The sequence below is a fragment of the Macrosteles quadrilineatus genome, unplaced genomic scaffold (genome assembly GCF_028750875.1).
Source record: "Macrosteles quadrilineatus isolate MER2022 unplaced genomic scaffold, UCM_ALF_1.0 Scaffold_2__2_contigs__length_208266976, whole genome shotgun sequence".
Lineage (NCBI taxonomy): Eukaryota > Metazoa > Arthropoda > Insecta > Hemiptera > Cicadellidae > Macrosteles > Macrosteles quadrilineatus.
The window spans coordinates 134,140,166-134,260,509 of NW_026542595.1; the positions used below are offsets into that span (position 1 = coordinate 134,140,166).

Here is a 120,344-nt window from a genome sequence, read left to right on the forward strand (position 1 = left end):
GTTCCTAAATGTTTTCTTCCAAATCCCCAACATGTTGCCATCCCCTCACCTGCTGCCACTGGTCCATCAACCTTACCAGCCACCGCCTCACCTGTCGCAACCCCACACGATACCTCCCCTGACAACCTACATCCTGTCCCAAAGTTACATGACGTCATGCCACCAAATGCTCAGTTAAGTTGCCAGTCATCTCAAGTATTTTCATTTGGCCCACTTGGGTTGCAGTTATCCGACGAGGACCATAAGTCCTTTGACGGAGAAGGTCATTTGACGGACTTGGCCGTTGATGCTGTGATTGAGACACTCATACGTCTGTATGGAAAGTGTACTCATGTGTTGTACGTTCCATCTAGCATTGGCTATTGGATTGTTGGTGGAGGTCATGACTTTTCAGACAACATGTTTATCACTGCAGAAAAAATATTGAATTCCAAGTACTTGTTGATTCCTGTCAACGTTGAAAACAAAAATATGCATTGGACACTTACTGTAGTAGATGTTACAAAAAAGTCCGTTTTTTGTTTTGACCCAAGTTCATCGCAAGTAGATGCATCTTCAATTCTGACCAATGTTTTATCCTTTTTTAAATGCCTGAACCAAGTCTCTCTCCCTGGAAGAAAAATTAACTTAACTGGCTGGACCAATCAATCTCACACACTAGTTTACCCAAAACAGAATGACAGTTTTAATTGTGGAATCTTTATATTGTTTTATATTGAGTCAATTTTAAGAAAAGGCTTGTTTCTTGGTGATGATTTTGGTAACATTGACGTTGATGCATACAGGTGGAAGTGTCGATCACTTGTTTCAAACCACAGGGACTTCAGCGTGTTTTGTCTTGGAAATGGGTTGGTTGGAAAACCTGATTATTATTCTTCCAATGTGTGTAGCACAAAAGAAGTTGTAATTGCCATTTTGAAAAACAAAGCAATGGGCAGATTTGATGAAAGGTTAAATCAACTCAGTTACAGAGAACCTTGTTTGGAAGAGAAAGATTAAATGAAACAGTTGTTGATTTTTGTAACGCAACATTTGTTATCAAATAATCACTGCAGAAAAAATATTGAATTCCAAGTACTTGTTGATTCCTGTCAACGTTGAAAACAAAAATATGCATTGGACACTTACTGTAGTAGATGTTACAAAAAAGTCCGTTTTTTTTGACAAAAAAGATGATCAATTTTGTTTTTCTATTGGTGAGACACGGTTTGCCCTAAAAGAAAAGTTATCAGTCACCTTGAAACCAGTTGCAATGTCACTCAGTCAAATGTCAGTCATTTTTATGCCTTGTCTCGAATCAAATCATTTTTCATTGTTTGTAGTTGACATTAAACGCAAAGCCATGAGCTATCTCGATCCTTATGGAGGAGATCATCAATCCATCAGAGACAAGTGCTCAAGAATAGTAAGGTTTTTCTCCAAGAGAAATTCAATGGCACCAGATTTCATAGACATCGACAGTTTTGAAGTAGTTGCAGAAAAATTTCCAAACCAACCCGGCCATGACACCTACAACTGTGGTGTGTATGTAATCCATTACATTTCCCAACTTTCCAAGGTGGGGCGGTTGACCAGCATCTCACAGTCCTTTGACCCTTTTGTTTTCAGGGAGTGGCTGCAGCTCCGTGTTCTTCAGAAGTCCTCTGACATGAAAGACTTATGTTTTTTGTGTGGGTCAGGTGAAATAAAACGTCACGATTGGTGCCAATGCCATCAATGTAAACGCTGGCTCCATTATCCCTGCCTGGAAACCGAAGTGACATTTGACGTGATCCAGTCAGAGGGCTTTGAGTTTTACTGCCCTCTTTGTTCACATGTGTAATACAACACAACATCGAACATAGTTTGGATTACAGTTGTGAATTTTTGTTATATTCGAAAAAGTTTAATTAAAAACAATCAGTCAGCTACATTGAGCCATATTGAGTTAGCAATTTTTATTCAATTTAAATATAAATCACACTTTTAATTGCCATTTATTGTATTTATTGCTTTCATATGTCTTAAATATTAGTAATGTTTTTAATAACGGAAACAATCCTAGTCACCTTGCGTATGAAGGTTTCTGTTTTAAATGCATTGCTTTGATTTGTTTACTAAAAGAAATTGCTAAAAATCAAGTATAAGAACATTAAAACTTCATATGTCTTACATATTATAGTAAGGTTTTTAATAACGGAAACAATCCTAGTCCCCTTGCGTATGAAGGTTTCTGTTTTAAATGCATTGCTTTGATTTGTTTACTAAAAGAAATTGCTAAAAATCAAGTATTATAACATTAAAATTTCATATGTCTTACATATTATAGTGATGTTTTTTAAGAGCGGAAACAATCCTAGTCACCTTGCGTATGAAGGTTTCTGTTTTAAATGCATTGCTTTGATTTGTTTACTAAAAGAAATTGCCAAAGAAAATCAAGTATAAAAACATTAAAACTTCACATGTCTTACATATTATAGTGATGTTTTTAAGAGCGGAAACAATCCTAGTCACCTTGCGTATGAAGGTCTCTGTTTTGAAATGCATTGCTTTGATTTGTTTACTAAAAGAAATTGCTAAAAAAACAAGTATAATAACATTAAAACTGTAATCCAAACTTTCAACTATAATCATAATTCAAAAATCTTCCAACTGCAACATTTTGCTTTATTGTAACCTTCTTTCCTGCATGATTATCCATGATTACCAATATCACTGCCTTAATCAAGAGCAGTGTATTAATATACCTGTATTAAATGGTATTATTAAGTTTATATAAGGGCGCACTTTGGAGGGCTGTGCCACGCAGGGACTATGCATTGTATGCAGTTAGCTTTGACGGCCCCTGGGGAGACCGACTTCGGAGGCAAAGCTTCCGGGGAGGGGCTAACAGCAGCCTGGTGGCATAAGTGCGGTGCGCGGTTTGATTGATCAAACCATAGCTTTTAGATGAATGAAAAACAAAAAAAAACAAAAAAATAATAAAATAAAAAATAAAAAAAATATTTATATAAGAATGCCTACACCCTTGTGTGAACATATTAATTGATTTTATGTTTCAGATACCTAGTGCCTCTCACCCGAGAGGCCATTTATGTATGAACAACCAGGTTTGTGTTTATTGTCGAATCTAGTTGTTTCATACTGAAATGGCCAAGCTATTACGACACGACTATTACGGGCGCAAATAAGTAACCTGTTTACCACTCTAGCATAGTTGAAATATCTATATTTCATTCTAAAATACTGCACTACAATTTGTAAATATAGACGTATTTGGTTAGGAATGTCCTTCAGTATATTGAATCCATTCATTATATTTGTTAGCCGAACAAATTTTGACATCTACCATAAGAATCAGTGAAATTATCTTCTAACTGTAAACCAAAACACATCAAACACTGTTCTTTAAAATCATCATCAATTTAATTTTCAACGCTTGATAAATTACACTTTCTGAAAAGTGTCAACAGTTTTGATTATATATAACAGTAATAAACACTGATATCTCTAATATTGTTATAGTCAAATATTGGTACCATCGTTTGTTTTTACGCAATAACAAATCGAAACTAGCAATTTTTAACTCACAGCCCGAGACCCGCAACCGTCGAATCACGAGCTAAAAACTACTTTTCAACGCTTGATGATTCAACTTTCAGAAAAGTGTCAAGAGTTTTCATAATATATATCAGTAGTAAATACTGATATCTCCAATTGTGTGATAGTCACATATTGGTACCATTGTTTGTTCTTACGTAATAACAAATCGAAAATGACAACTTTTTAACTCGCAGATCCCGAGACCCGCACATGCCGTATCGCCGGCTAAAACCTATTTTCAACGCTTGATAAATCAACTTCCTGGAAAGTGTCAAGAGTTTTGATTATATATAACAGTATTAAACACTGATATCTATAATTGTGTGATAGTCACATATTGGTACCATTATTTGTTCTTGCGTAATAACTAATCGAAAACGACAACTTTTTAACTCGCAGATCCCGAGACCCGCACATGCCCTATACCCGGCTAAAACCTATTTTCAACGCTTGATAAATCAACTTTCTGGAAAGTGTCAAGACTTTTGATTATATATATCAGTAGTAAACACTGATATCTATAATTGTGTGATAGTCACATATTGGTACCATAGTTTGTTCTTGCGTAATAACTAATCGAAAATGACAACTTTTTAACTCGCAGATCCCGAGACCCGCACATGTCGGATCACGAGCCAAAACCTAATTTTCGACGCTTGACAAATCAATTTTCTGGAAAGTGTCAAGAGTTTTGATAATATATATCAGTAGTAAACACTGATATCTACAATTGTGTGATAGTCACATATTGGTACCATTGTTTGTTCTTACGTAATAACAAATCGAAAATGACAACTTTTTAACTCGCAGATCCCGAGACCCGCACATGCCGTATCGCCGGCTAAAACCTATTTTCAACGCTTGATAAATCAATTTCCTGGAAAGTGTCAAGAGTTTTGATTATATATAACAGTATTAAACACTGATATCTATAATTGTGTGATAGTCACATATTGGTACCATTGTTTGTTCTTGCGTAATAACTAATCGAAAACGACAACTTTTTAACTCGCAGATCCCGAGACCCGCACATGCCCTATACCCGGCTAAAACCTATTTTCAACGCTTGATAAATCAACTTTCTGGAAAGTGTCAAGAGTTTTGATTATATATATCAGTAGTAAACACTGATATCTATAATTGTGTGATAGTCACATATTGGTACCATAGTTTGTTCTTGCGTAATAACTAATCGAAAATGACAACTTTTTAACTCGCAGATCCCGAGACCCGCACATGTCGGATCACGAGCCAAAACCTAATTTTCGACGCTTGACAAATCAATTTTCTGGAAAGTGTCAAGAGTTTTGATAATATATATCAGTAGTAAACACTGATATCTACAATTGTGTGATAGTCACATATTGGTACCATTGTTTGTTCTTACGTAATAACAAATCGAAAATGACAACTTTTTAACTCGCAGATCCCGAGACCCGCACATGCCGTATCGCCGGCTAAAACCTATTTTCAACGCTTGATAAATCAACTTTCTGGAAAGTGTCAAGAGTTTTGATAATATATATCAGTAGTAAACACTGATATATCTAATTGTGTGATAGTCACATATCAACAAATCGAAACTGATAGATTTAAAAGTGTAAAATGGTAAAGTGAAAGCAGCTTGTCTATGACTTTTGTACTGAATAGGCTAGTTATTAATAACTTTTCCAATAAGTCTGTTTAAGTTATTGTAAGACAAACATTTTTCGGGTCAATATTATCACCAGTCTACTCACACTAAGACTGAACCATGGACAGAACCAGGGCCAAGCACTGGTCTGTTGTAAGTTGAAGCGAGTGTTCCTATTGTTCCCTCCTGACAGTGTTATGACCTAGCATTCGTCAGATGCTCGACAGCTAACTTCAGCCTGGTGTTATACCCGAGTTTTGTTAGGTTTGGTTGGTTTGGATCTTTGGATGGTTTCGATTTGGGTTTGGGTTGGGTTTACATTTACATTACATTTAGTCCTATGCAATAACCGTGTTATTTGTATCGTAACGTAACTTACACACGATTAAGAATCAACTATATTATAATTCCATTTTAGTGAGGAAAGGTTTAATCCCTTTACTTCGATGGCTACCTTTAAGAAAACAAATACAAAACTGTTTTCAAAACCTTCTCAAAAATTGACTCCAGATACTGAGTATTGGAAGAAACTAGGGGTAAGTTAAGGAATTTAACAAGTTATAGATTTGGTTGCACTTCAGTTTCTGTCCTACATTACCTATATTTACTCACATATACTGCATGTTTGGTTAAGGTTAGACGATCGTGAAGGTTAGGTTTAGTTTAGAACAGTTTCATCAGCTAAGAGTATAACTTGATAGTAAGTTTAGGAAATTAGCTGACTGGCTAATAATGTTAAACAAGTTACTCTACAAAAAACACCTTGAGCTAGCTGATTCCCTGCATGCTTTACAATTTGATAAGCACATTAGCATAATTGATTCCCGTATCGGTAAAAAGGTGTACAAAAAGAAAAAACAACAGAAACAAAAGATCACTAAACTTATGAACAGTCAAAAGCCCCGAGATGAAATCCTAGTTTTCGATTTTGAATTTTATCCACGATTAGTTAATAAAACCGACAATACAGTTTGACAAACATGAAACCGATCTCTTAAACAAAGGTTTGAAATACAGTTTGGCCAAAAACGATAAATCTGGAATTTTTGATGAGTTAATAGCAGCTGAGTCCGCTATAAAGTTTGTTCCTAATACCGACGAACGTAACGCATTACGTGCAGTTGTAAATAGCAAAATAAATCAAATACACAACAAGAACATTCATTCAAAGAATAAAAGGACGAACACAAACGAAAAACGGACCCTCAACAGCATTAAGAAAAAACTAACAGACAATAAAGCCATACTCACTAAAGCCGACAAAGGCAACTCCATTGTTATTTTATACCAGACTGAATACATAGATAAGGTAACCCGTTTTATCAATGATAATAGCATCACCCTAATTGATAAGGATCCAACTCTCAAATACACCAGTGTTATTAACAAGGCAATTAGCTCCAGTAAGAATCTATTGAGACCCGAGGAAATTAAGACCTTAAAAATGATGAACCCTTCAGCACCATCCTTGAGAGGACTCCCAAAAATTCACAAACCTGAAGTCCCAATACGCCCACTTGTAAATTTCACAACTGCGCCGGCATACAAAGTTGCTAAGAAACTCGACCAAATACTTAGATCGTATTTTGAATTCACAGACAGCCATAGTTTGAAGAATAGCATAGACTTAGTCGACAAAACAAAAAACATAGAAGTAAAAAATCATCACACACTAGCCTCCTTCGATATCGTTAATCTATACACTAACGTACCCATTCATGAAACATTGCAAATAATCGATAACCATCTGAAGAATACCGAATCTTTAACATCTGAAGCTAGAACCGAATTGATCAACCTGTTAGATATTACTCTAAAACAAAACTACTTCAGCTTCGACAACAAATTTTATTTCCAATCTGACGGCCTTGCTATGGGTTCCCCTCTATCAGGAATTTTGTCTGAAATATTTTTGAACCACATAGAGAACTCATATATCCTTTCTGAACAAAATCCAAAACAAAATAAAATCCTGTTCTACTATCGCTACGTTGACGATACTCTGGTCTTATTTGATGGTAATGCTCGCCAGCTGCAGTTGCTAAATAAATATCTTAATAGCATACGACCGAAACTGAAATTTACCCTCAAAACCGAAAGCAACAATAAGATTAACTTCCTCGACCTTACAATAGAAAAACTCAACAATAGATTCAAATACAGTGTATACAGAAAACCTACAACTACCAACCAAACTATACACTCATCTTCATACCACCCTATCAGCCACAAATTAGCCGCTTATAATAGCATGATTAACAGAATGATCAAAATACCATTGTCCCCAGAGGATTATAACATTGAATCAAATACGATTAAGCACATTGCTCGTTCCAATGGCTATGAGACGAAAATGATTGATAAACTTGTAACTAAACAGCTGAATAAACAATCTTACGAAAAAAATGAACCACTGATTGAAAAACCTAAATATATTCCCATTGAATACGGCCATAGACTACATAATTTATTAAGGAAAGAACTCAGACCCTTCAACATAATTCCAGCTCCAAGAACCTCAAATAAAATTGACAACTTGCTGAAACCCAAATTACAACATAATACAAATAAATTAGAAAAAACTGGTGTCTATAAATTAAAATGCAACGACTGTGATAAGTTTTACATAGGACAAACAGGCAGATCCTTCGCCAAAAGAGCCAAGGAACACAAACCCAATCCCCGAATAAATCCTCAAAAATCAAGCTACGCTCAACACATTATAGATGAAGAACATAGCACCGGAAATATTGAAAATAATATTGAAATAATGGAAGTATGCAACAAAGGTTTTACTCTTGACACCCTTGAGGAATTTCATATTTATAAGGCCCTAAAACAGGAAAGCGACCATGTATTAAATGAGAAACTTAATTACAGTTCCCACTTAATTTTTAATAAAATCATCAAGACTTCTCTAGTTCGTCAGACGAGTTCAACACACACCCCCTACAGAAGGACGAGTCCATGTCCTAAGGTACAAGGGTCGTCTTATCATCGTCGCCGTCGCGCTCAGTGTTCTCCAGCCGGCTCCCGCGACGGTACAGTTAAATAAACACAGGCCTGTATTCCGTCCCCGAGAACATTTTTAAGTGTTAATATGTCCGTATGTGTTCGTGTTTGTGTTAATGTGTTTTTGACGACGTCCAAGCGACCGACTATGACAACAACAACTATGCTTTGATTCTCGACATGTCCTACGTGACCATGACGCAAACGGCGTCGAAACCATGGTTGTAGCTTCTATACAACATTTTTGAGCTGTGACGAAAATACAAGGTAAATAAACCACTATTAATAAAAACTGTAGGCCTACAGACACTGGTGTGCACATGACGGGTGCCGAGTCTCGACTGGTTCAGGAGCTGAACTTTGTCCCCTGGCCGCCTTTATGAATGAATGAAAAAGTTTAAGAAACCAACGGGTTTCGAACCAGGGACCTCTTGGATATCAGCCGAGCACTCTATCCACTACACCACGAACAACGTTGGCCGAACATCGTATCGTTGTGGTAATGGCGTTCCGGGACCCCACAACCCGGTGACGTCACTACCGGACGCCTAATCCATGTCTGGTTACCGGACACGTATCCTCTGTGATTTTATAAAAGTAGAGGATACCCAACACGTCCGGCAGTTACTGTCATAACCTAACCTAACTAACCAGACTTGCTGATAATGAAAAAAAAAAATCAAATGAAGGTTAAATTTTGTTCATAAAATAAAGTTATAAATGCCTCCAATTCTAACAAAAGATGTACAGTTAAGAAGAAATGGCGTTCTAAGCAAAGTTTAGACAAAACGTTAGTGTCACCGATGGGATTTGATCTAGATACCTCTTGTACAACAGCCGAGTAGGCTACTCTATACACTACACCACGAACACCGATGGCTGTAAATCGTATCGTTGTGGTAATGGTGTTCCGGGCCCCCACAACCCGGTGACGTCACTGCCGGACACCTAATCCACGTTGGTTACTCGACGCATATCCTCTGCGTTTTATAAAACTTTTCACTAACTTAGTAGCCTAGCCCCTACCAGTAGTATATTGGTAGGTACAGTGATGGTGTACATATACGGTAGGACTTTTATCTCAGCTGTAGTGTAGCTGCATCTCAGCTGTTCCATTTTTGGTCTTAGGCTAGCTTAATCTATGTAAAACTGCCAATAAACCAACATTAAGCTATGACATCAGCGTTTTCTTAGGCCTGCCTAGTTTTTTCATTATAATTTTTTAATTACTGGTAGTCTTGTTGTGAGGACTTGCAATTTTGTTTTGATTTGATTGTTCAAAGCGGCATTTACACCAGAGTTGGCAACCTAAAAATTCCCAACTTCGATTGCAGACGCTATAGTTGCCAATGGAAGTTTGTAACTTGTACTTGCAACCTAGTAGCCTACACAGTTTGCTTCTTATGTCTGCATCGTGCAAAAAAATCTGATAGTATGTTGAATTTCGAGTGCTGAAGAGGTTGTTCTTGCTGCGGCAGCGTTTGTTATTCTAGCCAAATGTAAAAGACCGGGTACTGGGTTTCGACCTTCTTTCCAAGCAAGAGCAAGGTATAGAGGCAGTGATCTATTAAATGATTTGAATCGAGATACTGATCGTTTGATGGGAGAATTGAGATGCGATGGCAGTGTAAAAATTGTTTAAGATGTCAAGCGACGATTTTGAATGTCTAATTGTTGGTATTGGACGAACATAATTAGCAAACAGGATACTAACTACAGAAAATCAATTCTAGTGCGAGAAAAATTAGCCATTAACTTACTTTGCGCTTTTTGGCAAGTGGCGACTAGTTGTAGACTCAAGTTGCTGCTCAAGTTGGCGCTGCAACTTGCATTGCCGACCGGAAAACAAAATCTCGGTTTTCAACTCGCAAAATCGGTCGGCAATGCGAGTTGCAGTTTCTTGGTACGTTTGACTCAAAATACTCGATAAAGGTCGGCAATCATTGGTTGCCAACTCCGTTGAAAACACGGTTTAAGTTACACAGGCTGGGTAGCTGAGTGGTTATAAGTTGGACCTTGCCTAGTATTAAGCAAAAAGTTGCCGGATTGATCCTGAGAAAAGTAAGTACTGTAGCTTCTTAATGGTTCAAAACGGAACACAGCTGTCCCTGATCATTGGGCTTTAAATAAATGACTAGTGTCCCTGTTGCTCGAATTCGAGCAATTGCTAAGTATTACAGGAATTATTTTAAAACGAATAATAGTCATAATTTCTGATGACTTTAAAAGATTCGACTCAAAGATTTTGGAAATAATCATGATGTACATAACAGATCGATATAATCACAATTTCTTGTAAATATCTTATCATTTTTCAAAAGCTGATCTTGTTTTTTAGTGTTTTCTACAAATAGTCTTACTCAATAGCCGCATTAGGTTGTCCATATAACGATTATAAAAAAAACCATTATTTCTATTTCTTCTCCTCGGTGGTGTTCTATGACTTTCCTATGTTTCCATAGTTTGCAAATCGGCTCTTTCAATACTAAAAAATGCAGCACAGTGTTAATTCAGTTTTATTTTTAGTATATCAATTTATCCAGGCTCTCTCGCTTTTTCCCATTGTAATATTTACGTCAACCCAAATTCAAATAGTAAACATTTAATTTCAACCAAGTCAGTAAATGTTTTTAGCAAACTGTTAAATTAGCAAACTTATTGACTGTTTACAATTAACATAATTATGTTCTTCTTCTCACTTTTAATTTCTGACAACAGCTGGAGTTTCATAACAGTTTTTGTTTCCCATGTTAATCTTATGGAGAAATATGAAACTTTAAAGGGCCTCACTCTCTAATTATTTCCCTAATAAGAAAGTTTCCTGTACAACTTCACGTTACGCATTTTCCAATGAAACCAAAAACATGTCAATTGTTTCAGTAGTTTCGGAGGAGTAATTGTCACAAAAATCCTGCTTGCGTATTAAATAAGTATAGATTCTGGCTAATGTAGGATAGCAGCTAATCTTAGTCAGTAACAAAGCTTATCAGTAAATATCCCAACAATAAATCTTATGTGACTCAAGAACATTAACAACATCATTCTTTCTACTATCCAGTATCCTGCTTTAATATGTCTATGTTAAAATCCACTTGTTAATATCTATGTTAATAATAACACTTGTGCATGTAGGCCTATGACTTAACTTAGCCTGTTGTGAAATCTTAATGGCCAAATAAAATATCTTTATCTTTGAATATTTCGTAACTATTTGTTCATTTTAGGTTCCTGTACTACTGAAAGAGTTTGGTGCCATTGATTATGTTGATTTCTCACCACTAGAACCAAACTACTTTGCTGTGACTTGTTCAGTTCGGGTAAGCTATTTAAGAATGATTCTGTAAAATTACCGTTTGCCACTGTAACATTATTAGCAGGTTTAACAAAAATGTGTGGAATGTTAAATTAAATTAGGCCTAGTTTACAATGTAGCTTTGGATGTTTTGAAATTTAAGTTAACTAAGTTAACGGTAACAAATCTACACTAGGCATAATTATACAGAGTGAGTTTTAAATGAGTTCCCCCCTACTTTTTTTAAATTTCTTAAGATATCAACTCCGGACCACGTCAGATCATTGTAGAGTAGTAAGTAAGTACTTCATTTTGACTGGGTATTAGCGAATTTCCCTAGGGAAGTAGCTATTACCGTAGGTCTCATGGTAAGACCTAAGCCCGGGACCGATTTACTTTTTCATTTTGATGTCCCCAGAGGCCAAAAACACCATTCGTTCAAATTTTTATATATCTATATATATATGTGTCCATCCGCACGATAACTTGAGTAATTTTTGTCCGATTTTGATAAAATTTGGTTTGAAGGTGTAAGGCGGGATAAACTTGAATGAGTTCGCGAACCAGCATGATCGGACTATGGGAACGGGGGTTTATGGGGGGTTTTATGGGGTAAAAATAGGTTTTTCCCATTTTTGCCCCTAAAAACACAAAATTTCACAGTTTCTTTTTAAACCATTTTGTAGAGCTTAAAAAAACAAATAATTTAGTATATTGAAGCGTTATTATGCGCCTAATTGTTACGGAGAAAATTCAAAAAAATTGTAATTTTAAAATTCCCATGTTATTCTTATGGAGAATAAGTCGACTGTTGCAGTTTGCTTGTTTATGAACATATTTTGATCGATTTTGGAAAATACTTTTATTTCTTACTAAACTATTATCATTTTATAAAAAAATCTTTTTTACCCTCCCTGTTGCAGCAAACCTAAGGTACTTGTTAAACTAATTCTATTTAAATAGGAAATAAATGTGCTATTTTTATGGAGGCATTTTAGTGTGAATCCAATCAGGTCAATGGAAATTCGCTTAGTCTGCAGGTTTGCTGCGGCGGGGGTATTCATTTTTGGCCGCCATCTTGGATACAACATATTGGATACAAAAAATATTTTCAAATGTCAAGAGGTGGAGTTGTGACCCATTGTTTCAAACCAGAATTTTACGCTGAATACGATGCTGAAATCTGTTTTTCAAATACGTATTTCATATGTATTCCAAATTTAAACATATAGTAATCAAATAATAAAAAAATAAATATTAATCAAATAAAAAAATAAAAAATGTGTATCTTTTGTGTATGAACACAAATGTTCTTGTCAAAGTTTAGTTATGAGACATTCAGGTAAGTTGTTAGTTTACTTGTTTCAACAGGTCCAAGTGTACAGCGCCTTGACAAAACAGCCAGTAAAGAATCTCAACAAGTTCCGAGAGACGGCTTATGGAGGCAGTTTCCGATCGGACGGACTTCTATTGTGCGCTGGAGGACAAGAGTCTTTGGTGCGATTGTTTGATGTGGAGTCAAAATCACTCCTGAGAGTGTTTCGAGGACATTCAAGGTAGTCAAAAAACTAAATTTTAGTGTGTGTAAGAGTATACAAAAATGTTTGTTTAGCCTTTAACTTGCTGTCTGTTGTTCTAACCCACTTTACAATGGTAACAAAATATGAAGTTTTGAAAGCTAATACATAATTAAGGGGCATAATGACTTTTTGCTGTTGTAAATATTATAGTACAGTCACTTCCTTAAAAATCTCACTGTTGTGTCTTGGTTCTACTTAACAATAAAAACCCGTGTTTAAAATGTCTTGCCTCTATCCATTTTTTCAGATAAAAGTTGAATAGCTTATTTGATTCCATTAAACTAGATATACCATTCGCTTGTTAAATCTGAACACGTTGCCAGTTTTTTAATAACAAAGTTGGGTTGAGCCACTACAAATTACTGATTTCTGCTGAATTCACTACATTTCCAAACAGTCCAAGCCAATACTTCCAGTTAACTATTAGAGCTACCATCTTTTAAGTCATATCAATTATTAAAGTTTCAAAAAATAAGAGTGAAAATATAATTTTGACTATATGTGTGTTTAAACCTTATGGGTCAACTTTGATTTTGTCTATTGCATAATAATTGTCATGCTGAAGGACAATAAAAATATTCTGATTCTGATACGGACATTCAAACCGCTCTACAGATTCTAATGAAACTTCATGCATTACTAACCATTATTCAAGGATGGTTTTGTGTGAAGTTTGGTGCAGCTCTGTCAAAAGAGCTCCGCCCCAGAGGGTATTGAGGTGTCCAAATTCAGACTTTGGAACTACAATGTTTACAAATAAATCTTATATATTTAAAAAATTTGGGATTTCTTTTCCGAGTTCGTTTGACTCTTCTACCCGACCGATTTTCATGATTGAGGTCTCAAATTGAAGGTATGCACGCACAGATTTGCCTTGAAGCATCGGCATATAATTATCTATAATATTACGCAAACGCAAGGTGAATAGCCAATATAAAAATTATTATTCATAAGGTTTTAATATGGTTAAAAATCAATAGCTCCATTATTGTTCATTTTTTTCTATATCTTTTAGACACAAAATAATCAGTAAATTATAGGATTTATTTTGAGATATTGATCGTTTGAATCAGTAATGCTCAAGAAATTGTATTACTTAATGAAAAAATAGAAAAAAGTGTTTTTCTACTTGTTCTATGGCCTACACACACTTTCAAGGTAAGCTAGCTGCTATAAATTTGATTATTTCTCGGATATAATAATTATTTGAACGCTGCGGAGCAGCATGGGTCCTCTAGTAAATATGATTTAAAAGCAGATGTTTACTTTCACCAACTGTATTGTAGGTTTGAATAATCACTTAACATTCTGTATTGGTCATGATTTGAAATAGTGCCACACTGTTTCCACAGAATGCAGCACAGAAAACTATTTTTTACTTTTGAATAAGTCAAAATATATTAAACCCCAATCGCAACACACCTGTGCACTCAACAACGTTTAAACTTTCCACTATTAAATATGTAAACATAAAAAGTAAAAACCATTATCAAAGTATTATAAACAATAAAAGGAATGGCAATGCCTTAGTATTTTTATCTTTCGTTCTATACCCACACAATCTAACATATATTATTAAGTGAATAATAATCGTGCAAGCTATCTCAGGTATTCAAATGCCTCCCAATATGCCATTAACCCACCACATTAAAAGAATCAAAGAATATCATTAAAAGAATGAACTCCAATAATACTAATGCAAAACTTAAATCCACCCAAGCTGTGTAACAGAACCAGACTGACGATTAAAAAAATGACACCAAACTTGATCGAAGCAACAGTTTTCAGTGGTAAGTTTAAAAGAGAAATAGCCTTAATACCAAGAATACTGATGATTTAATCCGAATTACCTTTTGAATTCAAACTACTACAATTTCCTTTACGTCTTCACAATCGCCATTATAAGGCAAAAGACCCTGACTATCGCCGGTTAAAATTTAGAAAATGCATGCCTTTCACACAGACAGCTGTAGGCTATGTTGCGTGCTCACGTGGTGGTAGGTACACCTAAAAACTTATATATTTATACACTTAATAAAAAAAAAAAAAAAAAAACACATTGACTATCCACTGGCAATTAAATAAAATAAATATTCTATTTTTGTTTTTGGTATTTTTATTTATTTTTGTAAAGTAAAAATTATCATTTAAAAAAATAATAGTTGTCAGCGCAGCAACGCGTGCCGGCTGGCTGCTAGTATGTTCTAAAAGGAATTAAAACATTCAACAGCTGGTGTAGGCCTATATACAGATGTGATGTATTTAATGTTTGTTTCTAACATCAGTGATGGAATTTAAAATCCCTGTCTTCTGTTAATTGTAGTAGCCTATATGTTTTTGGTATTTTGGTATTATACGGAGGCCACCCTTATACAGCGCACTGCGGCGGTTATGATAGGTTGGGTTATTATAAACAGAAAGTATGACTCATCTGGTATCGTTCGATTCATAACAAAACAAGGAAAGTCCTAAAACATATATATGATAACTCAACCTAACATAACCGCCGCAGCACGCTGTAAAATAAGTGCCCTCCGTATAATACCAAGGTACCATGTTTTCAAATTCGTTAGTTGTATTTTTTTACTGAATTTTACAGTGCCGTACACAGATGTTTCTTCACCTCAGATAAGACGCATGTGGCCAGCTTCTCAGATGACAAAACCGTAGCCCTCTGGGATGTCCCGAGTGAAAATAAACTACACACATTCACTGGACATGATGTATGTGTTGCTTTTGTATGGATGGAAATATTGACATTAATATTATAAAAATGATTTTTGTTAGGATGGCAGGATTTAGTTACAAAAAATCCTTAAAACCTAGGTCCTTCTGATCTATATAACGTCTTAAGTAGAATATCAACAATTTTTTAACCAAAATTCAAAGAATTGTCAAGCCTTTTTGTTAAAATATTAAGTTCCGGTGAAACGTAAGCATAGTAAATGATTGAATCAGTGAGCAAAAAATTTATTTTGGTTTTGATACGTAGAGGATGCTATAAAAGCAGGTAATTATGGTTTTGTTGAATACTGTAGCTCAGTTGGGATAGTCTTGATAAGTCTGTCATTGCTGGATCGAGCCTAGCAACCTCTATAATCTTATAACTGCAGTCAACTAGTTCCTTGTGACTTATCTGTAATTATAGTACTTCACTAAGGATCACCACACAGACAAGTATAACTTTTGGTTTTCAACAGTACGTGACTACTTGATGATCTTGGAGATTATGAACCTCCCCTCCCCATAGATGCCCACTACACTATTTTTTTTCATATCGTCCAATATAATACATTAAAAATGGTTTAATTACTTTCAGTCATCCAGCTCTCATGTAGTAGTTTTTCTTGCAACCTAGGTTATAGAACATTGTTGGGGTGTAATCAGACATCAGTGAGCAGTCCAGTCCGTTGGACCTCCTTGAGATAAAGCTACATCTCATGCTTGAGTTAGTCTACATGCCTATAACATGAAACAAGTAAACATTTACCGATTGGTATGTACAGCATGGACGCACACATGTGAGGTCAGCGGCCGCAACAAGTGACATTTGAGCCACAACCAGCTGGAACCTTATTGAGGTCTACTTGAGTATTTTCCTAAGTATTGTCTTGCGTCTCAACTACTAGAATGTGTGAAATCCAGGTCACAAGAAAAAATACTACACTTGAACTGAATGATCGTAAGGTAGTTACACCATTATTAGTAATCCAATTCAGGGGTTCAGGGAAAAATTTCTTGTCAACCTTGTTTTTCCAAACTAACCATATATAGTTTGTTACAATCTTTTTAGTTTCCAACAATGAACTAATTTTGTCTCAGTGATAATACGAGGGTTTGTCCAGGACTATGTGAGAGCCGGAGCCGTGTCGCCTGTCTCCCCCACCACTGTGCTGTCCGGCTGCTACGACCGCCAGGTTAGGATGTTCGATGCTCGCACCAGCAGCGACCCGGTGTTCATTGTTGACCATGGTGCGCCGGTGGAGAGTGTGCTGTTTCTGCCCTCTGGAGGAATTTTTGTGTCAGCCGGTAAATGTGAACTCTAGAGATAATGATTGTTTTTAGCGATTCGTGATCCCTCTTTCTCACAGTAGAGGAGACCGGGGACACTTAATACGCAGGGAAACTTGATACACCCAGTCTAGTTTATTAGTCAGTAAAATCAGTATGGTTTCGATTTGGCTGCACTGTGATGTAATACCGCTACAATATGGCTACTGTTGTGGCACTACTGCAATTGATTCGGGGTATGGATATGATATCGTTAAAGAGTACCAATAACTAAAACAACTGGTTGGATCAATTGGATGAAAGAAGTATAAAATAATTGTCATACCTATATACAAACCTCCCAATTTCTTCTCTTATCCAAATGAGGTTCAAATAATGATTGTGATCCATCACATTGAGATGACCGTTCAAACAGTGCTAATCTATGCCAGCAGCTTTGACTGTGGATAAGACTAAATACTCAATTCCTATATTGGAGTCTTGGAATTAAAACAAACTTAGTTGAATTGGTCCACAAACAAATTGCTAAAGTAAATTACCGATTCTTGTTGAATCCACCAACTTTTTGTCTTATCGACTATCACAGTAACAAAAATTGAGCTAGAAAATATAGACTGCACCATATTCTATGAGTGGTTCATTCATCAGTGTTCTTTTAGGATCAAATATTGGTTACAGCTGGTCCACCAATAGTAAAACTCTTATTACCAAATATAAAGGGAGGGAGCAAGGCCGTGCTGGAAAATCCATTTGTTGATTAATTGGTGGTTAGAATTCATAAGCTGTTCTAGTTCAGAAAAATCTACAACAATCATTTACACAAAATTTTAATTCAGCTTAAAATGCTACTGAATAAGGAAAATTGATTTCTTAAAATAACCATATGTTGTTTCCTGCTCTTTATTAGGTATATCGTTAACTGCTCAATTGACAATTATCAATCAATAATCAATCCCTTTACCAAGCCGGACCAACTACCTGTGCCACAGCAGACTGTTCCCATTGTTTAGCCAATTTTACGATTGATTTGAATATTAAATTAAAAAAAATTTTAATTTAGGCTAAAATAGGTTTTGGTTTAACATAGTTATATTACACTGTTATTGGATCTCCCTCCAGTATCCAAAAGTCAATACACTATTATACTTAAAAATGTTTATACTGTTGTATATATCATCTGACTGGTTTACACCGTAATGTGTTGTATACAGGAGGTACAGAAGTGCGAGTGTGGGACGCTCTGACCGGTGGCCGACTGTTGGCGAGACTCTGTCAACACCACAAGACCGTGACGTGTCTGTGTCTAGCGTCAGACGGCCGCAGACTACTGTCTGGGTCTCTAGATAGACATGTCAAGGTGTACGATGTGTCAACGTACCGTCCGGTCCACACCATCGACTACACCAGTCCAGTACTTAGTCTGGCAGTCAGCGTAAGTAGAACAGATACGTTCACGGTTCATTGCAAACATTTTCCGTTTATGATTCCTCTTTGGTGAAATTGGGCTTTGGAGAGGGAATATTTTAAACAATGGACTGGCCTCGCACCTGAATTTCTACCACTCTTTGCAGGTGCCCTTGTTTTTAATCAATCTATGACACATAACTTGTCTTGTCATATTTTTGAAATTTAATTGTCTAGCTCCTAACAGTCTTTCTGTGATCCCTCTAACACATTAAGGTATGTTTTCCATTGTTGCATTCATCCATCACAAATTACATCTCATAAAAACACATGGTTTTTCTTCTCCTATGAAATAAAACTCTTTTTACCCAAATCCTAGGTTTTTTTCTCTTTTACTTTAAATACAATTTACTTTTACTTTTCAGATGATCAGGTTATAGTTCAGAAGGTAACAACACAAGACATAACTTTTATGTTAATAAGCTGTTGACACTTGTTGATATTATCTCTTTTGGATTTATTATTCTCATTGTTTGAGAAGGTTATTCAGTTCAACTAGTTGTTAATGAATTACAATCTGTGTCATACAGTAGTAAAAAAGTGTCTTAATTAAGGATAGTTTTTTTAAGAATTTGTTGAATCAAACTTTGAATTTATCTTTGAGATATTTTTATAACTTTGAAATTGTACATAAAATACTGACATAATTGATAAATAAAAAGTACCTGAATGTAACTAATCAAGCAATTAAGTGATTACATGTTCACAGCAAAGAGATGCCACAGTTGTAGCCGGTACAGTCGACGGACTGGTGTCGATACGCAGGAGAGAGGAGGGACCGGCTCCGGCAGCTGCACGGCGCAAGAAAGTGATGTATCGTAACGTCGGAGACTTCCTACCTTCAAACAACCTGGCCCAGGACACCATTCTGTCCGCCAGTAATAAAATCATCGTTCCCCACCAGACTAAGGTAGGATGGATTACAATTATTAATTTGATATAAAACAAGATTAATGATGTAACTCTAGGTCTAATCATTGGCTTTTATAAATTAAAGTAGACCTCCAATATCTGTTAATAACAATTTGTATGAATTAAACCTATTTAGAACACCGTTTTAAAAAAACTTTGTACAGTAGACTCCCTCTTACCCGGACATCGGTTTAGCCAAACTTCACTCAGCGGAAACAACATCTCTTTAACCGGACACTCTTCATCAGCAAAGGAAGTGGGCGGTACTTTTTGAGACCAGTGATCACGTGTCTAAATACAATGATCTCTTAAATCAAAGTCAAATACTGAATACAATATGCATTTAAATGGTCCGTTTTAACGAGTTTTTATGGACGTCGGTTTAGCCGGAAAACCCGCTATCCAAACTGGCCCTGGTCCCAAGGAGTCCGGATAAGAGGGAGTCTACTGTATTCATTTGTCTTTTACCAAAATGTGTTATATTTTGTCTTATACTGATGTAATGTAGTTAACATTTCTGATTTGTGTTTGAAATTACAATTATTCTTCTCCCTCTATAATTTAAATCACATAATATGTGATTTTCCATTTTGTTTGATGGGTCAAACTTGTTTCACAGGTGAAAGAGACCAAATATGATGCACATCTCCGAAAATTTGAGTACTCCAAGGCACTCGACAGTGTATTGGTTCCTTACGTTGTCAACAAAACACCCCACGTCACTGTTGCACTATTCCAGGAACTATCAAGGTTTGCATATTAACCTCTGTGGTTTTATTTTAACACTGTGTTATGTTGTAAGTGATTGAAGCTTTGTTTATAGGCCCTATTCTTATCCTAAAACTATGTATTAGTAAATTATATGTTTAACTTAAAGGAAAGCCATGTGGTTGGTTATGACATTTTTAAGGAATAGGGTTCAACTAGCTTACCCGAGAAAATTTGAGAGAAAAAATGTACGCTATATATTAGGACAAAATATTAGTAATATATTTTGTCTTCTTACTACGTTGTTATCTAATCTATTAGTCCCTATTTTTTCCAGGTAAGCTTACAGAACTCTATTCCTTTCATTAGGAATTTAAATTCATGTTTAAAAATTAATTACACTTAATTACATTTTATCGTAAGGAAGATAAAGACCATGGATCTTATGTTAAATGAAAGCCATGTGGCTTATTAGGGTGATTAGGTATTGTGAACTGCTTTGGACCTAAAAATCATAATAAATCTTTATTATTAATAAAGATCTTGTTAATAATAATCTTTATTAACAATGGCTATAATTTGTACAAACTTCAGTCTAAAATTATATTTTCTCTTTTAGGTTTTGTTGATGTCATGTAAAAGATTCTATACCTTAGTTGTCTTACAGTTAAACTTGTTTAAAAGTTGGAATATTTGAATTGCATTTTTGTTATTTTATTCTAGACCTAGTCTCAACTTTCTCGTGGGTATTGAATGTTTAGATATATCTCTGTCGCCATGCAAAGGTATCTTGCCCTTCACTGATCATTTATTATTATTTCAGGCGAAGAGGTTTAGGAAACGCTCTGGCAGGGAGGGACGGCAAATCTCTCTCGTCTATTTTACGATTCATCATTAGATACATCGGAGACTACCGATTTACAAGGGTTCTTATTGTAGTGGCTGACACATTACTAGGTAAATATTACCATTGATTCAGTGCCAGTAGACTTCTCATTTTATTCTAAAATTTGAAACCTGTTTTGATGTATGTGCCGTGCGCTGATGTTGACCCAATGTTTCTGTTGATTTGTTTACTCTTTGTGCTTTGTTCTGTTTTAGCAGCAGACAAAAGGAAATATTTTCCTAATAAACTGTTATATCCAATTAAAATGAGTTATATACAGTAGTCCGAAAAAAAACCTCTAGAACGCAAGAAATGCATACAAACTCCATGTGATTTCATATTGAAGTCATATTAAGAATACAATGCCGCAAATTTGAGCCCAAAAATACAACTGTGTAAAATATTGCAGCTTTTTGAAGATTATTTAAATGGCTGCTATTTTTGACTCGGTTGTCCGATCGAGTTCGGGTTTGTGGCAATGTGTTCTAGTAATTGAGACCTTTAATTTGATACCAAACTTGTTCTATGCTGCTATTTAAGAATTTCGTCTGACTCCTCGTGGGCATCCCCCTAAGGGATGACATAGTGAAAATAGCTTAAAAGAGTAGACATTTATGGCTATTATTATATACCAAATCCCATTACTTAATCTATAATGGTAAAGAATATAGTTCACCGTTCCGGGACTTTTCAATCACACTGTATATATTATTTATTTTATATTAAGATAAAATTGATCACTGTCCCAGACATTTACGGTGACTATTTGAGTGATGTCGGACCCGAGGCTTGCCAGCTGTTTGTAAGGTTGGCCAAGAAGCTGAGAGAAGAAGAAGAACTGACAGACACACTACTGTCGCTGCAGGGTGCCATGGAAATGCTGTTGGCTGGCTCCATGGCTGGAGACGGAAACACAGAAGAAGCAAAACCTACTACTCTCCAGCCATCGGACACTGCCAGGCAGAATTTTGTCATCAGCGTCTCGTGATGAACTTTGGTACATATTTAATTCTATACTTTTACTTGCTCATCATGTCAAAATTATCAGATCTTTAATAAAATCACCCTGTATAATATTGAATTAAACAATTCAAACCAGGGGCTTTAAATCCTGCCTACTCACTCATGTACTGTGGATATAGAAATTAAAAACCATGTATATCATATAGGCCTAATATCATTTTGAGTAAACTTTGCTCAGTTGATTGAACAACTTTTTTGGAGAAAAAAAACAGCTTTTTATTTGAACCTTGATAACAAGCCTTTCAATAACAAGTGTTATTTTCAAATAAATACCCATAATTGTATATTACCCCTTATCACATGTTGCTGCTAATGGGAAGCTATAAGAAGTCAATCTTGATAACAAGTCTTATTTAATGACTAGCTGTTTCCCCGTTCTACGTACGGGAATCTAGTAGTAAGTTAAAACCTTATATTCAGAACAGGAGTTGGTTTGCATATTTACTGTGCATTTTTCCAGATATGATGGCAAAACTATTAACTGTTTAGGAATACATATAAACCTTCTCAAATACAATATCTGACAGTTTCAAAGCCAAAACGAATGCTTCGCAATTAAATGTCACCCGATCGTGTTAGTCCATATTTTATATCAAACGATGAAAGGAATTGCTTTACAGTATAGATCTATGAGGCATAGCCCTAAGGTAGGCCTGTAATTGAAAGTTACTTTCACACTGGTTAAAAGTAGTTAAAACACTACCTCAACTTCACTACTGCACACTTTATTCGGGTCGAAATTGTTATTAGCAATGGTGCTCTTGTCTTTTCCACGAAAAATAAGGACATTATTGTGTTACCAACAGACATACACACACAAATACAGAATTGAGTCCACACAACTTTTTTGAGTCGAGACAGAAAACGCTAAAAATTATACAGTAAGACATCAATTAAATTTAATAAGCAATAAGGTGCAGTGTTTATAAATAAATAGTGAAAATGAAAATAGTGATGTGTTTGTATGTAAAAATTATTCTTACTGCTACCACCGGTTCTAAGGAAAAGTAGCAGTACCAAAAACCAACGTTTACATTTGAGAAAAGAACTGTAGTACTTACGACTAATTCAAACTGTCCTTCTAATCAAACTGTATTATAGGTGTTAATTAATCTGTTGGCAAATATATAAATAAATAAATACACAGGCCACAAAACATGTAACATTAACAACGTAAAGCTTTAAAAACTTACTATGGTTTGCTAAAAAAACTTTCACATGATGTGGTGCAGTACCGAAGTTATTAATCTCCTTTGGTTTTAAATTTTTTTTTTTAGTTTTCAAAAATCAAAGTTATTTCCTTTTAATAGCATTATTTGTAAGCAGCTTTTAATGTTAACATATTAATGGCAGTTTGAAGAAACCACCTTTATCCAAACAAAGGTTTCTCATTTAAAAGATTACGTAATCGCTAAACGATAATCGGTAGGTACATATATCTAGCAAACATTCGGAGGAAATTTGACAAAAAACGCACAAATCTGGGGTTTTGTATGTTTGTAGTTTTATTTCCTAAGTAGGAAAATTACCGATATCGTTGTTGAAATGTAAGTAAGTAGAAACCAAAAGTGACACATTGGAAAAGCGAGTTTTACAGCTACATCTGTTAAGTTAAACCTCCGTTACGGTACGATCACAGCGAAATCAGACAGATCTTCCAAGATCGCAGCAACATCCACGATCACCCACTGCAGTTGTGATTTTTTACTTTGCACTTTACACAACTGTCCTTGAAGCGCCGTCAATGAGTGGAAACCTTTGTAAGCTACGGTATTGGTGCCGATGATTAAAAAAATGTAAGTTTCCTTGCACTAATACAACACTGATTCACGGTATTTTCCCCGGTTATCAAAACTCAAGAACAATGGTTGCACTTGCGATTAATTAAACCGGTTAAGTAAGGCACAACGTTTTTAATCTCACTTGGTTTAAATGTGCTGACTAAACTTGATCGGAAATGGTTGCGGTATTTGTAAACAACTTTTAATGTAAACATACATATCAGTGACAGCTAGAAGTGAGAACTAATCCAAACAGCTGATCGTTATTTCATAAAATGTAATAGTAAACATTGGGAGAAAATTTGACAAAAATCGAACAAAATTGGGTTTTTGGTGGTTAGTTATTTTGTTTTCAAAGAAGCGAGGCCATGTTTTTATAGCCAAAGACACTCACACCAATCCAGTAAATATAGAAAAACGATTAGAACCTTGATTGGTACTCTAGTTTTCTAGGAGTAGGCCGCGTAAAATGACAATTTGGCGTTACAGACGGAGTCACAGAATGGACATACAGACAGAAATTGAGATAAGACTCGTTTCGGCTTTCTTAGGCTATGAAACATAAAAATAACCAAAAAATGCATAATTCTAAGCAATGTACAGACAAAACTGTAATTTTATTTATACAGATTTCCCATGAGAGACTTCTTATCTAGGTTCTACTGTAATTGACAAGGTTATATAAAATCTGTTAAAACAAAACACAAGTCCCTGGTCTCTTTGCTGGGAAATACATTGTTTCTGTAAAACTTGTAGAATGAAAGTTTTAAAATGAGCCTTGCTCTTACAGATAGGTGGTAAAAATACTGCTTTTATTTTTGGCGAGGACGTCAAACCAGTTTAAATATAGTCACTTTTGTTCTTTGAAATAAATAAATATGTACTATAATTCTCACTTCATTTGTGCAGGAAGTTACCATAATCTGTCCCAGTTCAACATCTGGCCTCAATTCCACTGGGTCCATGCCTTTACTGTTGAAGCCAACAACACTATGTGAGCAACTGTATATTTTTATGTATAGTAAACAATTTTTTATTGTTGAATGTCTATTATTGACCTTCATGTACTGTACAGTAGTAAAAAGGATAGTTCAACGGAATATTTCCTGTGAAGTTTGTGAATTGAGGTTTAATTTGTAAGCACTTGGATTTAATTTTAATGGGACACAGATTGCCTAAAATACCCCCGCCGCAGCAAACCTGCCGACTAAGCGAATTTCCATTTGTCTGAATTTATTTTCAGTTAAATATATTTTAATAACGTTAGGTTTAACGATTACCTAGGTTTGCTGCTACAAGGAAACTAATAAAGTGTGTTTTTGAGTAAAATATTGATAGCTTAGTACCAAATAAATAAATTTGCCAAGTTTGATCAAAATATATTCATAAACAAGCAAACTACAACATTTGACAATATTCTCCATAAGAATAACATGGGAATTTTAAATTTACAATTTTTTAAATTTTCTCCGTTACTAATAATCGAACAAAAATACTTTTATATACTAAATTATTTGTTTTTTTAAGCTCTTTAAAAATGTCTAAAGAGAAATTAGGAAATTTTGTGTTTTGAGGGTCAAAAGTGAGAAAAACCAATTTTTACCCCATAAAACCCCCCGTAAAGCCCCGTTCCCATGGTCCGATCGTGCTGGTTCGCGAACTCATTCAAGTTTATCCCGCTTTACACCTTTAAACCAAATTTCATCAAAATCGGACAAAAATTACTCAAGTTATCGCGTTCACGGACGTATATATATATATATATATGCAAAATAGAAAAATAGGGCTACTATATATAAATAAAGATTAAACATTAATAAACTTAGTACCCAAGTAAAATTATTTATTAAAATATTTACTGACTATAGTTTCGGCTCTAAGGCAATTTTCAAAGTAAACAAAAATCAAAATACCCCCGCCGCAGCAAACCTGCAGACTTAGCGAATTTCCATCTGCCTGATTGGATTTAAACTAAAATGTCTCCTTAAAATATCACATTTATTCCCTATTTTAACATAATTAGTTTAATGAGTACTTAGGTTTGCTGCAACAGGGAGGGTAAAAAAGTTTTTTTTAATGTAAAATATTAAAAGGTACTGTGGTTTAGTAAGAAATTAATGTATTTTCCAAATTTGATCAAAATATGTTCATAAACAAGCAAACTACAACAGTTGACTATTATTCTCCATAAGAATAACATGGGAATTTTAAAATTACAATTTCTTTGAATTTTCTCCGTAACAATTAGGCGCATAATAACGCTTCAATATACTAAATTATTTGTTTTTTTAAGCTCTACAAAATGGTTTAAAAATAAATTGTGAAATTTTGTGTTTTTAGGGTCAAAAATGGGAAAAACCTATTTTTACCCCATAAAACCCCCCATAAACCCCCGTTCCCATAGTCCGATTATGCTGGTTCGCGAACTCATTCAAGTTTATCCCGCCTTACACCTTCAAACCAAATTTTATCAAAATCGGACAAAAATTACTCAAGTTATCGTGCGGATGGACACATATATATATCTCTATATATAGATATATAAAAATTTGAACGAACGGTGTTTTTGGCCTCTGGGGACATCAAAATGAAAAAGTAAATCGGTCCCGGGCTTAGGTCTTACCATGAGACCTACGGTAATAGCTACTTCCCTATAGGGAAATTCGCTAATAAGATATGTAAATAAACAAATAACATATGATATTATAAAACTTTTCTAACTTGTAACATAATTTTGTTTTCATTGATTAATTTACATACTATATGATGTGTTGTACTTATTTTCATTAATATTTTCTCAATTTTGTTATTGTTTCATATATTGTTACAATTATGTTACAAGTTAGAAAAGTTTTATAATATCATATGTTATTTGTTTATTTACATATCTTATTTTGATTTTTGTTTACTTTGAAAATGGCCTTAGAGCCGAAACTATAGTCAGTAAATATTTTAATAAATAATTTTACTTGGGTACTAAGTTTATTAATGTTTAATCTTTATTTATATATATATATATACATATATAAAAATTTGAACAAATAGTGTTTTTGGCCTCTGGGGACATCAAAATGAAAAAGTAAATCGGCCCCCGGTTCTTGGTCTTACCGTGCCACCTACGGTAATAGCTACTTCCCTATAGGGAAATTCGCTAAAATAAAAGTTTTTCCCAATGCCTCTTTACTGTCTAATAATTTACCACTCACTCATGCAGGCTTAGAAGGGTCCAGTCTCTTCCAAAATATTGTGGAAGAATTTTAAGCAAAATAATGTTATGTTAATGTTATTTTTACAGTATCGTGTAATCCTTGAAAAAAATAAGTGTGAAGACATATGCTTCTGTTTCTGTATAAGCGCACAATAAACTGATCATGTAGGGGGATAAATTATGCACATTTTCTAAAAATGTAATTTATATTCTGATTACAAAAGCTACAAAAACTACTTTACCCAAACGTAAAAAAATCCTATCTTAGAACTTCCCTAAGCATTTGTTGGAAGCCGTTTGATTTGACGGTAATTCCCGCTTCGAACTCTCTTTCGCTAACAGTCTCATAACTTTCCTGCAAATTCTTGACTCCCTTCATCTTGAGTGTCCAGACCCACTCACTGGCCACTCTGGCTTTGTCTGGAAGTTGAATCTCCACAAGTCTGCCTGTCACTACGTCCGTTGGATAGGAATACTGAAATAAAATAATTATTATATTTTGTAGAGTTTACCCTTAATTGAGGCAATATGCTAAACTCAGTTTATATGAAGAAAATATTTGTGTTGTCTAGGATATTAGGAAATAACTGAAAGTTTGTACCACCCAAGGAACGTGCTTAGGTGCTACAGCAATGACCTCTTGGTCGTCTGCCGTGTTGGCACATCTAAAACTAAATCTAACATAACAATTCTTCAACAATAAATTGATACTTCAATATCATTCATCAATTTGTAAGTACTATATGTTTTTGGTTTTATCCCTTATTCATGACTTTGTAAAGTAAAAATACAATATTTTAGAGGTAGATTCTTAAGTGCTACAACCAACCTTCACTCAATTTTTTTTTTAACTCTAGACATGTGATCACTACAAGAATAACCATAGCTCAATTAGAGTTATAGTCATGCTCAAAATAACCCAGCGCAAAATCAAGTAGCCGTCCAGAAAACTTTGGTTTCAATCATCTCAGAATAAATAGCAAAACCTTTTAACGAAGACTAGGAATATTTTGGTTAACTTACAGATAGTTTTCCTCTCAATCCCAACAGCTCAATCGTAGTTTCCGCAGAGAACTCTGGACAGCTCATCTTCAATTTGTTGTCCACTGGCCACGGAGAGAATGTAGCGTACAAGACGGTTTTGTCTTTGTTTGTTGTGTACCTGAAACAAATAAGAACCACCTACCTCAATCTTGAACCACATACAAAAAACACAAGTACATTGGGTAATGTAAATTTTGCTTACATTTATTTTGGTTTCTGTCTGTTTGGTGCAACAACTAAAATAAATTGAGATTAAAAAAATACAGTTTTTGTAACGCTCTGATTAAAATAAGGCGACTCTTTTAACAGTTAAAACAGTAGAACTCTAGGATATAGGCAATATATTTTTGACTGACTTGAATTTAACTGTGAAAATAAAACATTTGTCATTGTATTTTATCCAACCAACCTATACATTAGCGTGAAACACAGAATAAGAACATGTTGCAAAACAGTTTACAATGAAAAGGTTCTAAAATTTAACACCAAAAATATTAGAAATAATGTAATTGCGTTGTTTAAATCAAAACTAAAAGATTCCGTAATCAATTCTTTATAGGGTCTTCCCACCTCTCTCGATTATTAGAATCAGGGAATGGAAACAGTTTTGTTTCTAATGGTAATATTTAAGTGAATACTGACACTGTTCAAATGTCGTATGCTTTACTTTGTGATAAATTTACAAACTAAAATAACCTTCATGATAATAAACTGTATGTACCAGATTCCTGGTGTCAAAGAATCGTTTTGGCAAACAATCCAAGGTTTTGAGCTGTAGATCGCTTCTCCGTTCACCTTCATCCAAGATCCCAGTTGAAGCAGCCTCTCTTCGTAAATGGGCGGAATTATCCCGTCCTTGGTAGGCCCAATGTTCACCAGGACGTTTCCTAAAAAGTATAAACAGAAATAAATTATTTTAGTCTTTTGCAATTCCAAAGTATACAACATTTTGAATAGACAGTTTTGATACAGATTACCCATTCCGAGTAAAAAACAATTTTTCTTGAAAAGAAAGTGAGTATACCAAACTAAAAATTTATGAACAAAGTGTAATATTGAATATTTAGCGTGATAAATAAAATCACCCCAGTTGAGGGTATATTTTTGAGTCGTTTATGGATCTGTAATTTGCTTGAACGCTGCAACAAGGCTCTTCGCCACTTACTGGCATCATTTGTTAACAGAATGACACCATTTGCAGCTCTGTAGCTGACGTGTATGCTTTCCTGTATAGTTTTTAAACAAAAAATCTGCTCCGTGCAAGTCCATACGCTTTACAGCAAAGTGTAAACAATGACCAATCTACTGATTGGTCAGTGATACATTTTTTGATTACAAGAAACATATCTGATGTCGAAATTTATCGCCAGATGACTATGACCACGGCCTCCTTTAACTACAGGCCGCGGCGTTCGAAGTGGCAACACCGCATCGGATGGCTGGATGGCTAAGTTACGCTACACCACACCGGAGGATTGGAACAAGCACGCGAATTATCTATTAATTTAGATGTTTTATATCTGATAACACTGATGTGTAGGAAAAAAGTAAATAACTATGTGAGGCTTTCGTGTCAATACAAGAATGTAATACAATATTTATTAAAACCTTTTACGGTACATTGAACATGATTGAACGTATAAGTAGCATGATTGTAGTTTTCTTCCGTCTCTTCTACGTATTTACTCTATGATTTATTAATTGTTAAACACTTAAAATGTAAATCCTATCTGCAATGTTATTTAGTTACAGCTTCTGTGTAAGCTATCGTTTTATCATTGGAATGATGACGTTTACTATACAAAGTAAAAATTAACAAATGCAATAAATACAATTATTTTATTTAAGAAAGGATTGACATTTTTCAATGGTTACAGTGGCTATTATTTTAGTCTTTTTTACTATCGTGTAGATATTTAAAAAATATTGCTCATTCTCAAAATAATTTTTGATACTATTTCCTTCAAATTATTCATTCCACAAATGCAAACAGTTTCAGCTATTTCTAAAATATCGATATCTGACATAAAAACCACTGGTCACTAAAAACCAGCCAACACAGAAGAACAACTGCACGCTAATTATAGGTACAGGTTGTCGCTAATTTTAGTTATTCGCTAATTCCACCTAATTCAATGAAGATGGTGGTCGCCACGCCACTATTGGTTGATGAGCGCTAAATTAAAAGTTTTCGGTAGCCCCACCTTCCGATTGTCTGTTGCAAGAACATTATCAATGGATTAGTTATTAATGGCTGCGCAATAACAGAATGAATGAAGTAATGTTTTTATTTCTCATAATACTACATAATAACGTGTAAATAAAACTCATACTTAAAATTCATAATAAACTACAGCAAAATTATTAAAACTAAAAGGAAAAGGCATTTTTGTTTTAGGCTACGGTATTTAATTATGAAGACATTAAGTCGTGCAGTATTTGATACAAAAGTAATATTCTTGTGGATAACCAAAAGGCATATTAAAATGCTTGAAATAATTCAGTTGGCCTACATTAATTAATTATTAGCTATGTGATACTACAAACAATACAGTTGCGAGCAGCGCTACTCGCCGCGCCGCACCATAAAACTGAGATTTGGTCACTCTGTTCAACCCAAAATTTTAACAAAACAAACATGATAGAAAGAAAAGTTAAATACAAAAATTAAAGTATATTTAATTATCTACAACTTTCTCACAGACGAAACTTCTCTGACCAACAAACAAAAATTTTAGTAGGCGACTAACTTTTTCATTTCACTATTCCAAAAATTTTCTAATGTGTTAATTTTAAAAATATATATATGTACTACCAAATGAAATGTTAATTTTCAAAACCATACCATTGGTATGAAGGGTTTATTCCCTAGCCCTGTACAAAATTTCAAAATGTTATCTCAATTGTAAGGGTGTAAAAATGCAGTATATTTAAACCGCGACCACTAGTTTCGTACTACCGTAATGGTGAAATGGCCGGGAGTTAATGCTCAGTGCGACGTTGCCAATTCTCGCTGGCCGCGGCCTGTAGTTAAAGGAGGCCGTGCTATGACCCTAATGCAATGAGTGTAGGTAAAGTGCGAAAATGGGTTATGGAGTGTAAAAAAAACGGTAAAAACCTTTTTTCCTTTGTGGTGTTCTGTGAGAAGTCTAGTTTCTAGGATGTGATAAAAACAATTATATAATAAATAGATAAAAATTCAATCTATTCATATACTGACCTCCGCAACTAACAGTAGTTGTAAGGGTTACCAACAGCTGATTAATTGTTAGGTAATCAGATAGGCTGGCAGTTCTTCTGTATCCCCAGGACTTGCGGTCGATGGTCATAGCGTTCTCAAACTTTCTTGTTTGAAGCTTTCCTGAAATGTTACAAAACCATTTTATTTACCCTATATCAATGGGGTAAGTTTCCCTTGGCATAAGAATTAATTTCAGATAAGAGACTTATTCTTTTCTTAGTAACGGAAGCCTGAAATTGTTGTTAGAATTACATTTTGAGATTTCCAAAGTTTTTATCTCTATAAAAATATTATATTTATCATCCATATTGAAACCAATGAACTCTATGAAACTAAACAAATGTTACAAGTATGATTGGTTTTTAGAACTTCACTATTACTTCACTGGTTTTTTTTGTGTTATTCAATAATGAAGAATGTTTAACCCAATAGATGGTCAGGGGGATGAAATGGGAATCTGTAACTGTAAGATATCCAGTTTTGCACTATTATCGCACCTGGATTAAAGCGATCGGCGCAAGTGAGGAAGCCCCCATGTTTACAAAGGGTGTCATGGCCCCAGCGGTCATTGACAACGACCGTGTCTCTAACTGGACTCTCGTTGTACAACCAAGCCAGAAACTCCAGAGATTTCCAGTAGCTTGTGGGTGCTTCCCACTCTCCGTCAGACCAGAAAACATGCGGTTTGTACTGCTCTACCTGGGAACATTAAAATAAAACATTCTGTGATTAGGAAGAGTTGTTTGGACGATTACAACCCTTGGCCAGTACATATAACAATACCGAGCTAACTCATTTAAAAAAACAAAAGTTCAATCAAAATTTCAGATTATTCAGAAGCCTTATCGGAAAGGCAAAATACTTTTATTTTGTGTGTTTTTACGCAGTGGTATTTTTTACGTTTTGAAAGGAAACGGTCCAAACTCTGGTATTGTTATTATATAACGTCAACCTTATTTAGCATCATTAATTCATGCTGACAAATGGCATCTGGGTCTGGAAACAATCTCGCTTGGATTCGAATTAGCAACCTTCAAATTTGAAGGCGTGCACTATTTAACCACTTGGCTATTAGGTTTATTATGTCCTGTAGATTTTGTGTACTGTTAACAGCCTGGTACACTTTTCTTAGCTAGTTAGTTTTGCTCTTTCAAGTGGACTTGGAAAAATGCTGTAATCACATTAAAAAACTCGCAACACAGAAAACCATACTTTGCTAAGGAGAAATTACATGTTGAATAGGCAATATATCCAGCTAAGCGTAGTGTGAATATTTTGTTATGGTAGTTAGTTATTTGTTCGTCCCTTTTCCTTCAATGAATTCAGTAAAACCTCATTAACTCCACAATTTTCTGGACCCAAGGTTGTCGAGTTATTCAGAACATTGAAATTTGTAATGGGTTTTAATAAATGAATGTACATAACTGACAAATTTGTACATACAGTATAAATTTATTACTTACATGAGAATCTAAAAATATTAAGTAAACAATTTTCAAAGAAATATTGAAATTCTAAAACAATAACACGATTAAGCCACGTGAATCCTGTCAGCTGTTGACTGTTGAGTTTCGAGGACTGTCGAGTTACCGAGTTTTGAGTTAGTAAGGTAAGGTTTTACTGTAATTTGTAAAAATTCAAAAGGCAATAAAGAATATTTCATGGAATTTCATTTTACATTTTTACCATACCAATGTCATTAAAATAGGGTAACAGTGCACCGGTGCACAAAGGTATGAATGTAGTGCCACACAGACTTGTAAAGATTATTCTATAAACTAAGTAAAGCCTGTTTTACCGTGTAGTTGGACACAGCGTCCATCTTATTTGTAGACTTCATTTGTGTTACTTTGCTTTGACTAACTTTACAGTTAATTTACCAATATTTACTACTACCCAAATAAATTAGATACAAAGTCAATGTTGTTTTCTTATTTCTAGTTGCTACCTAAACAAATTAGCTATGTATTCATGGACGTAAAAGGATGTTTAATCAGTTTTCGAGTGAAATAAAAACATCTCTTACCAATTCAACCATTTCTGGAAATATTTTTGAGTCTGCAAAGTTTACTGGGCCTAAGTTGGTGAAGTTTCTTGCCTTGTCAGCCAGATAGAGCGGGTTGTACCACTCATACAGGGAGTGGTAAAGACCAAACTTGATGTCTGTGTAGTTTTCAAATGCAGTTCTTAGTTCACCTGTTAACAACATGTATGTTCAACTTCTACGTGCTTAAAGATTCAGCAGAACCTAAACTTAGAAAAACATAGGTAAACTTACTAAACTTACTTAAATTCATAGGTAATTTTGCCATTTTTTGTCCATCAAAACAACTTTACGGACACATATCGCTACAAAAATCATTGATTTAGGTCTAGAGAGAACTGTAAAGAACATTTAAGAGTGGGCAGTAGCAGTCGGCCATATTGGATTGATGCCCCATAAGAACAATGTAATCTTTTGAACCATATAGCGCCGTTATTTTTTAACATAGAACTACGTTTGATGTGTCATTGGAAAGAGGATACAATTCTACAGGGGGTTTGCTTTTTATTTTTTCGATTAAAGAAATATTAAAATAATTATAGCAAAAATACGCTTGTTTAAGTTTACAAATTTGTGGAGAATTTTCTAAAGGAATATTTGAAATTCGAAAAAGCAAACCCCCTACAAAATTTAATTATCTATCGAATAAAGTTTGTTTCAAGAAGATCCGACGTAAACTGTGCACGTGATATGGTTTAAGAAAATGCATGTTTTTGCTGCGCGTCGCGGCGGTAATTCGGCGTAGTAGTCTGGCAGATCTCCGTTAGATAGCAGCACGCTCGCGCATTTGGCGGGAGTTCAAATCAGGTTTTTATGATTCTACATTCATCATGCGCTGCTAATTTTATAATTTTTTTTTTATTTAATGTGAAACAAATATTGTTACGAAATTATTGTTATGATTATTGTTGTCATAGTATAGTTATTGAAAGAAAGGAATTGGGGGACAGAGAGAAATGCTGTGGTGTTGAATACATTTTAAATTTGAATACTCGTATTAAATATGTTGTCAATTTATAAATACTATTTCTTAGTTATAGATGTTATAAGTACAAAACCAACATGTGTACAATCAATATAAATGAAATTCCAGAGCCCTTCTGTCCCACGCAATGATTGGAAATGAGATACAGTTTAGTAGAAATAGAAAATGTTTAAATACAATATATACATTTAAGGCATTAAATTATATTCGTTTCATGTGATAACGGGCAAATTTCATAATTTAACTAATATTTACAGATGCATTAGAACGAATTAGTCTGCTGGTATAAAAATTGTTCTGTTTATAAAATAAAATTTTAAATGCCTCAAATTCAATTATATAATTTATAGTTATAAAATCAAACCGTCATAACCTAACCAAACTATAAGCTATAACGATAATTAAGAAATTGAATCAAAAAGTTTGTACACCCAGAGGTTTCGAACCGGAACCTTTAAGACATATTTCCGGTGCGATAACCACTACACCACCGAGACATGATGGATATCTGTGGGGAACGCAATCTCCTAAGCCTCTAGGTCGATCACAGCATAGATAGCTAGCTACCTACCCCCTCCCACCTTGGTCGACGTCTCGGCCGTACACACTGTAACCACGAGACACATTGCACTCGCCCCACCCAAGACCCCACTACACTACCCCCCCCCCCTACACCTTGTATTTCTTATTTTCGCGCCAATTCCATCCTAGACATTATTGTGAACTGTGAGGTTATGTTCTAGGATAGCAACCTAATTGGTCTGCTGTGTCCACAAGTCCAGTGTCGTTTAGAGTTCCCTAGTAATAATTCGTAGTGCTACTTACTTACAAATGTAACAAGTTTTTTCGTGTGTATCTATTTATTCACGTGTGTGGTTTTTGTGTGGTGTCATGGGAAATAAAAAACGACCGTTGCGAAGAAAGGTGAAAAACAGAGGTGGTGAAAGGTTGGCTGAGTGGAGAGTGTTGAGAGATTCTGGTGTTGTGGGAAGTAGAAAAAGAAAACTAAGTAGTGATGTTGAGGAGCTGATTGCTGATGAGGCGATGAGCTGTGGGGAAGAGGATGGAAATTTGTTACCTCTAATTGTAGACAATTCCACGCCATCTGATCCTACTGACTGTTTGGGCAACTGTGATATTACCGGTCGTAGAATAGTTGACATTTGTTATTTAGTTGATCAATTTGTCCAACTAAGTGAACATGCGCCTCAATTTGGCTGTTCCCTCAGAAACCTGAAATTAGTTAATGAAATAAAAAGAGGGCTTAGGAGTGGGTTTGTGTTTGATTGCAACATGTGCCACATCAAACAGAAAATATGGAGTGAGCCTGAACCTCGGGAAAATGCAATGTCAATGGACATAAACAGTGCAGCAGTAGCCGGTTCTATTACCAATGGCGGAGGATTTGTCGCCTTAGAACGGCTGCTGTCTGCAATGAATGTTCGTGCCATGAACCGGAAAACGTATGACAAACATGAAGAACTAATTTCGAAAGGTTGGGAGGAAACTGCTGTACAAGAGATGGCAAAGGCAGCCGAAGAAGAAATCCGCCTAGCTAAAGAACGTGGCGACGTCAACAAAGAAGGGGTTCCTTTGTTGACAGTTGTTGCTGACGGAAGCTGGGCAAAGAGGTCATACAGGAGAAACTACAACTCCCTATCAGGAATGGTAAGTGTTATTACTAATAAATTCTCACTAATTAATACAAATAGAACTTGACGCTTATAGTATCTTTAAATTATATTAGTACAAACCATCTTATTATAAACATAAAAAGTAAAGTACCGGTAAGTGATAAAAAGTATTGAACAATTGTTATCTCATAAGTGAAGCATAATCTATTTCTCAAAATTGACTTGTTCAATTTTATGTCTATTATTATAAAATCATGAATGAAAATTGAACCGAATAATACACATATTACGTAATATAAAAGCACATACTTCGAGTTAAAAATAATATTTGTACTAAAACTCGTAAAAATTTTAATGTTATGAATTTCTTATTTTAGGCGGCCATCGTTGGATACCATACTCGACAAGTTTTGTACTTTGGAGTTAAAAATAAATACTGTGTCACCTGTGCACGCAATCCTGAAAACACAAAACACACTTGCTTCAAAAATTGGAATGGTAGCTCATCCAGCATGGAAGCTGCAACCATTGTAGAAGGATTCTTGGCAAGTGAAGAAATGTATAACGTCCAATATGCAAGGTATATTATTGACAATATTTACAACTTGGCATGTTCTAGTTATTTATTACTAGCATAGCACCCGTCGTAACGTAAAAAGTAACCCATAATAATAACTTTTAATGTTTATCAACATTACTGGTATTTTTATTTAGTAGTATAGCATTTGGCTCATAGCATTTTAAACAATTTAAAACAATTTATTAAGTGTGATAACCCTAACCAATTGCCCTTAAAATCATCCTAAATTATAAACTAATAGACAAAACGTTTTTAGAATGATTGCGGATGGAGATAGCAGTGTCTACAATAGTGTTCTCGATGCCAATCCCTACAACAACCTAAAGGTGAAGAAAATCGAGTGCCGCAACCATTTACTACGGAATTATTGTAATAATTTGAAGGATGTTGCAACAACCAGTGCACCTAAGGATGTATCAAAAGAGGACCGTGGGCTGCATCTAAAAATGCGTAGGATTCTAGGAGGTAGGTCTTAGTTTCGTAACAAAAACCCATAACTATTTTATTCAAAAACTCGATTGTATTCAACATATAATCAGCCCCAAGACACATTTTTTGTAGCTTGGTTTACTCATATTTTCATAAATAGCTCCGAGCACCCAAATAGCTCAAAACAATCCTTTTTACTTGGGACTTACTATGTACAAGGAACGTCTGAGTACAAAAAGAACTATACAGGGTTGGTAAAAAGTGTGGAGACTCCCCTGTTATTTTTTAACGGCCCATACTAGAAAAACTAAACTCGGCACACCATTATGGCATGTTATGAAGTACTTTTTGGGCATAACCGCCATTTGGTGATCATCCCCAAAATGGGGGATTTTGGGGGAAACTAAAAATTTTAAAATACAAAGACCCATCGAGTGACCCCTCATTTTGAAGGTCCTGGTAAAAGAAACCCAACAACGCAAACTAGAGGTCTCTATCTCAGTTCAGTACAAAATGGCAGCCAATTGAAATTCTCATAAGTTCCCAAACCCAAAATGGGGGATTTTGGTGGAAACTCAAAAATGTTAAATGATAAGCCCCATCGAGTGACCCCTCATTTTGAAGGTCATAATAAAAGAAAACTAACAACGCAAACTATAGGTAGATATCTTAACACAGTAAAATATGGCAGCCAATTGAATATAAAATTGCAAGTTATTTCCGATTTCTAAAGATTTCAATCAGCTTCCATTTTTTACTGGATTAAGATAGAAACCTCTAGTACATATATCAAACCCAGACCACTTCCAAAACTTTTTGGGTAGTAGGTACTTCGTTTTGACAAGGTGGTCATTTCCGGCCGCCATCTTGGATCCGCCATATTGGATGCCAATTTTTTTTTAAAATGTAAAGGTGAGGTTGTGACCCATTATTTCGAGTTAGATTTTTACCCTGATTACAATGCCACAAACATTTTTAAAAAATCTTGATTCATTCTCAAGTTATGAGGGTTTTTCAAAACTTTATTTTTAGCCCATTTCAACATTGTGCATTTACAAACTAAGACCATAATCTCAAAATAGTGCTAGATAAAGAAAAGTATACACTACCAGTAATTAATTGTCGACCTATTTTCACTTGGTTATGACTGATGTATTTTTTCGGCCGCCATCTTGGATCCGCCATTTTAAAATGTGATAAATTATTTTAAATATAAAGGGGGTGTTGTGACGCATCATTTCTAACTACTTTTTTAAGCTGAACTTAATTCCATGATCCGTTTTTCATTTTAATTTTTTGATTTTAAATATTGACATTTTTTACAAAAAAATTGCAATATTTCATAAATAAAACTTGATAGCAAAAAATGGATTGCGGCATTGAGTTTAGCTTAAAAAATTAGTTATAAATGATGGGTCACAACACCCTCTTCATATTTAAAATAATTTATCACATTTCAAAATGGCGGATCCAAGATGGCGGCCGAAAAAATACATCAGTCATAACCAAGTGAAAATAGGTCGACAATTACTGGTAGTGTATACTTATCTTTATCTAGCACTATTTTGAGATTATGGTCTTAGTTTGTAAATGCACAATGTTAAAATGGTCTAAAAATAAAGTTTTAAAAAGCCCTCATAACTTTAGAATGAATCAAGATTTTTAAAAACAGTTTGCGGCATTGTAATCAGGGTAAAAATTTTGTTCGAAATAATGAGACACAACCCCACCTTTACATTTGAAAAAAAAATTTGGCATCCTTTACGGCGGATCCAAGATGGAGGCCGGAAATGACCACCTTGTCAAAATGAACTACTTACTACACAACAATGTTTGGAAGTGGTCTGGGATTGATATTTGAAAAAAATTCGAAAAAAGTTGGGGGGGGGCAACTAAAACCCACCCTGTAGATAAGTAAAATAACGACTTGGTATTTTTTGCCAGGTCGCATAATGAGGTTGCGGACAGCAGTTACCAAAGCTATTCAACATCGAAAAGTCGAAGAGGGAGGAGAAATGGCCAAAAAGGCTGAAAAACTGAGGTTAGACATTCTGAACAGCCCGAGTCATGTGTTCGGAGAACACCTTCATTGCAAAAGTAGAGGCTATTTTTGCAACGGGCCAAAAGAAGGTAGGCATGCATACCTTTTTACATTTGTAATTATAATAGGGTTAAGACTAATATATAAATATATTATTTTTTCAGCAGTGTCTTAATTGACATAATCGTTTTTGGTATTTCACTGTTGTAGAATAGTATGAGACAAGTGCATAACTGATTATTTCCCTCTACCAACTTGGTAAAAATATTAACATGTCAGATGTAAAAGAACACATTTAAAACAAAACATTATTTTATTTGAAGGTGGTACAAAATAAAGAAACCGGTATAATGATGAGTTGACTACTAATGGTTTGATGTGTATTCACATGTCAAGTAGGCATCCAAAGTTCTAATGACTTCATCAAATTACTTCATGAAAGTAAAGTTTCCCTAACCAAGACTAGCCGGTAATAGCTTCTTTCATAGTTGTTGGAACTTATAGTACGTGTGGTATATGTTTGTGTGTGAAAATGGCTCTTGAGTGTACTAAAAATATGAATAAATTTGTTACAGGTGAAACAAACTATATACCCGATATGAGGGCAAGTGGTGTGTACCAAAAAATCATGGTAGCAGTCAACAGCGTGGCTGACAACAGCAGTCACCTCATCTACGATGTAGATAGTAATATGGTCGAGCACTACAACTCAGTCGTGGCACGATTTACCGGGGGAAAGCGGGTGAACTACATCCAAAAAGGATCTTATCAAATGAGATGCGCTGCCGCTGTAGTAAGCCACAACACCAGCCAACCTCTCTACAAGCTACATAAAACTATGCTGAAAAAAAGCCCTGGCATGTACCTCAAACAATTTGAGTCAAGGCACTTGACAAAATTGTCAAAAAGGTCTAAAAGAGAACTGGTGAAGCCCCGAGCAAGGCGGCGGTTGAGACTTACACCTAAAGCAGGTGACGCCGACTACGGTCCCATGGCAAAGAAGCCAGACATGGAGGCCACCATCTATCAGACTAAGCTCGAAGATCACATGGCAGCTCTTCAGAAGACGAGGGAAGAAATTCTTGAAATTGAAAAGAACACAAGAGGTGGGCATCGGTTTTTTCATGTATTTTTAATATTTATATTTTTTGCTAAAAATTAAAAAAAAATCTGATATATCAAATTTAAAGGCTATGTTACCGCTACCCACTGGTTTAGAATCGGCAATACAGTACAGACAAAATATACTGTACGTTTTATTGGTGTTTTCAATTATGTATCATAATAAAATAATTGGCAATCGTTCATGTTAGTAAATGAAAAGCACTATAAAATATGGGTTTCACTAATAACCAGTATAAATTGTAAATGATTTTATTCTAACTATACTAAGCCTCACACGAGCTAATAAGCCCACCCTATGGCCTGCACACGGTATATTTTTATGTATAATTTTAAGCCCACGATACTGTAAATTCACTAAAATATATTGTTTTCTCCGTAACAGGTCAAAGCGACAGTCCTGAATGGTTTGAGGAAAGGCGTAAAAGACTCACGGCATCCAACTTCGGGCTGGTGTGCAATAGAAAACCTTACTCTAACTGTGCTCCAGTGGTAAAGAAACTCTTGTATACTTCCCTGCACACACACTCTGTCAACTACGGTAAATTGCACGAGGAAGAAGCGATACGCCAGATTGAACAATCACTAGGGGTCACAGTACAGCCTTGCGGTTTTGTCATAGACGATAGCATGTCTTTCTTGGGAGCCTCTCCCGACGGGCTCATAGGGGATGATGGAATTGTAGAGGTAAAGTGTCCATCAAGCGCAGAAAATATGACGCCTGAGGAAGTGATTAGAAATAGGGTTGGCTTGATAGGTAACATGTTTCAAAAGAGTAAAAGTCATGAAAGTTTTGATATTAAATCAAACCACCCCTATTTCTATCAAATCCAAGGACAGCTGCATATAACAAAACGAAAATACTGCATCCTTGCCATTTGGACACCTAAAGGTCTGAAAACTGTAAAAATTGATCGGGACGATGACTTTTGGGAAGTAAACATGAAAGAAAAACTTGAAACCTTTTATATGAAATGTCTACTTCCCGAACTCATCGACCCAAGACAAAGAAGAAGTCTATCCATTCGAGAACCAGACCACATTTTGCTGGCTCAAGAACAAATGAAAGCTAAAAAATTGGCAAACTCTATTTAAAAAAGTAGAATCCTTTATGATAGATGATAAATGTAAAGTTTATCTACAATTATCCAAATAAAAACTATCTTCTATTTAAAATATAATGAGTATACTGAATATTATACAATACAATATGATTCAAATATTAGGCCTATTTGTTCATAAAAGTAGTTTTACAGTAAAATACATGAGTTGTGACACAGAGAAGGACCTTTCCCGATAAAAAATAAGTACGCTAAATAACAGATTGCAAATAACTTCATTTTGTGATGTTCTACAAGCCTAGAGTGTTTCACAAATTGTGTGTTTGTCAAGTGTTGTTTTGGTTAGGCCTATCATCGACTTTGATTGTAAAGTTGAACAGTATTTACGTTGGTATTTAGAAAAAACTTGATCTTCAGATATTGTTTCCAACATGTGTTGGATCCAATTTACCATTCATTAATGTAATTACTTAACTTGTATCATTTTGAGTAATCTCAGAATTGATAATGTTGCACAATGTACATATAACAGATCAATTTAATTAAATATTATTCACCCTGTTCTTGCTTATTTTTCATGAGCCTTGTTCCACTATTTTTCTTTCGTACAACACTTTTTTACTCTTCGCATTTTTGCGCTAAACTTTCTCTTTTAGGAGCTGCATCTTACAAAAAGTAGACCGGAAGTCATTTTTTCATAAGCTATATCTCCTAAACTAGTGTGTTTATGTAATGTTCTATCCGGTATCATGATAAACTATAGGGTTTTTATAAGAAATTTCAATTATTGCTTTAGCAAATTTTGTATGATTCTTGTTCCACTTAAAAACTTTTGTATCAAAACTGATTATATTCCAATAACATTACTTTGTCTATGATATAAAATTGTAACAGGCTAAATAACATCCTAGATAAATCCACTAACAACGATGAGCAGTGAGCAAAATCGAGTGTTCTAAGTAAATAAGCGATGGAAGTGACTTTAGTGCACTCCGTCACTCCGAGCAAAGCCGAATCGCGGTCCACTCCACTGACACAGTACGTTCATCGCCACTCGCCAGTGCTAATGCGGCGTTGCCATACATTGGTTAGCGCCTGGCGACGGTTCGGCACAACCGCGCCCGCGCCGTGAGCAGTGTTGCCAGATTCGCCGGCGAAAATTATCGTACAAGCAGTCCAAAATTATCGTTTTTGGGGCAAAATTATCGTACACACAATTTTCTTTTATAATAATATTATTATAATGTAAAACAAGTAAGTCGATGATGGAATGGCCGAAATTTTACTCTATTTGTCTCTGCCGCCCACCGTTTTTGCTCTACCAGCCTACCACTGAGCTAGAAAAATTAAAAATATAAATTCTACCGGAGGCAGCACACTATCACACACACACGCGGAATCTGCATCTCTGCTAGAAAAAAATTGAAACGCTGTAAAATGATTGTATTTTGGTTCTCAACTGGAAAAATCAACCAGCTCATTGCTTTATTTCATTCCCCTACTGCCAATATACTGACTGAGTACAATAATTAATTGAAGGTACAACCATAGATAAATCATACTCACGTAATCTACCCCTAGTACAAATGGCGGCCAACTTCTCTCAAAATTAATTCTCCTATAAATAAACACTTAAGTTGGTAGCCAATGGGCCCTCTCTAACACAGCTGATGCCTTTGCAAGGTTGTCAGATCGAACAGCAACGAAGTGATGTTACCGTTTTTCCATATATTAAAAGTGGGAAACGTGTTTAAATGTATAATAATCAATATGAAATAGTTTATTTTCTAGCCCCCAAAAAATAATCGTACATTATGACAAAAAATCGTACACAACGTCAAAATTATCGTACAATTTTTCAAAATTATTTTTTATGGGGAAGGAGCAAAATAATCGTACAAATACGATAATTATCGTACACCTGGCAACACTGGCCGTGAGTCACTATCGATCGATACATGCCTGTGACGTCTAGACTGCCATGCACGTAGTTCAACAAATGTCCGCTCCACTCCACGCGCGCTACTGTGCCAATTTCGGAATTCTTCTTTTACTGGGACCCACTCTTAAATATTATTTTTTTTAATACAATACTTTCTTCAGGTATAGGGGCCGAAAATAACACTAATATCTCAGTAAAATATGTATACCATCCATAATAATTGTGAAAAATATTTTTGTTTAGGTAAAGATAACAGTTCAGACAATTTACCTACAATGATTAGAGTCCATTACCTTATGGATACAAAATACCCCCGCCGCAGCAAACCTGCAGACTAAGCGAATTTCAACTTGTCTGATTTAATTTTTACTAAAATATTTCCATAAGACATATTTATTCTAAATTTAAATAACTCATTAGATTTAACGAGTACTTAGGTTTGCTGCTACGGGGAAGTAAAACGTGTTTTTTTACGATACTTTAATAGTATAGGATGAAATAAATAAATTTGCCAAATTTTATCATCATATATCCATAAACAAGTAAACTACAACAGTTTTCATTTTCTCCATAAGAATAACATGGGAATTAAAAAATTACACTTTTTTTATTATCTCTGCGGCCGTAATGCATACAACGGTGCTTCAATATACTAAATTATTTCTTTTTTTAAGCTCTACAAAATGGTTTAGGAAGAAATTGCAGATTTTTTTGTTTTTAGGGTCAAAAACGGTAAAAACCCATTTTTACCCCATAAAACCCCCCATAAACCCCCGTACCCATGGTCCGATTATGCTGGTTTGCGAACTCGTTCGAATAAACGTAGGTTTACACGTTTGTACCAAATTTCATCAAAATCGGATCATTTTTGCTCGAGTTATCGCGCTAACGGGCACATATATATATGAATTTGAACGGATGGTGTTTTTGACCTCTGGGGACCTCAAAACGAAAAAGTAAATCGGTCCCGGGTCCAGGGCTTACCATGAGACCTACAGTAATAGCTTATTCCCTATATGGGAAATTCGCTAAAAGGTTATATAACATAACATAATTGTAAACTGGTTAAGTCTCTTATGAAGGATGAAGTATCAAAGTTGTATGATGTGATTGTTTTTGTATTAATCCCTTGGAGTTAATTTTCTCATGTAAATCAGCTGACCAATTCCACATTTTTTAACTCCACTGAATAACTTAATCAGCTACATGGCTTTTCCTGTAATATTGAACAAAAAATGAAGTTTAAGTTTGCTACAAGAACATAACATTATAATCAAGAGTAAGTTTATCTTAATTTACAGAATTGTCATCTCATCACTTACCAACCAAGTCGCGATGAGGTCCAACGTCCATAGCATTCCAGCTGAAGGAGTATTTTGAAGGCCACATTGCAAAACCTTCGTGGTGCTTGCTAGTGAGCACTACGTACCTAAACAAAAGTGTCTTAACAACAAACTATGAATTATAACTTAAATATTAATCTCCTATAGAACTAAGTTTTAAAAACCATGCACTAATTGGAAAACTTTTGAAAATTATTGTGAACTCATCTTTCTTTTTTAAAATAATTTTAACAGTAAGGCATGGCTGGTGTTGTAGTAAGAGCACAGGACTTCTGTTCCTAAAGCGTGGGTTCAAATACCAGCAATCACCAAAAGCTTTTAGCCATGACACATTGCAGAGACAATTTCAGCTGTAGACGGACAAGAGAACAACTAACTGTAGTTCTATACTAAAAGCCATAGTATAAATATTCATATTCCTATCGATTTCTTCTTGAATATTCACTTCTAATGCAAAGAACCTCATTATTGGGCAGAAACATGGGTGTAAGAACACGTTATCAAAAAACCACAATAATGTTTACGGGAAATAAATATAAATATTTACTGAGTAAATAAATTTTCCCTTTATAAGGAGAACAAATAAATGAAAGAGCCTCCCGGAGAGTGCCGCAATTGAAGTTTGATTTCAAGTTTTCTATACTATAAATAACTTTTTGGGTATTAAAGATGTTACGTTATAGTCAACACAGTAATTTGTCATTTCAGCTTAACAAAGTTTTCATTTAAAAAAGCCTCTTACAACTTTGACATGGAGTGAAATGTCTACTTCACAATGGTATATCTATACTCTAGTCAAAAAGAGATAGAATATAGTATTAATTCCATACCTTGCACCAGATGCCCCGATTATTTTAGCCCATCGGTCAGGATCGTACAGTTCAGCTTTAAAATCCTTGGCAAAATCTTGATATGTAAAACCTTTTGGATAATTGTCTTCTATATACTGCACCAATGATGACGACTTATTCTCTGAAATATTGAATACATAATTATTTCATAGTAAAAATAATATGAAGCGAATTTCAAAATTTTTGGTTCAAAAGAGGTTGGCAGCGTCTTAACATTGCATTTCTCTGTTCACATAGACTGCGGATCTGTACGTAGGACGTTCCAGCAAAGCAAGGGGTGAGCCCATACTGTACAAGGGTGAAGTGTACACACCGATAAAAAGTAGTGGCAGGTACCAGGATCCGAACCCACCACACCGGTGCCTTGGGTGGGTCCCAAGTCTCTGTGGCGCTTCCCAGAGGGAATGATTTTTCCTCTCCCCCTTTTTTACATTTCTCGAAGCATTTACTTTTTGACTTGTACTAAATATCGTTGACTGACTCAAAGTTAATTTTGACATAGTTCACATCTTTTACTACCTTCATGGATCTGCTATATTGGCAGGAAAACAATTATTTAGATGGCTACAATCCCTTTTTAGCTATTGTAACCTTTTTTTACTTGTGAGCTCACTATGTTTACGAGTTTGTATCAGAATTGAATTTCGGAACACTCTATAGGCTACTACAAAAGTTAAACAAGCCGTCTTCTTTTTCACTTAACAAAATTTACTTTTTAGAGAACCCAGACAGCACACTTTATCCCAGGGACATCCCATAGTAGTCCCATATGTCCTGAGAATGTCTCGGGATATGTGCGCTATCCTCAGGATATCCCGCAAAATCCCGGGACGAGTACGAAATCCACAGGATATCCTACAATATACCGTAATGTCCCGGGATTTGTAAGTTAACCTCAGGATATCCTGTAAAGTCCCGGGATATGTACGAATGCCATAGGATATCCCAGAATGTCCCATGACATCCCGGGACATGTAAAAAATCCACTGGATATCCTGTAATGTCCCGTAATGTCCCGGTAACAAACTGAAGAAAAAAATACTACCACTGATGAAATGTACAGTATATCTAAATTTAAATGTTCAACAAGGCCAATATATAATAATTTGTTTTTTTCACTAGTGCTTTCAGAAACTTGGTTTCCATCTTCAGGCTGTGTTTACACTAGTACAGAAAGTAAATATTTACTTAATAAATTAATTTTAAACAAAGTTAAAACAGATGATTTAAAGGATATTGGAAAAATAAAAAATAATATTAGAAAAATTAATCTTTTGAATTTTGGATATGTTACAGTGTTGTTCTTGATGTAATTATTTTCAGTAATTCCGAATTTATAATTGGGCCGTCTTCATTATTTAACAAATAATTTTGGTCTGTTTTTTTTTCTAAAAATAAGATTCCCACGCATTAAGATGTTGAGGTTTTATAATTTATTTTAAAAGTTTAAGGTTTCCCAGATTGAAAATATGTCTTGTTAATACTATGGCTAGCAAGGGTTGACTTTACTTTACTGACATATTACTACCACTGAGTTCAGGAAAACTATAGAGTTCTATCATAGTTGTGTGAAATGTGAATTTAATTCTAACTTTAAATTAATAAAACAACAAAAACTAATTTTAATCATATAACAATCAATTATTACAGTGCTAATCTAATGGTGATTAAATAATCTATATTCAAATACCAGTATCCTCTCCAACTACCAGAAAAACAATTCAACTACTTGAGGCCTAAACAGATTAACAGAATCATATATAGCCTATACTGTAGTATCAAAAATATTTTAAGTATTGCGACCATTGCAACTGTCGGCTACTCTTTAACAACTTGAAAACACCCTTAATCAACAAGCGCAGATAGCTCAGGAGGTAAGGTAAGAGGCTCACAAGGCGAAGGTACCAGGTTCGAAACCCGTCTGGGCCAAAAACTTTTTTCTGGTTTTTTTCTTCAAAATTTGTGTTTATTAACTATTTAATCAATTTACTAAACTTATAATTAAGCTTTTCATACTAAATCTATATTATTTTGTGTTTTTTATGTTCAGGCCCAGACCACACTTTATCCCAGGGACATCCCATAGTAGTCCCATATGTCCTGAGAATGTCCTGAGGACTACCCTGGGATGACCTCGGATGTCCCACGGATATGCGTGTGAGCTTATCCGTAGGACATCCCCGGGCGGGGACATTACGCATTCCTGTGGATATCCTGTGATATCCCAAGTTGACCATAGGACCACTATGGGATATCTTGCATATCCTGTCGCAATATCCGTGGGATGTCCTGAGGAGAAAGTGTGCTGTCTGGGAAGGTATGACAAAGCTGAACTTATCTCAAGCATGGTTGCTATTACCTTTCCAGTTGAACCAGGCCCATTCTGTTGAATAGCTCTGTACAGCAAATACACCCCAATGGATGAAAACTCCAAGTTTTGCCTCGTCATACCAGTCTGGTAGAGGGCGAGCGTCTATGCTGTCCCAAGTTGGCTCGTACTTCCCGTCTAGAAGTTACAGTAACAATCAACGTTTAAAAATCAAACAATTTGGAACAAAAAACTGACAAAAGAGAAGTAAAATCTGAGAAAACAGCTGTGATGTTTGGAACAAACGCTATGAAAAAGTGAAGTAGAATTCTAAATAAAATTGAATGAGGGACTGTGATTTTACGTTTAAATTAACTTTTTTTAGATCGGTTTGTTCAGTTTGGACAGGAAGGATGAGTACAGTATTGAAGACTTTTAAAATGATAAGGAATTTGAATTTCCAAGGCATTTTTTTTTTACTTTCTTAAATATATCTTTTTAGTTATTTATGTTTGCTCTAATTTTCTCGATATTATTTATCCAACTGAATATATTTAAACAAATTATTTTTGGATTGTTAACTTTTGCAATGTATTGTATATTTCAGTGTGAACACAGCTTAATAGGGTTCTACCCGATCATGAATTTCAATTCAAGATGGCGGATTATTGAAGTATGGTTCGGGATTGAACATGCCTCTATTGTGCAAACTCTCCACATTTTAGAACTAATTTGTTTCCAATGATTGTGTGCTTTTTGTGCTCTTAACATAGTAGAACTTGCAATGGATAGGGACGATAATTTTTTAACTATTATTTAAAAGTTAAAATCACAATTTAAAAATACTAATTTACGGATTTTCCAAATTACTTTGTAAATACTTAAAGAAACAATGAAGTTTCAGTTTATCCAGTGCAGCCTTTTGATCTTTGTGAATATTTTACAGTTTATTTCAACTCGAAAAACAATTTAATAATGTGACGAGGTTCTTTCTTGTAAGACATTACGCGGTAACCAACCGGCGAGTGGAACCCTCTTAACAGACTAGTCTTCCACATGAATTACCTAAATAACTTCAGTATACAATAGCTTTGACTATTAATACAACATCCAATAGTCAATTATAATACTAAATATAAATTCTTTAAATGTTCAACATAACATTTTAGTGTACTCAAAATTTTCATCAGAATCATGGCAGTTTTACATAAAAATTAGAAACTCATTGAAAAAACAAAAAATATCAAACAGCTTAGAGAAAGGAATTAATTAACAAAACACAGATGGTTGGAAAGTTTAATCAGTTTGTAGTTTATGTTGTTCTAAAATTTAGCTATTTATAGTTAGTTAAGCATCCATATGTTCACAAATATTTGTCAGTATTTGTTTGAGGAAGCAGGAAAGCACATTTTTAGATTCTAGTGTTATCTATAAAACAAAACAAATATTTAGAATAATTTACGTTATCTTTTTAATCCTTGTTCACTGTAATGGCTTTTTTGGAAGTGTTTATCCTTGTTTTCGGTCCCATTTTTTAAGAATGACAATCTGTAGATCTATTTATTGACCATACACTTCAGTAACAAATACAGGTTAAAATTATGTTATTGAAATACAGACATGAATATGTTTTCTAAACAAGTTTTAAAATAATGGGAAACAAAATGTAATTGGTGTCAACACCTAGAAACATTCTGACGTTTTCTCAAACTAAATCTGTAGAACAATAACCACTAACGAACTTTGATTTGCATGTTTAAAAAGGAGCCTGGTGCGTAATAGATATAAGAGAATAATTAGTAGGTCAATAGGCAATTGTTTACTTCTCATAACATTTACTTGCAAGCTATAGAGAAGCTACACAGAGAGTCATAAAGGTAAAACAACGTAAAACTAAACTAGTGGTCATCCAGTGGTCGAAAACTTGACCAAAAATATGTAATGTACCCGCATTGAAATAGACATCTATACTTAACGCAAGCAGGTTTTTTGTGACAATTACTCCTCCGAAACTACTGAACCGATTTGTATGTTTTTGGTGTCATTGTAAAGAGCGTAACGTGAAGTTGTGCAGAAAACTTTCTTTTTAGGGAAATAATTAGAGAGTGAGGCCCTGGGGCCATTTAAAGTTTCATATTTCTCCATAAGATTAACATGGGAAACAAACACTGTTATATGAAACTCCAGCTGTTGTCAGAAATTAAAAGTGAGAAGAACATAAAATTGTAAACACTCAATAAGTTTGCTAATTTAACAGTTTCCTACAAACATTTACTGACTTGGTTGAAATAAAATATTTACTTATTTTATTATTTACAAATTTATTTATTTGAATTTGGGTTGGCGCAAATATTACAATGGGAAAAAGGGAGAGAGCCTGGATAATTTAATATACTAAAAAGAAAACTAAATTAACACTGTGCTGCATTTCTTAGTAATCATTCATTGAAAGAGCTGATTTGCAAACTATGGAAACATAGGGAAGTCATAGAACACCGCCAAGGAGAAGAAATAGAAATGATGTTTTTTAGAATTTATAATCGTTATGGACAACCTAATGCGGCTATAAGTAAGGCTATTTGTAGAAAACACTAAAAAACAAGATCAGCTTTTGAAAAATGATAAGATATTTACAAGAAATGTTGATTATATCGATCTGTTATGTACATCTTGAGCATTTCCATAATCTTTGAGTCGAATCTTTTAAAGTCGTCAGAAATTATGACTGTTATTCAATAACGCCTGTAATACTTAGCAATTGCTCGAATTCGAGCAACAGGTATACTAGTTCCATCTTAATGGACCAGTTGTCGCCATTAAAAAAAATTAAAAACATGTAGTTGTGTGAACCACTCACAGTATATGGCATGCGTGTCTAAAATTATATTTTCGATCTTATTTTTTGTTGCTGACAAAGTTGATGGGTCATAATAGTTAGTTGCTATAGCTCTTGATAAGTCATTCCATAAGTTTGACTTGGTATAAAAATCATCGTGTATTCGAGAGAAATTAGTCATTTAGATCAGCGCTATCTGTTGGTGGCCCACATCAACTACGACGAATTTAATTGAAACTGGCGACAACTTTAACACAGGGATGGAATGTCTACAGTAGTTAGTTATAAGTCAAAGGTGCAGGTTTCTCTATTACCCCGCGCTGTAAATAAAACATGTGATTGTAATTTCTTCCATTTGTTATGATTGTTGTTTAAATTTTGTTGTTATTTCGTCACCAGCATGGCAACCTACAAAGCCCATGTTATTTTTTTAAAATTTCAAATCCGTTTTTTGTGTTTATATTTGAGCCTATTTAAATTTTCAAAGGAATGCTGCTCTTCTACTTGAAAATATCTTTCCAACAGTATGTGTAGATTTTCCCTGCGATGTACACGAGCTGAGAAAAAAGGTTTTAAAGAAACATGCTTGCCTATTAATAGATATGAAACTCCAATTGACACATCATAAGACTCAGTCTAGCACAATGTTACTAAACACTATTGACAAAATATTACGCTTTTTTATAATAAAAAAATTAGAGATTTCCTTCTGGAATTATTCAATTTGTAGTTAAATTGATTTTAAAATGTCAATAGGCAGTTTGTCTTTGTATATTTCCCCCCAATATGACAAGATTAATTTTAACTTTTACAAGATATCTTTTATTTTTTTGTAACTGCATAATTTGTATTCCCCTATGAGCTTTTAAGAGATAAAATAAAATATATTAGTATATACTCCGTGATTCCTAAGTAGTTTAATTAGTTTTATGAATACCTCTGATCTCGAGTGTCTAAACGTTTTTTAGTTTTTCGAGTGCCACCAGTAAATAAAAGATGAAACTCTATAGAAGTGTTTTTGATGTTTATCTTTGGGATCTAGAAGGCACAAGCCATTAACACCCAGGAAAACTATGTTAACAGCTTAGGGAGTGGTCTAGTTATCTATTCCCAAATCTAGAAATGCCACTGAGTCTCAGCTAGTGACAAAATAACCTGTTTCAGAAATAAAACCTAGTGAGATGCAAACTAGAGATAGTTTAATAATGAATAAGCAGCTGAATCAAAAACCATATGATTTACTGGGTGCATAATTTAACAGGCGATTTTATAAACATTTATAAGTTTGAGTGGTTCTAATTTGCCTTCTAAACTCAGTTAGAGGTAATTAAAACAGTTTGTTTGGATAAAATACTGTTCTATCATTGAAAACATTTAATTGTGGTTCAACAGAGATATTATCTTTGATTTGTGATTTATTAATTTGTTTATAACACAAGAGCAAGAGCAACAATCTAGAAAACATCTAAAGAACAGTGCACTTTAATTTGATAACAAACTCATTTAATTTATAATTTTTTACACATTTGTAAATATCAGATCATATTTTTTTAAATATGAAAACAAGAAATACCGTCATATTGAATCAAACTAATAAATTAGTGTACTTCCATAAATAAAAAAAGCGACAATCTTTTTGTTTTTGTTATAACACAATCAACAATAATCAGTCTATTGGCATACACTTTAACCTCAAACAACATATAGGAACCACCATGATTAAGAATTTAAAATTTACTGTCTGAACTGCTACATAAAGTAGTGTAAGAATAAAAATGAGGAGTGAAAATTCAACTTACTAGTTATTTGAAGAGAAAGACAAATCACAAGGAAGGTTGTTATAGCTGAGGAGGTCATTTTGTGGGGTGTCCACTGAACAAAGTCCACCACCACACTAAACTAAACTCAATCTTTCACTGTGTGTTGCTCTGGCTTAATAGCTATTAGAATCAGCTGTTGGACAGGCTGTTGAACCATGCAGCTTTACAGTGCTGTGTTGAAATGTTGAGAGTAGTGTATTCGTTCTTCTACCAATTGTAAAAAGATTAGTAAAAAATGTATGTTTAAAAAATAATATTTAAACTCCTGGCAAACATTTTTATGTGGCTAAAAAATTTAAAGTGATGGAAGTAATTTAGCAGTTTTAGCTCATTTGTATTCTAAAGTTGTAGATTTCATTGACATTACTGCAAGTAAACTTCTCATTCTACCTACCATTACACCCGTGGTATAATGGAGCACATTTTAATGTAATGGGATAGGCAAGCACGTTTCTTGAATACCTACCTTTTTTTCTCAGCTCATGTGCATCACAGAGAAAATCTATGCATACTGTTAGAAATATATTTGCCTGAAGATGTGCAGAATCCCTTTATAAATTAAAATAGGCTAAAAAAAAACACAAAAAACTAATAAAAAATAAAAAAAGTTAACATGGGCCTCATGGTTGCCATGGGTGACGAAATATAACAGAAAATAAAAACAAATGGATGAAATTCCTATCACATATTTGATTTACAGTGTGGGATGAAAATAAAGAAGTTTGCATAATACATATTTTTGTCAAGTTTTCGACCACGGGGCTCACTCTAGTAATAATAAAGCCAAACTAATATTTGAGCGGGGTAGCTTTGATCACCTTAGTTCCCAATGTATTTTGGGGCATTGAATAGAATTATGACATTTGCTGACTAAATCTTTCAGTAGAAGATTGACATTTTTATAATTTACTAAAACTTTGAAGTAGGCTACTTCAGTTCCAGTTCCAGTTACTGCTAGTTTGATTGAAACAGCATACAACCAACCAGTTTGATTAGTATTAAAAAAAAATCAGAATTGGGTCTGCTAACACTTTCTGGGTATAACCTGATGGTTTCTTGGGGTTGAGTAGGAGGGATTTTTGATTGCTCTTTTACATTTAGAACATTTTTTTGATAAAGGGTAATTAATGCAGTTCCAGTTGTATGGGCGCTTTCTTGCTAAATCAGGCAAGTGTGAATAGAGCCATGGACAAAGGAATTAAATGTAGACTGACAAAGAAAGTATTCAATGTTCATCTATTCGCTGCCATCGTCGACTCACTGTCTACTATCAGCCCTACTGCCCTTGCAAACAAAATGCTACGTATCAGACCCACTTTTTTAAATGGGTAAAGTACAAGATACTGAAATCCTGTGATATTAACAGAAAAGCTCATTTTTCGAACATCCCCAGAATCTTTTAAAACACAGGAAAATAACGGAACAAACTCCTACTCCCCGGATTCAGGGGAATCCTCCAAAAGTTGGCAACCCCGGCTCCAACTACTGACTTGTCATGACAACGCTCGTTAGCACTTGACGCCGCAGCGGTGTGCCCCGAAACTACACGACACTTCTAGCGGTGGACGCCAGAATATATGCTATCCGCTGCACTGCTATCGGCCTATATTTAATTCTTTTGTCTATAATAGAGCATTAAATTGAAAACACATCATAGTAATAACTTTGCTTTATTAACATATCACTCTTTTCATATGAATAAATATTTACATTGCATTGCTTTACACTAATATTCAGTTGACTTTTTATATACATCATTATTAGCATGTTAAGACTAAGCCGCCATAACATTTACAATAACAAACAACTTTCTTTTCATTGCAGTCAAAAACTATATCTCAACTTGCAGTCAAGACTTTGGACGTAAAAAACATTTCTTAAAAAGACAAAAATAATTGGTACAAAAATAACAGCAATATTATGTAACAGTAGAAAATAAAACACAATGAGTAAAAACTTAAATTTATGAAATACAGCTAAAAAATCAAACAAAAACTGTATTAAAATTTTGTTCAAATGGGTAATGATTTTAAAAAACAGGATATCTTTTTTGTACCAGAGACATGGGAAATTTTTAAACAGAAAAAGCTATGGAATTTCAAATCAATAAGTTGATAGAAAATCCATTAACAATTTGAAACTTACAATTTGTACTTTGCTATATAAGTCTATTCTGAAATAATTCAAAAAAATTATTACAAAATTATACAATCGTCTTTTATCATAGGATGAGTGTACCAGTGAATGACAACCTTCCAGGAAATGGCTGTTCTGTACGAAAATATCGTTAAGCTTTTTGTTTTGCCTAGTCTATCACAAACGGTCTTAAAAGTAACTTTGGGGCCTGATTGGAATCTGTATTTTTGGTTAAAAAATACAATGGATGTTGATACCGATGTTTTCTGATGGATATGTGCTTGCTAGGAAACAAAATCTCATTAGGAATCATGTGGAAACACTTTTACCAGAATTCCACTGCAGACTATTTGAAAAGTGGCAATTCACTAGAATCTATATTTTAGTAATCCTTAACACGTTGGGTGCTGATGACGGGAATTCCCGCAATTGCTTAACATTGAAATAAATGCAACTTTTATGTTCAAACATGTCGATAGCACGAATAGTGTTAAATTGTTATTTCTATTGTATACAGGGGGTCCAGCTTCGACCGGAGAATCTTGAACGAGATATTTGGTGGGAGGTTAGTAAAGTTTTAAAATGTTAAATAATTAGCGGTCATTCACTAGTGCAATGATTTATGAGTGATAAATTGTATTTTTTGACACAGTTTGAACCTTTTACATTAACTTTGATCAAGTTATGAAGTAGGCTACAGGAGAATATGGACAAATTGTTCATATTATTTACACTATGACTTAATAGCCTACTTCATGGAGTGGAAACTCAAGCATGAACAGTCATTTACTGGTGCCCTCATCCTACCTGCTGAAGGAGCAAAGATTACAGTTTACTTGTAATAAGACAATTAATTGATTCTAGTTGCTCCTTTCAAATTCAGATAAAGAGATAAGTACAGTCGGTGAAAGCAAAGATATTGCAATATATTTTCATAATTTTACAGTGGCCCTGTCAGGTACCAGTAAACTTATTTTTACAACCAGGGGTTGGTTATCTAACAGCAACCCCTTTTAAATGGTATATTTAGCATTTTAATTAGTTATTCCTGCACCATCTTCAAATAAAAATAAATTAACACATTTTATGAGTCGACTTAAGACACTTGGTCCAAGATTTCCTATAATGATTCATAAATAACTGTGAAAAATCAAATTAATAGGAAACAGATACCATGAACACTTTAGTTAAAGCAGTTTACATCATGAAGGTGAAAATATAAAAGAAAACCATCAGTGAGTAAACACTATATTAGTATTTCTCTAATTACGATTCATAAAGGCAAGAAACAGAAACACTTAACAATAACACTCAACAAACACTTTTGATTATTTTGCAAATCCAAATTAAAAAGTCACTTTTAGTTCCTAAAAAAATAAATAATTCATTTAAAACATGCACACATTTCTTTTAAAATTGAGTTATTACAATGTTTTTGAGTGAAATAGTCAATAAGACAAATGAAACAAAATAGTTTAAAACAATTAAAAAGCACTACTAAGTCTTAACTTGCCTAACACTAGCTACAACAAATGGTGGAATGTTCAAAAGGTTTAAAGGCCATTGTATGTTTCTAACGTCAAGAGTAACAGGTGCAACATAACTTCAAATAACTGGTGTAAACAGAAAATAAAGAATTGTCAAGGTAAAAACAATAAAATCAATAAATTGAGGACATTCTATAGGACTATAACTTCTAAAAGAAATGTTTAATGTTAGTTAATTTACTATGGACCAATTTTATTGTACCAACCATAATATAAACCAACAGTGTGTAAACAATTTACAAGCAAGATCTTAAGTTTGAAAAGTAACAAGTTCAATAGAAAACATTTTCATTGTTTGTAAAAATGGTTACCTCTATGTTTTTATCATGCTATAAATCTTTGACTATTAATACAACAAGCCATTCTATCCCAAGGTTATAATTGAATCCTGTTCTTTAATCAAGATAGAGGTCAAGTGAGCCACTGACAGATTGTGCTGATGTAAATTACCGATTTGTGTCAAATATTTGCCAGTAAGTCAAAGTGATAGGACTTGTGTTAAGCTATAGCTTTGTGTGACACGTCTACTATCGCAGTAACAAAAATAAGGTAGGAAATCGAATTTTAGACATCAGAGCAATCTGTGACTGGCTGGAACTATCTTAATTTTTAGTAAACATTTGGTGACATCTGGTCAATATAAATGGGATGTTTACTTCACTATCCAATAGTCAAAGGTTAATCGAAAATGATTAGCAAGGTTTGTGATTGTTATGACTAAATAACCCTTAAATTCAGGCCACAAGTCATTTTATCAACACAGGCTGCACACACACATTTCTTTCTGTTATACGCCTAAGAGGATTTGGCAAACAAAATCCATGCATTACGTACCTCATCACTCACTTTTCTCGTTAAGTAACGTAAAGTTTTTCTTCACTAGAGGGTCTAAAGTGTTTAAACTTAAAACTAAGGAATTCATAAAGAAACCAAGTTCAAACCTTAATTAAACAGTCAACAATAAACTTCAATTGGTAACTTAAACATTAACACACGTGATGCTTTGGAGACCACACCTCCGAGCAATACAGTTCAACGTGTATGGCTAACCCTAACAACTTAGTAAGTAGCTTGGAGAAATCTGACTCGTGATTTCAATCTGTGCTTAAAAAATATTACTTATTTACATAAAAACTATCCACACGTTACAAAACGTCCCACGGCACATCTCACTGATTGAAGGCTTCTCACTTGATAGGCGACTCCCTGTATAGAAACAAAACTGATTAGTATCAAGTAGGCCTGTAGCTTGGTGGCTAAGCTGATATAGTGCTTACCAAACGCTTTTAGATGTTTTGACTAGTTCCAGCGGTTTTTGGAAACTTAACATTGACGATAATGCTGTGACTGAGATTTGTACACTATAATAGTGCCGTAACTGAAAACTATGTTGACCGGTACCGTGACACAAGACTATTTGACGATTGTGCTATAAGCGTGGGACATTTTGATGATGGTACCACGGTCGCGGGACATATTGACTAGGGATGTGTCAAATCCGAATCTAGAATACTGGGAAAAGATTCGGATTTTAAATTTGATTAACAAGATTCAAGAATTAAAAAAATAGGTAAACGTATTTTTTTAATTATAAGACATATACTGTGACATTGCCTAACCATACAGGTTATTGGCGTCGTAATATACTGTGACATTGCCTAAGCGTAGAGGTTATTGTCGTTGTGGTGGTTATAATTTTTAAATGGTTCCTATTTCATTCTTGCTTTTGTAATCACCACAAGCCCATTTGTAATTATTTTTGGGACTCGAGATTCAAAGATTTTGAATTTGATTTTTTTGGGGATTCGGATTCAAGGTCAAAATTCCTGGATTTGACCATCACTAATATTGACAATCGCGCAGCGAGCGTGTGAGTTTATCCTCGGCTTGATCCTACCCATAAAAAATGATAGTCTATATTTGTTGAAACTGTTTTTGATTCTTAACTGTGAGCTTAATGTTTATTTGTCTACACATTGGCTTTTCTAATATTTTGTAGAGAACTGGTCCAAATTCTGGTCTTGTAACTATTGAAAGTCAACATTTTATTAGAAATCATCATTAATTGTAGGCCGATATAAATGGCATCTGGATTCGGTAGGTAACGATCTTGCTTTAAATCAAACCAGCGACCTTCAGATTTGATGGTGAACACTATTTCACTCAGCTACCAAGACAATTCAGAAACTTTTGAGAGCCTCAGACAAAAACATTACTACACACATATAAACCTATAAATTCTGACATTTTTACTGTGAAAAACCCCATTAAACTAATTTCATGGGGCAACCGTTTTTACCAATTATAGGCCTATACACTAATCAAATCTAATGAGTTAATACACAACGTCTTCGGCTAGGTTTTTGAGTGAAATTTGAACATAATTTTCAAACTAGTTGTAAGTGGTTACACTCGACCTTCCATAACAAAGATAAAAGAACCAAAAAATTAGAGAGTGATTGGGAAAGAAGTAATATAGGCTATCAATACGAGTAAATACCATGAGTCAAAACAGGCATTTAGGCTAAGTTCATAAGTCAGATGGTACTTTTATGATGACTCACCCACTATGTTATGGTGGTTAGTGAGTCAAGGTGGTGAGCGTGGTCTGCTAGTTGAGCTCTTAGTTGGTCGTTCTCATGTCTCATCTCCTCCAATTGTCTACTGACACTCTCCAGCTCTGCAGCCAACTGTTCGTTCTCCTTGCTGCACTCCATCAGTCGCTGGTTGCACGTACGCAGCTCCATGATGTAGTCACAAGCCTTCGCCAGGATTCCTCCTTTGCTCTGCACACAATTTACAATCTCAGGGTGAGTTTTGAATAGGGTTATGCAGGACAGACTTTTTTACTTTGGGTTAAGATTAAGTGGCTTTGGAAAGTATTTATTTGAGAAAAATATTTCTTTTAAAAATACATTCCGTTTAGGCCCACTACCGCTTATTGCGCTAAAATTGTTGACATTTTGCAAGGTCACAGCAAAATCTAGCACATCTTTTGCAGTCCCAGCAATATTATTAAAGTCTTCTACGGTAACAGGCAAAACAAGAAGATCTTCTGCAGCCACGGTGAATGGTGAACCTCTTCCATAGTCACGGCAAAATTGTGATGACTTCTGTGGTTACGGTGACACCCATCATCGTCTCCCACAACCATGGCAAAACGGAGAACATCACGGCAAAATAATCAAACTTTTCGTTCATCTTTGTAGACGCTTTCTGCAACCTTGAAATTAAAAGCTCGGCCCGACCTCACGAGTTTCGCCTGAAAATTATTTCTGGTCTGAACTGATGTCTCTGGCCAACTGTTGGATCAACCTGACCTGAAAATATTGGGACCCACAGACCCCTAGTTTAAGATAACCCCCTCCATATTTTTGCTAAAACTTATACTACATCAACTCTAGAATGCCACTATTATATTTTAATTTCTCCTCCAAGTTTTGACACAGTTCAACAAATTCACTCTTTTGTAGCCACAGCAAGAATGATAACACTCTGGACCTTTACAAAACAGGAATTGTGTCAAAATAGCAAAATTTTACATAAAAAGCTTTGCACCAGTCCTTAATTATTGTGTACCGGTAATGCATCCATTCACCAGAACTTAGCATGTATTGCCAATGTTAAGCAACCTAACAATGTTGCTTAGCTAGCCTAACAGCAATACTGTAGTTTACGTAGGATTAAAACTGTATAAATACAATCTGGGATTGTATTCATATGAATGATTAAGCAGATGATCGAATAAGATTGATGTGGAATGTCAGCTACACTTTTGCTTGTCACATTGGACTAAGCACACAATTGCTATTCACTATGATTAAAAATACCAAATGTGAATAAGAAATCACAATGATCATTCAGGCTTTGAATTAAGCTTTGCCTTACTTGTGTTTCAAAACTGCCTTTCCCCGAGTCTTGGGAACACTCTGGGATAATTTTGCCTAGTTTCATTATCCAATGGTTAATTTTGTCTCTTCTCCGGCGCTCCACTTCATTGTGAGTGGCTCTTCGTCGGTCGTCTCTCTGCAACAATTAACAACTTAATTAGGTACCTAATCATTTAGTTGAAAATTTTACACGGAGAACAAGGACATGGGTTTTTAGGATTTTTTAGAGGATAGCAAGCTTACCTGAATGGGAAAGAGTACCAAGAAACATAAATACCGTATTTCTTCACTATACACAAAACGTTAGAAAATGTCACCGTTACCGGTACTGAGAGAATATTTTTAAGGAAGGTATTGAAGAGAGTTCTAAGTCCTAAAAAGAACCATAAGAAGTTTTGTGTTTCTTGAGCCAGTTTAAAAGAAAACCTGGATTTTGGTAGGTAAAGCTAGGCCTATTTGTTCTCTATTACTATAAAATAACCACTCCTTTTTTAACATTGAGGAATTGGCTACCAACCTTTATTGATTATACTTCTGGAATGTAATGCAAAGCACTCAAATATTCAAAATTAAGAGGTAAGAAAAGTACTAATATAGTTTTATTTAAACTCACAGGCCGACACTGTGAGGACGAGGAACTACCCTTGACAGATTCTATTTGGATATTCATATTTTGGTGGGATCGAGGTACGATGTTCCGTTGATTCTGTGGCGAAAACACTTCCTGTGGTGTGCCAATCACAAACAGCTGACCTAAAAAACAACAAACGTTTGCATTAAAATATTTTTGAAGGAATTAAGAGTTATTTAGCATATAAACAAAACTGATGAAGAGAATTCACAATTAAATCGTTCCTTTTTTTATTTCCGCAAAACTTAACTCCCGAAAATATGAATTTACTTAAAGTTAGGCAAAAACCTACTGAATCAAAATAATACTGTATCAGTAAACCTGTAGACTAAGCAAATTTCAATTTGAATGATTGGATTTTAACTATTTCCTAACTATTTTAACTATTTCCATTGACAAGTCATATTATTCACCTTTTAAATAATTGATTAACATGTACAGTTTAGGTTTAGGCCTACTACTACGAGGAAGGGAAAAAGTGTTCTTTTCAATCGAATCAAATGTTAATAGTATAGGATGAAATAAATGTATTTCCTAAATTTAATTAAAATTTAAAATATATCCATAAACAAGCAAACTACAACAATTTACTTTTTCCCCAACATGAGGGCATTTTAAATACAGTATTTTCCCGTAACCTTTAATTGTACAATGGTTCAGTGAATAAAATTGATTTTTTTTAAGCTCTACACGATGGCTGTGATGAAATGAGGGCATTACCATATTTTAAGTAAAGATAAAAAAAACAATTTTTGAAAAATGTCAAAATCCTACTGGTTTACAAACTCATTTAAGTTCATCTAGCTCTACCCTTTCATGCCAAGTTTAATCTAAATTGGAGCAAAATTACTTGAGTTATAATGTTTACGGATACACACAACCACACATATATACAAATGTGAACAAATAGTATTTTTCGCCTCTAAATTATGCTTAATTCCACATCATAACATTAAACTACACTTCTAGTTTAAAACATAGATTTAAAATAGATATGAGGAAAGCAGGGTTAATAGTAATAGGTAAGTCAATCGGAGGAGCCAAGAACACCAGCACACTACTCATTGTTACCAATTACCATTGACTGAGTTGACTAGAGCCGTGGCTTGAACAGTCTGTCCCTCAGAGCCGTTGTAGGTGGAACCGTTTGTGGTGATAATTTGAGGTACTTCCTCTATTTCCTCTCCAGCGACTGATATGACTTTGAATGTAACTGGAACAAAATTTAGTTTAGTTAGTTGTGTCATGTAGGTAAGAATCGCTGTTAATGGACTATGATTTGTTTACATGATGACTTTACATGAATGACTTAAGAATATTTGAAAAAGCTTAAGTGTTAATTTTTCAAGATCAAAACTTTTCCAAACAATATCAAAACACTGAACATTATATCTCTTAGGAGTGTGTAAGTACTCAAGTGGCGTTTTCGAGCGAGTGTTTCAGTACTCCGCTGAACTTGAGCTATTTCTGGGAAACTTGAAGAATCGAACATATCGATAAGTTTTAAAATTTGTACAGTAGGCCTATGGCAGGATCAGAACACTTGCTCTATAGTGTTCCTGGCAACTTTTAAGATACTGAAATTATGTTAAAACTTAGAAGTATGACTTTTCTTGGCTTGACTACAAGGAATAGGGTCCTATTAAATGTTAGTGTTGTAAAACGTTTGATCTGAAACCAGTTGATAAAAGCCATCGATGCTTTCCAATAACAACCAAATTCCAATCTAAATTACATCCTAAGACCTGGATTTGGAATATTCTTTTTAAAATAAGCCTAGGCTGTATTATATACATTTTAAAAGCCATGACTACAAAAAAAGGCATTCATCTCTGCTAGCTAAATCACAAGCCCGGATCAGTACTATTTGAATTTGGCCAAGTTTTTTATAGTGTTATAAATGATTTTGAGTAGCTCATGGGGTTTTATATATAATTGTTAAATGTTTGTGATAAAACTTTTGTAGCCCAGTAAAAAAGAAAATTGGTTTCTTGCTTTAAAATTAACTGGTAGGCTCAAAACTGGAAGTCGCATAACCAAGTAATAGGATCACTCGTCAAATACAACAGGTAATTTTAACCATTTACTTATCAATCTTTAGGCCTATGCGTTTAAAAGAAACCCTTATAAGTATTCTCGAGTCAGTTTTTAGGGAACAAAACTTATTGTAGCCTAAGACAAATTACAAGTCTTCCTTTTTAATAATCAGTATGAATAAACAAATTCTAAAAGCATAAGTTTTGCAAATTTACCACCATCCGCAGAACGTAACTGGTAGGAGATCTCTTCCTCGCTGTTGTCTAGCAGTCCCTGAGGTAAAGAGCCAGAACCGTCAGGAGATAATGGATCTTCTTCGACAATTGTCAGCGGCTGGGCTGTAACTAGGTCGTTCATTTCACTTTCTACATCTTTGTCATCACTAAAAACAAATTCTTCAGTCGATTTTTAATGTTATTGTATCGTACAGCAATAAAATCATTAGATTAGAACTTTTTTTAAAGGTTTGGTAATTGTGGAGTCATACTTATTTGAGTGGGTATTTTTAAAAGAAACCTCCAGAAATAAGTAGGCCTAACATCTAAATGCTAGGCCTACAACCGCATTCATATATGTGAGTTTATTGCTGACAGGCAGTTATAGTTATATCGATAAATAATACAGTATTTTATAAAAATAAAATATCGATAGGCCTATATCAAAAAACAATCATCAATAATGAAGGTTCCCTTTAAAAGGAAAGAACCCTTGTTTATTTGACTTTTGCTGGAAAAGACAACCATTTTAATTTAAGTTAAGTAACTTAACTTAAGTAAAGTTAGAAAGTTATGGTCTAACTTAGTTATGGAAATAAATTTAAGTTGAAATTAAGTTAAACTTAAATCTTAAGTTAACTTATCATTATTTTAACGTGGTGTCTGGGATGAATAATTTTAATTTACCGGATAAAGTTCAAAACCATGGGCTATCGACCAACAGATTCATAAGGTAAGTTATTTACAAGGTAAAACATCTAGGCCTGGGCTCTAAGATGAGTGCAATCCTAGAGCTCATCTTGATTATGAAGGCTGTGTGTGAGACAATAAGTTACAATCGAAAAATCATGTAAGGAGTAGCCTATCAAAACGTTCTGACAAGTCTAGGCCTACCTAATTAGAAATTGTCTAGACCACAGACCTAGCTTAAGTTCTCAATTGCATGTTCACAAGTTGATGAAAAGTAAGTTGCGCACACTTTGCACGCTTAACTTAAGGCCCGATTCACACGAGCGACATACCTAGCTGACTAGGCTGTGACTAGGTAGCCTAAGCCCGACTGGGTAGCGTACCACAGTATACACTGGTTCACAGGAGCACCATGTCCACGGACTAAGTAAACTTAGATGAAAATATCGATATCAAAACCGTTCGGGTCCATCACTAATGCACAATGAGAACAAAGGGAAGAATGCGAGCTGCAGTGTGACTACCTAAACCGCTCATGTGAACGCTACCATAAGGCTATGTGTAGACCTACTAGCCTACTACGCTGCTAGACCAGGTGACTGTGAAGCGGGGCCCCGACTATGTTTTGGGGCACCAAGCTAAAATGCGGCTCGCTAGTCGACATCCTATGCTCTTGTGAACGGCTCCATTTGATCCTGTGGTCCGCTACCCGGTCGGGCTTACCTAGTCACAGCCTAGTCAAAGTAGGTACGGTAGCCTAAGTTATGTCGCTCGTGTGAACCGGGCCTAAGAGTCACGATAAATTCTTCCGAAGGTCAGAAAACTATTTGAAACATTATTTCTAGAGTAGACTAACTTAGGCTAGGCTATTAAATTTAAAGAGAGAAGTCTAGCCTGGATTTTGTATCTCTGTCAAAACAACTTAGCCTAAGTTAACTTAGGCCATAAACTTAGGCAAAATTTAATTAGCAAACTTAGATTAAATGAGCTTGTGACACTATTGATAAACAAAGTTGTGCTTAAAAATAATTAATAACTATACAAATCACTAAACCCAACATTAGGCTAGGTTACAGAGCAGTCCAATAAAGCCTGGCCCTAGGCAAGATAATTTTGACAGCTAGCCTAGGTCTACTACGAAATTATATCACTATCACTCTTAGAGAGGATCGATGTAACAAAAATGTACCTGGTATCGAGGCTGTGATCGATCATATCCATGAGAATACAGGAGTTAAGTTTTGAATTTGCCCAAAACTTAAAAACTTGATCACGGGAACAAACTACAGGTCATGTGAGCGGGCTAGGGCCTATCGCGTAATGGCTCAATGGCTGCCTGCCTACGCAATACAATCCTCAAACAAGAAATGGGATTAATGCGCTAATTATTAACTCAAAATATTAAACTAATACTTTCCACTTAAGATAATGACACAAAATATAATTAGAGTGAAATAAATTTAAAAAAATATATGTGGTTGTCTGAAATTTGAGATGGGAAAAACGATTTAACTTGGAACTATTTTAGTTTCGTTTATATTTTTGTTTGTCCCGTCTGTAGACATGACTTCAGAAATCGTCTGATTTTGAACACTACTGAGCTCTGACGACTTTTTACTGAAGTAACACATGATGACGTGTGGATGATGTTGCTGTTCTATAATCCTATTCGTAGCAGCCAGCATCGTGAGCGTGGAAGTCGAACAGCTGTGTGCTGTGTGTGTAAGTGAGTGATCAGTGAAGTGTGTTGTGTTGTGTCTGTTTGTCAAGTGTTTCTGTCATTATGTTGGATTTATTTACAATTTTTAGTAAAGGTGGAATTGTGCTTTGGTGTTTTCAGGTTCAAGGCACAAGTCAAATATTTACATCATCAGTAAATGCCTTAATCAAATCTGTCATACTGCAGGTTGGTAAACAAGAATGGTAGCCTAGGCTTATGTTTTGCATATTGATCAATAAATAGCACAACAGTTAGGCTATGTCATGTGTTTTGGGTCTTGGGTCTAGACCCTTGAAACTAAGTTAATTAAGTTAGTACCTGGTGCCTAAAGCTACCGACTGTTGTGTAACCTTTAGCTAAAAAAATATGTAGGCAACAGAACTTAAAATGTTAGGCCTTGGGGGCCTTAGGCCTAAGCGTATAGCCCATTGTTAAGTTACTAGGCTATCTGAACTGGCAAATGATAATTTTTACATCTTTGATTGTAAAAATAGTTCTAACGGGTACAGTTTCTTAACTGGGCTATGCTATCGATTGAAACTATCGATTCGATTAGTAAACCTTCATGCGGTTTTTCACCATCAGCAAGTTTGGTTGGTTAGGTTAGGTTATAATAGTTTAATTTTATAATAGAGATATTAAAAAATATCGATTATTAATCAATATTTTCAATTCGATAGATTCATTCAAAATTAGCTAGCATAGGCTAACTTAGCCCAGTTAAGAAACTGTAACTTACCCGTTCTAACTTATAGACTATCTACTCTGATCCACGTTCACCCCGTGCAGGTCAGTCACATTTTTGAGTTTTCAGCTCTTAAAACTTAACTTACAACGCACGTTATACGCATCTCTCCAAGAAATATTAGAACAAAATAAAAAAAATAAAAAAAATACAACTGGCTCTTACAATATTATCTAGAAGGATACTGTAATATTGAATTTAGTAAAGCATTCGACTGCATCAGCCACAACCATCAACCTGTTGAGATGGTTTGAATCATATGTTAAAGATCGCACCTTAGCTGTCAAGTTTGCAGTCGCCAAGTCAATTCCTTTCCCTGCAGTTTCAGGAGTCCCCCAGGGTTCTCATCTGTGTCCATTTCTTAATATACCGTACAGTATTTGTTAACGATGTTGTGGATTGTATCGACTCTCAGTGTTGTTTGCCGATGATATCAAGGTTTCCAAGTGGGTAAAGTCTCAGGCGGACTGATCCTCCCTTCAACAATGTTTAAGCGCTTAACGACAACTGGTGCCTGGCAGCATAGATATCAATATTTCAAAATCTGCTGTGGTATCTTATCTCCGTACCGAGCCACGTATTGACTTCTTCTACTTGATGAATCATGCCATCCTGCCTCGGAAGAGTGCCATACGAGACCTAGGAGTTTTAATGTCATACGATTTTAACTCTGACCAGCACATAAATACAATCTGCAAAAAAGCCTCTAAAGCTCTAGGTTTTGTCATTAGATGTAGTAGATACGGACTTGATTTTAATGCTCCCTGAGAACTCTGTAGTCTACATGACTCAAGGCATGTGCTGGAATATCCAGCGTTATATGGGATCCACATCAAATCAGCCATATATAACTTATCAAGAGTAGAAAAAATTCAGATTCGCTTTCTACGCTCTATTAGCGTAAAGTTGGGAAATGAATTCTATGCAGTACCGATTGAAGATATTCGCATCGGTATGGGCCTTCCTCGACTGAGTGACTGTAGACAATCTGCAGACCATTCTTTCCTCTGGAATTTGTTCTATGGTGAATTTGATGCACTAGAAATACTTGGCCTAGTTTCCACGTTACTCGACACTTCAGGCACATTCAACTCTTCAACAAAGCTTCTTTTCTACGCCTTCCACAGTAAAATTCCACGGCTCCACAGATGATATGTTTACCTGCAAACTGAAAGCCATAAAAAATGTCCTAGTTTAAGTTGTTATGGTTATGTGGTTGTATGAGAATGTGTCCCAAGCTCACTGTCCAGAACTTGCTGTCTTGTTTGTTTGTGCTTTCACATAAATATTTATTGCACTGTTAAAACTTTTCACTCATACCCGGTAGTTTACGTTTGAATCCTGCATCTGTCCTTTAGATATTGAAACATTGTAAATTCTTGTCTGCAAAAAGGTATCTAGATGCAAATTAGTGTTCAAATTTTAAAAAAATCATAAGAGTGTGACGTGTAGCCTACTTGTATTGAGCATATCTACAGGTTTTGTGCCAGTTATCATTATTATCTATAGGCCTACAAAAACAATTTATAACAGTGAAATAATTTCTTTTCCAGGAAAGATCAGGCAGTAACTCCTTTGATCACCAATCGCTCACATTACAATATAAGCTTGACAATGAGTTTGAACTGGTGTTTGTGGTCGCTTATCAGAAGATTCTCAAACTCTCATACATAGACAAGTTTCTAGATGATGTCCACCTAGAGTTTAGAGATAAATACAAAGATGATCTCCAGAACGCTAGGTATTTTCAGGTGAGAGACAGTATACAAATTAGGGACTTTTAAAAAACGGCTTTAATGTTTGTATGTAGGTAGCTTAAGTTTTATTAGTATCAAATACAAATTTTATAAAAATGAAAACACCTCGTTCCAGCTAAGCTGCAGGCTAAGCAAATTTGTAGTTAATTATATCTTTTGTATTGTAATAATATGACCAAGCTAACAGCTAAACAAATTGAGCCTGTAGCTGCTTTAAAGGGGCCTAAATCGAGATGGGCCCTTACAGATTCTTATTTTTTTTATATAGGCCTACATTGAAATCATATTCTTTTTTATTTTACTAGGCCATTCAAAACTGACTTTTGATGACTTTTATTTTGACACTGATGACTTTTGTCTATGCATTGTATATATAGGCCTATGTTTATGGACAATAAATGATTTGATTTGATTAGATGAGATTGGCTATTTCGCTTCTTTACATCTTCTAGTATAATCTTTGATCACTTGTAAAGGTGTATTTCAGTTTGTTTAGTTACTATGATTCTGAAAGCCAGCTGGTGTCACTAGGCCCCTTTAGCATGGAGGAGTGCCAAATGCTGACAGCAGCCAAACATAATCTAACATAGACCTTTTGTGTAAAACATTAGGACAGGCTCTTTGAGAGGAGAATCACTATTTTGCTTCCTCGTGTCTTCTAGTAATGTTTGATGATTTGGAATGGTGTATTTTAGCTTTTTTTTGTTCGTATGACACTTCAAGTCAGCTGGTGTCAGCAGGCCCTTTAGACGACTGCCAACGGAGACCGCCAAACATAACCTCTAAACTTTAACAGCGATTATCTCAAAACATCAGTTTTCGAGATAGGTCCATTTAGCAGCTACAGCCTCAATTACACTTTTTCCAATTAAGATAACAGAAAACAAAAGTTAAAAATATTGTTGACATTACATTTTATCCCTCAACAATTTGCTTTATAATCCTAGGAAAGTTTAACCTAAAGCAAATTTGAAATAATGTATTCTCAAAGTTTAATTTGATTATGAGTGGTCCATATAACCTATAGTCATATAAAATCAACAATATAACTGTACCGACTTTAACTATAATACTTATGACCGAAAAACTTTCTTTAAATGCGTGCTAATGATCAAACATTACCAAATTATCTATTTTTTTTTTGTTAAACAAATTTAAAAAATGGATGTTTGTCTTTTAGTTCAGATCAGAATTGTCAACATCATCTTGATATTTTACGTTCTTCTGTAATTGTTTTGATTGTAGTTCCAATTAGCTTATCAAAATCATATCAACATTAAAGCCATCATTAGATCTATGAAATGTCACACATCTTCATTGTTGTCACTAGATGTTAATCATGATGTCAATTCATGAATATTTTACAAAATGAAAATAAGTTATTGATTTTTAAAACTTACCACAATAAAAATGTGAAATATCATAATCCTGACAGAATTTGAGCACTGTTTACATAGTTAAAATACACCTTAAATTAATTATGTTGCTTGTTCTTTAAAAAAATACTGCAATAACCTTTCTAAGACCCTGCCTGTCATTTCATAGGACTTGGTCAAAACTTACTTTTAATTAATAGTTCTTGGAAAACAAAATGTTCAGTCATTCCACTCAAATATTTTGCAGCTGTTGACTTTAGCACTTGCCATAACCTTCCATAAAACTCTACCTCATAGTATAGCCTATTTTGATGAAAAAAGGTAACTTTATGAATGGAATTCTAGGAATTTGACTTCAAAAGTAACTACTCTGAAGTTCTCAAAGCGGCTCAAAACTGGAGCCTTAAGCAAGCTCGCATTCCAAAACAAATGCGGACTTTCGAAGAGTCTGACAAATCAAAGAAAACAGTTGCGTCCATGATTGAACGGAAGGGAGAAGAGAAAGAAACTAAGAAGAAAGGTTTGTGGTACACTACCAGGATAAGTTAAAGAAAGCAAATGTATTTTATATAAAATGTTTCTAATATAAATCCATGTTTGACAAAGTTTATTGCAAAATAGATTATTGCAAACATTTTCCATCTCAATTTGTAAAAAACTGCTTTCATGACGTTCCGGGGTCTGGAAACTGATCCCTTCCTCAGGTGGGAAAATATCTGAGTGCGTTTGGTGGCTCAGTTGGTAGCTTCACAAACTTCGGGCCCAAGGCAGCGATGTAGTGGGTACGGATCCTGGTCCCTGCCACAAACATTTTATCAGTACAGATCACCTTTGTACTGTACCTACACTCCTCACTCCTTGCTTTGCTGAATACGATCCACGCACCGGCAGTTAGTCTATGTGGACGGGAAAATGCAAGGTTAAAAGAGGTGACCAAAATCTATAACAAGAGACAAGTTGGTTTTGGTCATTTCATTTGAGGACTTGGTCTGATTCCAAATCTAAAACATCATGAAAACTGTGTTTTTTTTTTACAAATTGTGATGGAATATGTCCACAATAACCTCTTAAATAACTTACTATTACCAAAAATGAGCTTAAATTAATTATTGCTTAGTCAACTTTTTTGTGAACAAATGTTACAAATAATTCAATTATAAGATGAGGAAGATCCTAGTTGCCATACAAGGTGGAAATTTGTAGTTATTTCACACTGAACATGTTTAAAACTGATAACGCGTAAATAATTTACTAGCATAATAAACATCAGTCCATCCTCAGCAGCATTCACTTATTACACAAACAACAAAAATAAAATCGTACGATACTTGTCGAATGTTTACACACTTGTATATAGATAGAAATAAACAATTAGCATTTGATATTTGTTAGTAATGAAGATGAACTGTCATGAGTTGGGAACTTGTCCAGTATGAAATAACTACATGTTACCTTGTATGGCAACTATGTAAACGTAAAACTTCATATCATAAGGGTGTCAAGGCTTTACAATTAAAAATTATTTTCCTAGTGTCAAAATTCTGTGAATATTACTTTACCTTAACATTTAGAATAAAATTAATATTTTTGAGAAAAAAAAATCAAGTTTGAAAATCACATTAGGTCTAGTTGTATTCAAAATGGTTGGAAGGAGTTTATTTTTATAGTAGTTTGAGTTTAAACTGGTTTCAGAGTTTGAATTGTGTTCTAGCAATAGTGCTTGCTAAACAGATTACAAGTGGAAAAAGGTAGAAACCTTTTAAACGTCCGTCACTTGTATGGCTTTACTTTAGAAGCAATGACTTTTATGATTATAGTCTTTCAATCAATATCAAATTATATACTACTGTAACATAATGATTCACATTCTGGGTGTAATGTTTGACACTTTTACTGTCAGAATTTGAATGATCAAAAATTTAAACTTAAAATTACCCGAATCAAAATATACCAGACAACTTTACCTGTTTACATACTTCTTTCTACATTTGTTGTGATTTTAATATGTAGTAAGGTAGTGGTTATAGAACCCATTTAGTAATCAGAAATTGCTGGTTTCATTATTAAAGAAAGTTAAAAGCTCTTTCTGAGAGCTGGAAACTGATCCTAACAGTCCTCGGTGATTACTGGGCTTTTAACATATAAATAAATAGTGGTTTTCTTGGTTTTTCCTCACCATAAACCATGTTAATGAACCAAGAACGTTGTCTAGTAACAAAAAAGACTCGTTGGAAAATAAAACTCTTGACAATAGGGAAACTGTCCTTATGTTATGCAATAAGCCTAGACAGATAGCCAGAGAATTTAAAATAAATAAAATAAAAAGGCCTTTATTTACGAGCGAGTTTCATAATACATGGTTTTCAAACTAACTCAAGTCACTAAATCTAAACTATCCTAATATATTTACATAAGTATATACAAACAAATTACAACAGAATAATTACAACATACATTTTACATTTGTTTTTTTTCATTGCGGCCCTGAATGTGTTGTACGATTTCGAACACTTGTTCTCTTGAGGGAGGCCATTGTACAACTGCGGGCCGAAATAAGAAAAAGACTTTCTTCCAGCCTCAAGCCTCACTTTAGGAAAGTGAAACCTACGTGAAACCTAGTGAAATAACAGATTTAAAGGCTGCTTATGCAAAAATCTCTCAACTTTAAAATACTATATTTCATGTGTTATTACAGTGAAAGTTGTTGAGCCTGTGAAGAAAGAAGTGGTGGAAGAAGTCGAGGTGGCGACCAATGGGGACTTGCTCTCAGAAGATATTTTAATGGAGAACCGCCGCAAGCTGGCTCAGAAATTGGGCTCACCTAATGCACGAAAGAGCAAACCGTGAGTAGATATTGAAATCGTTGATACAATAGTTTAAACACATTAGTTTAACATAAGTTTAAAACACTCTTAAAAATGTAAATAACTGACACAATACAAAGATTCCCTATGGTGGAGAAAATCATTGACTTAAAATTATTTTTCATGGTGCTTATTTTATGCTACAACACCAAATTTTGGACTATTTATTATAAACTCCACCTGTATTTTTCAAATTAAAAATGCTTTCTCTGTCACTGCCATGCCTTAAAGTTCAATCATGATGTTTTTAATAAAATGTCTTATTGACTTTAAACCCAAAAACCACTTTAAAGCGTTGCTAAATTTATGCCATACCAGAATTTCTTCTAGAAAAATTAATTGAAGATTCAAAGACATCCATGTCAATTAATTCCTTTTCCACTTAGGCCCTACCTACTCTATTGGCTCTAAAATCCTTCATGGGTTTTTGGCCTACTGAATCAACTGACGTCATCCTCCTCTCCAGTTACTCTCTCTTCACTTCTTCTCTCCCGTTTCCCCTTCCTATCCTATGAAGGTATATCATCTCACCTTTTCTTAAGAGGGTTTCCTCTTGGCCGTGTCTTAGCAGGGTCTCTATATTCCTTGTCACCTTTTGTCCTTGAATTAACTATACGTGTCCAAATTCCAAATCGTCTGATTCTAAGAACTTTTATGAATTAGACTATGTCCTCTCCTTGCACACATGCAAATATTCAAATAAAATTTAATAACCTTTGCTTCAGTTCTATTTAGTTTAAGATAAAGTTTATGTGTATACGATTTTCCGATATATGTACATAGTTTAAGTTTTTTTACCTGACCTGTTCAACAATTTTAATTTTATAAAAAAATACTCTTATTTATATTCAAACCTATTTAACCACAAAAACTTGTTTACTCACTGGGACATGGCTTTACCTCTGTAGGAAGAGCCCTAAACCTGCGAAGGAAGGCAAGAAGCCGAGGAAGTGGGACTTGAGTGGTAACACTAAGGATTTGGTAGATCTGGACAGGACCAAGGATAAACCTCAGGAAGATCACGAAATACAAGCTGACACCCACGTGAGTGACTTTAATGCACTAAAATTCTGCAAATCTGTACAACCTGTTGGGGGGAAAAGTTACTGTATTTTAATTGAAAACTAAAACAAACAGTAGGGTTTAGCCGAATTTGAGCCTGGGAAAACGTTATTGTTTAAGTTCGGTAACTTAAGAGTCTTGTAAATTTTTATTTTCTGATTTTGTTCTTACTTTTAATTGTATATAACTGAATAGAAGATGTATATGTTAACACCTTTTAGTCTTGTAAAACCCCAGAGTAAGGTACAAATTGGTAAAATTCACTATGCACCAAGAGAGAAACATATAAATTGGTTTCAGATCTGAAATTGGTATCTTAGTCTACTTGCGGTATTCACTTACACGACTTTTCTAACTTTTAAAATATAATTTACTAAACTACAAAATCCAACTAACTTTTTATGTTCCTCAAGCTGGTGGGAAAGATGGTTGGAGGAATCCAAGACCTGGAAGTTGAGAGTTCAGAAGAAGAAGAGGATGATGATGAGGACGAAGAAATGGGTTCTCAAAACAACAAAACAGCTTCTAAATCCTCCGGCGTCTTCTCTATGTTCAGGTAATGTGAGTGAAGGAACCTCGAAGAGTTAATATAAATCAATAATTCTTAGACAACCAGCAATTTATCATTAGTTCGTAAAATATAAAAATAAAAACATGCAATGTGTGATTTGTTGTGCTAATGACACATTGATGTTACAGAGGACTGGTTGGTCAAAAGAGTCTGTCCAGAGAGAGCATGGAACCAGTGTTGGAGAAACTGCGAGATCATCTGATTGCCAAGAATGTTGCAGCCGACATTGCCCTCAAGCTGTGCAACTCCGTAGCTACTAAACTGGAGGGAAAAGTTAGTTTTGATTATGAAAGTCTTTGTTATGCCCAATTTAATGTCAGTGTTTTCAACAGTCAAAATTTCACCAAATGGATGAGGAAGCATTTTATTGTGAAATAATTTTTTGTTTTGCTGTTTTTTCTGATTTTCTTGTTTCTCACAAGGGATTCATATCGACCAACAAGTCAAGCTATTCAATCCTTCCGCTGTTTTTACCTGACCTACACCGTAGAAACTGGGTCTAGGATTGTCCCCATTTTATGGTTGTCGTACTTTGTATATTGAAACCATAAGCTCTTAATTTGCACAGGTCAATAGTTTAGTTTTAAATGAAGACTAAGTTTTTAAACCCTCTTGTTTAAAAGCCCTGCCAATCGTATATAGATGTGATTAAAGATCGATTCACACACATCAGTCCAGTCATAGTTCCCTTACATCCCAGTCACAGTTCAGTCTCAGTTGCATCCGCAATTCCTCAGTAACTGTCCGTCTGTTGGTTTTAGTCAGTCTTCCATCACCTTATTAATGTTATAGTCAAGAAGTTTTAATCAAAACACAATATTTTATCAAATTTTCACCGTCCATCTTGTTGATTGTTACAAACATTACTTAAAATATAAGCACAATAATTTAAATAACAAAAAAAAAAACTATTTTGTAACCTCAAACACGTTTTTCAGGCATCCGAACAATCCAAAAATGTCGGTGAAAAGAAATCTGAAATTGACTGACTGACGGATCTGCGTCTGATGAGTGTAGATAGGTTTAATAGAAAATCCATTAAAAAGAGTAATTTTTTGACTGATGTGTGTGAATTGGCCTTAAAAGGAGTTTACATTAAAAGGAGTTTACATCATATCTAAACTTTCTATTGAGTAAATAAAAATAAACTTATCTTCTTATCAAGAACTACATAAGTTTAGAAGTGTAGAAAAGTTTAGGGGTTAAGAGTTCTCCTCTATCAAAGGTCATTAATTCCTAATTGTATTTTTTTTTATTTTTCCACTAATAAACTGGCCTAAATCACCAAAGTTTATAATGTTGTTGGTATTTTTGTAGGTGATTGGTACATTTGAGACAATCGCTTCTACAGTGAAGACCACCCTGACTGACTCTTTGGTGCAAATTTTGTCGCCGAGACGAAGAGTGGACATTCTACGAGATGCTTTGGAGGCAAAGAAGCAAGGCAAACCTTTTGTTATGTGCTTCTGTGGGGTCAATGGTGTCGGGAAGTCTACAAACTTGGCCAAGGTAAAAGACTTTCACTATATTATACTCTGTCCACAAAATGTAGGCGGTTTGAGGGGAAGCGATCCCCTCCACCTCACCCTAACTTTGAAACTACAGCCGACAGTTGATCAGCTAAAAAAGTGGTGTGAAACCCACGAAAACTTCCCGTTAAATCGTTAAATTTTGTGAAAGGACTATATAACAAGTACTATAGATTGTATTGAACAGTTTTACTCGCCTAGTATTCCACCTGTGAAGTGGGAGGGCCAACACTGTTGGTTTTGTAGTCATACAGCCATTCATACAGTTTCAGTCGCCATTGTGGCTTAGACTGGACAACATCAAGGTTATACTGTGTATGCATACCTATATCCAAAACAACAATAGTGATACAAATAGCTTATCGTTAGCAGTTTTTTATTCTGTGCAACAATCCTGATGGTTGATTAATTTTAATTTCTTTCACTTATGTTAATTTTCCTTCAATAACTTATTGAGAAAACTTAGACAGTAGCAAATAATATGAGGGGCTCATTCGACTAATGTTCTATTTGAATAAGAAATTTACTACAGCTGGTCCACATAGATGGGTGCTTACTTCAGTATTCAAAAGTCAACGATATCTATTAACGTTTGTTACAGATCTGTTTCTGGCTAATTGAGAACAACCTGCGTGTGCTGATTGCTGCGTGTGACACGTTCAGAGCTGGTGCTGTGGAGCAGCTGCGGACCCACACTCGTCACCTCAACGCTTTACATCCTGCTGAGAGACACAACAACCAACAGATGGTCCAGCTGTTTGAGAAAGGATACGGTGAGCAATGGCGGTTTATTGATTAGACGTTCTCCTTGTTAAATTTGAAGCCAGATGTTTTATGAAAATAGACATAAATGATTTGTGCAACTGACAGAGTGTGCTGATCAATGTAAATAACTGCTAACTGTTGAATACGCCACATTGTTAACCACAAACTGAAAAGTCAATATTGTATAAGTGGTAGCATTTCTCATAACACATAAACTATTTCAGTAACAAAAATTAGGGGTGAAAATGTAATTAGAATTGTAGCACACGATGTGAGTGACTGATTCAACAGATTTTTTTTACCCTTTGAGTGCCACGCAACGATACATCGTTTTGCAGGGAACATCCGAAAAATACTTCACAACAATATATTGTCGTTGCTCGTTGGTTATCTTACCGAAAAGTACAGTACATTGCAACGAGATATCGGGCTGGTGCGACTTTCGATCATGTGAGTTTGAATGGGCATATCTCGGTTGTTATTTCAAAACAGCAATGATTTCATTCGATTGAGGCACAATATATCGTTCCTTGACACTTTTGGGATGAATATTTATACCGTTCCAATTTTTATTTTTGCTCACTAGACTTTGCCACCGTGACAAGCCTGGCACTTTTTGGACATACCTAGTAAAAAGCTCTAGCACTTTTTGGAAAATACCAAAATAAATTCCTCTAGAACCCAAGGGGTTAATAGAAAATATGCTACAGCTGGTCCATATAGATGGGATGTCTACTTCATAATAAGTGAAAGTTTATACCTAGAAATAACCCTGCTTGAATGAATAAATTTGTCAGTGTCAATCACATTGTTGTATTAAAATTCCTACCTGATTTGTCATCCTCGGTTTAGGAAAAATGTTTGGCAGTGAATTTGCTAACCTACTTTATTGCTACAACTATTTGAGTATTTCAATAAAAATTTTATCTTTGTTGGTTTGTTCTTTAAACTTAGTTTCTCTCAACTAGTCTTTCTCAACCATCCAGCATAATTTTAAATTAAACAAATTAAATTTTCATCAAACCCAAATTTTTGTAATATGTATTGCTTGGTTTGGTGGATTACTTGATTGTGGTAAACTTGTATAGTCATTGATTGCCTGTTCAAATCAAATCAAATCATCTTTATTCAAGCTGTACATACATACATGAATAGAGTCACAGAAATAAGAACTATTTTATTTACATACATTGCTAAATCTATGCAATACAATCCTTTATTAATGCTGTGTATTTATGAATGTAGTTAAAACTTTTTTACTCTTTTGGTTGATTAGGCCTACATAACAAAAGGCTAAAGACAAATTTATTAAATTCGCTCACCAGTCACCAGATCTTGCAATTTGTATTTTTTTTTCTTCTTTATCAATCATTGAAATCATTTTTGTAAATATATACCTTTCTACAACCAGCTCTAGTTTATGATTTAAACTACATAATTTCTATTGTGTTGAGCAGGTAAAGACGCAGCAGGCATTGCGATGGAAGCCATCAACTTTGCCCGAGACTCTCGCATTGACGTTGTTCTTGTAGACACTGCTGGTCGGATGCAGGACAACGAACCTTTGATGAGAGCTTTGGCCAAGGTTGGTTTTGTCATTTATATTTCACACCATAAATTGATTGGCCAATTTTTATGAATAACTTTTTTATTGCAAATCCAGTCAAACTCATCAGAAGTTTGCTGAGTGTTTGTGACGAATTTTGTGTGTGTTTGAATATTGATTAACCTTCGATTATTTTAAATCTTGAAATTGTAACACAATGTTGCCGTAACCGTAGGAGATTATGACTTATTAAACTGACACTATTTCTCTAATACCGTAAAACCTCACTAACTCGACTATTTGTGGACCCAGAGGTTGTCGTGTTTGGGGTTGTTGAGCATTGACATTTTTAATGGGTTTTAATAAATTAATACATAACAGACTAATTTCAACAAATAGATTGAATACTCACATGAGTATTTTTATATGTTGAGGGAATAATTTTCTACGAAATGACAAATAATAAAAAATCAAAACTTGAAAAGTCTTACACAATAGTAACACAAAGCCAGCTAGACGTGCACCTTGTCAGCGGTTGACTGTCGAGTTACCGGTTGTCAAGTTGGTGAGGTTAATATCCTAAAATGTTTTAAGATGATTTTACTGTCAAATATTTATATTTCTTTTGAATACCTTTTGAGCGTTTGCATACTCAAGTTAGTTTATTTTTTATTCATGAATATTATTATTTTTAAAAAGTTAAGTAATTTTCCTAATTTATTATTGGTCTGTTTATTTGTGTAAGAATTCTCAGAACATAGAAAATAAAATGAGATGTCAATTTTAAACTCAGTAGGTACCTATTCATCATACTCATATCTACTTAATAATTTTAATCCTATATGACATTAAATGCATTATTAAAAGAAGAATGACAAAAATTCAATTACCATACAGCAGTCCATGCAATGATACTTAAGCTACAATTCTCTGAGAGCTTGAAGCAATTTTTCATAAAGACATTTTTTCTTTCAAACTCTGAGGGCAAATAACAATTGTTTCTTATTGTTCAATCAGCTGGTGAAAGTGAATGAACCAGACCTGGTGTTGTTTGTGGGGGAGGCGTTGGTAGGCAATGAGGCTGTAGATCAGCTGGTCAAATTTAACCAGGCAATGGCCGACTACTCCGACTCGACAAACCCTCATGTCATTGACGGCATCGTGCTCACCAAGTTCGACACCATTGATGACAAGGTAAGGGACGTTAATGTGTAGTTGACAGTTGATCCGACTTTTATGGGATGTGGAAGGTGTCGGATCACCGACCATAATCGTTCTAATAGCTAACCTAGCTAAGAAAAGTCAACTTATGTAATTTTATTGTGAAGTGCTCAATTAATGGGTTTTAAAATCGATGCTTCAAAGGTCAAATGGTGAGTAGGTCGCAGATGCTATAACCTGAGACCAGCAATTTTTGGATTTTTCTTTTAGATGGTGTATCTTCAGGGTTCTTTTTTAATACATGTTTGAGATTATTGATATTCCTTCTTCTCAAAACTCAAAACATGCCTTGCTGATCTAATCCGTCTGCATTTAAGAACACATACTACATCTGAATCCTTATTAAGTCTAGTTATATTTTGTATTTTCTTTTACACTCTCCTACCTCCTTAATTGGTCTATAATTTTTTCTAAGAATAATTTTTTTTTTACTACCAATATCCTTTCTTCTTTTACATTTGATTTCCACGCGGCTCCATAGAACAATTCTGGACAAATACATTCTTTTGTGTAGCCTGCCTAATTTAAGTTTTGTTAAGCTCTGAGACTAAAAATCTATAATTTTCTTCCGCAGGTCGGAGCCGCCATCTCTATGACCTACATCACTGGTCAGCCTATAGTGTTTGTCGGCACAGGTCAGACTTACACCGACCTCAAGTCTCTCAATGCCAAGGCCGTCGTCAACGCCTTAATGAAGTAGACTTTGTTCAGGAACATCTCAATACAGCTTTGAAATCAAACTTGTTATTTTGGTCTGGGTTACCATTTTGTTGCGCCATGACACTATTGTCAAAAAACCTTAAAATGGGAATTTTTTATGGATTTTTGAGAACAAAGATATATTGGTTTCAAACTGACTTTTTTTAACCTATGAGCCTACTTTTTTCCTGGTAAGTTTCCTCAAGATTTGAGATAAAATATTTATCGAGAGGGTGTTGAATGTGAGCTTATGATTTTGAAGATATTCAGGGTGACCAACTCAAGAAGGCCACCATTGGGATTTCTTCGTAAATGTTCTCTCAAATTAGTGGAGACAAAGTTTCCAATTAAATATATAGATTCCCCATGTTAATCTTATGGGAGCAAACCAAACTTTGATGGAAGATCCTGCCCAAAATAATAAAGATTTCAAAAAAATTAAAAACACTTTGCAAAACTACAGATTAGGGCCATTTTTTTGAAACTTTAATCATCAAAATCGGTCCAAAAATGAGGGAGTAGTTCTGTTTACAAAAATCTACTTAGCGTATTATATATGTGATTTGGAAAGTGAAAAGGGACCACTTGTCGGCGATGCAAAATTTTCAGTACGGCCGACATAAGTAATTAATGTTGAAAATATCGAAATTATGTTTTTATCGATTGTTATAGCTCATTTATCATAAAACAGGACAGTATCTGTTAAAATATCGAATTGAAGACGTAAACAATCAAAATAGATCATTTTGTTAGCCTCTGCACGGTCTGAGAAAAGGTACCTCTTGTCGCTCTATGTTATTTCGCCATAACGACAAGAGGTCCCATTTCTAATATTCACTTTATAAACAGACTTTAGTCCAAAAAATGAATTGTCCTGCATTCTAGACGAAATTTAGAGAACTACAACAAAGCACAGTGTACGGAGAACAAAGTATCTCACAAATTTTGCGGTCCCGACAAGAGAGGTACCTTTTCTTATCTTATGGAGAAATAACACAGGGCCGGTCACTTTTCTGAAATGTGATTTTTATGACAAGCTTAAAACAATTATTTAAATGAAAACTACCGGGAGCTAAGACAAAAATTGGTTTTGCCTCCAAAGAGGACATTATACGCTTTCTTTTGATACCAAAATAGTTTCTTGAATAAAAAAAAAAACTATTTTATGCGTAGGCCTATTTGAAATTTTCAAAATGGTTTTTCTCAAAACAACCCTTTTACATGACAAAATTTTAAAGTCCTATAACTTTAACAAAAAAAATCGTAGATACATGGCACTTGCACCAAGTGATTCGGAATTTAATAAGGAATTCAAATATATATCTATATAAATCAAAATCAAAAATTCCCGACAAGAGGTCCCTATTCATCACATTAGATTTTTGGAGAAAGCATATTCCATGTGTTCTGCCCTACTACACCATTGATAGGGATTATGGAACCAATAAACTATACATCATTCAATAACAATTGAAGAGTCTTAAAATAAAAACATATAAACCACTTTAATAACAAAAATATGTCATAAAATATTTTTCAACTTCAACCAGTTTAGCCTGAGTCTTTGATAACCAGGGTATAAAAATTGACAAGGATCACTTGAGTCCAGTTGTAACACCTGCATCCTAGCCAGTGATACAAACTCTGCCAACGTACTTCCGTCGAGTCCCGTCTCCTTGGTGAGCCAATCTCTGAGTGGTTTATCAAGTTGAATCTTGAGCGTAGAATCACACAGCTCGTTAAACTTTTGACTGCAAATCCGACTTAGAATGTATTCTTCGTAATCACTGCTGACCTCTTCCGTGTCAAACACTTTGGCCTAAAATAAGTCAGATGGTAAGTATAGGGAGCCCTGCAAGGTGTTCTGGAAAATCTTTAGGCCTATAGGAGGAAAGACAATGTTAAAACAGGCTACCAACTTAGGATTTTAAATGTGGTCATGTACCATGTCACCGAACTGTATCCCCATTTGTCCAATTAGTGCTGAAAAACGTGGCCAAATTTGCCAGCTAAGAAAATATTAAAGAATAAAGAGTAATCGTGGTTCTTCAAGGATCTGAAATTTGATGGAGAATGAGGCTGCACAATAGGCTAGAGCTGAGCTGCTTGCTGCTTACCACAGTTAGGTCTCTTAGACTCTCTCTCTCAAAAAAGGCCTCATAGTAGGCACAGAAAGGCAATTAGCATTGTCAGGAGTTAATTTCATTTTTTTGCAAAACAAGTGAATGGATTACAAACCAAACAATACACTGCCACAACAAAGTAAATCTACATACAGATTTGTTTTTCTATTCAGTTGTTTTGCAGATTTTAGACAGGTTGCCAGATTGATCAAGGCAAATGTAAGTGGTTGTTTAATGGTATGAAACTGAAACTGGACACGACTGAGCTTGATCCCTAGTAATAAAACTTCACACACAATGAATGCTTCATGTTCATATCCATCGTACAATCATAATTTATCCATTCTTGCACTACAAAATGAATGGTTGCAATACCCATCTTAGTTAGTGACAAGTAAGACTGCTTTCATATCGAGTATCTATCTGCAATAACTGACATCTTGGCTGATTTCTAATTCTATCGGTTATTTAAAGGTTTGATTTATTTATTTTTTATACAGCCTAAAAGCTGGTTTTTCAAATAACAAATCAGTGTCGGTTACTCCCCTGTCTTCAACTTAGTAATCAGAGGAGAGCTGCATTCTCATACTGTATATCTAAAATTCCCTCATCAGTTCTAATTGAAAAAAGTAATAAGAAAAATACTCTCTTGAATCAGATTGATGATGGAAGTTAAAACTTCAAAAACTGCCCTGTAGATAATTAGTTGAAGTCAGAAGTTAGTGTCCTATACTTATTATATTAAATGGTTCAAGTAACCATAGAAATCATGATAGTCTAGACATTTAGCCCTTGCATTTATGTTTTTAAATTATCCGTTTTGAAATTCTTAGTAAAATGCTTACCAGAACTATGCGACAACTGCTGTCCGTAATGGAAAACTTGGACACAGGCCGTGGAGTAACCCTCGACCGGTTTAGAACCAGATGGAGAACGTTATACGGTAGTTACCTACAACTAAGGATGAACCGGTTGCTTCAAAGAGCAATAACCAGCGGATACCTCAGGTACGACAGAGATTACCATAGGTACTATCTAAGGAGGCGAATATTGTCCGTGTTGCCAAACACTGGTACTTGGACTCAGGAGGATAGTAATACGATGCACACAAGCGATGAAGACTTAGGTCTCATCATTGTAGCTAATGATGGAATAGTCGCAGACGTTCTGCCGACATTGATAGTAATAAATTCAGGGAGGTCAATGCAAGAACCTACTCCTGCAGCGGTTACTGATAGTCAAGATGAATCCCTAGAGCAACTGCACAGGAACCGGTTTGGCGGAGCGTTGTACTTCTCAGCTCATAAACATAGACGTGAACTTGTAAACTACAATGAACAGAGTGAGGTTTCAACTAAGCCTGACAGTATGGACATTTGATAGCAGACGGTGTTGGATGTTTTGTCAACAAGACTAAAATAAATATTTTCTAATGTATGTCTTTGAAACTTGTTTGGATGGTAAAAGGACTATATGCATTGATGGTAAGTTATAAAAGAAGGTAATTTTAATTGTTGTAATTTTCCAAATCGTAGTATGGGTGATGAAATTTGCAGGAATGATAAAACAAGCATAACATAAAAAATATTATATTGCACACAAATCTGCTGGTTATCAAATGTCTGTTGATTCTGATGAAGAGTGACTTGGCTGACAGCATTATTTGATAGCAAGTCTATTATGCTGATACAACTTATTTTTCCCCAAAAGTAAAAAAAAAAAAAAAAAAACAGGGAAGTTGGGTGGTAATAGAATGTAGAAATACAAGTACAGTAGACTCCCTCGCATTAACCAATAATCAAATTATCCGCTCTCAATCGTAAAATATTACAGTTTGTTTTAACCGACCTTGTTTTGAGAGCAGTTTGGTTTAACCATGCTCGGCGATGGGAATCATACGCTTATCTCCATAGGATGCGAATAAGAATAAGTTATTTTGTTTCTGACAGCTACTATTTTTGTAATATAATCTAGAATTATATTATCGCTTGTGTAAACAAACACAACCTGTAGGATTGGGCAGGGGAGGGGGGTTAACGACTCCAAGGTCAAGATAGTTTTTGTGATACGAGCCTCCAGTGAGGGGCTAAAAAACCATCCTGTCTCGTAACAAAATGGTTGCTTGTATCTTTAATTTGGACAAAACGTTCTCTACTGTTGGATTTGAAAAGCATTATTTAATATTACAGTACTTACTTAGGTTATTAAGATACAAATTTTTATTGACTCTTGCCCACAACTATAATTTATTCCATTGAAAGTATTTGACTTATCCGTGTTTTGTGTTTATTTGTGACTTTTCTACCAATACGAAAAAAGAGAAAGTTAGTTACAAAAAGTACAAAAAAGTAGTAGTACGAAAAAGTGTATTTTAAAATAATGCAAATACGACTTCGAAATAATGGTTGTATAAGTATTAAGTAGCACTTCATGTTTTAGGGATTGTCCATTTTAACCGACCTTTTCAGTTATCCAACCTAGGTCTAGTTCCATTAGGGTCAGTTAAGACGTCTACTGTATCAAACAAAAATGATGGTTCATTTTCCCCCAGAATTTTTGTAAATAGTATTTAAAAACTCAAACCTAAGAGTCACACTACATACATACCACATTATCCTGATTATGTCTCAACCCTGTGAACTGACCCAATGTCAAGCCCAGCACCAATGTAGCAGTCACTACAGCATTCTTCTCTGTCCTGGTCACTTGGTCTACTACTTGTGTCCAGTGGCTGTGATCACTCAACTGAATCAATGTCTTGTACATCTGCAGTCCTGTAGGACAGAATAGTAAAGATATAAATTATATTGAAAATATAAATAATTTTACACTGTAGAAATAAACGGATCATGAATCTGACACATACTTTCTTCCATTAGCTTATCAACAACCTTCATCATGGGTAAGTGGTGGGAGTAACTATGATACTTTATATGGGGAATATCATAAAAGTAGCAATAAGTTATAAACCGTAATTTTTTACAGTACCATTGTACCATTTTGTTGGACTATGGCTTGTACCATTTTGTATAGGGTTACAAGGACCAAATTTCAGAGTCAAAATCGTTCAGGCTGATTTTGTGAAAATTCAATTTTTTTTATCATAAAAAATCAAAATTTCAAAAAATGAAGAACAACTTGTAAATGTTGTTCAAAGGTTTATTGCGGACATTTTCCATCACGATTGTAAAAAACAATACACAACGTTTCGGGATCTGGAATCTGATCCCGTCCTCAGGTGAAAATACTTAACTAACACAATTGTTGTTACAACAACATAACAATATTGCAAACAACAATGTTGCAATTGTAACATTATTGTTTTTTACAATCGTGATGGAAAATGTCCGCAAAAACAACACTTTCTCCATATACTATGATGAACATTTTAGCAAAATTCCCATAGTTATGTAAAGGGGGACAAAGTAAAAAAAAACCCAAGAGTTAAACTTTTGTACAAGTCCAACATTATTTGACAGTCAAAGACACTTCAGACAATAGGATTGAACTCAATTTAAAATAAAAACTCATAAAGTTAAAGACGATTTGTCAACTTACTATTGACTGCTTGTGTTGACATCTGTAATGCACTGAAGTTCTTCACTACCAGTTCATGCAGAGGCTCGTGATATAAATAGCTTGTTTCTGAGGAAGTAAGTTCTTCCAGTAATGTACTAATGCTTGTAATATCACCTTCATTCAAGTGTTTCTGAAAGCATATTTTTATTAGACAATAGACAAAGCTTTATTGTACATAACGCTTGAACACAATAATTACAAAAGTAATTCCCAAGCTGGTACATGGTAATTTTACCTAACCTGGTAAATTTTTAATATCTACCTAACCTATGTTCCTTAATCTAAATTATCCCCCAACAAGAGTAAAGCCATTAAAATTTATCTTTACAAAAATATGAATGTTATGATATGCTTTTTTGAAGTCAAGTAAACTGGGATACCAACATATAAGCTTGTTTGTCAGATTAATGAGTGTCTCACAGGACCATTCTTAAAAAAACACCCTGTGAATTGCTAAAATACTAACCTTTGATTTCAAGAAGTCGTTGACGCAAAACAAAGCACAGGTAGCAATCTCATTGTAGGAATCTCTACACAAATCCAGCAACTTTGCCAGCAAATCCTCCTTGCATTTGTCCGATATCTCAACCCAGACTTCTTCCCAACCTCTCAACACTGATAGCAACCTAACGTTATCATCAGGATGATCTCCTTTGTTTTCAAACACATTTAAAGCTTTCTCTGCAATGACCTTGATGATTTCATGATCGTGTAACAAGAGGTATCTACAAGATTGCTTTGTGTTAAAATCGACCAGTTTGTAAAACTCACCAAAACTCTCTGAACAGCTGTAACCGCAGAGACAACTAATGAAATCCAACACTGTGTGTCGAACCTCGTATATATTATCATTTAACAGCTGACAACATAACGACACAATGTCTTTTTCTGATCTCATGGCTAACTTGAGTAACAATTCACATAAAGCAGGTCGAAGCAAACAAGATCCAAGCAGTTCAGAAGATGGAATCGGATTTAAAAGACTTTTGGATTTCTCTCTGATTTGTACCCACACAGTTTGTGGTACAAGTAAGGAATATTTATCATAGAAAATGTTGAATATATTGACCAAAGCTTGTAATTCTGGGACACTGAGCTTCTTGTCAAATAAACCTATTAATTTTTCAATCCAGGTTTCTATTTGGTCCTTGAAAAACAAATGGTTGACCTTGAGATCAGATTGCTTCAGGAAGAATGCCACCTGTAATGAAAAAAAATGTTATTGAGTTCAATAATTTTAACCAGTTTCATTTCTAAAAAAATTCTCAACTTTCAGACTTTGAGACGTTTCCTGATAGTTTATGGACCTAAATATCATGGAATCAGCTTAGAAAATGTTTAAGGAAAAGGTTTGCGAAAATTTAGTATTAAATATCTTGCAGGCACTAAAATGTCTGGTCTAGTGGTTGGTCATTTTCATTACTATCAAACTGCGGATTTTATGTCATACTGCACCATTCTTTAACACGTTGCCTACCGCTCATCACACTCTTCTGTATAGTATGCCTTATATCACCTGGTAGTAAATGTGTTAAGGTTAAGCTAACTTATTCACAAACTTGATAACAAAATATTCAGTTGGTGTCCTCGGCCACCACAGACGTTTTCTTACTGTAAGTAATAAGAATAAAAAGTTAGAACCGTACTTAAGCCCAACAAACTTATGACAAAAACAGATTTACTTACTTGTAAATGTAAGCCATGCCTGAAATTGGTAGATATATCAGGCCGGGTGACTTGTTGTATGACATTGTCAAAGTGGGAAAGAGACATGAGGGCTACCATTGCTCTGGCTGCCAGTGTCCTGGTCTTGTATATGTTGCTGCCAGAACACACTACTATGTCCGGTATATACTGGGTCAACTGTCACAGGATAAAAAATATTGAATTGGAATTTAAAAAATAATAATAATGACTACAATGACTAAATTATAAACTGTAAATGACTTAGAACACCACACCTGACATACCCAGCTTTGCTGGTTCAATTGTAAACATTTATGTGAAAATAAATAAATCATTGACTTGACTACCTGTACGTTAGAGTCAGTGCCTTCCAGAGACGATGGGTAAAGCCGTCCCAGTATGAGCAGAACCGGGTACAACGAAGGATGCAATTTTGAGCCCGACTGAGAAGCTTTCTGCAGCTCTAGTTGAAAGAAGTCAAACAGCTTCGGATACCGCTGGAAGAATATCCTCCCTGTCATCTTGTTCTTCCAGGAGAGACTGTCTTGACTCTTGGATCTCGGAACTCCAAACACTCGAGTCATCAAAGCGCTCAGAAGCAACGTTGCTGAGTTTCTTTCCTATGGCAAAACCATAAATTGTAAATAAGGCTTGACAATACTGTTAGTGATGAAAATTCTACCACAAATTTTAAATCAATGTGCTGCAATAAAATAGAGAATCATATGTGAATAACAAAAATTATTCTAATTTGGTCTCAGAAGCCATCCTGTGCAGTCATAAAAGTTCTATTGCCTTTGGCTCATTCTTATTATGTTCTAGCTCCTGAAACATTATCTTATCTGTGTGTTTTACCAGCTATGACTGGATTTGCTTATGTTGTAGGTTTTATTCTACCAGTGGACCAGATCAGATTTTAGATCCTAAAACAGAAAAACTTTTTCCGTTTTTCCCTAATGGTGATAGACAATTTTACCTTAATTTAGTTCGATTAGGATTATTTATTATGTATAAGGATAAGGATAAGGATAAGCTAGCTTACCTGGTAGACAGAGCCCAAATTAGCTATGGTAAAACACACATGAAACACATAACACAAAGCAGTAAAACTTAATATTTTGTCCCAGTTAGGGACTTTATTAGGAGAGTGAAGAAAGAAGACTGGTAGTTAGAGTTCAAATTAAAAAGTTCCACAACAGTGCTGCCAACTGTAGTTTAAGTTGAAATAACAATTTATTTTTGCTGTGTACATCTATTTACACACACTCATATATACTAAAAGTTTACTAGTGCATTCGACTTACCATCCAGTTGCTGGCTGAGAACGCAGAGATGGTGACGATGAACGCACGTTCCACACAGACAGATACAGCCTCCCCAAGCTGTGTACTGCGGAACAGCGCGCGCAGGATGTTGAGTGCATGAGTGTGAGTGGTGGGGGGCGCAGACGCACACTCAGCCAAAGCTAGCAGACAACTCACCCACCCTTCCACTGACAACGGACCTTGTACCTCCATCTGGGTACAGATCAGAGCCTGCAATATAAAGATGGAAATTTGTAAATATTTTTAGATGTAATGGTTGGGTTAAATTGTCAGCAAAAATAATTGAACTGTAAAAAGGTTTTGTTAAAAATATAATCCAGGTGACTGATTAGTGATTATTTTGGGGATGGGTAGAGTTCAGCAAATAGATACAGAAACAAAAGATAAAAAAAAACACTGATATTTTACAATGATATAGGACTTTTACAGAGAGTAGATTGAAGAGAAGTGTTAATTTGAATACAACAGGGAGAAGTGTTTTGAACTTCTTGTGTTTGAACTCACTACTATAGCTTTTAATGTTGACATTGTTGACTAAAATATCTCTTTAATCTACTCTCTGAAGGAATCCTATATTAGGAGGAAACATTAGTTTTATGTTTTGTAGTATGACCTGTTAGATGTTTCCTCTGGACACTAATTTTCTAATTTTTCATTAAATGAAATTAAAAACCTTCTTTATTGAGGCGAACTTAGGACCTCATGGTCCTTTCTTACAGTACTCTTTCGCGTACTTTCATGTACTCTATCCCTCTTCCTCTTCTAATCAATTCCTGAACCAGTACAAAGAAATTTGTATTGCGTAGGACAGTATTGCTTGGCTATGGCTGGTTATGTTGAGAAATAAACACACACAAACATACTCGACAGAGCAGTCATGTTTCTGGAGGTAAAATAAGAAAACACATTAAATAGTACCGAGTTTAAAACATGTATCAAATTTGATTACTATAAATCTAATACATGCCTGAATCATGAAAGGTATCCCAGCACTTCTCCTTGTAGCACAAAGAGTCTCTTCATTGTTGCTGATCTCATCCATTGTGTCTTTCAACCATTTCAATGGCAACTGCTGGAGAGTCCCCATTGGGAGTCTGAAAATAGGAAGATTAATCAGATGTATGAACACTTTTGTGTTGATCAAAGTAACTCACATTAACTCAACTATAGACAGAGGATCTAAATCTTCATGTTCCACACTGGAATTTCAAAAGTAAACAATGATTGATATTGCTATCTGTAGCAACAAAAAGTGTAACCAGAATGTTTTACACAACCGTTTACTTTAGTTACATTTACTCTGTTGGCATTTTGATCAAGTTTGTTAACAACCAATCACTAGTAGAAAATTGAAATTACCACTGACTTCTAAAATTAGGAGGTAGAATTGAGATTCCACAGTCAGCGGAGGGAAGAGTAACTGTTATTACAATAAAGCCTGTTGCTAAGCTTGGGTAAAGCTACTAGTTATACTAAAATGAACCAAATCTTTAAGCACTTAGTTACCTCCAAAGACGAGACACCAGTTTGCAGAAGCCGACATAAGCCTGTTCAAAAGCTCCTCTATGTTTGGTTTCAGCCAGAAGTGTTGTCAAATGGTTTCCAATCCTCAAAATATCCTTTTCTTCCAACAGTCCTGCTTCTGAAACATGAAATGTACTTTCAGACCTAAGTAAGTAATAAGTTATTTGTAATAGCTATACAGTTTAGTAGGTATGGATAGCTGGGTAGTTGAGTGATTGTAGTGCTTGCATAACAATCCAAAGGTAGCCGATTTCATCCTGAGAACAGTCAGAAACTTTTGATGGTTCAAAACTGGCCCAGCTGTCCTTTATACACTTTTAATAAACCATCCTGATTTAAGAAGCCGCGGGCCCTAGTCAGTAACAAGCTACACAAGGCACATCACAACATTCTAAGCTCCACCACTCATTCATCACTCATTTTTGGGTTACAATATGACTAGTTCCATTCCCATCTGAAAAAAGTTTTTTTCTGAAAAGAAGCAGAATGTTTCAGTCTCTAAAATTTAGGAAGAGCTTTAAATAAACTTCTTGAAATATTTTAGGGTCTTTACAAGACGAGAATATCATGATATTTCTGCAACCGTGAAATAATCAGAATGTTGCTGTCATTATGAAATATCATCTAATCCTTGCTGCATGTAAAAATATTCACATTATAAATGAAATTTTATAAAAACTTCTTTAGATTTGGTACTTGATTTTTGAGAATTCAGATTCAAGATTCAATTCAATCTATTCATTAAAGAAATTTATAATAGAATGGCTGAGATTCAGCAATGAATATGTGAATTTGAAACAATCCTAGATTTACCAAACATGCCCTTGTATCCTTCAATTTGAAACCTATGGATCAAAACAGAATACCTTGTGGTGTTGTGGCAATGCTACATTCTTCAGCTAGATGACCAAGCAACAGAGACACTTCTTTGACAGTTCTCCAAGAACACAACAACACCATCTGCGACGTCACTCCCTCCACCCCCTCCTGCTCACCACCACACACGTCAGACGGATCTGGTGGACAAAGAGTTATTACACATTACAGTTAACAACAATTAATAGATAGTTTATAATGATACATATTGTTGTCTGAGATTTAAAAACGGGTACAGTAGACCATTATCCAGATTCCTGACGGTTGTCCTGACGTCTATTTAGTTAAAATGAGGAAGTCAAATAGGAGGCTACTGTTTAGTTTTGTACCTAAATGTTTGGTAAATGCACACAATGTTTTCCACACCTGCTTTAATAAGTGCCCTATGATATCAATCACCACTTATAGTTCCTTTTAGTGGAATACCTTAAAGACTACAACTGGCCCCAAACAAAACTAAAAGTCTATAGATATATGGTCCTCATGTTACCCACCAAAGTCAAAGTCCATGGGGAGATGTCCCTCGGGCGAGTCACTGTTGACGACTGAGGCTACTGCAGCACTACAGCTGAAACTTAGCTCTACCAATCTTCTGATCAGCTGTCTCCACATCTCGCTGTTGCAACTCCTGAACACAAAGAGAGAAAGCAGACAATGTTAGTTCTTTTAGTTGTAATAAATTTAGAAAAGTACTAAAAGATTACTACTACTACTTTTGTGACTTCAAAATTGTTTTAAAATTGACTCAGATACAATTTTTTGGTCTAAATGTACATAAACTAATGATGCTTTCTATCAAAAGAGCGATGGTAGACAAGGAAAGACTAGGGTTTAGGGGAAACATTAAAAAAATACTAATAGCTCAAAAGGACACAAAATTAAAAACGTGGAATTCAATAAATTGTATAGTGTACAAAACTTAATTCTCAAAATGTCTTAGGAATCTTGAGTTCTTTCAGATTACTGATACTTACTTGAGGTCAGCCTGAGTCAGCATTAGTCTGATGGTAAACAGCAGTCCGTGAAGAGGTGCTGAGGAAGCGGCTTTCAGTAAGTTCTCTTCAGCCACAGCCAACTGGCGAGTCAGTTCATCCGCAACTATCATTACTAGGTAGTACACGCCTTTGTATTCTCTGAAATATAACACATAAAAATGAATGGGAGCTTAAACAAAAGTAAATTGAAATGTCGACTTATTCACAGTATTTCAGTAGTTCTAATCATAACACTCAAACTGTTTTATGTTTCAACAGAATGCCATTTTCACACACCTTGGGAATAATGTTAATTTTGCTTGAGTACTTTAGCTAATAGCTATAATAGAAGGGGTCGGATTGTTTGTTTGATGTGCTGACATACACTGGAAAACATGATTTTTTAATATTTGTATATCTGGATTAAATTACATTACAAAATAACCTATATTTAAAAACTTAACATTCGCTGCTAGACTTCCCTATATGATGATGATTGTATAAAAAAAAAACTTAGGATTAAATTAGCTTCCACATGAAAGACTTACATGACGTTATGGTTACAAAATGGATACTTGTCCAAGATGGCCGCCCACGCTGCGTCTGACAGCGGTGTGTGAGACAGAGTGGTGAGGAGATACGCAGCGGACAGACTCTCGGGTGGCTTCACACCTCCAGCGTATTGTAGACCTTTACGGATGACGTTCAACACTGTTGACGGCTCCTGAGGAATAAGATCAAAATATAATAACATAACCTAGAGTCATTAGGCCTAACATTTTATTCACACCATTTTCCAAACGGAAACATTTATTACAGGTTGTATTGTTTATCTGAAGAGTTTAGTTAGTGTACTCACTTTGAAGACCTAATTAGGGTGTTTTGTGAGGATGGCTTACTTGAATGGAAAAGAATCCAAACTGTCAGAAAAACCACAATACTTTAAAATATTTCACTATCACTAACAGCATTTTCACCTAAGTATCCTTAGCAAATCAGATTTTTTGTCCTTTATTGATTGATTAGTTACTTGTAAAAAATTGAGATATCTGTTGGATGGAATAAATAAATCAATCAAAATTCATGTTTTCAGCCCCTGGACTCTATTGTTAATGTTAAGACAATAATAGGTTTTTTACATACCCCAATCAAATAGTCATGTAGGCTGTTGAGCAATATAGTTTATTGGACTATTTGACTGAGGTATGTAAAAAACCTATTATTGCCCTAACCTAAATAAATAAGAAATCCTAAGCCCCTAGATCCTTGTGCTCAATGTTACATCCTGGAAGACTACTTTTTTCAAAGTTAATTATTTTTTTCATTTGATTGAAAAGATTATGATAGATATTTTCTTTCTTGATTAGTAAAATCTACAGAGATGTCACTATACGTTTCGGGATATGGAATCTGATCATGAAGTTCCATTCCTTTGTTCATCACTTTTAAGACAATGGCACGAGCCTAGGTGCATATTGAAAACTAAATGATTATTATAAAACAGATTGAGATGGTTTGTGACGCTAGCTTTGCTATTGAGTAGGATTAGCTATTTATTTAATCAATACCATTATTTGCATTTGTAAAAACCCAGTTATCAAGGATTGATGGACTTAGTTTTGAACCATAAAAAACTACTTAGTTTTTACAAGATTAACTGGTGATCTTTTGATAGTAGCAATTAAATTTGAATATTTTTAGATTTGAACCTCTATAAGTCTTGTCAGGACTTGTCAATTGAGCAGTGCGTACCTGTGGCTACAGCAGGTACTTTATTTTTTTTCTTTGTACTTTATTTTTTATGTTTTATCCAAACGTACGTGTGAGGGTGTTTAATTTTTCAACGACCTCAATATGAGTGAAAATTTATATTTTTGACAAAGATCTGAAGAAGGTGACATAATTGGCCAAACAATTTTCATAGAGGAGGTATAAGAATCACAAAAAAACCAAGATAAATTTACCTCTTATTTACTTTTTATAAGTCTCTCATTAAGATAATTGTCTATTGACATCCCTTTGCACACCCTAACCTACCAACGTCCTAGCCTATGGCTAGTCATGTATCTTAAACTGATTGGTTAAACCAGAAATTTTCTACTGTCCAATAATGTAAATGGAAAATCGTTGTTTATTTATTTGATTATTCCCATCACAAACTAACCTTAAACTCCTCCAACAATCCTGGTGTGTTAGTCAGCAGTCTGACGGCCATAGCCTTGACATCTTCATAACTATCAGCCAGACATGCCAACAGGGCGGCCTGTAGCAGAGGGGTTGCCTGGGGACGCAGGGACAGCAGCAGGTGTAGAGCTGACACCCGTCGGCTGTGAGTCGCCCCGGGGAACAAACTGTCTACACAGACGTCCTGCAACTGTTGGTAACACTGACTGTACGACAACAGCTGACCAGAGGTGTCTGATCGCCTCTGTAGTGCCTGGTGACTGTCGTTGAACCGTTTAACGAACTGGAACAAACACAATCATTTAGTCAATCACTAAGATCACTAATGATAAGAGTAGAATGGATTTATGTGTATTTTGGGAAAACATGAGTGAAAGGCGATCCTAGAACTGAGATTTAAGTAGCTTTGCTATTGACTTTTAAAGAGGCACTTCCCTTAACGAGAAACAATTTGAAAAGTCACTTCAGACCAATTTAATATAATTTTCAAAATATTAAGAATATTACTGACATTTCTGCCTCAACACCAAACTTGCAACTCTATAATTAAAATAAAATCTAGATTTCTATATGCAGTAAAATTAATTATTTACACTTAGATGCATCAGCTAAAAGGCTGCTTGGCACAAACACAGGATTTATATGATAGAACTAAAACCTCAGGATTGTGCTCTTTCTCCCATTTCGTAAGTGGCATAAAACAATAATGAATCTCACTATAGTATGACAAATCTTTAGTCTATTATTTACTCTACAGTATTGACTTTTCACAAAAAACAGAGTGCATCTTTTTTCAGAATGTCAATGGTAATTTTTATTACAACTGTCAGGTCAAGTAGTGATAGCAGTAAACCTTGTTCAGGAGAGCAATGTTGCGTTGTCTAGCCGCAGGACATTCCCAGTGCAGGTTGTAAGAGACGTATTCCGTCACTAAACGTAGCTCGTTTGTTGTAAACACTTCCGAGGACTTCGGGGCCTCCACGATCAGAGAGAGGCAGGACAGGCGAGTCTAAATCACAATGATTAGATTTTTACAAGCCTGACTGTCATGGGCTACAAAACAACAACAAAATGTAACCTACAGTGCCACATTCCTAGATTAGATGTATGAAATGTTGAATGACATCAAATGGCTGTCTGAATCAAGGAAAATCCTTATTAATAGGTTCACAGCTTTAGCCAGTAGTTCCTTGAAAACAAAATTACCTCAATTAAATTTCTACACATAGCACAGTAAAAGTCTTATCTATATAATTAAAATTAGAGTTTTGTCTGTACATTGCTCAAAATTATAAATTTTTAGATTATTTTTCCATTTTATACATTTAAGAAGCCAAAACAAGTCTCATCTCTATTTCTGTCTGTTGGTCTGTCCGTTACGGCACAAGAGGCATTTTACGCGGCCTTCTCCTGAAAAACGAGAGTACCTATGAAGATCCAAATAATTTTAATGTATTCACTGGATTGGCGAGATTGTCTTTAGCCATTAAAATATGGCCTCACTATTTTTTAAATAAAATGACGGATGTTTAAAAACCCAATTTCGTGAAATGTTTGTCAAGTTTTCTCCCAATGTCCATCACATAATCATCTATGAAATAAAGAACAGCTGTTCGGATCAAGATTATTTTTTCTAGCTGTCACTAATATGTTTACATTAAATGTTGTTTACAAATACCGCAAACATTTCCAATAACGTTTTGAAAACAAAATCCAAAACCAAGTGAAATTAAAAACGATTTTCCTTACATAAAGGATTTAATCAATCGAAAGTTAAATAATGTCTATTGTAACCGTAAATGAAATTAGAGATTCTTTGTGTATAAAATTGTTTTGAAGTTCTGATAACCGGGAAAAAGACCTTGAATCAGTGTTGTATAGGGCTGGGAACTTACATTTATAAAATAATCGTCGCCAATAGCTTACTAACAAGGTTTTCACTCATTGACGGCGTTTCAATGGCGGTTGTGTGAAGTGTAAAGTGAAAAATCATAACTGCAGTAGGTGATTGTAACAGAGGTTTGCCGGTTTCCGGATGATGCTAAACTCGCTTTTCCAATGTGTCACATTCGGTTTCTACTCACCGCTATGTGCTGCAATCGCTGGACCATACAGCCAATAAGCCCATAGACTGTATCTTGGGTACGTAGGCCTACCCAATTATTCATGACAACCTATTCGACGACGATCCTTGATACCGGTACTTTTCCCTACAATACATGACCTACCTACTTGGGAAATCAAATTAAAAACGTTAAAAAACACAACATTGTGTGATTTTTTCACATTTCCTTCTTATGTTAACTACATATACGAAACATAGTTTAAAATAGAGAATACGCAATCTTTTAAATAACAAAAAGTTGTTTGGATGAGGTTGTTTTGTTCAAACTGTCACCAAAATGTTAACGTTAACATTAAAAGTTTTTTACAAATTCGACAACTTTTTGTCAGAAAATCCAAAACCAAGAGGGATCAATAGCCTCGGAACTGGATTAACGCATTCAATTGGTCGGATGTACTATAGTTCTTAAATGTAAACGTTGGTTTTTGGTATTGGTTTTTTCCTTAGAACCGGTGGTATCAACAAGAATAAGAATAATTTTTACGTACCAACACATCACTATTTAGTATTTACAAATTAGTTATCGTTAGTGTTGCACCTTATTTATTACAGTAGTATTCAATTTAACTGATGTCTTACTGTATATTATTAGGATTAGGATTTATTACTGCATTATATTAGGTTTATATATAATAGTTTTGCCAGCACATCTGAAAATATGCAAACCAATTGCTGTTCTTTATATAATAAGGTTTCAACTTCAACTGACTACGATAAGATTCCTGTGTGTAAAACGGGCACACAGCTAGTAATAATATGTAATAATAATAATACTTCAAAAAAAGTCCAAAGAAAGAGAACATGACGTATTTTGCTTGGACCTGAGCTTGAGCTAGTAAGTATAACCTTTGGCTATGAATACTGAATAGTGGAATAGACAAACACAATAAAAATATAGACCGTCAGCTGTGCTGCGGTTAGCAGAAGTTTTGGCGTCCACCGCTAGGTTTGCCGTGTAGTTATGGCGCACACCGCTGCAGCGTCTGCTGGTCGCATACGGCTCCTGGGCTTTTCGTCTGCAGCGGTGTGCGCCTTAACTACACGGCAAACCCTAGCGGTGGGCGCCGGAACCTTCCTTTGACAGTCTATATTTATTCTATTTGTCTATGATAATAGTTAGTAAACATTTCATTCACATGTTAAAGTTATCATCAGTTTTAGAAACAAATTAATATAGTTAAATTAAGCCACCAACAGATTGTTCTGATGTAAATTACTGGTTTCCATTGAATTTCCATTGTTAACCGAGCCAATCTAAATAAAAACTTGTTGTAACTAACAGTATATTTTACATTACATCAACTATCTCAGTAACAAAAACTACCAAAATATAATTTCAGACACTAGCACACTCTAGGAGTGGCACATTCAACTACTTTTTATGAATAAAAAATTGTTCTCAGCTGGTCCATGTAGATGGCATGTCTACTTCATTAGGCCTATCCAAGTCAATGGTACGTCTAGTAGATTTTTAGTCAATTAACAAGTCATACCTGATCATCCGTGTGATTTATAGCTGAGCGGAGTGTGTCGTAACTGACCACCCCCCTCCACATGTCGTCGTCTGCTCCGCTAGTGTCCAAGAAGCCAGTCTTGTGAGACAGGCAGAGGCAGAGTAGAGTGGTGCCAAGACTGACTTGTCCCTCCGGCAACCTGGCCAAACAAACTTATAAAATTTATTTATAACTAGCTGCTATACCTGTGCTTTGCAACAGTGGCGTAGCGAGTGGAGGAGTCGGTCCAGGGCGGCAAGCACTAGGGGGCAGGGACGGTGCCAGGCTAGGTTTTTTTTTTACTATGTTGGAGGTAGGGGGGAAGGAAGGTGACGGGGAGGGGGGAGGTTTGGCCCGAGAGTATTTGTTATGTTATTTGTTGTTGTTTATCTGAGAGGTTATGTTTATTGTGCCGCGTGCGCTGGTATTGTTGTTGTTAATTTATTTTATTAATATACCTCATCTGTTTCTTTAGAAGTGTTGATTAGTGCTAATAATGAAGGAACTATTAATTCGGTAAAAAATATTTCTATTTCTACAAAGTAATCAAATAAGTATGCGGATGGTGAGGTGGTAAATTTTGAACTGAGAGTTGAGTTAAAGCTGCTAGGCCCGCCATAACCCTATTTAGTTATTACACGATGTCAAAAATCCAGTAAAAGTAGGAAAGTATTTATGTTTGTACTGTTCAATTATGACTAAATGCTTAAACGTCACCAACATCTACCCGCCATTTGTAAATTCGCATCCTTTGCTCAGTTCCCGCTGTTTACGTACACTTGGTAATTAAAGCTATCCTGTATTGAGGAGATTTCTAAGTAAGGAAATTAGAACTTACCGTCCAATGAACTTTAATTTAAATTCATGTTTTTATTTTCAAACATCCTAATCAAATAGGTTGAATATAATAAACCCAATTAAAATATCAATTCATGTTTTAAAATTTATTATGTCTGGATTGCATAAAAACGCTAGTTTGCAGTTATTATTTTTAATTTTTTTTTTATTAAAATAAATTAAAGTTAAATTTTCTCTTAAGTGGCATTGTAGACAACAAATTCACACATTCAGGGATAACTTCTATGTTTGCCATGCAATAGGCCTTTAATACCATTGGCAATACTCTGTCTGTTTCAACTCAAAATACCAACCCATCTCATTAAAAAAATAAAAAATTAGTCAAACTAACTCAATAACCTTTGCAAGGGTTACAAGGACAGTTGATGTAACACATGGCAATAAACATAATGTTTCCAATGACGGTACCATGTTACTTGATGTTTTAGGGTGATAGTATGATCTCTCATAACGTACTACACTATTAAATGTGAAACGGAAAGATCCATCAACAAGCTCTTTGAGATAAATCAAACATTGATAAAAAAAAAAAACACCAAGAGCAAATTAGGCAATCTAGCAGTGAATCCATTTAGTTTCAGATGTTACAATGACTACTCACTTGAGGATGTACTGAACCAAGTTGTCAGAGATGGCCAAAGCTTTTCCCAAGACCTGCTGTAAAGGCACCGAAGGATTCTGGTCCAGACGTTGAAGAAGAGGTTTGATCCACAACTGTGTCCACTCATCTTTGTCCGAGACTTCATTGTAGTGATGCCTCATGAATTCTTGAAAAGCATTGACAGCCTGAGAAGTAAACATGACAAAATACTTCCTTCAGAGAAAATTCGTAGACGCAATTCTTAATGGTACCAACAATGTCCTTAGTAGATAAAAAAATATACAATAGCCTATTACAATTTTGTGTGAATAATATGGTTGTTTTGATTTTCAAGATGTTTGACAACATTTTCTGAACTAAAAAATAAAGAAATATACTTTACATCAGGGCTAAATAATGATAATGCAGTAAAGAAAACCAATAAAAACCAAGGGAATGTAAAAAAATCCAAATGTTGCAAAAACTAAACTATTGTATTTCAACCAAAATCTGAACTCTAATCAATAACAGATATACCTATTATTTTTTACTACAGTGACTCGAACAAATGAATATATGAATAGTTACCAACAAACATTACACCAAATTTTTTGCATCCAAACCCAAACCAGAGTCCGGCTAATCAGGGAACTTATTTTTTAGATTGCCAAATGGAATGATCATGAATGCAGTAAAATTGTAAATTATAATGTATTTTTACAAATTTAAATGGTTATATGTTTGCTAAATATGTTTACCTATCTGCATTACTTCTACTTTTCTTTTCAATGCTTATGTTTCACAATTTCGTTCATGGTCTAACTCTTTTTCAGTATTCCTTTTGAGCAAAACATTGCAACTCTTCCTTCATCCATCTGATCTCCATACAATTAATGTACCCTGCTAGTATAAAAAAAATTGAAAAAAAGTTATAATAATTCAAGAGTCAAACAAGTTTTAAAAATACAAAAATAAAACATGAACTACATAGTAATTTATTAAGAGAATATACATTTTTCATTCGTTCATACTTTTTTTTTAGTTTAAAATTGGTGGTGTCCAAGCTATTTTTAATAGCTTTCCCATTCAATCTTGTTTGTCTAATGAACTTCCAGCATCTTATTTAATTTTTGAAGATTAGCGCTCATTTGTAATTTGTAGCCTATATTGGTTTCTTCTCCGTCACACTGATACAATTTATAAGATTAAAAACAGAAACTAGAAATCAAATCTATTATAGGTTTGGTTCCATTAACATTTACTGAGCTACTGTAATAGTTACTCAACTGACATCACTATTTAAGATTGGGACACAGTTAGGAAAATTTACACCAAAATAAGAGCACAGGGAAGGTAAAGTCTTGCGTGGCTTTTTTAGTGACTAAGACCAGCTGATTTTCTTTCCCAGAGCATTAAGTGCAACAATCAAGAACAGCTGGGTTCAGCTTTATCAAAATGCTTACATGAGAAGAGACGACTTCCTTGCTGAGATGCTCGTACATGAGTTGTATCTCACAACCGTTGGAAATCAGCTGAGAAACGGGGACTTTGCCTAACAAGGCAGACAAGGCTACATGTCGTGCTCGGCTCCATGCCGGGAGATGCTTCATAGCGGACAACATGTTGCTGTAAACGTCAACCTCTGTAATCACAGGCTCATGTCAGTGTTAAATATTAGGCCTATATAGTTACTTTATTGATATTTTGATTTTTTGGGTGTTAATCTACACCAGTGGTATTATTTAGCGGTTTTTGTACGGGAATCGTCCAAAACTTGGCCTTGTTACTATCCAATGTCGTCTTTTATTAGTTGATAACCTAATGAAATTGTTTTGTTAATACAGTACGCGATCGCTGTATCCAATATTGGTTTTCTCTGTCTATTAGTTCAGCAGGTGGCAACTTCTTCCAACTAGCTCAGATTTATTTAGCATTGAAATTGCTCATTAGATATGACCACAAAGCAGGCAACAAAAGAACAATATTTTGTGTAAGAAAAATATTATATTTCTTTACTAGTCCGTAAAATAGGTGTTGACCGGACGAGTAGGGTAAACACAATTTGGATGAGTGACATACAGTATTTTACGCATAACTGCTCTTAACTAATCCAACAGTAAAATAAATAACAGTAAAAAATTCTTTTTTTCCTTTTTGCGGGGTGCTGAGCTCCACAGACCTAAGAACTTGACAATCACTAATCATAGCATTGAGAGGTTATGTTTTTATTTATAACTACTGACTGCCATTAGAGTATTACACTACTTAATATCAAACTTTTTGTGGTTTTAACTTTAGAAGTAGAATTTGTAAAATTTGTTACGATAATAATTTTAATGTTAACGTAATATATGAGGTTTTCAATAACGGGAAATACTTGTAATCAGCTGTTTTATAGACTAAAGCCATGTATGAAAAGTCCACAGAATAGAGTGGCAAATCAAATTTTTCCAAACCTTTGAATGTTTCCACGATGGCTAGTAGCACTGACCATTCAAGCCGCAAAGTCAACAGATATGAAATTTATCTGCGCCGTTAGCAAGATTTTATAGAAAGAGTAATAGGAAGCCGCATACCCAACCAATATGGTTTTTCTTATTTTCTGGGTTAAAGAGTATTCTAAAGTTTGACATTTACCGGGTGAATGAAGTTTGACGATGTTGTTGAGAAGAGCAACTGCCAGATGTTTAACGCTGTCCATGACGTGTTCAAGATGCTCCCAGGTGTAGGAGAGCAGACGTGGTAACATGTCAATCAGCTGTTGACTGTCACACGCTACCAGCACTCGGCTCAGGCTTACCAGTGTACGGGCGACGCTTAGTGTTACTGTAGGCTGTAGAGGGTTCCTGGAAAAATCAAAATAACTGATAATTTTTTATTGGTTGTTAACTCTTTGAGCAACAAAGGTTATTCGTTGATTTGACTAAGCCTTATTTTATCATAAACACTTTAACTACTAATAAAACATAAAAATCTTTTAGGCAGACCTAAAATTTTTTTGTAATGAAATTTATATTAAATGTCAATACAGAAACTTATTCAGTAACAAAACAAATATAAACATAAAGTCAGCAGAAAATGACATCATCAAATTATGGGACGTGGTCACCCATAAGCACCAGTTTACGCTATGAGTGACTCCGGTGTACCATGAGTACTGTGGCAGTCGTTCACTAAGTCATCCACTAATTTAAACCACTCTACAACATGCCATATTTAACAATCATAATGCTTAAATTGAATACATTCCCTACTTCTATAGTAGGGCCTGCATGAAAAAATACAAATTTTGTCACTACAAACTATTACACTCTCAATACAGTGTAGCTGACTGTATTGATTGAGCAGATTTACCATATATTTTTAGTTTGACTGAAAATACATTTTCAGTGACAAAACATACTTTTAAGGATTATTATGTACAAGGATAGGGATAAGCAACTAGCGTCTCATTTTCCTCGTCCAGAACTGATGAGAACCTTTCCTGCGAAGGAGTGGGGGATTGTGGGAGAGCCTCTCATGTCAATTTAAGAAAAACTATACATTTATTTTATTTTTTAGTTATAAAATTAACTTTTTAATAATAAAATTAATTTTACAATTTTTTATTATAAAATCAAACTGTCATTTAACCTAACCCAACCAACCAAACTTGTTGATAATATAAAAAAGATATAAGATAAAAATCAAATGAAGGTTTACTTATAATTTTTAATTATAAAATTAAATTTAAAATTTTGTATTATAAGATTAAACTGTCATAACCTAACCTAACCAATCAACCTTGCTGATAGTATAAAAAAGATATAAGATAAAAATCGAATGAAGGTTAACTAATTTTACAAAAATATTTCTGTTCATAAATACAATTATAAATGCCTCAAATTCTAACAAAAGATGTACACTTAAGAATATTCGCATTCTAAAGAAAATCTTTGGCAAAAAGTTAGTGTCTCAGGCGGGATTCGAACTGGAGACCTCCAGAACACCAATCTGAGACGCTATCAACTCTTGCCACGAACGCCGATGGAAACATATCGTCTCGTTACGGTAATGGTGTTCCCTCAAGAGAAGAGTGACGTCGCGCCCTCCACTCCTTCTCTAAAGAGGGTTTCATCCGTTCGTGATGACGAAAACAAGGTGCTATAGCGATGAGCAGCTTACCTGGTAGATACAGCCGATTGAATTTTCCTAACATTTCTTAACGTACTTTTTGTGTCCATGAAATAATACTTTCATTGATTTGTTTTTACAATACCTTTTGTGTATGTTTATGATGTGGTTAAAGATCAGCTGAACTGGGGATATTCCTCCAAATAGGTCTCCAGTTGAAGTCAGATCTTCCTTTGGTAAACAACCAATAATTCCAGAATATAAACACAGAGATGTCAGGTCATCTTCACTCTTTAACTGATCTTGTAGAATCTGAAAATATGAGAGGTACAGTAAAACCTCGATAAACCATCACTCTTTTACATGTCAACTGTCAACCTTTCAACTCTATTATCCAAACAAATCTTTTCAACAATTTGTTATGTGATTGTTATACTCCGTTTACAAAATTTAGGTAGTTTGAGGGGAAGCGATTCTATCCCTTTCACCTCACTTTAACTTTGAGACAACAGCCAACATCTGATCAGCTGATTTAGCTAAAAAGGTGGTGGGGGAACTCAAGAAACCTTCCCTTAAACCGCCTAAATTTTGTGAATGGGGTATAATAGTTAATGGGGTTCTGTTATGCATTTCAATGGGATGTGAGTGTTGTTTCAAAAATAGAACAGCCAAACGATTGAAAAATCTCCCCATATGCCATATCTTATAGTTTTTTACGGTTATGATTTCTGTTTCATTCTGTTGGGATTAATTTAGCTAAATATTGTAAAATATGCTTCCGATTGCTTTAGCGTAGCTAATTGAATTCCAGACTTTGCCAATTGCAAGACTGAACAAGTTAGTGAGTTCTGTATAACAACCAAGTTTGAAGATAGGATATTTTAACATGGGGTTTGAATACGGGAGTAAGCCAATTCCCAATGGTTAGCATGTTGAACTTTGTTGGAAGAGGTTTAAGGGTTCAATCCTCAGTGTAAGAAAAAAATTGAAGGGACTGTCCCCTTACCACTTAGAAGCATTTATTTCTCTATTACAAAATGCCACCAAACTCATTGGCATAGGATGTTTTCTCACAGATGTGAATCGATATTCAAAGGCAAATAGACAGTACACTTACACTGTACCACTCTTGTCGGCCGGTAGTCACAGCGAGTAAGCCACAGTTTGTGCGGGTGTCAAGAGGCAGATCACAAGCCATCAGCTGTTTACTCAGCTGATGCAGCTGTGACTTGTCAAAATCAGCAGATAGTTGCAAGCTGACCACATGGAGGCCGGCCCGCACCAGGGTGTGTATACATTGGCAAACGTCTGTACTTTGTACAGAGCTACCTTCCAAACTGAAATCGTTGATTGATTATTTAAAAAAATAAAACAAAAGTTCCTGATTGTGTAGCAGCTATGATAGGTTTACCAAACTAAAAATATTTATCTATATGTCGTGTGTTAATGTCTGTATATTGTATTTAAGCTACAAGCAAAGCCAGTACACGACTAATAGTCAATGAATGATACTACCAGTTAAAAAAAGAATTTCATTTCTTACATTTCAGAATTTTTGTAAGGAGGGTTTTTATTTCCTAGTTCAAAATATGACAATAAACGAATGCAAACTAAAATATTGAGCAAAACCAGTTTTTTAAACATTGCAATGCTTAAAGAATAACTTACCCTAATATATTTTTGCAAAGCAAGAGGCTGTTAAAGATGAATGTCAAAACATCCTTTGCACATTTCCCAACAGCTTCTGCACCTGTGGGGAAATTGTCGAAGCAGCCACAAACAGCATTGGCAGTTTTAAGGATCGACAGAATGTCTTGCTCACAAGATTGAAACTTTGCTGTGAACCATTCCGATATTACGTCTACCACTATGGCGGATTTTGTTTCCTTGTACTCTTTGAGAATCCTGGAGACAAAGTATCAGCTTTGAATATGCAGTAATAATACACCAGACTAAATAGATGATTGAAATTAAATTTACAAAAGCTTTAAGTAAATGATCTACTTTTCACAGCATTAGGAGTTAGCACATTACGGTACGATGCAATCTGTATTGATGCAATAAAATCATTTAAAAAATTATATGTCAATTATCTTAATCAAAATCAAAGAAACAGAGAAATAAATTGCAGAGGAAACTTGCTTAAGCAATGTCTGATCATGCTCTTTCAGCCCTAGTATGTTGTGTGTGTGTGTACGTAGGCGATAAGAGCAATATATACTTGTGACAAGCAAGGAAGAGCCCGCGTGAGAGTTGTAGTGACACGTGATGGCGAGAGGGGAAAGGAGTGAAAATGGGGTTAGAAGAAGCTACGAAGTTGGACCTTGCCCTAGACACCACTTAAGTGCACCATTGAATGTTTCCTCTGTACCTTACTTCTCTATAAGACTTAGGTGTGTACAATTAGTTTTCTATACTGCTTTGAAGTATGTATAGAGCCAAGTTGTGAATTGTTTATTTTGATCAATATACTTAAACAGTTATTACTAAACTGCAATTACAATTTGTCAATCCAAACAGCAAACTGGTTACTGTTCGGAATCGTACAATTTTCTTGGTTACAACAAAACATGCGGGTTTACAAGAGACTTACCGAATTATGCCACTCCGTAAGGGGCTCTTGAGTTCTAAATTTAAGAGTATATCCACTATAATATGGAAATAGATTTTTTCTTGCTGGTCATTTTCACTTTGGGTGTTTAGTGATTTAAGAGCCTGAAAGATTGAAATTCTGTTAAGAACAAAACAACATCATTTGCAGTCATTTCATTACGTTTGGTCTGATGTTTAGTAGGCTACTGTTTTTTTTTTTATCATACATGTCAAGTATGTTCTGCCTATCATAAAATATATGGAATCGATTAAATTGAAGGTGACAACAAATACAAATATATTGTAGCATAATATCCTAAAATAGATTATTCTAATTATTTAGAGCCTATTGACATTGAGTAGTTTTTCGATGTAACCAATGCTTGTACGTAAATATGTAACTTTGGTAAAATAAATGACTAATTGAGATAAGTTAGGATACAAATTTCTCTTCATACAACTAAAAGATTTACAACATCTTTAAAGCTACTTTGCTTTTGGAATACCTTTTTGAAAAATTTGAATTTTTATCACTTTCTGGTTTTAGTTCTAGATTTATTTAACTAAACATCTCTTACGTCCTTTAATGTTTGAAGTTGAGCTTTCAAATCAGATGCTTCCTCCAACTCCTGCAAAAACTTATAGCTGCCCGTGCCATGTTGAGTGTTTCTTTCTACAAAAATAATAAATTTTTACTACACACAAATCAATCCATGTAATATCATAAATACCATTTGCCTTACTTGATTTGTTACTTGAACACTGAGGGTTTAACGGATGAGACCATTAGCATGAAATTATCAATCTGGAGCAACCTTTTCCTCGTACGAGGCTATTCTTAAAGCAAGGAAAGTTTCCGCCTAACGCCCATGTGCATACACTTTTATTGGCCATAAACTTAATAACTATAACAATTTATAAATTTTTAAGTGTATGGAAACAACAAAATTAATGAAAAATGGCCCATTATGTTACAAAATGACTAAATTAAAGGTTTGGCCGCAGTTTAATTTTTGCCATTTTCTACTTCACATGGCTAACTCCACACAAGATCACCTTTATCCATTCATATGGAATATTTCCCCTTAACCACTCTAGATGGTCTAGACGTTGCTTCAAATGGCTTTCACTTGTTTCTCAAAATGTAAACTTGGTTAGCAGCCACAGCACTTTGAATGTGACGATGAGGTCCATCTGCTTGTCATTGAGTAGCTAAGCTAACAGGCTGGGGGTTTGTTGAATATTGAAAAATAGTACTTTATTTGCTCTTTAAAATGTACATCATTCAACTTTTTCCTTGTAAAACTTTCCGTATATGACGACCTTCTTATACGGAGGTAAATAACACCACCTTGTGCGGCCTGAAGATAGTTCCTAGCTGAACCGAAACTATAGTTGCCACAAGCAGCAGTTGTTGGATTACTGAATCACAGAAAACATAGGCTACCACTATTACCCAGAATGCTAACCGTATGTTAATCAGTGTTAAGTCCTCGGAGAAAGCTTTGCCTGTCAATTCGTAGGCAGCGCAACCAGCATAAAATGCACCAGCATGGCAATGCTGGTGGCACTGCCTACAAATTGACAGGCAAAGTGTAGTGTACCAGCTGGTGTTATTGTCACATGTTTTAAGATGAATTAATTGTCGATATGTTTACAGTTCAGTTGTTTGTTTACTCACTTAGAATACACATCATGTTTTCAAAATATGTCTAAATATTTTATTCTATTAATATAATAAACCACAACACTACACAAAGCATTCTGGGTAATACTTGTATGTTGTCTGTGACTGAATGCAGGTTCTTAAACCATTATAAATATTCAAACGTAATCCGGAGGCTAACAGCTCTTAAGAATGAAAGTAAAACTTTCAGTTTATTACATAATCTTACTAATATACACTAGGGATCTAATATACAAATATCTAATATACTAATATACAAGGGACCTTGTATATAAAAACTACCTATACAGTACTAATCTTTAAATTAAATACCTATCATCCTCTATTTTAAGGACATTCAGAATTTTTCATTTAGTCACTTTAATTTACTTTAACAGCTTCTCAAAATGTGTGACTCGGTAAAAAATTCCTCCACGCAAGCTGTTATAAGATTTTTAATGTCAAAAAGTCTCCAGCCGCAGCTAAGTTATTTATCGAGAACTTTGGGCAGGGTAAAAGACAAAATGTAAGTTAATGAGCAAAGAATAATTTGTGAATCGTTTCATCTGTAAGTAAGACTATACCAAGACAAACAACACATGATGACCTCCCAGTGTCAGGATTTACATGACAACACTGAGACCAATTCTTTTGTAGGCCCCAACATAGTTCTTTTTTTTTAATAACTGATCGGAGGTTACTTTCCTAAATTTATGCACTCCTAATCAAATGTAAACCAGCTGACTTACACTACTGTCAATTTTCAACTGGGCCAAGTTAAGTTAACTGGATCTCCATCCTAGTCATTGACAAAGCTGTTATCGTTCAATCAATGCTCATCGTTCAAAACGTGATTCCCTTCAAATAAGCTCCCTGATTTGTCAGTGTTGTACAGTTAAGTTATAACCTAAATCTAATAAATAGGAATATTTTTCATACAAACTTACTCAAATATTTTATCACAGGAATCAAGTTTTCTTCCTTAGTGTTTGGCACTTTGGTTCCTGGTTTGCGCTTGTCGCTTGTGACACGAAGAGATAAAGTAACACTCATCTCTGTAGAGTATTAATTTGATTCTTGATTTACCTTAAAATATAACACAGTACATTTAACATTGTAACTTAAAAAATGTACATGGGATGCTTCTTAATATGTTGGAGGCGGATTTAAAAAATCGGTAACTTTAAATATACCATAACGTACATAGGCCTACAAACTATATTTCTTAAAAATAAGGATTTCAGACTGCATCACACTTCTTGCTTCTATTAGGCCTAGGCCTAATTAGTTTTAGACAAATTATTGTTGAGATATGCATATATTGATTTTCTTGTTGAGGGAATGAAGGTTTTGACTTAATGTTCACTTTCATTTTTTTATGGATGACCTTTTTAATTAGAATATTTTAAAATTTAAAATAAAAAAATAGGCTAAACAAAAAATAAAATAAAATACCGTATGAATAAAAATAATAGGGTAGGCCTACTTATCGTTATAAAAAGGAAACAATCGAATTCAGGTAAAGATCAAAGTAGAATGTGTGAACAAATTAACTTAACAGAATTATTTATTTGGGGGTTAGGACTATGCTTAACTTAGCCTACATAAAATATCACCAAAATCAAATCAAATCAAATATTTCTTTATTGCCAGTTAACATAATATTTACATGCATGGCTTGCGTCACAATTTTGAAATAAAATACATAATAAACAATGACATAGCTACACTATTACACATTTACAGTCACCTCATCAGTTGATTTTGATTCACCTCATAAAAACATACAAACACAGTGAATGAAGATTATTCACTTACATTTAGTTGATATTTTCTGCTTTTGTATGCAATAAATGAAAACTAAACATTAAAATCATAATAGAGTCTAGGCCTAAATGGATTTGGATTTGGATACACTGACACTGACACTGTAAAAGCGTAAGACTTAACATAACATAACCTTAAAATCTAAAAAACGCATGTTTTGTTTTGTTTGACAACAACAAGTTGACGTTGGCACTGTTTTTTGACAAAGCCAACAGCTGTGTGCGTTGAAGGTGTACTTCAAACTATGTCATGAAGATACGACTCATGAATTATAAAAAACATACAATTATTATTGACTAGAGCATTTTCAGTGGAACACTGATGTCAAGATATTCGGTACACGTTTAATTAATGGTTCATAACACTTCCTCCCAAATTTTAATTTACTCGTTTAGCATTTACAGAACAAGAAGCAAGACACCTTTTCCAAGGAGTCACACAAAACGCTGTAACTCTTAAACAAGTAGCTATGGAGGAATGTTTTCAAGAATAATTTGGTGAAGCAAACCTGCAGACTAAGTGAATTTCCTTCATTGTGGATGTAGCCTCCGGATTGCCAAATAATATTAAAAAGGTTTAAATACCTGCTATTAAGCAATCCATTTAATTGCAATTGCAACTACTAGTAGTTTCGACTCCTATGTGGAGTCATCATCAGGCGGTACTTCTTCTTTCGTCATATGAAGAGCGTCATATTTAACAAGTAAAAATAAATAAACATTTACACACGACACAAAACACGTTACGGACACGAAACATTTACTGATCAGTTACGACAACAGACGACGCTAACCCGACGGAGTTTAAATCCAGCTGAGTCTGGACTTAAATTTTATTATGAAAAGTAGTTTAACTTAGTGTTATTCTGAAATGGTGGGTGCCACATAGACTTTTGAGTATCAGATGTACAGCATAGAAGTACTGGATATTACATTTCCTAATTTAGTAAAATCTATAGATGAAACATACTCCCTTATATAGGTATTGATTGAGATAATTTTTAATCACGTGAAGACACTCAGGATCTTTTCACGCGGTGTACTGCTGTTTACTGGCTATTTCTTGGTGGTTCATAAATTTTTAAACATTTTTACCGAAATGAATATTATATACCAATACTAACTACTTGTTCGTACTCTGGATTTGCAACCAAAAAGCTCAGCACCTCATAAAATGTACCAAAAATAAACTGGTAAACTTTTATACCTGCATGGTAAATGGTCAATGGCTTAAACACATTCAGTCAACCTCAACACCCTCAAATATACTCGGACAAAATATTTTTTATTTTTACAACAGAATGAGCGGTTGGCTACTTGCAGTGTTCTAAGTCAACAGCGAAAGCTAAATGAGACCTTACAAACAGATCAGTTTGCAATCTAAACCTCTTAATAAATTGATACAAATTCAAAATTAACCATAAACCATGCATACCTTTTATAGATTTATCACCCCTTCAGCAAGCTAGATAATTAATTGCTGAAACTACTTTAAATTAAATCTAACTACACAATAAAAATTACATTAACTCTGTGTAAGAAAGGGGATTAACCCCGTACCCACGGTGCTCATCTATGCAGACACTCTGTTCACATTACACTTAGTCGACCAGTTGGTGTGAACAGAGTTGAACAGTAGCATGAGCATCGATTTACAAATTCCTTTCCCAGCTGATGTGAGCTAGGCGATGACCGGTAGGGCTGACTTCCAAGAAACATCGTTAACCTATAAGCCACACACCCTATCCTATCGGTAATCAGCCAATGAGAAGGCCTAATAAAGAAGATGGAGGGGTCAGGAGTCTCGGAGCTGGAGGACCTGGAGAGGACAATCGAGGAGATCACCACGGGACCAAGAAGATCAGGAGTTTCGGAGTGCGTATATCGGTGCGTGTGCTTCTGGGACAATAAACAGCACGTAAAAAGAATAAAATATATAACTAAAGTTTTGTAAAACAAACAAGTCATGTAATTTGTCAGTAACTAATTATTTTATATTTTCAATTGATTTTCTTTTCTTGTAAATTTAACGTTGTAAATTAATTTATCTTATTATTGTTGATTTTCGCCTTTTCAAAGTTTTATTTTGCTGTCGTAACACTTTGTAACATTTGTTGTTTTTTAAAATTTAATTTTTGTTCATTACACGTTGAGTAACACCCTTAAGCAGTCTTAATTAACCTAACACCTTTTCACTAGGCTAAGCGAGAGTGAAACATTTTAGGAAACTTAAATTTTAAAGTGAGGCATGGGACTCGCATAACAGAAAAATTCATGCTTCTTAGGAAGGGTAGTAAACGCCAAAAAAGGGATAAAATATACTGAATATCGGACAGAAAAATATGATACCCCCACCGCAGCAAATCTGCAGACTAAATGAATTTCCTTTTACCAGGCTGGACTTATACTAAAATATTCCCTTAAAATTGTCAGACCTATTTCCTATTTCAATAACATTGATTTTCAATAAGTACTTAGGTTTGTTTAATGAAGGTATTGAGGGGTGTTTTTTTTTTTATTTAAATGTTAATAGCTTAGTATGTATAGTAACAACATTTCCATGTTCGATCAAACCATATCCACACACAAGTAATCTACAACAGTTGATTTATTCTCCATAAGAATAACATGGGAATTTTAAATTAAAATTTATTTTAATTATCGCCGTAACCGTTATACCTACAACGCTTCAATATACCAAATTATTTCTTTTTCAAAGCTACAAAATGGTTTGGAAATAAATTGTACAATTTTATCTATTTAGAGACAAAAAAATGGGGAAACCCAATTTTTACTCCATAGTGCCAATGGTCAGATCATGCTGGTTTGCCAACTCGTTCAAATAAACGTTGGTTTACACGTTTGTACAAAATTCCATTAAAATCTAATCATTTTTGTTTGAGTTATAGACTTTAATACTAAAAAGTACAATGGTCTCTTGTCTAGGTCTTATTATGAGACATACGGTAATAGCTTATTCCCTATTTGGGGAATATGCTAAAAAACGTCTCCAGCTAATCCTAAACGAGTTTATTTTTAATAAATGGCTGAATAAAAGCTATTATAACAAACTGTGGTAAGTTGGAATATATTGGAGAGACAGTAGATTATGAATAAATATAGGTACATAAATTTAAAATATGACTTTGCCTTCGCTGTTTTTAATACTACACTTGAGATATCTGTAATAAGTAGAAACCCCATGTTAAAAATTTCTAATTTGGAACTCTTATTAAGCTTGTACAATGAAAATATGATTTATTGTTTTACCTGCCTATAAATTTGTTTTATTAGCGAATTTTCCATGTAGGGAATAAGCTATTACCGTAGTACTCATGGTAATACCTGGATCCGGGACCGATTTACTTTTTCGTTTTGAGGTCCCTAGAGGCCAAAAACACCATCCGTTCAATGTGTCCGTTAGCACGATAACTCGAGCAAGAATCGTCAGATTTTGATGAAATTTTGCACAAACGTGTAAAGCTACATTAATTCGAACGATTTCGCGAACCAGGTCGATTGAACTATGGAATCGGGTGTTTGTGTGGGGTTTTATGAGGTAAAAATAGATTTTTCCCATTTTTGACCCTGAAAACACCAAATTGTTCACAATTTCTTTCCAACCCATTTCGTAGAGCTTAAAAAATCTAATAATGTAGTATATTGAAGCGTCAATTATGCGCTTAAAAGTTACGGGAAAAAATAAATAAAATTCCCATGTTATTCTCATTGAGAATAAGTCAACTGTTGTAGTTTGCTTGTATGAGCATATTTTGATCAAATTTTGAAAATACATTCATTTCTTACCAAACTACAGCATTGACATTTTACAAAAAAAAAAAAAAAAAAAAAAAAAAAAAACACTTTTTACCCTCCCAAATGGAAATTCGCTAAGTCTGCAGGTTTGCTTTGGTGGGGTTATTTTGAGATTTGTTACGTTTTATCATAGACTAACCAACACAAGTAGACTTCTTATCCCATAGTAAATTTTGAAGCACGTTTTTCGTGTCTAGTTCATGTACAAAGGCGCTAGTGTCGATGAAACTTTGTTTCCATTATTTAGGGTTAATTTCTTGATTTGTGCTTTACTGTTTGGTTATATAACTAGGGGACAAGTTATTGTTTATGATTAGATCGTATTATTTGGTTAAACGAGGTTTTAAATGGCTGTAATAACGGGAAACAAATTGTAAACAAAACACGACCTCTACATAAACCGTACATGAACTAACAATAAAATTGTCTTCAGCTGTTCCGGATGAGAAATCTACTAAGGGAGTATGTTTTATCTATGGTTTTATGAAGCCAGATATCAAATTTGTCTCCCATCTACAATATTTAACTTACAATAACAAACATTTTTAAATTTTCAAGCGTACGAGCAATCTATGCTGAAAATTTCCACAGCGAAGTTCATGATTAACATCTGTTCGTCAGCATTGCTGCGACGCGTTAGTAATCGCGGAACGTCGCAACAATGGGATCGTGAAACAACGATCCGTCTCGTCGTCGAAAACTACGACGCTCAAGACTCTTACTTTCTTGCTGTTGAATACTCTTCGTATTTGAACAGTCATAATTGATCCTATAGCACAGTAATACACTGTCAATGGTACCGTACTCATCCGAATGTATATGAACACAAACATAGCATTATTATAGTTAACATTTCTTGAACTATAGTACGAACATAGTACAATGCTCATAATTCAATAATAGTATTTACAAAATGAGGAACTGAGTTAAATATTACATTGACTTTGGTGAATAAAATACTACTTATATCTGTTGATTACTTACGTAATCACATTGTAATGAAAATATATTTTCTTGACAAACTGTTTACATATTTTCACGTTATGTTAATTTAAATTATATATGAGACATATATTACATTTTCATAATAATACATGCATACATAGATAAATAATATAAAATAGTAGTGGATTAAAACGTTGGCTAATATACTAACCAAAACCTATTTCATTGTCAGGTGATCAGCTGATCAGCAAGTTTTCTACTCGCATGACGTGTTTGTTTCTTATTGGTTCATTGTTGTCTTGTAACTGTCGTTGAACTGTACGATGTATTTCATGTCAATTCTCGTAGTATTCGTAGTGACCTTGTAGTGAATGTTAGTATCTGTATCACGTAGTGTTTGTGAGTGTGTTTTAGTGGACATTTAGTGAAAAGTGTTAGTGTCAAGTGACTTATTCAGTGATATTATTTATGCAGATTTTCATGTGACGACATGCATCTTTGTTCTGGAGATTCACTGCAGTATAAATTCTGGTTAGTATTTTCATTTACTCGGCTTTATCAACACAAGCTTAAATGTTTCTAAAAAATATCAAATCTAAGTTGATTACGCAATGTTCTACTTATAATATACTAGTTAAGCCTACATTAGATTTATTCAATAAGGAAAGGATAGTTCTATAATTCATATGGGTTATTTTGTATTAGAAAATGACTGATTAAGTTAGGTATTCGCTGAATCAGTGCTTTATTTAGGCATACTAAAACAACTGAATAAAATGTTGATAACGGCACTCCGAAGGATACAATTGATATTACTGCTAACTTCACAAACTGTTAAAACCGTAAAATATAATATAGCTATTTTTATCTACCCTCATAGTAGCAAAGAAAAGGCAGTCCTGATAAAATTTTACAGTAGTTTTATTAAATGTAGGAATCATTGGCTTAACCTTTTGCCCTTTTCACAATCTGTGACTCAATAGTACATAATATTGATTGTTGCTGTTGGGACTTAAATAAATAAATAAGCTTAAATTGTTATTTGCAGCAATTAAAACCCCTCTTTTGAAGGGCGTTTTATTTAAACTATGACTAAGCATTGAGTTAATAAATTTTCAACGTACGTGGTTTAGTATTAATATAATTGTAAAATGAATATACAAGTTAACTTACTCCAAACATTAGACACATATTTCAATAAAGATTATAACTAAGAAGGATATTTTAAAACCTTTGTTTTTAACTGTGATTGAACCTGAAAGAAAATATAATATACAGGGTGTTTATAAAAAACCTGATCGATTTTAACTTTGTCTCACTCATTCCGTGTTAGAGGTAGAAACCTCTAGTTTTCATTATTTGTTAGGGAAACTCAAAAAGTTTTATAATCAGCTGCTTTATTAGCAGTACCTTCTTACATTGTTGTGTGATAAACAAAAACAAATAAGTAACATTTTACGATGGATCCTCGAGTGAAGACGCAGTGTGTCGAGTGGTTAATAGAAACTAAGTCTCCTCTTGCTGTTCAGCGTAGATTTAGAAGGAGATTTAACGGAAATCCTCCTTCAAAGAACACGATAAAAGCATGGTATGAGAAGTTCATGACCCATGGGAGCATACATCACAGAAAAGGCAATGGTCGTCCAAGGGTAAGTGAAGAAAATGTTCAAAGAATTCATCAATCATTTCTTAATAATCCGAGACAAACAACAAAATCTGCAGCTCGAGAGTTGAATATTAAGCATTCCACTCTACACAAAGTGTTAAAAAGAATTTTGCATTTTTGGCCTTATAAGTTACAGATAGTTCAAAAGATTACGCGACAAGATGCGCCAGACGCAGAGAATTTGCAGTTACAATGCTCGACCGTTTAGAAATTGACAATAACTTCTTAAACCGGATATTGTTTTCTGATGAAGCTACGTTTCATGTATCAGGGAAGGTGAACAGACACAATGTCAGGATATGGGGATCTGAGAATCCTCATTTTCACCAGGAGTATACTAGGGATAGTGAGAAGGTGAATGTTTGGTGCGCCTTATCTTGCAACAGATTGATCGGCGATATAAATCTTTTTTGCCGAAAGAAATATCAATGGGACCATTTTCGTGGATATGTTGGAAAACTTTGCCATTCCACAGTTTGAAAATGAGCAACCAAACATGATGTTACAACTAGATGGCGCTCCACCTCATTGGAGACGGTTTGTTCGTGACTGTCTCGACGAACATTTCCCAAATCGTTGGATTGGCCGTGACGGACCCATACCTTGGCCACCAAGGTCGCCTGACATTACCCTTTGTGATTTTTTTGTTTGGGGGGTTTGTAAAAGATCGTGTTTACTCTAACAAAGTCAACAGCCTGGAAGAAATGAAGCAAAAGATCAGAGAAGCATTTGATGAAATTGATGTTCCGATGTTGCGGCGAGTTTGGGCAGATCTCGAACACAGACTTGATTATTTAAGAGCTAATAATGGAAAACATGTAGAAATAAGATAGTGTGAATGTGTCATCGTAAACTTAAGAAAATTGTCTTTAATTTAACATTAATAAAAAAAATTTTGATAAAAAATAAAAGAGCTATGTATGACTGTTTAAAATCGATCAGTTTTTTTATAAACACCCTGTAGAATTATTGGAATTGGTGAAAAAATAGAAAATCGATGCCATTTAAAATTAAGATACTTCGTGTTTACATAATCTATGTTACGAAAACAGACCTAGGCCTATGTGTTTTCGTAAAAATTGAATTATTAAGCGTGAAAAACTATACCTAATAAATTCTCAGTTTTGGGAAATAATAGCAAATCAAGCTACTTTTAAATTTTATCTATGCGTTGTCATTGTCACTAAAATTTTAAGAAGGAATTGCAGGCAGGCATTAGTTTTTTTAGATCAAATTGTATTGGAAAGTGTTCCAGTAATATTGTTTTGTGGTATAATTTCAATAGTTAATATAGATAGTTAATATAAATCAAAAATATATCTTTAGAAAATACACCCTAACTAAATGGTAGTACAAACTACCTGTTGATGCACCTTAGATAAGCTTTTAAAGCTTATCACTATTCCAGGATGGCCAATCGAATATAATTATGGTGTGAATTTAGATCCACTTCCTTTAGCTTGTGGATCAGCCAAGAGGGTCGCCAAGTTGACCCGTGAACAAGGGGAGTCGAATAATAACGACTCAGTGAATTACGGTTCAACAATTTATTAATTTTTAAACCAAATAACCCTTTACACATATGCTAGCCTTAATTGTTATTAGTACCCAAAATTATGAAATGGTACATTACTCAATACAGCAGGGGTGGGCTGGGCCATCTTAAGAATTAGCTGTACAAATTTTGACTCCCGTCTGCAAAACCATTAACACAAGCTTAAATTAAAATAAAATTAATATTACAAGAGACCTGTTGGAAAAGCATAAAAGGTATAAAACATTGATTCGGATTTCTTATAAAGTGTTCAATACAAAAATCATTCATTGAGTTAAGTTACATTAAATTGAATAAAAATTTACATTTGACCAGAACCTAATATTAAAGTTATATAATTTTCATTTTAAATTTATATAGCTCTCAAAACTCTTCTGATGTTTTACTATTCAAGAAATTACAAACTCAAACAGGCTTGACCACACGTGGCAAACGAAATTTAACAGTGAATAAAGACTTGTACAAATTGGTTAATCATGTTTTTCAACTAAATTGTAGCACCTGAAAAAGTATTTTAAACATGAATATAAAAATCCTTAAACTAAATAAATGTAACACTTACATTATCACAGGAGCCATGCAAACTTGTCGCCAGCACCCCCACTAGTACAATGATATGATTTTAAAACCCAACGGACAGATAAGCACTGCCGACCTCGGCCACCGCAGGTGGCGCTAAGGGCGGGAAATTCAAATTAAATTTAAAATAGGCTTTAAAATTTCACAACACACTACGTACTAGCATAAAATTTTCCCTTGTTTTTTAAAATTTTACAAGCCTATAAAAAAATAAACTCACTTAGCTCTTCTAAACATTACAAATTTTCATCTAATAAAACCAAACATAATTTATACATTTTCTCATTCAAAGAAATCAAAGTTTTCCGACGCAGGAGCGTCCGTTTGAATTACAACTACTTGGCGGGCAACAATCGCAATAGTTCTAGATTTCCTCGTTGCCATCCGCCAGGGTACAGAGCGCTGCAATCGCTCGGTCTAACATATGACAGGTTACAACAATAATCAAGATAAGACAACTTAACTTTCACTCTGAAAAATACGGCAAACTGATCGTAAAATAAAGTCAGACATTTTCATTTAGAACCTCTCAGAGCAAAGTATTACATTCCTTAACCTAAATACATGCTGTTAGTACCCAAAACTTACTTTAAACTAACTTTATATGACCTAGTAATCCTGAACCACGAAATAGTATAAAAACCTATGTCAAACAAAACTTAACATTAAACTCTCATTTTCCTGTATATTCCCAAAAGTGCGCTTAAGGCGAAACCAAAAAGGAGCATAATAATAATGTTTGTGTACATAAAGTTGCAAAAATAACAAGTGTCAATGTTCAATGTGAAGTACCCTGTGTGTCCCGGGCCACGTAAGTACCAAGTGTGAAGTGTGAAACTAAATAAAAACAGATAATGAGTGTGAACATTCGTACCACAGACGCGCTAACCTTTTGCTAATCCCATACATTCAAACTTTCATCCCTAGCATTCACTGATTCATCCATCCTCGATCATTAACGAGAGTTTAATTTATTCGATTTATCATAAAATAAGTCAACTTGACTCTAAAACCTTTCTTTACCTATTTATTTATTTTAGGTCATATTCAGTTGTGTCTGCCGTATTTAAAAAATCCTTAACTGAAACATGATTTGTCCCTAATTCTTATTCTGGACAGTAAAAATAAATAAACTCACAAAATATAGAATTGCAATTCATTAGACAGGTTTATGATTCCAAACAAACAAGATACGGACAGTAGTATGAATCCTTTCTCGTTATCAGTGCCCTAATCATCCTACCAAACAATCACGGTCAACTAGTTATCAGCTGTTTCGTTTATCCTCAAACGAACCTTATGTAAAACCTTATGCACAAACTCAAAATTGTAAATGAAATGTTCAGTCTAATTTAAAATTATTTACAAACATTACAGATCTTTACCCTAAAATGCGTTCAATAAAAACATTTTATTTTTGAGGGGAATAAGGAATAGGTAACGGAAAAGAAGGAATCGTATTCTTCAATCTATTCTTCATTCCGTCTTCGTTTATCTTCATTTCCAGTCTTCATTGTAGTTCATCAACAATATAGGTACATTTATGTTATAATCCATGTAATAACGAAATATTTCGTAACTGCCTTAGATCTTGCTATTTAATAAATGTCACCTTTGCTAATCATTCTCAATAATTGAATAACCTAGTTGCCTTCTCAGCATTAAAATAAATATCTACTCCTTTGTTTACTATTTACACGCTCAGCCGTGCAATGTATCCAGTCCCATTTGTGATCTAACGACTGTTATACTAATTGCAGTTTATACTGAAATAACTTTAGTTTGCGGTGCCCTTTTTATAAATATTCATATAAATAGGCGTTGCTATTATCACCAATTCTTGTTATCTACTTTATCACCTTATCTTTGTTCACCAACGTAAATAAACATTCTGAAGCTCATTTTAGCACATAATTTTATGCTCATTAATCCTTCTGCTCCTCCGAATTTCTTATCTTCATATAATCTCCTTCATTACTCCTCGCATACATATATCTATGCAGATTTGTTATACACTCTAATGTATCCATAGTGGTTATATTTTGCACATAATATATGCAATACAAAATACAAATAATATGTACACCGTCCTTCGTGATCTCAGTTTCTTAGCCTAAACATTTCCTAATCTACTATTTACAATTTTAAGGTGTTTATTTACAATAGACTGTTTTCCAAACTTCGTGTCCGACAGTATTTGGAGACACATGCTTTGTACCTAATTACACATACAGTTTGAGTTCAGATATGTGAACTTTCCTCACGTCTAGGACGTTATCGCATCGTTGAATTATGGTTGTATTGGGGCTTACAAACCAGACAATGCGCCAGGGACCGTCATATCTTGGGGCTAGTTTCTTACTGAATTTGTTTATCTTTTTACTTAAGTAGTGCGTTTTCCAAAATACTATGGAATTCACTTTGAATGGATGTCGGATGCGTTTCTCCGAATATTTCTCACGTTTGTTGCTACGTGCGATGCTAGACTTAACATTTCGTAAGGCTTGTGTTAAATTTTGGACTTTATCATCACGACTTAAGTTCTCACTCAATAAATCATCCAGGTTCCATATGTTTGAGAGGGCGTTACGGGGCTCATGGAAAAACATGAGCGAAAATGGACTGAAACCAGTGGACGAATTTTTCGCTGTATTTAAAGTCATCTGTATGAACTGCAATTCAGCATCCCAATTAGATTGCTCATTGGCATAATAACACTTAAGCAATGTGCCTAGATCTCTTAACTGTCGTTCCACACGATTAGCTGAGGGTCTGTACAGGGCAATCAGGTGATGTGTTACATAATTTTTGAACAGGTAGGCTTTAAACTGTTGCGAAGTGAAGTAAGTGGCATTATCAGATACTAAAGTGCGTGGTACTGAAAA

At 34.7% G+C, this 120,344-nt stretch overlaps 5 protein-coding genes across 6 annotated transcripts; 2 read left to right on the forward strand and 3 right to left on the reverse strand.

Annotated features, from left to right (window-relative positions):
* The first annotated feature begins 5,464 nt into the window (after positions 1-5,464).
* On the forward strand, positions 5,465-24,928 carry LOC128986142 (U3 small nucleolar RNA-associated protein 15 homolog). Its single transcript, XM_054406310.1, has 11 exons — positions 5,465-5,751; positions 11,452-11,544; positions 12,891-13,075; positions 15,699-15,822; positions 16,945-17,128; positions 18,322-18,542; positions 19,284-19,484; positions 20,106-20,236; positions 21,018-21,151; positions 21,830-22,077; positions 24,794-24,928. The coding sequence occupies exons 1-10, from the start codon at positions 5,662-5,664 to the stop codon at positions 22,066-22,068; spliced, it is 1,602 nt and encodes a 533-aa protein (XP_054262285.1). The 5' UTR covers positions 5,465-5,661; the 3' UTR covers positions 22,069-22,077; positions 24,794-24,928.
* Positions 24,929-27,279: 2,351 nt separating this feature from the next.
* On the reverse strand, positions 27,280-52,463 carry LOC128987751 (alpha-L-fucosidase). The gene is made up of 10 exons (XM_054408761.1): positions 52,353-52,463; positions 47,769-47,915; positions 45,389-45,530; positions 44,538-44,644; positions 33,404-33,573; positions 31,875-32,076; positions 31,357-31,497; positions 28,858-29,023; positions 28,116-28,254; positions 27,280-27,567 (listed from the first exon to the last, which is right to left on the reverse strand). Exons 1-10 carry the CDS (start codon positions 52,408-52,410, stop codon positions 27,352-27,354), a joined length of 1,488 nt encoding a protein of 495 aa, XP_054264736.1. The 5' UTR covers positions 52,411-52,463; the 3' UTR covers positions 27,280-27,351.
* Positions 52,464-54,035: 1,572 nt separating this feature from the next.
* On the reverse strand, positions 54,036-65,041 carry LOC128985632 (upstream stimulatory factor 2). The gene is made up of 7 exons (XM_054405360.1): positions 64,709-65,041; positions 62,830-62,996; positions 61,656-61,790; positions 60,560-60,699; positions 59,945-60,082; positions 58,621-58,842; positions 54,036-57,262 (listed from the first exon to the last, which is right to left on the reverse strand). Exons 1-6 carry the CDS (start codon positions 64,738-64,740, stop codon positions 58,624-58,626), a joined length of 831 nt encoding a protein of 276 aa, XP_054261335.1. The 5' UTR covers positions 64,741-65,041; the 3' UTR covers positions 54,036-57,262; positions 58,621-58,623.
* A 153-nt stretch (positions 65,042-65,194) lies between these two features.
* LOC128985631 (signal recognition particle receptor subunit alpha homolog) lies at positions 65,195-79,532 on the forward strand. The gene is made up of 12 exons (XM_054405359.1): positions 65,195-65,425; positions 67,538-67,735; positions 69,463-69,637; positions 71,813-71,960; positions 72,890-73,025; positions 73,457-73,599; positions 73,743-73,887; positions 74,932-75,123; positions 75,745-75,916; positions 77,366-77,493; positions 78,472-78,648; positions 79,250-79,532. The coding sequence occupies exons 1-12, from the start codon at positions 65,303-65,305 to the stop codon at positions 79,373-79,375; spliced, it is 1,863 nt and encodes a 620-aa protein (XP_054261334.1). The 5' UTR covers positions 65,195-65,302; the 3' UTR covers positions 79,376-79,532.
* Positions 79,533-80,860: 1,328 nt separating this feature from the next.
* On the reverse strand, positions 80,861-109,429 carry LOC128987193 (thyroid adenoma-associated protein homolog). Of its 2 annotated transcripts, none has more exons than XM_054407936.1 (26): positions 109,408-109,429; positions 108,020-108,158; positions 105,985-106,079; positions 105,408-105,529; positions 104,483-104,719; positions 103,932-104,151; positions 102,960-103,126; positions 101,339-101,547; positions 100,165-100,343; positions 98,723-98,907; positions 97,264-97,423; positions 94,499-94,654; positions 93,626-93,928; positions 92,010-92,185; positions 91,462-91,620; positions 90,982-91,115; positions 90,478-90,627; positions 89,594-89,729; positions 89,055-89,181; positions 88,067-88,297; positions 87,110-87,382; positions 86,763-86,939; positions 85,543-86,277; positions 85,056-85,206; positions 84,105-84,271; positions 80,861-81,193 (listed from the first exon to the last, which is right to left on the reverse strand). In XM_054407936.1, exons 2-26 carry the CDS (start codon positions 108,123-108,125, stop codon positions 80,897-80,899), a joined length of 5,052 nt encoding a protein of 1,683 aa, XP_054263911.1. In that variant the 5' UTR covers positions 108,126-108,158; positions 109,408-109,429; the 3' UTR covers positions 80,861-80,896. The 2 variants fall into 2 exon arrangements, with proteins under 2 accessions (XP_054263911.1, XP_054263910.1); XM_054407935.1 differs by lacking the exon at positions 109,408-109,429 and adding an exon at positions 108,891-109,000.
* Positions 109,430-120,344: the final 10,915 nt, after the last annotated feature.

What these genes read in the sequence shown, in the direction of transcription:
- LOC128986142 (XM_054406310.1), top strand. Translation starts at nt 5,662, where the DNA reads ATGGCTACCTTTAAGAAAACAAATACAAAACTGTTTTCAAAACCTTCT. An exon ending in AGGAATTTTTGTGTCAGCCG is followed by an intron (nt 17,129 to 18,321) that starts GTAAATGTGAAC and finishes TGTTGTATACAG; the next exon opens with GAGGTACAGAAGTGCGAGTG. An exon ending in AGTGGCTGACACATTACTAG is followed by an intron (nt 21,152 to 21,829) that starts GTAAATATTACC and finishes TCACTGTCCCAG; the next exon opens with ACATTTACGGTGACTATTTG.
- LOC128987751 (XM_054408761.1), bottom strand. Translation starts at nt 52,410, where the DNA reads ATGACCTCCTCAGCTATAACAACCTTCCTTGTGATTTGTCTTTCTCTT. An exon ending in ACCTCATCGCGACTTGGTTG is followed by an intron (nt 33,574 to 44,537) that starts GTAAGTGATGAG and finishes TGTTGTTAACAG; the next exon opens with GTGAACTAAGAACTGCATTT. An exon ending in TCTTTGACACCAGGAATCTG is followed by an intron (nt 28,255 to 28,857) that starts GTACATACAGTT and finishes TATTTGTTTCAG; the next exon opens with GTACACAACAAACAAAGACA.
- LOC128985632 (XM_054405360.1), bottom strand. Translation starts at nt 64,740, where the DNA reads ATGGATATGATCGATCACAGCCTCGATACCAG. An exon ending in CGTCCTCACAGTGTCGGCCT is followed by an intron (nt 60,083 to 60,559) that starts GTGAGTTTAAAT and finishes TAATTGTTGCAG; the next exon opens with AGAGACGACCGACGAAGAGC. An exon ending in AAGGCAGTTTTGAAACACAA is followed by an intron (nt 58,843 to 59,944) that starts GTAAGGCAAAGC and finishes AATTGTGTGCAG; the next exon opens with AGCAAAGGAGGAATCCTGGC.
- LOC128985631 (XM_054405359.1), top strand. Translation starts at nt 65,303, where the DNA reads ATGTTGGATTTATTTACAATTTTTAGTAAAGGTGGAATTGTGCTTTGG. An exon ending in AGAACGCTAGGTATTTTCAG is followed by an intron (nt 67,736 to 69,462) that starts GTGAGAGACAGT and finishes ATGGAATTCTAG; the next exon opens with GAATTTGACTTCAAAAGTAA. An exon ending in GCTGTTTGAGAAAGGATACG is followed by an intron (nt 75,917 to 77,365) that starts GTGAGCAATGGC and finishes TGTGTTGAGCAG; the next exon opens with GTAAAGACGCAGCAGGCATT.
- LOC128987193 (XM_054407936.1), bottom strand. Translation starts at nt 108,125, where the DNA reads ATGAGTGTTACTTTATCTCTTCGTGTCACAAGCGACAAGCGCAAACCA. An exon ending in TTACGGAGTGGCATAATTCG is followed by an intron (nt 104,720 to 105,407) that starts GTAAGTCTCTTG and finishes CTTTGTCTCCAG; the next exon opens with GATTCTCAAAGAGTACAAGG. An exon ending in GATTGTTGGAGGAGTTTAAG is followed by an intron (nt 92,186 to 93,625) that starts GTTAGTTTGTGA and finishes CTTATTCCTCAG; the next exon opens with GAGCCGTCAACAGTGTTGAA.